Here is a 130,306-nt window from a genome sequence, read left to right on the forward strand (position 1 = left end):
TACGGATTCAAGCAGGGATCTTCTACTGTGGAGGTCTTGTGTAGCCTATCGGAATCAGAAACAAGCTGTAATAATAAATATCTTCTAGTCATCTCCGTTGACTTCGCCGGGGAGTTCCTCACCATTTGGTGGCCGAGCGTCCTAGCAAGACTAAGGCAAGCACACGTGCCGATCAACTTATACTCCATAATTAGGTCATATCTCTCTGAGAGACGCATCATCGTGGAAGCACCTTATGGGCATCGTCGTGGAAGCACCTTATGGTAGAGTGAATCGTGGTGTCCGCAGGGTTCTGTTCTGGGCCACGCCTGTGGAACATGGTTCTGGACGGGTTCTTAGCTTTGGACCTCGGCGATGTGCGCTCCCAGGCCTTTACCGATGATTAAGTCCTCACCATTGCTGCGGATAGCAGGGCCTAGCTAGAGGAAAAGGCCAACCAAGCAATGCTGATATTGCAAAACTGGACCAGAACCCACTGCCTGACGATATCAACAACAAAGACGCCCTCCATCCTGCTAAAAGGCAAGCTTGATATACGTAGGCCGCCATAAATAAAGGTGGGGCCTACCACAATAAAACTAGTGACCCAGTTAAAATATTTTGGGGTTATACTGGATGGTAATCTTTCCTTTAAACACCATCTAACTTATATCAGAGCCAAAATTAAAAGATACTCTGGATTGGTGGCTAGGATAGCTAGGCGTGACTGGGGGTTAAACCAACGTACCCTGTCATTGTTTTATAAAACAACCTTTCTACCGATCATCACTTACGTCTCAGCGATATGGTTTCCCAAAACAGCAACTGTAGTAAACAGGCGCATCCTTGATGCAACGCAAAGAACCATCCTACTGACAGTTACACGTGCTTGTAGAACAACCAGTACCCACGCACTGCAGATCTTGGCCGGGGCTCTCTCCACTTGACTTAGAGATCACACGCAGGGGAATGAACTACCACATAGAGAAAGGAATACCCTGTACATACCATGGCTGTACTGTGGACGTTAATGCACCACGCAAAAAAGGAAAAGATAAGACTGCAAAAACACCTGATGCAAGTTTGGCAGGGGCGCTGGACCAACTGAAATAAGGGAAATATCACCAGGAAATTCATTCCGAACATCGACAGGATGTACTTCCAGTCCCTCAACTTGGTTTAAACCTGACTTATACACTACCTATTTACTGACTGGACACGGGGCATTTAAAGCCAGCTGAAAGCGCTGGGAATTGAGGAGGATCCTAGCTGTGCCTGTGGGGAGCTTGAGTGCTGGGAGCACATTATGTACGATTGCACACATTTGTCTGTATTTTGCAAATTATGGGAAAGTGATCACTGTTGTGAAGGTTAGTTAATACTGTTCACTCAAGGCTAGGATAAATGGATGAGGAGCATATGGACAGGTCAAGAGCGGAGCTTGATCCTGTAGGCAGGTGGATATGTGCGTATACCAGTATTCAGCAGGGCTAAGTGATGATTATCGAGTACAGTTTCAATCATCTGCCCTCTCCGATCCATGTTCGCGGAACCCCACAAAGGATGATGAGCATTTAGATCACCTAAAAGGCATACAGGTTGGGGCAGTTGGTTTAGTAAATCATCAAGTTCTGCAGCAAAACATGAAACGTTTGGTGGAATATGAATAGAGACAATAGTGAATGTAATGCCAAGAACAATGCAAATGGTTACTGCTTCTAGAGTGTTGCAAAGTTGAATAGATTTGGATGGTATGTTTCTATGAACTAGAATTGCTACTCCTCCTCTTGCTGGAGATTCAGAACATCTGTCCCGGGTGTGGGGAGAGAGAGAGAGAGAGAGAGAGAGAGAGAGAGAGAGAGAGAGAGAGAGAGAGAGAGAGAAAGAGAGAGAGAGAGAGAGACTTTATTGCAACAAGAATTTGTTAGGATCAGCATCGAGTTTGTAGACTTGGGAGAGCATCTGAAAAGGGAGGAATGTCAGGAAAAGTCTCTAATTCTGGGCGGCCAGTCTAGGGGATGTCCGCAAGGCAGAGACTGGGATTCTCCAGCAGCATGTATCCCATATGGATGGTTCGGACATCAGTCCCGCAACCATTTTCACTGTGACAACCAACCTCTGGGAATCAATAATCAATAAAAATTATATATATGCACATTAAATTTCATTATTAATTGCAAAATTTCTTTGGCTTACTTTTTGACTCTTTGCGGATAAAAATTGAGGATGAATTGTCAGACCTTCCTTCTGCATTTTGTGAATAAATAAAAATCTTATAAGCACTATTTAATTCCATAGAAAAACTGGCAAAGAAGTTGTTTCCAGAAATCTTTGTTTCATTATCTGACAATCGCTTCACTCTTGGAATGTGAGTACGGATCACATGCACTCTATAAGTGAATTCTTTACCATTCCAGTTTCTTCTAGATACAGGTTTCCAATAAATTTTAACATTTCTATCTCTTTGCAAATTTTGTACTTCAATAGCCTCATCAACTGTTTCGGGAACATCATATGGTTTATCTGGTTCTGTTATTACAGTATCATTCTGAAATGAACTCCACATGTAATCAGAATCAGCCCTAGGCGAACGACATTATGAGGACCTCAGGTGCAGACTGATCACCGCAATACACTACCTCCCCAAGAACCTGGAATTACATCTATTGGACCTACTAGAGGAATATAGGGCGCTAAAGGAACATGCCCAAAAACTATTTGCTAGGCGTAAAACACTGATAGCCATCAACAGAAGAAACAGATAAAAAAAAAGACACAGAGCACGCGTGGAGGGGACTCAAGGAGAACCTCCCTCAAGAACCTGTTCACTACTAATAATCTAATACCTAGCGAACGGAAGAATAACCCCGCGGAGATGCGGATCTTCCCATGATGAACAGAACCGCAGCCATTGATAACGGATTGACAACGAACCTGACCAGTTTTCTTAGCTGAGGAGGACAAACCTGGATACTAAAACCGATGACAGAGAAGACCGACGAAGATATAGAAACTCCAAGTTGCCGCCGTTAAGGCGGCAACTTGGCAAATTATTGTATCAATATTTACTTGTTTTAAATTGCTAATAGGTATAATAATAATAATAATAATAATAATAACGGTAATTTTATTAGAGGTAAACATAAATACTAACCTGAGCAGTATTGAAAGACAAAAATCGGCCGGATAAACAGGACTAAGGCGTTGGCTTTATTTCTGTCGATAAAAATTGATTTATTAGTTGAGCAGTTCATTAATAAACCAGAAAACAATTTATTGGATTGGATTGGTTACATGGAGAATTGAACGTTGCCATTAATCATAGTCAAAGAAGAAAAAAGGGGAGAAAATTATATGCATGATATCTTTCGATTTCTAATATGACTTATGGTTTAACATGTGGTTGATATTTAAATTATAAACTTGTAGTGGCAGATGTGTTTAAAAATTCGGTCAAATGAAGTATGATTATAACTTATAAATGTTTATTGTAAGGTAAAAAGGACAAAACGTATCTGATTTTGAATTAATTGAATCTGTCTTGTGAGGAATTCAGTGTTCTGAATACCAAAATTTGATTTAAGGAATGGCGGGTAAGATTGAGAATTATTCATGCATTCTGAACTTCAGACTTGGCAAGTGGCGAGCTCTTAGCCAGCAGATTTATTCATATACCCGTGTCCCACAGAACATGTTACTTCTATTTTTTTTTATGAAAACCCCAAACACGAGAGGTATCTCAGTGGTCAGCAAACTATATGAGAGACTACAAGCGAATCAAAAACCACTATGAGAGGACAAACCTGGTGGCTAGGAATCAGTTCGGATTTAAGCCGGATTCCTCCACAGTGGATGCACTTGGAAACCTGCTTCGGAAAGCACAGGAATGCAGAAAAAAATACCTACTAGTCATTTCAATTGCTTTTGCCGGGGCGTTCGACTCACTATGGTGGCCAAGCGTCCTGGGCAGACTAAGGGTGGCTGCAGTCCCTATCAACCTATACAAGGTAATGGAGGACTATCTATCTTGCAGGAAAGTAGAAATAAATGCCAACTACCAAAAAGTCACAAGATCTGTACACAGGGACTGCCCGCAGGGGTCTGTCTTGGGGCCACTCCTTTGGAACATGGTCCTCAATGAGCTCCTGAACCTGGACCTGGGGCTGGTTGGGGCCCAGGCCTTTGCAGACGACCTTATTCTTACCATTGAGGCTGACTCAAGAGCCCAACTGGAAACCACCGCAAACCAAGCTCTACAGAAAATACAAAACTGGGCTACAAGAAACCAGTTAAAAATTTCACAGACAAAAACCACATCTATTCTGCTAAAAGGAACCCTGCAAATACGGCGCCCACCCCAAATTAAAATAGAAGGTGTGACCATTAAACTTGCCAACCAAATGAAATATCTAGGAGTTATCCTAAACAAAAACTTATCCTTTCAACCTCACCTACAATATATAAGGACGAAGATAAGACGTTACTCGGCACTGGTGGCGAGGGTTACAAGAAAAGACTGGGGATTAAAAAAAACAGCACTAATGTTGTATTATAAGGCAACCTTCATCCCTGCGATAACTTATGCTGCTGCAGTGTGGTACAGCAAAACAACGCTTGCAGTCAATAGGAGAACTCTGGATATGATACAAAGGACTATTTTATTAACAACCACACGAGCATGCAGAACAGTAAACACACCGGCGTTGCAGGTGCTTGCTGGAGCGCTTCCCCTCGATTTGGATACTGTAAAAGCTGGCTTGCTCTTCCTGCATGCCAGGGGGGTTGCTGCCACCTTCCAGGATTTCATAATTGACCCAGCGAGTAGTACTAAAACAGAAAAAGTCCGATTACAGGCCTACCTACTTCGGGAGTGGCAACAAAGATGGACCAATACAACAAAAGGAGAAATTACAAGAAAATTCCTCCCCGACCTTAGCAAAATATACCCCAAGCAACCGGCCTGGTACTTTCCGGGGAAGCACTTGACTTCGCCCATTACTGGTCATGGCCCCTTTAAGGAGAAGTTTCTCGGGTTCGGCCTTGTTGAGGACCCCAACTGCACGTGTGGGGAGATCTAGAACTGGAATCACTTGGCCTACGACTGCCCAGAATATGAAGATCTCAGAGGCATCCTGATCACAAAGATACACTATCTTCCGAAAGGACTGGAATCCCACTTCATTGACACAGAAGAGGAATACAGAGCACTTTCTCAATATGCCCAGGACCTCTTCGAGAGGAGAAAACTGCTAATTACCATAAATCGTGTCTGACGAAAGACCACAACAAGTTAAACTATACAAGACCATAAAATACCATCCAATGGAGTTACTACAGAGAAAAACCTTGAGACAAGTTAGTGAAAAACACATGGACGGGGCTTACCCCATGAGCGACTGGACTGAAATCGACTCGACATTGAAGAAAAGAGACTTAACGCAGCACAGCTGCCAACCGCCATTTGGCGACTTGAAGAGCTTCCTTAATCTTTAATATCCCTATTCCTGGTGGGGGGAGGAGACGGTCTTACTGTCTCCTCCCCTCCTCGCCATTCCCACTTTCCCTTCTGGTGGGGCATGGGCATGCTCCACTGTGACTTGGGGTTGCCTCCTCTCTCGACTCCATACTTCTGCTTTCCCCCCAGACTTCAGTCTCCCCACCCACTCTACCTGCACATACGCAAGCGAATGTCCTACCCGTCGGAATTGATTTAATCATCTCCAAATTACGTTTTTCGCTCATACACTCGGCCTTTCAGAAATTTAGCGTTATTCCTCATCGAATTTACCAAAAATATATATATATTTCTTTTTTTTTTTTTTTTTTTTTCTTTTTTAGGTCCTAGCCGCCGAAATCTCAGGAAATTAAGCGGCAGGACCTGCCAGAGTAAATCTTAGTCTACTGGTGTTTCCTGGTCTGCCTCCACGGGGCGAAAGTGGGGCAACGTTGGGCCTCAGTAGGGGTCCAGCGGCTAAACGACCAGATGAACAACGGTACATGACACTACACGTACACAATATCCATACACTTTTAAATCTCCGGCATTTCCCAGCGAACTGGTTCACCCACAATGAAATCAACGCGGAGATGCGGGAAACCCCTGGTGCCGTTTGACCCTAAACACACTTTACACTTTACACGAGAGGTATCAGGACCTATTGAACTTAGTACCGAGAATGGGTTGGAGGCTGAGAAGACGAAAGAAGATATTTGTTGACATTAGACTTGAATTTCTGTAGATTGTAATTTTCAGGAAATGCGTACGAAGGAAGGTTATTCCAGAAAATGGAAGCTGAATGAATAAATGAGAAAGAATAAAAGTTAGTTCTGTGAATTTTAAGTTGGACAGTAAAAGGATGTTGACTGGTTGCAGCAAGTGTGTGGACTGTTTTGGAAGAGAGAGAGAGAGAGGGAATTATAGAAGCCAATTCGCAAGGACAATGCCCCATGGAAGTATCTATGGAAAAGGCATGCAGCAGAAACAGAACGTCTATGAGATGGAGAGTGGAGAGACTTTGTTAAACTTGGCTGATTAATCAACCTAACCGTCCACCTTTGAACGGAATCTAGAAGCCTGAGAGAGATATTGAAGCATGGCCCCAGATATGGGAAATATTCCATGTTAGGGCAGATTTGCGATTTGTACAGAGTGCACAGCTGTTTGGAAGAAAAGTAACGCCGAGAGCGAAATAGAAAACCGTTTTTTTTGATGAAGAGGAAGCAATATTTGTAACGTACTTATGCTAAGCGTGATTAGAAATCAGGGTAATCCCCAATATAGATATATGATCTTGCCTATAAATCAGAGTGTCATTGAAGACATGATTAGAAGAATCCTTTTTTCCGAGATATAAGATAAGAATACGTTTTAGAAGGATTGAAATCAACTAAGTTATCTTTGCTCCAATGGAGATTTACCTGCAGATCAACATTTAAGGAATTGGTAGTGGATATTCAAGAAGTTGACTCTGTGCAGGGCAAGGTTTCTGAAACTGGAAGGTGGAATGCAATGTGCTATCATCAACAAAACTATGGATGGAATTTCCAGTCGATAGAAGGAGGGCATTAATATAAAATAGGAAAAGAGTGGGAGAAAGAACTGAACCTTGGGGAAAAGCGGTATTTACTTAAAATGCTACTTACTCAATTTTATAAACAATTTTCAGCGAAAATTCATAAATTTATGAGAATCATGATAAACCATTGTCAAGAGTAGTACCCATTCTTCTTCAATGGTTAATAATTAATACTCTAAAGTGTTTGCCAACTTTCTTTTCGTGTTTTCACGCTGGCATTCTCATAGAGCATGGCAGTGCATTTCCAGTCCCGACGAGCCCTTCATAGCTTAATATCCCTAAACTAGAGAATTTAAACTTCAGCCCACAATAACATAAGTCGGAGACCCTAAATTCTGTCGTGATTAAGCGGCGAGTTCAAATATTGTTTTTAGCCCTTGTATTTTGTTTTACGTTGATATACCCTAAACTCATAGTAGCATGTGTTACCAGAGAAAGCTTCTTTAATAGCACATGGTTTATTCGCCCTCGTGGGTATCACAGTTGGTAGAATCGCCGTTTCCCACCCCGGATATGAGTTCGAGTCCCGTCGATGACGTGAGGAATTTTTATTGACCTTTTTCACAACGTGGCTGAGTTAGTCGGTCTCAAGCGAGGGTAGTATGGTTTTCCCTCCCTGAAACTCGGGTTTTTCGTCCAGTAAACAGAAAATCGACCACAGAACACATGCAATTTAGACAGCATACACGGAGCAATATGGGCTTGGTCGCTGATGCTCTTGAAACCCCATTACTACAACAACAATAGTTTATTCAAGGATTATATACACGTAAAATGCTAGCCTTTATATGAGAATTTAACATGAGAACTAGCGTTTTTACGTTGATATACCCAAAACTCATAGTATGAAATCTGCTTATCACCATAAAGCAACCTGTTTATATTTGCTCAAACTAATATAAAAAATCCTAAATACAAATTTGTATTTTGTGTTCAAAAACTGTTCTTGTGAAAAACGTGCTTTCAGTACTCACTTAACAGACATGGAATTTTTTTATGGATACTCTAAATGAGAACAAGAAACAAAAGTTACGATCTTTTTTATTAAAATATTCATAAGTGCAATCTGTTCAGCTATTTTACTCTTCACTAAATTCGGACTTCTTTCATATGCATGCTGCCTAGCTACTCTTATTATATGCCTTTCGCAAACTACATCATAAAATGAAATATAGCCTACTGTATATTAAAAAAAGAAAGGAAAAAAAAAACTATGGATTGCTTGAATTTCTAGGAAATTTAAGCTAAGATAATTTTATTTATTATTTTATATATCGAGGAAATTTCGAAGTGGAGATTTTTCACTATATAAACATTAAATTATAAATATTGCGTTATTAGAAAATATACCGAAGTTCCCAGCTCGATAAATTATATTATCAAGACAAATTATATTACTCAATCTCTATTTTATTTCTTTGCTGAAGTAACTGCCATCTACCGGCACTTTTATACACTGAACGTCAAAAAATAAAATACTTCACGATCTGTTGCTTATGTTTTCGTTTGCTTACATAATTTTCGTTAATAAATGACTAATAATATCACGATTTATGATAATATGTATACTTAATAGCCATTTAAAAAAAAACATTAAAAAATTGTTCTTTGTACTGTAATTATATTTCGAAGTTTGAATTATTACTTCCCCAGTCTCCACTAGGTGGCAAAGCAGCTGTCATCCTCTCAGATAGTTATATATTTGTAAACTGAAACCGTATAAATTAAAAACAAAATAACTAACACATTTTTTTATACTCGATGTAAATGGTGCAGTGGATGGATTATTTATTTTACAAAACGTTAATTAAAAATGATGAAATTGTTCCCTTAGGCCAGGCTTAAATTATTAGTTACACTTTAGTTCGAGAAAATTACACATCGAAAGTGCATTGTAAATCCTTAAGAAAGGCAATTAAGCCCAAACAAACTTAATTTTCAGGCCATAAAAACTAATGAAGATTAACTCTGAAAGTACAATTAAAAGTTCTTGTAATCTGTTGGAACACTTTGTTAAAGGAAGAGTCTTTTGAAGTAACGTAGTACTAGTCTCATTTTCGAATAAAATATTTCTCCTTGCTTGTAAGTTCTAACAAAGCATTAGCTAAACAACTCAGATAGTGAGTTGTTTCAATACGCACAAAGGTAAAGATTGGCAACACCATGTACTCGAATAAAAATCATGTAAATTAATTTCTTTCGACAAACTTCGGTCAGTAAGTAATTAGCTTTTATGTCCTCGTAATCAAATTTATTTCAATTATGCAGATTAATTAATTAATCTGTTGGGGATTGCGCGGATGTAGCGATTCTATAGGGAGCTTTCATCCTTAGATAAAAACATAATTAAGGAGAGGAGAAAAGCTAAACCACAAAGCATTAAATTTTTTAGATTTATTTTTTTTTTTCTTCATATACTACATGAAAGATATCTGAATTCGCGTGACATTGGAAAAAATTGTCTGAAAGACTTTTTTGCAGACATAAAAACTTAAATGTTCAATAAGAAAAAACATTTGACCCTGCGACGTTCGTAAAAAGACTAGAATAAAATTTTAATTATTGAAAATTACAGAAAAAGAAAATTGAATTATATAGGTTCATCTGTTTCCAATATCTGAATAAGAGTGAGATTTGATTCTTAGGTAATAAGAACAAATCTTACAGAAGGGAAGAAAAACGTATGAAATATAAATTACATATTCCTTATGTTAATTTTAAATTCATGGAATGAAATAATTAAACACCTAATAACCTGAAAAACGAAACGTTAATTAATATCCATTCGTCCTTATTTTTGAGAAGAGGAAAACGAATATGGATCTTTTAAACTCATAACTTCTTGATTGAAAAAAACTAGGGATAAATCTGTTAATACAGTACATTTGGTGCCTATATACACTCAAATTACGAAGCAGGACAAAGTTTGTCATCTATTGCACGGGAATTAGGTCTCCTTGCTTCAACAGTGAATTAATTTTAAAGAACAGTGCGAGTATAAAAGAATATGTTAAAGGAGCAACAATGATCACAAAACAGCGTTCAGGTGCTATATCGTATATTAATAATAAGGATGGAAAATCAGATTCAGAAGTGAGTGTCCCTGAGGTGTTTGCACTGGCAGTTGTCTTAATCTTTTTATTGTACAGTACATTTCGAAGCACACTCTTGTAATTTTTCCTGCGCGTGAAATCAAAAAAATGAATAAATAATTCTATTTATATGTTCGTCGAACATTTCTGTTTTTGCTTCAATCAAATTGAGCGCTCATAGTTGCGAGTGCTGTATAAGCATTTAGGAAAATTCTGACTTACGTTGAGTTCCGCGGAACACAACCCTTAAGTAAGTCGGGGAGTGGCTGTACTCAATAATAATGACCCCCAATAAGTGGGCCCCTATTTTACTTTGGCCCCCGCAGTCATAGATCCTTAAAAATTGCCCTCATGTAATCACCGATCTCCAAAATGTGTAAATCTGGGGTACCTATGAGTACCTATTTCCCCAACATGACATACGTTAAATCGAATTGAGCCTAGAAAGACCATAACCTCCAAAATATCGAAGTTCTTATCTTACGAATAACTTAAAATAACTTACGAAGGGCCAGGACAAACGACACTGTTGTGAAAAACGCCCAATTGCAAAAATAACATTGAATATTTGACATCTATATTATTACAATTGTATTCAGTTATTTAAAAATTACTTATCAAAAAATATATATAAATGAAAATATAACAAAAAATACGTACACTATATATATGAAGCCCGCCGAAATTTACGAAATTTTCTTTATACAGTTTTAAACTAAAGTTTACAGTTTAAAAATCAATAAGAAAGAAAAGTGTTTTATTGCTATATTTAATATTATTATTATTAAAATCAATTTTAATTACCTTAAATCGTTTCATCCCGAAAGATCATCCATCTGTAGAGGAGGATGTACGTCAACGGGTGACATTACTGACATATAACATCATTAGAAGCTAATAAGCAAATAATACAACAAACACAATAATTACTTGTTCTGTACAGTATATGACTGCAATAATTACTTGTGTTTTTTAGCTTTCATTGTTGGTATAGTGAACAATATCAGGTCCTTTGGGCCCGGTCTTTTCTCAAATTCTCTGAATTATGAGGACCCTTTTCGACTATCATCCCTTTCAGACTAGATGCAGTTCAACAAGAATTAATGTCGTCTACTATACTTTCTTATTGTCTGAAACAAAGCACAACGAGTTACAGATTTTAAAAAGCTGATATTAACACATTTAACCTTACCCCATTGAACACCTTTGGGATGAAGGGAACGTCATCTTCGGGCCAGACCAATTAGTAGTTGAATTGCCACTAAAAATTAGTTGGGCTTCTACCTATGACGATAAGTTATGTAGGTATGGCCAAATATGGGAAAAGACATTGTTAAATATTGTAGCAATAAAAGATTCTTTGAAACATGCAGTTGTCCAGTTACTTTTGGCAATATGGTGTACGTGTACATTGAAATGTTTTATATATCTTGGACATTATTAGCTTTCAACTCCCTAATTAAGTGAAAGTCCTAGAACCAAGTGGTCTCATAGCAGTCTAATAACTTAAAATAGCTAATAATCTTAGTTTGAAAAAAGTAAAAACAGCTTGTAAGATTATTAATAATTTTTGCTTGTTTTTCTGGTAGTTTCCAATTTCTGATAGTTTCTTTACAGCCATTTTTATTAGTTTTGGGTGGAAAAGATATTTTTGATGCTCTAGCTTTTTTACCTTCGTTTTTTACTACCTTTTTTTCAGGATATCCATCAGTGTCTTATAGCGTGTTTATGTTTTGTGACAGCTAACTTCATACTACCTATTTTTGGATACTGAATAAGGCTGTAAAAGAGACTTGCGCAAGGTTATCTTTTAATGATAAAGCTTAGCCTAAAATCACAGTTTAATGATACTCTATAATGAAAGTGTCGGAAGAATGATGTATGAAACCCCTCCAAAAAACTACAAAAAACAGGTTAAATCTCGAAAGATAGTTTTAATTCCAATTATAAAGTATATAAGCATTTTAACTAAAAAGTTACGATGTAAATCAAGAAAACATATATACACTGGAGCTCAAAAGCTAATGAACAACCGCAAAAAAGCGAATACATTTTTAAACACAAATAAAATAAAAATAGAAACAAATGTTTGTCATTTGTGAAAAAAATGGAAATAGAATGGAACATGTATCCTTCTGCACATTATCAATTGATAGAGAGTAAAATTAGGTGAGTTTTAAGTGCCAAAGCAACTAAGACTATTTGAAGAGTAAATATGTTTGTCTGTTGTTGTAGGGTGTGAGGTGCATCAGCAACTTAGGCCATATTGGGCTGTGAATAATATGACTGTAAATTGCGTGCATCCTGTGGTCGATTTTCTGTTTGCTAGATGAAATACCCGAGTTTTCGGGAGAAAAAAACCATGCTACCCTCGCCTGAGACTGACTAACTCAGCCACATTGTGAAAAAGGCCCATAAAAATTATTCGCTTCATTTATGGGTTTCGAACTCGGGTCTTTTCCACTCGGTGTGTGGAGAATGGTGATTATACCAACTGTGATACCGGCGAGGGCATACTTTGTCTGTAATTTCGTATCTCCTTCGGTCGGTTTGCTGTTTGCCAGACGGGAAACCCGAGTTTCCAAGGAAAAAATCATGCATCCCCAACTGAGACCGATTAATTATTCAGTCAGGTTCTGAAAAAAGCCATAAAAATTCTGTGCGTTATTGACGGGATTCGGACCTAGGCCTTTCCCACCCGTTGTAGTTATTATTGGTTTTAGGAGCATCGGTGACTAAGGCTCTGTGTATATTTTCTGTAAATTGAATGTTCTGGAGTCGATTTTCTGTTTGCTGGTTGAAAAACCCGAGTTTCTCGGAGGGAAACTCGCTTGAGACCGACTTACTCAGCCACGTTGTGAAAAAGGCCCAAAAAACTTCTACCGTCATCGACGAAACTCAAACACAGGTCTTTTCCACCCGGTTTGGGAGGAGGACGGGCATTCTATCAACTCTGCTACCCAAGAGGTTCCAGTGTGGCAGAATTTGATTATAATGACTGTGCTACTGGCTAGAATTGTTGGAAAGTGCTCCATGAACTTCATTTTCTTTATAGGACGTAAAGGAGGTCCCAATAGAATTTTATTTTATTTAAAAGTCAATTTTTCTCTAGTACACCTGACCAGACGCTTAGCTAGATATATTTGCTTTAGGGTCAAGTCCCTAAAAAAAAAAAATGTGTACCCCTTCCCAAATTCGCATACACCTGTGCAATACCTCTCTCAAAACCAGAAATCTTTCTTGTTTGCCCACCCCTCCCCCAGTTATATCCCTCTCCAGGATGTACTTCTAGGGAACTTCCCTTGATGCAGATATATCTAGGTACCCTTGCAATTTAAGAGCAGACCTATCTGTTCCAAGAGAAAGTCCTGTATCCCCTCTGTGACAATTGACACGACGCAATCAAAATGTTTCAAACTTTATAACTGAAAAAATGAATTTTTCTTTTCACCTCAGATCGCTAGTGCCAGTAAAAGTTATTCCCTTAAACATTAAGCATATTGTCTGTCTCAACGAACATATGCTTGGTGTGTTGATTCTCTTAGAAATTCTTGTGAATCCAAGGGATGTTTTCTATTAACGATGCAAAAAGATTGGAGGATTCAAAAAAATCATAGTTTTTCCATTTGAAACCCACCGACTCAGTTGATGATGATTTGGTGTATAAAATTAAAGACAACAGCATTCTAATAACAGCAAAAATGCCATTTCCATAAATAAGCACGGTTTATTATCCTATAGAAAAAAATCGCTATGCATTCTTATTTTAAATCTCGTATTTTTTATAATTAAAATACATAGTAACTTGGAAGTGTATAAACAACATTTGAAGCCGACAGAGAAAGCATCCCATGATTGATGTTACTTAATATTACTCATCGCGCCATACAAATCCTGATTAGTGTGAACTGCGTCACAAGTTCATCCGTAGGTGGTAATTAACTAGCAGTCAGGCAGCTAACACGTTTACAATGACTTTGCCAGAGACAAGAGGAAGTTTCAACACAGATGCTCACTAAACTATTTTGTTCAGGAAATGATGTGCTGGGGAAATCATTATTACTACTCTGTTACGCCATTGAAACACTTGACTAGAGACTTAAGAGTTTTCTTTGAAAGATCCGAGAAGTAATACAACGAAATCGCTTCGAAGACTTTAATAAGTTAGGAATTTATCGAAGAACTCAAGGGTAAAAGGCGGCGACTGCTCTCAAAATTAAAATATTAAAGTCATTCATCGTCTAATGAATAGCAGTTTGTACAATGGAAAAGTAACGTTATTATTATCTACTCTTTCTAATAAACTCAACTTACCTCCTTAAAAAGTTTTGATAAAATTCGAGAGTATATATTGTGCAATTTTATTAGAATGCCGTTATGTCCTTAATATTATATACCCAATTATAAGTTTTTAACATAATTGATGTTTACGCGGAATTTGACACACTTGTATATGTTAACATGACAAATTCAGATAAAATATTAAGATTTATAATATTACTTTAAGCTCCAAAAGATGAAAATCAGTTCAGCTATAAAAGTGCGCACTACAGGAGTGACACTCATTTCTAATGTAACATGGAATAGAACATTCCATCTGATTAGATTCTTCTCTTTCTGAAGAATATAGCATAGACGTTTGGATAATTTAGGAATGGGATGGTTATTGGCAAATAATGAATGGACCGTCACAAGTTTAGATGGCTAGGGCCTTAAACATGACAAGAATGGTAATTTTTGGCGTTATCGTAATAAAATGAAAAGAGAGATTTATTTCGAATGCAAGCTCAAAGTGTATGGAGAGTTACCACATCCCACGATATCTCCTCCAACACCAAGATTCCATAGGAGGATGACACCCAGGTAGCTTTCATTGACCAGCGACGGAACGATAGTTTATAAAGTCAAACTGTACACCTAAGGCTTCAGAATGTGTCGCATATTTCTTATAAAATTCATTATAATTTTATTTTATAATAATTACGCATTCACACAATAATTGATAGAACGTTGTTAATAATTAACACCAAAATTTTACCTTCTATTTTATATCCTTCTTTGTTTATGATGTATGCAAATTGGGCGTGTTTGTGAACAGATTTATAAGTTTGTGGGACGAAAAACGGGGAATATAGTAATAGTAATAAAGGCATGTGATGCAAGAAAGCAAGTGTATGTATGACTTTATGTAGCATCAGCCAAAAAAAAAAAAAAAAATCACACAACCATTCCCTCTATACGTTTGTCCAGTTCCTCCTTGAATTTATTTAAACTAACTTCCACAACGACAGATGAAAGTTTGTTCCACCAATTAACCACCCGCTGGCTAAAGGCAAATTTCCGCAAATCTATTCTACAACTGTCTTTCCTCAATTTGAATTTATGCTCCCCTAGGTTCGTAATCTGAGCAAGCGGAAGAATCCCATCAGAATTCAGCGTGCTCAACCCATTCAAGGCCTTATACACCTCAATCAGATCACCTCGCAGGTGCCTAATCTCCAGCCGCTGAAATTTGCAGAACTTAGTCTCTCTTGGTAAGAGGACCCCTTCGTTCCCCTCACCAATCTTGTTTCCCTTCTCTGTACACGCTCAAGCAAATCTACATCCTTCCTAAAATTAGGCCTCCAGACCTGCACGCAGTACTCAAGGCGTGGCCTGACCATTGCCTTATACAAAGAGATAATCACCTCCTTTTCCGTGCTAGCAATATATCCGAAAAAAATCCAACATCTCAGTTTAACGCCAGCTAACTCTGTGTAAATACTGTGTCCAATACGGAGAACTCATCTAAATAAAAGGCATTGAGCTTCTTGAAAGGGTCCAGTGACAGAAAACTCACATGGTGATATCAGCAAAAAACTGTGGGCTACAGGACTACAGAGCCTCGCAACCAAGCTTCTTGGAGGGGACCTGACTGAAGTTTATAAGGCTCTGAGATGGGTTAGCAAAATGAATGAAAGTGAGGCTTTCACTGTTATAAAGAATTCCAGAACTTGAGGCCATAAATTCAAATAACAGGGAAAAATTTTAGACTACATTATGCAGATTTCTTTCAGGCAGCGAGTTGTTGATTATTGAACAAGTTTCCTCCTCAGGTAGTTGAGGCTGATAATTTGAAGAAAGTCAAAGGTCAGTGGATCGTTACCTACGTGCCAGGGCACAGCTGGAAAACACAGCAAACCGGGCGCTCGCCACTCTACAACAATGGGCTGACGAAAATAACCTGAAGATATCATCAACTAAGACAAGCTCCATCCTACTTCGGGGAACCCTGGACACCAGGAGACCCCCACCCCAAATAAAAGTACAAGGAACCACCGTCAAGCTGACCACAGAAATGAAATTTCTCGGGGTTGTCCTTGATAGAAACCTATCCTTCACTCCCCACCTTAACTATCTCAGAAATAAAATCAGAAATTACTCGTCACTATTTGCAAGAATCACCCGCAAGGACTGGGGCATAAAGAAGAAAACTCTTGCTCTTTTTCACAAAACCGTGTTCCTGCCAGTCATCCTCTATGCCTCGGGTGTCTGCTACAAGAAAGCAACCACTGCAACTAATAAAAGAAAACTAGAAACCATACAGAGGTACATCTTGTTGACTATCTCACGAGCTTGCAACACAGTGAGTACACACGCGCTTCAGGTGCTCACGGGTGCCCTCCCCTTGGACCTGGAAGTGATACGCAATGGACTCCTCTACAGCCTTTCCAGAGGCATACCGGATACTTGCCTAAATTTCACATTAAATGTAGCCAGCGAACCGAAAATAGAGAAAAGAAGACTAACTGTACATCTCCAGCAAACCTGGCAAACACGGTGGCAAAACTCAATAAAAGGGCAAATAACGCGAAAATTCCTCCCAACTGTCTCGGCCGTATACCCAAAATACCCAAGCTGGCTCTCCCCAGGATTGCTGGCCACGTACCTCCTACTGGCCACGGCGCCATCAGATTCAAACTGATGACCTTTGGACTGAGCAACACTGCCTTCTGTCATTGTGGCTTAGTGGAAACGTGGGAGCATTTAATGTACCACTGCAAGCTTTATGAAGACCTCCGATGCCGACTAATTACAGAATTACATTATGTACCAGAGATTCAAGAGGAACGCTTACTGGAGGAGGAGCACAGCTACAAAGCACTGGCAAACTTTGCACAAGATCTTTCTGACAGAAGGCATACTCTTCCGCCCCCACAGCCACAATAGCGATTCTCAGGCCAACAATATATGACTTTGCAAACAACCATATAAGGTGCACGGACAGTCACCATCAAGACAATCCACAAAGGGATTGCATCCCAGGAAGAAACAGCATAAACTGAAGAAATCACATGGACCAAACACCCGCAACCACAGACCTGACTAATGGACCTTTCCTGGTGCTAAGTGACAACTACGGTCAGGATCCTACACCCGGACTCGACAAACTCGGATCCAACAAATGGACCCAGGATCCAATAACTAATGACCATGACTCCAGACAGAGACATAAGTAACCACAGACTGGACTAAATACCCACAACTACGGACCAGACTAAGGCACCTGTCCTGCTACCAAGTGACAACCACAGACAGGAACCTACACACGGATTGGACAACTAAGACCCAACCAAGGACCTGACTCAAGCAGACATGTAGCCGCCAGGCCATACGGCGACCTGTGCTGGCTCCCTTGCCGGGCACACTTTCCTCCCTCCCTCCCCTGGCAGAGGGGGAGGCGACAGCCTTCTTGTTGCCTCCCCCCATGCCATCCCACATCTCTCTCTGGTGGGGCATGGGCATGCCCCACTGGCACATGCTGGGGGTCGTCTACTCTATTGACCACAGTCTTTCCTAGCTATTCCCCCCCTAGCCTTCAGTCTCCTCCCCTCTCTATCTCTATGCCAGCGCAAGACCCACACCAAAATTCTAGCTTCTTTAAATTAATTCGCCCTCTCCTTGGCCATTAAATTTTCAAACGCAACCCCTTCAAACTGGGAAACATGTATGTGATCAACATACAACGTGCAAATTTTTTTTTTTTTTTAGGTCCTTGCCATTGAAATCTCAGGAAAATAGGTGGCAGGACCTGCCAGAGTAAATGCAAATTACTAGCCTGGTCTGCCTCCACGGGGCGAAAGTGGGGCAACGTCGGGCCTGAACAGGGGCCTGGCGGCTAAATGGCCAGAAGAACAACGGTACATGACACCACACATTTCAAGATCCATACACTTTTAAATCTCTGGCCTTTACAGTGAACTGTATCACCACAGAAAGTAAACTACGCGGAGATGGGGGAAACCCCTGGTGCCGTTTGACCCTAGATACACTTTACGTGAAGAGGGAAGCGCATGATTTGTCTATTTTCTTATCTTTTTGCTTCTTTTTTTTTTTTTTTTTTTTTTTTTTTCGCAGGTGCAGCAAAAGCCTGTGACTTCCTTGCACTATACGGTTAATATTAATGCTAACACTAACTCAGAAACGAGTAAAAGGGCCGTTAGTAGTTCCTTCAGTTGACGACTACATTGAAACAGTAACATTTCTAAATGAACAGCAAAGAACAAAACCATTTATGCTATTTTCATATCGAGTGTCAATTTTCCCAACGTTCATACGTTGTCTTGCCATACAGTTTCAATACTTATTATCAAAGTTTGCATTTTTAAAAATTTATTCGATACAGCAACTTAAAAGATATTCGCTTATAAAGGGACCCAAAAACTTTATAAAGTTCAGGATTCCTTCCTAGTTTCATTAAGCACCATTTCGCTTCTTCTTCTCTTTACCAAACCGAAAGCGGTAAGGTTGAAAAGAAAAAGAAAAAATATAAAGTTGTTTAAGATTTCTCAATTTTCGTTCCAACAGAAATTCTGGTTCCATACTGTTCAATAAAGTTTCGTGATGACATTATATTCCACTGTGGTGGTTAAAAATAACATCCTCGAACTGAAAAGGACGGTAATTTGCATAACTGCGTGGAGTTGTTAGGAAACGGCAACGTACTTTACCTGAAAGAACTGTTTCTTCCATTATCAAGCTTAAAACTTGTATAAAAAGACGTTATCTAAATGTGTAACTTTTGATCATTAATATACCGACTCCCAAAAGAAACGCGAATTACGTATTAATATTTGCCGCTCGCTATCTTTCGACACGTCGCTATTTCGTCTTTTCCGTAACCTAAACACTGCACAAGAAATAAAATTATTCCTAAATGCCTTTCACGTATTGCAGACTCTTTGTCTGACATCTTAATTTAAAGAACTGCGCCTCCTGGTTTAATATAGGGATTGCCATTAACACTAGGAAGAAAGAAAAAAATAAATTAAATTAAATTTAAAATATACTGAATTTCCAAAAGTACAAAATTAAAAGAATTATAAAGTACATACAGTATTTTTTGTTGTTGTACCACTTGTTGTGATTTTATTTGTTATTTTATTTTGTAGTTTATGTTTATTTTGTAGTTTATGTTTATTATATTTCATATTTCGATTTAGCCGCGTGGTTAGGGACATAAGTGTATTAGTACATGCGCTTTGAGCAGACCGGGGTTCAAACCGTGATTACTAAAGACGTTGGTATTTGTGATTTATTGTAAACTCGACTGACGTGGTGGTTGTAACAAGGCCTTTTTATTTTTTTTTTAATTAAAAAAAATAAAATAATCGAAACTCGAAGCCTGGACGAAAGCTGGGTAACCTAATCACTACACTATATGGGAAGGAATTTTCAAACCAAGATGCTTGAAATAGGAATTTAAAGCTATGAATTTCCATTACCACGTGAATATTAAGATAGTTTATTTAGCTAAGTAAACTATCTTAATATTCATGTGGCATAACAGTGGTCATTACAGAAAACTAGATTTCATGCAAAACCACCACTTAACGTCCTTTTCTATATTAAATTTAAAGATATGGTGAGTGCAGCATGCATCTATCCTACCAAAATACATGGGACATTTGTCCTGACTTTTTATGAGATAATCACCGGACAAATCAACCCCAAGGGCTCACATCTGGTGAGTATGGGCTTGGCACATCCAGGGTCCTGAACTGAATATCAACATTCTTCTCTTCCTTGGTGATTCCTCTCTCTCTCTCTCTCTCTCTCTCTCTCTCTCTCTCTCTCTCTCTCTCTCTCTCTCTCTCTCTCAGGGTAACTCAAAAGAATTTTTTTTTGGCTGGTGCACAAAAGCTTCAGGCTTCCTTGTACCATGTGGCTAATAATAATAATAATAATTAACGAGAGGGACGCTCTTCCCCGAGACTGAAGGATTCAATATCGCCATCCAAGACCAGGTAATCAACACCAGGAACTATAGAAAATGCATCGCCAAGGATCCTGGGATGCCACCAGGCCTCAGAAACGATCCAATACATCACAGCGGGACGCAAGGTGATCATCCAGATTGAGTACACTCATAGACACGACCAGGTGGCCAGGATAATACATCAAAAGCTAGCAAGGAAATACCAGTTGATCGAAGAAAGTGTACCGTACTACAAGTAAGAACTCCAGACAGTACTAGAGACCCCAACCCAGAAGCTGTACTAGGACCGCGCCATAATAATAGACAGGACAATCCAGCGCAACAGATCGGACATAACCCTCGTGGACAAGAAGGAAAAAGCTACCTATCTGATTGACATAGCGGTACCCAACACTGGCAACCTGCAGAAAACCCATGGGGAAAAGATCAGGAAGTACACAAACCTAAGACAGGAGATCAAAGAGATGTGGCCTATGCAACAAGTAACGACCATCCCGATCATCGTGTCAACCACAGGTATGGTGCCAAAGACCCTACATAACGGCCTAGCAGCAATAGATCTCCCAGCGAACACCTACAAGGAACTCCAGAAAATCGCAATCCTGAACACCTGTAGGATCGTCAAAGATTTCCTCGACCAACAGTAACGTTATGTTATGTTATGTTATGTTATTTGGTTTTTAGGAGCATTAGCAACTAAGGCCATATTGCTCCGGGATATGCGGTGGTCATTCCCTGACCTTTCCGCATCTTCCGTATTTGGTGGTGACGGGCTCGAACCCCGGTCTAATCAAGAAGCGTGTGCTACGCACTGCTGCTCCTTCCCACCTGGCTACAGAGGCGCCCCAACAGTAACACCGGACACAACAACCACCCTGTGTACTTGGTAGCAATACCCGTCACGAGGTGGAACCACCAATCAGGGAGAAATAATATCAGAGCAATAATAATAATAATAATAATGGTGGGAGGATAACGTTGAAATATGTAGATATTTTAAAAGACTGATTAGAAACATTAATCGTGATTGATTAACTTTACCTTAAGAGTCATTCAAATTATACAGACACTTTTGGAACAAGAGGATAAATATGGCTGCCATACAGCTAAAATGTATCACTATATAGTAACCATATAAGGGCTAACTTTTAAATATTGCAGTGGTGTTACAAATTTGCATAACGATGGTGGTCTACCCATCATCTATCCCAGTTCGGTCAAGCACAACACCATTAAAGAAACAACTGATAACCGGGTAGAACAGCTACAAAAATACAGTTGTTTTAGGTTATTAGGCGCGTCAGCAACTAAGCCATATTACACCGTATATAATGTCTGGAAATTGAGTGTAGTCTGTGCGAATAAACCGAGTTTTCGGGGGAGGGAGAATCTGCTCTCACCTGAGACTGACTAACTCAACCACATTGTGAAAAAGGCCCATTGACGAGTTCTTTTTTACCCGCTGTGGGGAAGACGGTGCTAATGCTATGTGTCTCTTCACATTTCTCTATACGTTTCTCTTCACGCATGTGAAGAGAAACGTATATGCAGAGAGAAACGATACAAAAAAGGGAATATTTGGGAGGAGAGAAATAAATAGTATACAGTTGAAATTAAACTGAGCGGCTGAGTTTAGAGAATGCAAAACTGTAGAGTTAAAGTTTTAAGTGTCCTATAAAGTTATAATCTTAATAAATAATTGATAAGACTAATTATACCAGTGCTATCCAAAATGGCTTTAAAAATATGCAATAAATTAAACAATTTATGTGTTTCTCTTACTATCAATCTGACCTTTGAATTTACCTGAGCTGTCAGCCTCCATTACCACCGGTAATAACACATTCGAGTAATTAACAACTCTCTAGCTAAATGAAAACTGCCCGCAATCCATCTAAATCTCTTTCCCTGTAATTGTGGTGGTAGGAGAGTAACCACATGCTAATCAAAAAAAAATTTCAGCTAACGGGAACAGATAAGTTTTGAAAAATTTTGCCATTTTATTGACCAAATTGTCATATTAAATCGTATTCTATAAACAGCTTTATAATGCTAGCTAGTTAGTTTATTTTTTAATTTAGATAGAGCTTTTGTAGGTTATTACTTGATGTATGTAGAACCCTTGTATCGATGATTTGGGGCGAATATCGTATTTCGTAACTTTGTATTGTAATGATAAATAGGCATCTCGAAAGTTCGAATCATGTAGGTTGGAGTTAGTGGATAATTTTATTAGCTATTAATAATTAATTATAACTTTACAAGCGTAACGGTATAGCGTAAACTGGATAACGTAATATACGAGTATATATTTAATAACCGTAATTTAATAACAGCTATACGTATTATTAGTGCATAACCGGCACATAATGCAATTATTGCATTTAAGTATATTACTTTAGTGTAGTATTCCCAATTAAATTGAATTTGAACAGAAATCATGCCTCAGACAAAAGCAGCAACGCAAATGGCTCAAGACCTTAGGAGTGCTGTGGTTCGTGGGGAGAACTGAGGGGGCGATTGTCCTCCGAATCACGGCCTCACCGGATTTATTGCTTGTTTGATGTTTGTGCAACTATCTGGAAAGGGACATGATACTGCCAAGGGTTGGATGTCTTTCTGTGTATTCGATGTAAAGAGTGATGATATTAAGTGTCAGCTCAGCATTCTGATGGGCGTTTATGAGAGCTTGAGAAACAGAGTAAATGCCCTTCAAAGGAATTAATTTGGGAGGCTATGACGCTCTCAGCTGCCCACCTCAACGCCAAAACTTGCACTTGTGCATCAGACAACACAGCAGCAAACCCCCTAGGCAAAATGCGCTGGTCCCACAGGAGGTAGCTATTGTCGTTGACTTTATTGTCAGGGAAACGGAAAATACATTGTGCCAAGAGGTGGAATAGGACCAGGGTATGTCTGCCAGAGACAAAAATTGATTACACATAGAGCAGCAGATATCATCTTTTAAGGGTACAAAAGTTGTGCACGTTGGCACTAATAACATTAACAGTAGGAGATCTGATAACTTACTTAACAAGTGCAGAGCAACGTTGAGAAAAAGGCGCGAGTTTGGGTTAAATTTGAAAGTGCCTTTTCAATCAGTTCGGCCCTGGAGAGATTATGCAAGGCTCATGAGGTAGAAGTTTTTTTTAACGTGGTCCGTGCTTGTTAACAGGAGAGACTGCTTCTAAAGGGATGGGATAGACTTAAATTGAAAGAGTGCAAGAATATTTACTGATACTATCTATCGAGACAATGTTAAGTTGGTCGGAGAACTGCTAATTTGGAGGGATACACAGACTAATAGATTAACAGAAGCCACAGGCAGAAGTGAAAATGATTGTTGCAATGCTTCTATTGGAACATGCAGCAGCCCAGGAAGCAAGGTGCCAGGAATTTGAAGGCCTGTTGTGGGTCATCATGGAACAAGAAAATACATGAGCTGTGTTAGGATAACCGTGCCTACCAAGTGTGCTACCCATGAAAACGGGGACGGGTGCCCTCATTCGGTAGCACAGTTGGTAGGATCGCCGTCCTCTCCACACCGGGCGGAAAACACCCAAGTTCGACTCCCATCGATGACGGGAGAAATTTTTATGGGTTTTTTCACAACGTGGTTGAGTTAGTCCGTCTCAAGCGAGGATAGCATCGACTTTGTTTTTTTTTCCTGCCGGAAACTAGTTTTTCTTCCAGAAAACAGAAAATTGACTTCAGAACACAAGCAGTTTACAGACAATATACGTGGAGCAACATGGGTTGCCGATGCTCCTAAAACCCACAATCAGCCAACCAAGCACGCTTGAAGCCACTCACAGAAGCATCCCCAGAACAGATTTTCGAACTTCTTTAATGCACCAGTACATATTGAAAATTATATTTTTCTTCAACACTTGTTTCCATAAACGTTTGCCATTTCTCTCACAATCTCTGTAAGACTCGTATCCCGTCGAACATAGTAACGAATGACAAACCGTTGTATAGTCTTCAAATAAATCTTCCACTATGCAAAGCACGAAACGATTTGCACTAAGGGCATGTGACTTAATTAAGGGCACTTTTCAAATACCAGATGTCAGAAATTGCAATTGTGTTACCATATTCTTGGACATACACTCTCTGTCATCTATTGACAGTTTGAAGGGTAGCAGGGGGGGGAGTACTACGGCATCCCAGTGAAATAATAGCGGCATGGGGGTATCCCCTGGACCATTAATACGGGCGAAAATTTTGCTCAATTCTGATGATCATCGTTTTGTGGAGTTTATAATAATCAAAGCTACTGTATTATTTAATAAAAATAACAAATCTCCTTTAATGATTTGGCTATATGCAACCCTGTTAAGTAGCACTGTGGTTGTAATCATTATCTTCAGTCACTCGGTGTAAAAGAACTCAGATCGAATTTTAGATGACGCGAACAATTTATATGGTTTTCTTCACAACGTAGCTGAGTTAGTCAGTCTCATGTGAGATATGCATGGTATACATTATATGGGTTTTCGTCCAGCGAACACCCAGGAGTGAGGGTGCATAAGTACACGTGCTTTAATTAACCGGGGTACAAGACCCTGACCGCTAAATGTGGTGCTGTTTCTTGTATTTTCTCTATCTTGTTAACTTTTGACCGTGTGGTTGTCCCGGAGTATGATTATGTTTGTATATCAACTAACTTGAGTTTTAATCTCATTTTTAAGGCAGTGTTGAACACAATTGTGGACCAATTTTTTTACGTATTAATCAGGCTGTATGTCACTGTTACTATTCATTGCAACGAACAAAATCATTCATTTTTCGCGAAATTAAGACTGATTTACAGTATAGTGCTTTTATGTAGTATAGTAGTATGTTTCTTCGTATTTTTAGGACGCATGGGCATCATATACCGAAGTCTACACAGTAGTACACTGGTGTGCAAAACTTAAGGACCAGTCAGGTTTTCACCTGTATCTTCTCACAGCAGTGGCCTAGATATGGGAAAAGCATACCAAAGGAACCTCGTGAGGTACAGAAATGACGAAGGAAACAACACCGACACAACAACGGAAACAAAACGTACAGAGGGACTTTATTCAAAAATGGCAACATAGCACTTGATGCCATGATACAGATGCATCACTGCTAAAGATGGAACAAAGGGAAGAGGTGGTCCTCAGTAGGAGATATGTCCACTCCTAATGTCGATACAGGCTTTACACCGCTTGTCCATACTTAGAACAATGTTGTTGATAAGTTCTTGCGGTAACATCGTCCATTCCTCTGTCAGCGACATCTTCAGCTGTTGAACATTTTCTGGTGGGTGTGGACGTGCCGCTAGGCATCTCCCCACAGCGTCGCATGTGTGTTCGATGGGATTTAGATCGATGGAACTGGCAGGCCAATCCATACGAACAATGTCCTCACTTTCCAAAAGCATATCGCAGCTGAAGTGCGATGGGGTGTGGCGTTATCATCCTAAACACGAACTCGGGGCCAATGGCACCTTGAAACAGACGCACATGGGGAAGGATTACCTCAGTACAGTAGCGTGCACCGGTTACAGTACCGCCTTCCAGTATCTGAAGTTGTGTACGTCCATCCAAGATAACGCCTCCTCAGACGAGAACACCTCGACCGCCATATCGATCCCTTTCAGTGATGTTTGCAGGGTGATAGCGTGTGCCAACCTCTCGCCAGATTATCTGACGTCCAGAATTGCTGCTGAGGCTGAATCTACTCTCATCAGTAAAGAATACCTTAAGTAAAGATTTTGTGGTTGTAACCTTTAGAAATAGCGTTGGTCCTTAAGTTTTGCACACCAGTATGTATTAGTAGTATTATTTACTGCCTCAGTATAATATTGCAATACAATACTGGAAGCAGTAAATAATTCTTGAGAAGAAAGATTTCGTTTATTAAAAAATCAAAAATGATTATTTGCAATTTTTTATGATTTTCAAAAAATTAAAGAAAATTATACTTTAAGTAAACAGGACAGTGATCTGGATTCGAATGTGCTTTCACGAAAAAGTCATTTCTTCCAGTTATTCGATAAATTCAAAATATGAAAAGATTTTATTGAATATGGAAATTATTAAAAACCACTCAATGTATTACAATACATATTCAAATAATTTGATAATTTTGAGAGTGTATTTGCCAAGCTAATAATTGCATTAATCTGGATTAGGTCAAGTTCCTTAAACGACAAAACCATTAACGTTATGAGGCGTTACTGTGTTGTATCTCAAATTGCACGTACTCTTCAGTCTGTTTGCTGGACGAAAAACAATACAGCCTTTACCTGAAACCAACTAGCTGAGCCATTTTGTGAAAAATATATATATAATATTAATAAAAAAAATAAAAAATAAATATACAGGCCTTTTCCACCGACCTTATGGGTGGAGTTAGTGACTGTATTTAATGCCAAAGCAACTAATGTTATGAGTCAACACATACACTGATTGATCACTGAATTATGACCACCCTTATGAAAACTGTATGCGACCCGTTGATCACGTGAGGTACGAGAGTGCGGAGTTAGTCGACCTACATAGCATAGATAAGGTGTCAGTGGTTCAGTATGTAGTAAAATTCCGAGCGTGATGGGTAAGGGGAAGATTTATCGGACTTTGATAAAGGACAGTTTGTGGGTGCTCGACGAGCTGGTGCCTCGATTTCCCAAACGGCTGAACTGGTGGGGTGTTCGAGAGCCGCCGTAGTTAAAGTGTACCAGGACTGGTGTCAAAATGGTCAAACAACGGCCCGACGGCAAAACTGCAAAGGTCAGCGAAAGGTTGATGTTAGAGGTGAGCGCCGGGTTCGATGACTCATACAGACGAACAGGCGCAGCACTGTTGAAGAGTTGACTACCCAATACAACATGGGCCTATCCGGAACAATATCTGGCATGGCCATGCATCGCATGCTCGCGCGTATGGGCTATACCAGCAGACGACCCCTACGGCATCCTCTCGTAACCAAGGTTCATCGGCGTAAAAGACTCGCCTAGTGCAAAGGGCATGCAAGTTGGACGTTAGAAGACTGGAAGAAGGTGTGCTGGTCGGATGAGTCACTTTATTTACTCCACACCGTGGATGGTCATGTACGGATTTGGCGTCAAAAACATGAGGCTCTTGATTCGTCATGCGTGGTATCAAAAGTGCAGGCCGGTGGAGGCGGTTGTATGGTGTGGGGCATGTTTCACTGGCAGGAACTTGGACTCCTGGTGAATGTGGAACAACGTATCAGTGGTCTCCGCTATTGTCAACTGCTTGCTGACTGTGTATACCCTGCAATGTTACATTTTTTTCCCGAATAGGGATGGTCTCTTCCAAGATAACAATGCCCAGAGCCATCGGGCACTTGTTGTGGAGGAATGTTTTGAGGAACACAGTTCTGACTTCCAGCATATCGCTTGGCCTCCGAACTCCATCGATATCAATCCCATAGAGCACCTGTGGGACACTATGAAAAGGCATATCAGACGCCTGGATACACCAATCACCTCCATAACTGCATTGCTGACCGCATTACCCAGCTTGGTTGGCCATACCTCCCGAACGCTTCCGACATCTTGTTGAATCAATGCCACGTCGGATAGCTGCTGTACTGAGGGCAAAAGGAGGACCTACGAAGTATTTGGTAGGTGGTCATAATTCAGTGATCCCTCAGTGTATAGTGCCTCTAAATTGAGTATATTGTGTGGTCGATTTGTCTGTTCGCTCGACAAAAAAATTCGAATTTCTTTGAGAAAAAATATATGCAAACCTCGTAGACCAATGAAATATATGCAAAACACTGAGACCAACTAACTCGTCCTGGCTGTGAAAAAAAGCCCACAAAAATTCCTCCCGTAATTTCATAGGATCGAACCTAGACATTTTTCACTCGGTGAAGGGAAAGAAGGTGATTATATCCACTCTGAAACCATGAATCATTGCATTACGAATTTTATTTACCTTACCTCAGTAATCAACAGCGGCAAGAATTGATTGATTGATTGTTGTAGTACTGTAGGCATATCAGCTACTTAGACCATATTGCTCCTTATATATTATGTCTGAAAATTGTGTGTTCAATTACCAGTTTTTTGTTTGTTGGAAGAAAAACCAATTTCCGAAAGAAAACACCGTGTCATCCTCGCCTGAGACCAACTAACCCATAAAAATTCCTCATGTAATCGACAGAATTTTAAAATAGGTCTTTTGCTCACGTTGTGGAGAGGTTGGCAATTATACCAATTGTGTTGCTCATGTGGGCCAGTGGCAAGAGAAAAAGATATTTTCTTTTTTCAAGCCTTTACTCATTGAAAATTATTTAAGATCATTCATTTCTCAAGACCTATAGTAGTACTTTCAATGAAAGTCATAGAAAATAATATGCGCGAAAAATTAAATGCTTATAAAGTAACATACGAATTTTTAAACATGAAAGCAAGAAAAGTTAATCTTTGAATGTGTATAACATGCATAATAACTAGTGGTTTCTCAGTTTAAAATTGAGAAAGGAGACAATCAGTGTCATTGGCTCTCAGCATATTGCTGCCCCGATGCACTTTTAAATTGCATGGGGACACCAACATGCTTAGAGCCAATGACACTGCATTGTTCTATTGAAAGATGCCTTGATAGCACAGGAAGACATAAACACCATAAACGAGTGCATGGTGAAAACTGATGGGCCTCTACGAGTCTTCAGTGAGGTGCTCATCGATAGGCAGTGGAGGAAGGTTTCCTATCGAATAATGCCCCTGACTGCTATTATCCACCGCCAACCTTTTCAATCCCCTTCGTGCCAGATTCGACAGCCTCACATTGAGGATATCACACACGCACCCGTCCATCAGCATAGTGCAGTAGGAACGCGATATTCATCAGATTAGGTAACCGGTTTTCGGTTATCCACTAACCAACAGCTCTGATCCTTTGCCCATCGTAAGTGCATTCGCCTGAGTTGAACCATCAGCAGAGACAATCCAGTGGGTCACCTGTTACCATAACCCAAATGATAGAGAATAACTACGACACGTTTCAATGTGAATGATTCGCAATGTATAGTCTACAGTGAAAACAGTCGTGACCCTATGATAGATCTGTTCCTCTGGTCAGCAATTCGGATCAATCTCCTCTTCTTTCATCTTTGGTTAATAATGTGTTGCTTGCCTAAATACGTCCTCAGATTTGTGGTTTATCCTTGGCTGGTCCATTCTTTATACACGCGAAACACGGTTATACCGACGGACTGCACGAAGCTAACTGTTTATGACTGTCTCGACCGCACCAATCTGGCCACAATGATAATTATTCCATTGGAATTCAAGCTCGTCATGTCCTTTGTCCATCTTTCGCATGGAAAACCAATCTACTACATGCTGTATACAAAATTCGATATTTTTACAGCGCGTTTTGTACTTTTTGACTCTTTCGTTGTATACGAAAAGTGCACTAGGATAGATAATGTAATGGTAGATGTACATAATGAAGTCACATTTCAGACATTCCAAATAAAAATCTATGTCATTATGCATCCATATACACTAGTGCGCAAAACTTAAGGACCAACATTATTTCTAAAGGTTATAACCACAAAATCTTTACTCAAGGTACTCTTTACTGATGAGAATAGATTCAGTCTCATCAGCGATTCTGGACGTCAGATAATCTGGCGAGAGGTTGGCACACCGTATCACCCCGCAAACATCGCTGAAAGGGATCGATATGGGGGTCGAGGTGTTCTCGTGTAGGTAGGCGTTATCTTAGATGGACGTACACAACTCCAGATACTGGAAGGCGGTACTGTAACCGATGCACGCTACTGTATGAGGTAATCCTTCCCCATGTGCGTCTGTTTCAAGATGCCAATGTCCCCGAGTTCGTGTTTAGGATGATAACGCCACACCCCATTGCACTTCAACTGTGATATGCTTTTGGAAAGTGAGGACATTGTTCGTATGGATTGGCCTGCCAGTTCCATCGATCTAAATCCAATCGAACACATATGGGACGCTCTGGAGAGATGCCTAGCAGCACGTCCACACCCACCAAAAAATGTTCACCAGCTGAAGATGGTGCTGACAGAGGAATGGACGATGTTATCGCAAGAACTTATCAACAATATTGTTCTAAGTATGGAGAGGCGGTGCAAAACCTGCATCGACATTAGGGGTGACTATATCTCATACTGAGGACCACCTCTTCCCTTTGTTCCATCTTTGGCAGTGATGCATCTGTATCATGGCATCCAGTGCTATGTTGCCATTTTTGAATAAAGTCCCTCTGTACCGTTTTGTTTCCGTTGTTGCGTCGGTGTTGTTTCCTTCATGATTTCTGTACCTCAGAGTATCTTCTGTATCCAGGCCACTCCTATGAGAAGCTACAGGTAAAAACCTGACTGGTTCTTAAATTTTGCACACCAGCGTACATGACATGTTACTAAAAACTTTAAAAGGTTACTCTTTTTCGAAAGCACAAACGTTCAGGCGGTGATTTTGATAAGCGTAACCTCAACATTTGTGTTTTTGATAAATTCTCACATTCTCTTTACATAAATCAAATGGCTGTGTGCCCATTGCTCACTAAGTTTGCAATGGAGTAGATGGGCTCCGTTAGGTTAGTTTTCAATTTATGATATACGAACGGCGATAAATAAAAAAGTTCAAGGATTGAACCAATACACTCCTCCACAAAATTAACAGAACAAAATGTTTTTTCATGAATGTTTTATTGTGAACAGACACTGTTCACAAAGACAAAATCTCTAAGACAACTAACACTATTAGCTTTTATCTATCGTATAGCCTCACATGTCTAAATTTAATAACATCAAAATTTTGCCAGACCTATTTGGCCTTTAACACATCTCTTTAGCGTTCAACCCCAACCAGCGATTTCCTAACAGCAGTCCCATTAAGCATTAATGTCAAACGCATAATTTTTTTTAATAGGTCCTAGCCACTGAAATCCCAGGAAACTCGGTGGCAGGACCTGCCAGAGCAATTTGTTGTGATACTGGATACACCCGGCTAGCCTCCACGTGGCAGGGTATGGGCAACATCGGGCCCCACTAGGGGCCTGGCGGCCAATAAGCCGGATAAACAATGGGCACAATATATCACACTGCACAGACACGGCCCACACACTTTCAAGTCAGTGTACTGTCCTTGATACAGCGAAACACACGCGGAGATGGGAGAAATCCCAGGTGCCGTCTGACACGAACTTACCTTATACCTTATACCTTGTGAACAGTGTCGTGGAAGGCAAATCTTTGATGTTCTAGGCATTCTGGCATGCAAATTCCGAATATCCAATAGAAATTATTGTACCTATACAAACATGGGTTGCGACCACATCACTTAACACCCCGCTTTTTTGGCTTGCTCAGTAGGATAGCTACATCTCAAGTATTCAGGATGGCAAGTCATCGCGGTTTAGATGATTCCTTGAGATGGCGGACCGTTGGACGACTTGAAGTCTGGCAGTCGGAGGCACAGGTGGCAAATTAGCTTAATATGTCGTGTCGTGTAGTGTTTTTCGGCACTATGGGGTCAGTCTCAGGTAACAGTAACCATAACAAGAAGAGTTGGCCTAGGTCGCTAGAGGGCTACATCAATCAGAACAGACCGCTATCTGGCTCTAACAGCAAAATGAAACCCTACGATATCCTGTCATCAACTGTCTCTTAAGGTTGCTGCATCCCGAGGTGAAAGCATTTTCAGCTGGACTGTGTTAAGAAGGCTCAGTTCAAGTGGACTCTACGCAAGAAAGCAAGCGGTTTGTATCCCAGTAGCCCCAAACCAATCGCAGAGCTCGTCGAAATTATTGCCATGATCATGTGACTGGAGCCCTGACAAATGAGGTAGAGTTTTCTTCTCCAATCTGTCCCGTTTTAGCCTAAAAAGAAATTCTAGACGTTATATTTCATCTGGAGACAACGAGGAATGCGACGTCATCGCTCCAACATCAGAGAATGGAACACTTAGGGGTGAAGGCAGTGTTCTAGTGTGGGGGAGTATAATGATCAACGGCAGCGCTCCTCCATGTTTTTGATAGGTGTACGGCAGCCACGCTGACGTACCGAGAACAGATCCTCGAACCCTGTGTGTGACTTTTTAGGGGTGCGATTGGCCCATATTTTCTTTTCATGCACAACAACGTTACTGTGCATTGAGCCGAAGTGGTGGAGGAATATCTTGAAGACATCTTACAACTGCCGTGGTCAACATGACCACCAGATATAAATCCGATCGGACATGTGTGGGACACCCTTGGGGGGTGCAACAGAAAGTGCAGTGTGTGTTGTGGTACGCTGAATTTCGATACCGACGCACGTCGGTATTGACGTTGCACTGTTATGATAGATTTAAATTCAGCGTACCGTAATACACACTGCGCTTTCTGTGGCACGGCCATCTTACTGACACTCACTGAGGCGGTGCGCATAGGAGTCATTCTACTCACACTCACGGCGCAGCCCAGGTCATTGTTGAGGTGTCAAATAAAATTTAGTGAGTTACCACACTGTTTGCTGCTACGATCACAGCAATCGATCAAGTATTTCCGAAGATAATTAAAAGGGAAATCACGGACACCTTTTCGATGACCCTGTATAAGGATTCCAACGCTTCTGCAACTTCTGGAATCACTCCGGATAGGCTTCTTTTGGAATTATTAACAGTTCCCGTGTCCTGTTTTAAGAGTTTCCTTAGTCTTTGCAAATTCATAAAGAACACTACTCCTTGAATCAAAAAATTATGATAAGAATGATTTTCACATTTCATCAGGATTTTCTTGCTTTTTTGGGCCTTAGACTTCCACGGGTAGGGAAATACACGCACGATTCAGTTCCAATGACGAAGAAAGAAAAAACTGTGAGTCATCCGCAAATTGACAGAGATCCGGACATACATGAACTCACTGCCCTCTATGATCATCAGTGTGTGAAAGCATTTCACACACTGATGATCACACATTTCGCTGAAATGCGTCGCATTTTGAAATCTTGTGTTAAAACTGGCTGTTATGTCCCATAAGAAATAATAAAAATTTCATTAGCAACTTCGCGGACATTTGGACGTAGATTAATCCTAATCAGATGCTGAATACGAGCGATTGAGTCATTGGTCTTGAAGTTGAAGGACGGCCAGAGTGAGAGCTATTTGCAACCAATAACCGCTCATTAAACCTTGCAAAAAGCTGAAAAGTCTTCAAATGATACACAGCATGTTCTCCGAAAGCTATTTATCACATTTCGTGGGCTTAATAAGCCGATAATAGTTGCTGCCCAAAAGTTATAAAAATGGTCTTGTGAAAATGGCCATTTTACCTTAATTACCAATATTAGTAATAATTTTTTTCCAAGAGGTGTGATGAAATATGCTTTCTCAGTTTGTCATAGTAATCCACTCTGTGTTGCGTTAGTCATGTATATAGAGCTTTTTTTTCAAAAAAGTGAAGGCTTTTACATCGTTCTCTGCAATTTTTTGAAATGACTGATTCAAAAGAACAATAAGTTTGCATCGAATTTTGTTTCAAGCTTGGTATACTAATAACTTTTCAAGAGTGACAACACTGTATCCAAAGCACAACCTTCGGGTATTGCTTTTGATAAAGCACTACCTATCTATCCTAGTCTTTGGTATTAATCAAATGTTTGTGAACCCTTTAATTTTGAACCTTGAGCCCTTTGACTACCTTAATGGTGTCTTACAGCAGTAGAGGATCCAGAAAAAAATGACAGGGGGCACCATTTGTTACAGGGGGCACCATTTTGTGCCTTGAACAAATATGACACTCAAACATAATGTGACTGGCAGACACAGGCACACAGCTAGTCTGAATTACTTTGAAGTAAAGATTACGCACGACCAAACTGCGTGACGCCTCGAACTAGAATGACGATCACATCAGCATCAGAGTTGCCAACTGTAGCCAGTTTAAAATAACTGAGCCACGATGCAAAAATAGATAAAATCCTATCTTAACAATGAAATAAAAATTTTTTTTTTTTTTTTTGGTAGCTAAAGGGTATTTAAACGATTGATGTATATTCTCCGAAAAAAGACAGGGGGACACGTGCCCCGATGCCCATACCCTGAATCCCCCACTGTCTTAGAGATTCAACAAAAATCACAGGAAATGCGAGACGGTATTGTGAATAAGAATTGTAGACGTGCGTTCAACGATTGCAGAATCGTTTGGCTCGGGATTTAAGTCCAAAGTGGAGTACAATAGATCATTTGTTTGAATTATCTGAAAACTGGTAACACTAATAACATATCAACCTATTACTTAGTGGCCAAAAAACTTAAGGCGGTAGAAGAGGAAAAATTTTCTATTCTGTACTAGGTGCTGGTTATTCCACTCTATAAAGCGATAGTAAAACCGCATCATGAATATTACAAACAGTTTTGGAAATGTCACTGTAGACCAAAAAAAGAAAGAGAGAAAACTTACACTGCACAGATTAATGAATTGTGTTACGGTGAGCCTTGAGGAACTCTACAACTCAAGTTAATTCAAAGTAGGGGTTGGGTGAAAACCTGGATGAAAAATGTGACATCGTATTTATTGGCTACAATGCTATTTTTTTTTTTTAATTCTATTTTATGATTATTATTATTTATGCTGATTGTTCATAGACCTTTCTTCCCTTAATCACTTTCCCTGTTCTAATATACTACTCAAACACGAAGGGATATTCAAAGCAATAAAAGGGAATACCTAATCGTAGTTGGCCATCAATCCATCTGCAGCACATTTAGCCGGATTAACTCTTCGTGGGATTGTGGCTTAGTCGTTTAGTGACAGTGTGGTTGTCATATGAATGACAGCGTAGAGTAGAGTACGTTTTAGTTGTGTTTATCGTTATCTTATACAGATGTCCGTAGAGTTTTAATTATTAATAGATAAGTAAGTTGAGACATAACCAATTTGTAGAATATTTCGCAAATTAGCAGTAAACTTAAAATTTGTCAACTGCACTTTACTTTCATTTCTGTATATATCATTGTATAGAAGTACATGAAAAGATAATAGTTACCTGTGTAATTTGAAAATACTCAGCTAATGTAGTCACTAACTTCTGTTTATTTTCAGGTTATCCTGAGACACCTCTCGTACTTACTGATAAGGCCTTACGTCTATTGTCAGTTGTTTACGTTTGCTCAGTCAACAAAAGATGTTTTGTTTACGCTTTAAAATAGTGAACAGTTATTGTTATTATTGAAAGCGATACATTTTTTTATAAATACACACCACTCGTTATTAAGTTGCATTAATTGATTTTATATGATTTGTCTAAAATTTCAATACACATTCTCCTTCCAGTATGTAATTCATTTGTACAGCAGTAAAAGGAAATGAAAGAGGATGGAACCAATTACTAAATGTTCACATTTCAGAACAAGTCTAAAGTGTTTATAAGGGGGATAAGCTGTTACTATAGTGAATGGTTTAGGAGTATAACATATGACTTAGTACTTGACAGAACTGGATGAGAGCATGCAGTTTTTCACTTTAACTATTCTTTTATATAGTGATTTATTATTATTATTATTATTATTATTATTTGCAAGGAAGCCTGAGGCTTATGCTGCACTGTCCAAAAAAAAATTTCCGAGTTACCCTGAGAGAGAGAGAGAGAGAGAGGAATCACCAAGAAAGAGAATGTTGATATCCAGCTCAGGACCCTGGATGTGCCAAGCCCATATTCACCAGATGTTGGCCCCTGGGGCTGTTTTATATTCCATGAGGATATTTTAGAGAAAACAGGTTGCACAACTGAGAAATAATAAATGTAAAAAATGTTTTACAATATTTTATAGCAATTAAAGTTAATTTATCAATATATATATTTTTTAAATATACAGACTTTGTTGTATATTATGTTTTCAAAATTGAGAGTTGAAGGACATGCAGGAATGAATAATTTAAATGAAGCCACAAACAACACTGTGTTTTGAAGAGAATCATTTAAATATTTAAGTACTTCATGACTTCTACATTAAATCCCCAGGCTTTTTGAAATGCTATGATTCTTTCTGTGGAAAAATAGTTAAACTATAGAAGAGAACATATTTATATATATTTTATATTTATATTCTGTTAAATTATATACAGAGCCCTTCCATTTCTGTCTGCTGAATACAATAAAGCCAAAGAGAAAGTGATTATACAGAAGGAAAAGACTTGAAACAAAGGTAAAGTGGTCAGCTGTTAGTGCCTTGATCAGACAAAGAGAGTCTCTAAGGGGTTGCCAGCTCCTCTTCACTATAAGATGCACTGAGCAGGAGAGATTGTGGGATGTTTGTCATGTGAGATATCCCTGTTTAAGCCGTAAGGGTTGTTGGCTGTAGTTCTGATCTGGCCCATGGCACCATTGCCCGCATTGAACAGGAAGCTTTCTCGTGGGTCGTGGTTTTGGTGCATAGTGTTACATTGACTTGCTTTATTATCCGATATGTTTGTTCTGGCTTCTTCTCTACAAAAGAGAGTTAATTATATTAAAGCCTCTCCTCTTTTGATGATGGACGACATTCAGCACTTTAGGATCTGTGATACAAGAGGCATGGTCTTCAGAAAATGGTGTGGTGTGCAACATTACTAAGGGAAATGTTTTCCTGCTCCTTGAGTGCTCTGCAAAAAAAACAATGAGCTTTGTCCTGAGGCTTTAAGAAATCCATCAACACAGATCTTTATCTGTTATTTTCATTCTAAACTATCAGCCTAAATACCCCATTTCAATCAATATGTGACTAATAAAAAAGAATGATCCTTAGAACGCTCAGAATCTGAACACCAGATAATCTACAACATGAACTAAACATTATCGAACACATACTATACCACAACCAATACCCAAAAAATATGTTCAACAAAACCAGAACTATAAATAACTTATTCCCACCAATAATTATAATGAAATAAAATGTCTGCCTAGTTTTATCTAATTCCTCTATACGAAATGTCAGCAACCTTAGACTTGTACCATCAGTGTCAGACTAGAAGATTTTCTGCAGCATGTCAGTGCTTATTTGTATATTTATACACTTGTACAGGTGGCACCAGTGAAGCTTTTTATTATTGTGATGAAGAAAAATGGCACTCAAGGGAAAAAAAAAAGGTTGCCTGCCCATGCTCTATACTTTCCAGCAATACACTGTTTTGTAGCAGTTGCCACCTTTGCAACAAATCCTTTAAGTAAGAAGAAACTTACAAAGTTATCCATGATTTTATATTACTTACAGTAATAAAGATGTTCATAAGACACCTTGATTGTGCAAAATTTCCAATCGCCGATGTTTTTTTTTTTTTTTTTTTAGTTCCATCTGAAGTTGTGGAAACCAAAGCCATGAGGCATTTTTATATAGGCATGGCATCTGATCCTAGGTACAGCTGTACCTAGGATTAGATGCCATTAGACCTAATAAGAAAATGAATTAGGTACAGTTGTATTCCCATACAGCTTTAAATTTTTTATCACCTCTGGCAGGCAAAGATCAGCAGAGGATGAAAATCAGCAAACCAGCACCAAGATACATAGCTGAGAGTATTCAGGGATTCTTTTCTTCTCATCTAGAGTAGTGGTTCTCAACCTCTTTTGGATACAGGATCACTTTTATATTTGAAATAGAAACCATTTTTTTCAGCCTGGACTGTACTTGTTAACAGGAGAGACTGCTTCTACAGAGATGGGATACACTTAAATAGAAAGGGTGCAAGAATATTTGCTGATGCTATCGAGGCAGTGTTGGGTGGGTCGGAAAACTGATAGCTTGTGGGGATACAAGGACTAATAGTTTAACAGTAGCCGTAGGCAGAGGTGAAGGTGATTCTTGCACAACTTCTATTAGAATAAGTAGCGACCTGGAGTGTGGGGTGTTGGGGGTTTCAGGGACTGGTGGCGGTCATCGTGGAACGGGTGGGTATATGGGATGTGTTAGGGTAACAAAGAATAGGAGTAGGAGCATGTATGCTTGCATGTATACCAATGCTAGAAGTATAGTAAATAAATTTGATGGATTTGAAGTGTTGGTCAAGACATCAAAGGTGGATATTGTTGGGATATCAGAGACATGGTGTCACACTGATATAAGGAATGCCGAACTGGAATTTGGGGAGTACAATGTGTACAGAAAGGATAGACAGGATAGGAAGGGAGGAGGTGTTATGCTGTTAATTAAGAAAAACATAAAATCAAAAGAAGTGCATCCAGTTGATATAGATGAACAGTGCACTGTTGAGTCAGTTTGGTGTGACATAAGCACTGCGAAAGCAAAAATAAGAGTAGGAGTGTGTTATAGGCCTAATGACTCGAATGAGTACGATGAACAATTGTACAGAGAAATAGAGTGGGCTAGTAAATCGGAATGTCTTATAATGGGGGATTTCAACTTCCCAGATATTGACTGGAACTTGTGGGTTGGGCACTCACACACTAGTCAGACATTTGTGGATTTATTGGATGATTGTTTTCTGCAGCAGCATGTTCGAGAGGCAACTAGAGAAAGTAATACTCTTGATCTGGTTATCAGCAGTGATCATTCGTGTATTAGGAATTTGCAGATAAAAGAACCACTAGGTGGCAGTGATCACAGTGTACTGACATGGGATTTACTTAAAGATTTAATTACCATCAGGGGAAAAGGAAAGGGTTTTTGCTTCCGTAAAGGCGAGTACAGTGGTCTCCGACAGTTTTTAAATTCTGTGCAGTGGGATCAACTGACGATGTTACCAACAGTAAATTCTAAGTGGGAAGCATTCGAGGAATTAATCGTGGATGCTACTAAAAGTTTCATACCTATTAAGAAATATTGTTCAAGGTTTAGGCCTAAATGGTTGTCAAATGAACTAATGAGACTCGTAGCAGAGAAGAAAAATGCATGGGATGCATACAGATTAACACGTGACAAAGAAGCCTATGATAGCTACAAGTTCATCTGTAACCAAGTTACAAAGGAGGTTAGGCAGGCGAAGGCAGATTACGAGAAATCCTTGGCAAAAGATGTTAAGAAAAACAGCAAGGATTTCTTTACTTATATAAACTCTAAAAGGAAGGGGATGAATCTGATTGGTCCACTTGACATCGATGGTTCGACTGTTGATGATCCTGCTCAGATAGCAAACAAACTGAATGAGTATTTTGCATCTACATTCACACGTGAGGAATTATTAAGGTTTGAAAATGGCAGAAGGTTATCAAATTGTAGCAGGGTGCTTAATGATTTTGTAATAACTGAGAGCAAAGTGGAAGAGAAACTGTTGAAGTTAATTGTAAGAAAAGCACCTGGGGTGGATGGGATCTATCCAGTTATATTAAAGGAGGCGGCAAAGCAACTAAGCGAACCCTTAGCCATAATTATGAGAGCATCCTTGGACTCAGGGGAGGTTCCCACGGCCTGGAGATGTGCAAATGTATCCCCAATTCACAAAGGGGGATCGAAGGGTGACACGAGTAATTACAGACCAGTTAGTTTAACTTCTGTTCCGGGTAAAATAATGGAGTCGCTGGTTAAAGATGCATTGCAGGATCATCTAGACAAGACTGCAGCAATAATTCAGACACAGCATGGGTTTGTTAAGGGAAAGTCTTGTCTGACAAATTTGATAGGATATTATGATGTGGTTACAAAGGAACTGGATGCAAAAAATAATTTTGATATCATATATTTGTATTTCAGGAAAGCTTTTGACACTGTTGCGCATGGCAGACTATTGTACAAATTGGAGCAGAATGGTATTAAGGGTAAGTTGCTACAATGGATAAAAGGATGGTTAAGTGGAAGAAGACAGAGGGTGGTAATCAATGGGCGCTGCTCTTCTTGGACTAATGTTATTAGTGGAGTCCCACAGGGTTCGGTGTTGGGTCCACTGTTGTTTTGTATATTTATCAATGATATTGATGAAGGTATATCAGTCTTAGTGTCGAAGTTTGCAGATGATACAAAGTTGGCAGGGTTGTTAATGATAGTAATGGCAGTGTGCTACTGCAACAGGATCTAGATAATTTGGGCAGATGGGCTAAGAAGTGGCAATTGAAGTTTAACCTTGACAAATGCAAAGTACTGCATATGGGTAGAAGTAACCCCAGAGAAACGTACCAACTGTGTGGTACTACACTTAAGGTGGTAGAAAATGAAAAAGACCTGGGAGTAATCGTGCAGGCAGATATGAAGTTTTCTGAGCAATGCAGACAGGCTGCCAGGGCAGGTCATGGGGTTTTGTCAATGATATATAGGAATTTTGCTAGCAGGGAAAAGGAGGTGATTATCCCTCTGTATAAGGCAATGGTCAGGCCACGCCTTGAGTACTGCGTACAGGTCTGGAGGCCTCATTTTAGGAAGGATGTAGATTTACTTGAGCGTGTACAGAGAAGGGCAACAAGATTGGTGAGGGGAATGAAGGGATCCTCTTATCAAGAGAGGCTTAAGTTCTGCAAATTGCAGTGGCTGGAGACTAGGCACCTGCGTGGTGATCTGATTGAGGTGTATAAGGCCTTGAATGGGTTCAGCACGCTGAATTCTGATGGGATCCTTCCACTTGTTCAGATTACGAACCTAAGGGGGCATAAATTCAAATTAAGAAAAGACAGATGTAGATTAGATGTGCGGAAATTTGCCTTTAGCCAGCGGGTGGTTAATTGCTGGAACAAACTTCCATCTGTTGTGGAAGTTGATAGGTTGAATAAATTTAAGGAGGAACTGGACAGGCATTTGTAGGGAATGGTGTGATTTTTTTTTTTTTTTTTGGCTGATGCTGCATAAGCTCATACATTTGCTTTCTTGCATCACATGCCACTACTACTACTACCACAGATAATAAAAAATGTTTTTATATTGTTCTTAATATATGAAAATGTATTAACTATTTTTTAAATACAATAATATGCATTTGTACTTAACTTATGTTGTATACATTAAATTATTCTGGTATAACTATATTTCCCATCACAGTTAATAAGATTGTTCCCCACAAAAAGAGTTCTGTTTTATTGTCGAGTCTTGTGGACCACTTTAGTAAGTTGTGCGGATCACTTAATTATGTAGGTTCATAAGTTGTGCGAATCAGTTAGGAAACACCAGCCCAGAGAATAATTTGTACTCTATTGGACTACATTTGAACCCAAGAAAATCTGTGCAAATGATTATTTCTGATAAGAAAATTAAGAATGATACCTCTGTCACTGTAGGAGGTGCTTCAATTGCAAGGGTAACTGCTGATTTGGATCTTGAGCTAACGTGAGATGAGGAACCCAATTCTGTACTGCACTTTATGCATATTAAAGCTAATACATACTCTGCTCTATGGGTCACCGGGATGGAGTCAGTAAGTGGGAGTTCAAAACCCTGCATTAGTGGCTCAATAGGTCTTAAAATGTGTGCTGAAAATATGATTCACAGATTTAGCCTTTAGCACTATCACCTGCAGTTCGTTTTAGGTCAGAGGAGACTTCCTCTTAACAAACCCATGCTGTCTTTTCTATCCTGCAGTGCTTCTTTAACCAGTGTTATGTCAAGGATCTGGGTATGTTCTTACCATGTGTACGCCATATCCAAAATTTTCATCGCTTCATACAGCATGTCCCACCCACTTATTCCTACTATTGAATACACCATGAATTGTCAAACTAATACAGTAAGCTTAACTGAGAAAAGATGTAAGCCTCCCAAACACTTCCTAATTCATTTCACAAATATATGTGGTCTCAATTCTAGTCTCAACGATGTCCATTTCCACTTGCAGTTGCCAAACGCCACGTACTTTTTCTGACAGAATCTCAGTTATCGGTTGATTCACCCACTGCTCATCTCAGTTGCCCAAACTATTTGCAGTATGATTCCTTTTACCTCAAAGGTGGTACTTGTGCATATATACATTCCAATATTTCCTGTCAGAGAATTGGTAATTTGGAATCTCCGCTCTTCGATCTTCTCTGGCTTAAAATCTCTCTACTTCATTGTGTCAAATTCATCTGTTGTCTCTACCGTTCTCCCAACTCCACTAATCACTTGGTGCTCTTTGACTTCATCTCTTTGCAACTTGACTTTCTCCAGTCCAACTTTCCTAACAGTGAGGTAATTTTCCTTTGTGATTTAAAGTTCACAACAACAGCTGGCTTCCGTTTTCTAGTCACATCAACCCAGCTGGTCAAGATGCTGAGGCTTTTGAAATTACTAATGACCTTGCACAGATTGTTCATTTACCTACAAGAATAACAGGCAATCCTAACCATACAGCCAACACGCTTGATCTTTTTCTCACAAACAGCCCTTCTAAGTACACAGTCGAAGTAAGAGGTCCTTTAGGCACCTCAGGTCACAACTTGGTAATTGTCTCTTCTCCTATGGAGCCTTTATCTCATGGCTATTCCCAACCTCATATTGTTTGGCATTACAAGAATGCAAAATGGCATGACCTGTGAGATTTCTTTTATTCTTTTCCTTGGTCGGATTACTGTTTCAAAACTTCTGATGTCAATGTTTGCTCAGATCGTGTCAGTGAAATTATTCTTACAGGAATGGAATCCTTTATCCCACACTCCACTTTAAAATCTCGTCCTTTATCTAAACCTTGGTTTTCCAATAAATGTGCTAAGGTTGTTCAAGAGAAGAACGTTGCATATCGTAATTGGCTTGTTTCTAATTCTTCAGTTTCATTTTCTGCCTACACCAAAGCTCGCAACAATTGTAAAGCAATTATTAATCAGTCCAAACTAGAGTTTGAACAGGCTAAGAGTAGAAAACTTGCTTCTTGCCCTAATGGTAGCCAAGCATTCTGGTCTCTTGCCAAAGCTATTGGTCGTAACTTTTGCCCATCTCTGCTCCCACCTCTGTCCAAACCAGATGGTTCTGTTGTCACTTCAGCCAAGGATAAAGCTGACCTACTAGCATCCCATTTTTCTTCCAACTCTTGTATTAATGATCATGGTAAAACACCTTCCACTATTCCCAACACGCTCAATTCAATGCCTCCTGTGGTCTTCCGTCAAAAGGATTTTGACAAATGTTGACGCTAAGAAAGCTCCAGGTCCCGATGGTATTTCTCCACTTGTTCTCAAAACCTGTGCTCCTGAACTTAGTCCTGTTCTTTGCCGCCTTTTTCACTTTCTTATTCCAAAAGTATTTTTCCTTCTGCTTGGAAATTTGCTCATATCCAGCCAGTTCCTAAAAAGAGTGACAAATACCTTCCAATTATCGTCTCATTGCAATCACTTCTACTCTTTCTAAAGTAATGGAGAAATCAATTAACCGCCAACTCTTAAAACTACCTAGAAACCTTCCGTCTGATCAACGATCGCCAGTATGGATTCCGTCAGTGTCGATCCACTGGTGATATTCTGGCTTATGTTACTCATTTATGGACTAATTCAATGGAAAAGTTCGGTGAAGCACAAGCAGTTGCTCTTGACATCTCAAAGGCTTTCGATTGTACTTGGCATAAAGGTCTTCTAAACAAGCTTCCATCTTATGGTTTGCCAACTGTTTTTTGTAATTGGTTATCCAGTTTTCTCTCTGATCGCTCGCTGAAGGTGATGGTAGATGACTCTCTGTGTTCTAACTTCTCCACTAACGACATCCCCCAAGGTTCAGTTCTTTCCCCCACTCTTTTCTTCTTGTATATTAATGACCTTCTTCCATTGACTGGAAATCCTATCCATAGTTTTGCCGATGATAGCACATTGCATTCCACTTTCCATTTTGAGAAATCCTGCCCTGCTCAATCAGTGTCAACTTCTCGAATATCTGCTACCAATTCCTTAAATGCCGATCTCCAGGTAATTCTTCAGTGGGACAAAGATAACTTAGTTGTCTTGTCTGATTTCTAGGTAAAATATATCTCTTTTGGGGATTACCCTTACTTCTAATCTCCCTTGGCACAAACACATTACAAATATTGCTTCCTCTGCATCTAAAAAACTTGGTTTTCTCTTTCGCTCACAGCATTACTTTTATTCCAAACAGCTGTTCATTCTGTACAAATCGCAAATCCGCCCTACCATGGAATACTGTTCCCACATCTGGAGTGGTGTCCTCAACACCTCTCTCAGGCTTCTTGATTCCGTTCAGAAGAGGGCAGTTAGGTTAATTAATGATTCATCTCTAACAGTCTCTCCACTCGCTGTCTCATAGACATACTGTTTCTGCTGCATGCCTCTTCTACAGATATTTCCGTACTCACTGCTCTTCTGAATTGGCTTCTATAATTCCCGCTCTCTCTTTCAAAACAGTCCGAACACATGCTGCCGCCAGCCAACATCCAATTACTGTCCAATTTCAAACCCACCGAACCAACTTTTCCTCTTCCTCGTTTATTCATTCAGCTTCCATTTTCTGGAACAACCTTCTTTCATACGTATTTCCTGAAAATTACAGTCTACAGAAGTTAAAGTGCAATGTCAACAAATATCTTCTTTCATCTTCTTAACCTCCAACCCAAGCATGGTACTAAGTATTATAGGTTCTAATACCTCTCGTGTTTGGGGTTTACATAAAAAAAAAAAAAAAAAAAAAAAAGTGACTCCATTATTTTCTCTGAAACAGAAGTTAAACTAACCGGTCTGTAATTACTCGTGTCACCCTCTGATCCCCCTTTGTGAATTGGGAATACATTTGCACATCTCCAATCTGTGGGGACCTTTCCTGAGTCCAAAGATGCTCTCATAATTATGGCTAAAAGCTTGTTTACTTCTTTTACTGCCACCTCTAATATAACTGGATAGATCCCATCAACCCCAGATGCCTTTCTTATGTTTAACTTTAATTTATTCTCCACTTTGCTCTCAGTTTTTACAAAATCGTTTAGTTTCCTGTTAGAGTTTGATAAGCTCTTGACCTCCACTTCCCTACAGAATTCCACATGTGTGAATGTAGATGTAGATACTCATTGTTTGTCAGCTACCTGAGCAGGATCATTGACAGTCAAACCATCAATATCAAGTGGACCAATCTGATTCATCCCCTTCCTTCTAGAGTTAACATAAGTAAACAAGTCTTTGCTGTTTTTCTTTGCATCTTTGACAAAGATTTCTCATAAACTGCCTTCACTTCTCTAACCTCCTTTGTGACTTGATTACACACTAGTTTTTATCTACCATATGCTTCTGTATCTTCTGATAATTTATTTGCATCCCATAACTAACAGCATAAGTTCCTCTCTTCCAATCCCGCCTATTCTTTCTGTACACACTATATTCCCCTAATTCCAATTCTGCATTCCTTATATCTGATATGCCAACAGTATACTGCCTTTGATGTCTTGACCAGCACCTCGAATTCATCAAATTTATTTACTGTACTCCTAGCATTGGTGTACCTACAAGTATACATTTACATGTTCTTACTCTTAGTTACCCTAAAAAAAAATTCCTCCATCATTGATGGGACTTTAACTCGGCTCTTTTCCACCCGGCGTGGGGAGGACAGAGATTCTACTAACAGTGTTCCACCCACGAGGAAAAAAATTCTTCCCCAGGTGGGGGTCTCCCTTAGTTTACCTCCATTGTGACTTGATTACAGACTAGTTTATATCTACCATAGGCTTCTGTGTCATCATTCTCATATTGTTGTTAATTTATATGCATCCCATGTGGCACCTCTGTAGCCAGGTGGGCAGGAGCAGCAGTGCATAGCACCTGCTTCTTGATTATACCGGGGTTTGAGCCCGTGACCACCAAATACAGAGGATGCGGAAAGGTCAGGGAATGCCCACCACATATCCCCGGAGCAATATGGCCTTAGTTACTAATGCTCCTAAAACCCAAATAACAACAGCATCCCATGCATTGTTCTCTGCCACAAGTCTCGTTAGTTCATCTGACTGATGCCGACCGGGCTAGCCAGGTGGGTAAAGTGCCTGCCTGACAACCCAAAGGTCGCGGGTTCGAATCTCGCTCGGGCTTGGGTCAGAGTAGTGCAAAAACCTTGGGAGGTATATTATGGCCACAAGCCGATGCGCCAACAACTAACGAAAAAAAAAAAAAAAAAAGTTCATCTGACATCCATTTAGGTCTAAGCCTGGAACAGTATTTCTTAGTTGGTATCAAAAGCCTACTAACTTCTATGATTGCATTCCCAAATGTTTCACATTTAGAATTTGCTATTGGTAACTTTAACAGTCTGTCCCAATGCACAGAGTTTAAAAGCTGTCAAAAGATCATTGTATCTGCCTTTACAAAAAGCAGAAGCCCTTCCTTTAACCCTTAGCAGTAGTTATATCTTTAATTAAATCCCACATCAACATACAGCGATCACTGCCACCCTGAGGGCTTTTATCTTTATGTTCTTATGCATGAAGAATTGCTGCGTATAATCAGATCATGAGTATTGCTTCCTCTTGTTGCTTCTCTAACATGCTGCTGTAGAAAACAGTCATCCAGTAAATCCATAAAAGTCTTACTAATATGTGAGTGATGAATGCACAAATTCCAGTCAATATATGAAAAGTTAAAATCCCTATTATAAGACATAACGATTTGTTGGCTAACTATTTCTCTGTATGGTTGTTTTCAAACTTTCAGATATTTTCACATTTAATCGTAAATTGTGACTCTTTTCCAACATTGGCTTGTTAAGATTTTTTATTATCATTATTTTTTTATTGCTGTTATCTACATTTGTAATTATTTTAATTTGTGTATTTTATAGTAATAAACTTCATTACAATCAGTCAGTGGCTTTAAGAATTTATATATATAAAATTTGTTTATTGATATATTAATGAGCAAAATTCAACAAAAATGGCTACTCTTGGCATTTATGGTCTCTCAGTCTACCAGACTACTTATCTGTCATTAATAATGTGCAATGTTTAATAAAATACTGGCTGCTGCTCTGACCCATGTTTGCTTCATACTGTTGATAATAGGATGTCTTTTGCACCACACCATGAACTCCAATTATAACCATAATCTGTAGTCTAGCAGGTTCAGGTCAGGACTCTCATGAGTGTGGCGTCAGGTTTTCACCATTACAATACCATTGTGCAAGCAAAGCTGTCATTGGATGGGATCATAAATTTCATTAATGTCTTCATGATTTGAAACACAGCCTTATCAGCTAAAGGTGCTCAGGGAGATAGTTATTCAGAGGCAGCAGCATCAGAAAAAAAGCTTGTAAACTTCTTAAAAGCCCTTTACAAGATTCACATCAGTGGAGAGTGCCAGATAGGTAAGATTTTCCATACCATCAGCCTGCCAAGCAAGTCAGGCATCAGTAGAGTATCATCAGTAGGGTTTCTAGATGATACCCTACTGATGTCTGACATGAAGTTCGAAGAACCAGTGAGAAGGTACTCACTAGTTCTTCAAACTCTGAATAAGCTTTTTGCACAGTGGTGACTCTGAATAAAGCTTATTCAGAGCCACCACTGTGCAAAATGGAAAATTTTCAAACTTTTTCACATCTTACAACTGGTAAGTGTGTAGTATTGGTAAGTATTACACATCTGCCACTTTTGTGATGTAGAAATACTTGTAAATATTACAGCATTTCTTAATAATTACTTCATAGCAAAGCAATTTATCATAATATGCATTTCTTTTTAAGTTTAATGACAGTAATACTGGACAAGCCTTACCTCCATGTAGTCTGTTAAATTGAAGTTTTATTGCATTTAGAAATAATTCACAGCGAAAAAAATATTTATTCAACTATACAAGAAGTGGTAGAAAGTGGTGTAGGGTAAGCTTTCTTCTAAAACTGAGGTTCAGCACAAGGTTGTGTGTAAACCCTTTTACAGTTCAAAAATTTCATTAGTAAATTTTGTCAAAATTAAACATACAGACATGAGCTTTTTTGTTTAAAAAACAGAAATAGACAAACTCTCAATAGAACATGCATGTGCACTCACACTATGCATGCAACCCTTTTTGTACATTAACAGGGGGCCCAAATATGGCCTTAAGTGTAGAGCTTCGCTCCCCCCGCCATTCCTGCAGCGTTCATTCATCCTGTGCATGATAGGTAATCATTACTAAGATAATTAAGGTGTGATATAGCTGAGTGGTCAAAGCAAGACTGGTAGCATATACTCTTTGAGTGAACTGTGGTTCAAGCTCATGACTGCTAAATGCAATTAACGATTGCATTTGTGATTTATTGTGTTTTCTTCTGACCTGGTGGTCATACTGGAGTATAAACAAGAACATTATAATAGGCTCTACGTTATATTTCTCAAACTATACTTTCGTCCACACATTATTTGCCAGATATAGCCACAGTTAATCATGTTTCTACTAATAAAAGGCTATCGGAGGATCTTTGGTTGTACCACTTCATCCTAATGATTACCTAAGAAGTCTGTTAGTATATGTTCCAAATATATTGAAATACCATTTATTTCAATAGACTTGGAACAGTGTGAAACTGCTGTATTCTGGCAAAGCATACAGAACTGTTGTTTTCCATGAGATATACCAAATTGTACAGTACTGATTTCTGCAATCTGTGTTATTTGCCAAATTCAATTTGAATAAATAAAATAAACTTGTATATCTAATTTGCTAATAAAATATTTTTGAAATTAGTATATTCAAAGCTATTTCATAGTATGTGCTGATAAATGTTGAGTTTATACTATTATTAGTGCTCTTTTAACCTTTAACCTTTTTAAGTATAAATATATACATGTGTACTCCTTTCCTGGAGTATGTATCTATATATTTACATTTTTCGGTAAAACTCCAGATCTTGGGTACTAGTCCATATTTCAACAAACGGACAGGAACAAAGCAGTGACTGGCATGTGCCAGTCACTGCTTTCCTGCCCACTGTCCTCCTAAATTGATATGCCTAGGGTGTTTATCCCCCCCACTTGCCACTGTTTTTTAAATCACGAACTCCTTTTCCTATTTTAAAACAGCGGGATGGGGGATAAGCACCCCCCACCTCAACGGCACAAAACAATCAGAAAAAAAATGCCTTCACAATAATCACCCAATCACAGAACTCTACTATACAATCACTCCATTCTATGACCACACTGTGCATGAAGACACTGCATGAAGACAAGTTTTACCCAAATAATGGATTTAGCCCATTTTTCGTGTTTTTAGGCTCTGAGGAATACATATTTTTAAAAGTTGTTTCAAACAATGTGCTAATTTATCTGTGCATTTCTTAAAATCTTTAAAATAATTGGTCCTTGAAGCTTGTCATAGACTTTCTTCATATCTTTCTTGTCGTATTTCTTCAGATTTCTTCATATCTTTCCTGTCATAGACTTGCCACCTGTGAGTCTGAAATGCTGGTGTAATCGATGTTCGAATTCCACTTGTGAATCAAGTATACTGAATTTTGATGAAGTCCTGTTGTGAAATTATTTTTGTGTGGACAAATTCCTTTATTCTGCATTCCACCTGAAAATCTTATCCTTTATCTAAACCAGGCCTGGCCAACTCAAATTGTTCTGTGGGCCACCTTGACGAACTACAAATTTTCTGCAGGCTGCCCATAAAATAAGTCTTTTAAAAATAAAAAATCAAATGCCATAAAAATTAATTTTATTCATTCATTTTCATTATATATCTACATCAGTGAGATATTTGCTTTTCTTTGTGATCACTCAAATTTTTTAAAAATCGACTTCAATATCAATATTGGTAGTTGCACATCTTAATTGATTTGTTATTGAAGCTCGAGATTTACTTTTAATAAATTTAATTTTTGAAAATAGTTTCACAAACGTATGTTGGATCTGAAAGTGTTCACAATTTTTTGTGCAAAAAATCTTAATTTATGATACTTTTCCACTGTCACATACTTGTTGTCAAGGTGCCTCCGTAGCTAGGTGGGCAGAAGCAACAGTGCGTAGCACACGCTTCTTGATTAGACCGGGGTTCGAGCCCGTGATCACCAAATACGGAGGATGCGAAAAGGTCAGGGAATGACCACCGCATATCCCAGGAGCAATATGGCCTTAGTTGCTAATCCTAAAAACCAAAAAACAAACAAACAAACTTGTTGTCAAAGTTGATTTTTGATGTTGTGGCATGAATATCAGCAAAATATCTGCAGAATTTCCGGTTCGAAGAAAGGAATGAGTGGTGGGGATTCAAAAAATACAGCTGGTCTAGTATTATATTTCTCATTATTTATCGTGCCTAGTGCAACTAGTGAATGATTTCCCACTGATGTAGTCAGTAGTAGAAAAATCATCTGTCGGGCCAAAAATTAGATCAGGCCTGGCCAACCGATGGTTGGCCAGGCCTGATCTAAACCTTGAATTTCCAAAAAAAAAAAAATGTACAAAGGCTGTTCAAGATAAGAATTTAATACATCACAGTTGGCTTGTATCAAAACTCCAGCTTCATTTTCTGCTTACGCTAAAGCCCACAACAATTGTAAAACAATTATAAAAATATTATCAATCAATCCAAACCCTATTTTGAATAGGCTGAGTAGAAAATTTGATTCATGTCCAAATGGTATTCAAGTATTCTGCTCTCTTGCCAGACCTGTTGGCTGTAACTTTGTCCATTTATACTCCCAACTCTGTTACAACCTGATGGTTCCATAGCATCTTCAGCTAAAGATTAAGCCAAAATTCTGGCACCTTACTTTTGTCTAAGTGTTGTCTTTATGATCTTGGATTCAATACCTTTTTTTTTTTTTTTTTATGTGAACCCCAAACACGAGAGGTATTAGAACCTATAGTACTTAGTACCGTGCTTGGGTTTGAGGTTAAGAAGACGAAAGAAGATATTTGTTGACATTGGACTTGAACTTCTGTAGATTGTAATTTTCAGGAAATACGTATGAAGGAAGATTGTTCCAGAAAGCGGCAGTTGAATGAATAAATGAGGAAGATCAAAAGTTGGTTCTGTGGGTTTGAAGTTGGACAGTAAATTGATGTTGGCTGGTGGCGGCACGTGTTCGGGCTGTTTTGAAAGAGAGAGCAGGAATTATAGAAGCCAATTCAGAAGAACAGTGCCCATGGAAGTATCTGTAGAAGAGGCATGCAGCAGAAACAGTGCGTCTATGAGAAAGTGAGTGGAGAGACTCTGTTAGAGATGAATCATTAATTAACCTAACTGCCCTCTTCTAATGGAATCAAGAAGCCGGAGAGAGGTTTTGGGGGCACCACCCCAGATATGGGAACAATATTCCATGGCAGGGCGAATTTGCGATTTATACAGAGTGAGCAGCTGTTTGGAAGAAAAGTAACGCCGAGAGCGAAAGAGAAAACCAAGTTTTTTAGATGCAGAGGAAGCAATATTTGTAATGTGCTTGTGCCAAGAGAGATTAGAAGTCAGGGTAATCCCCAAAAGAGATATATCATTTTGCCTAGAAATTGGAGTGTCACTAAAGATAAGTATAGGAGCAGAAGAATCCTTTTTGCGAGATATAAGACAAGACTGAGTTTTAGAAGGGTTGAAATCAACTAAGTTGTCTTTGCCCCACTGGAGAATTACCTGAAGATCGGCATTTAAGGAATTGGTAGCAGATTTTCGAGAAGTTGAAGCTGATTGAGCAGGACAAGGTTTCTCAAAATGGAAAGTTGAATGCAATGTGCTATCATCGGCAAAACTATGGATAGGATTTTCAGTCAATGGAAGAAGGTCATTGATATACAAGAGGAAAAGAGTGGGGGAAAGAACTGAACCTTGGGGGACACCGGCATTAGTGGAGAAGTTAGAAGACAGAGAGCCATCTACCATCGCCCTCAGTGAGCGATCAGAGAGAAAACTGGATAACCAATTACTAAAAACAGTTGGCAAACCATAAGATGGAAGCTTGTTTAGAAGACCTTTATGCCAAACACGATCAAAAGCCTTTGAGATGTCAAGAGCAACTACTTGTGTTTCACCAAACCTTTCCATTGAATTAGTCCATAAATGGGTAACATAAGCAAGAATATCTCCAGTGGATCGACACTGACGGAATCCATACTGGTGATCGTTGATCAGACGGAAGGTTTCTAGGTAGTTTAAGAGTTGGCGGTTAATTAATTTCTCCGTTACTTTAGAAAGAGTAGAAGTAATTGCAATGGGACGATAATTGGATGGGAGGGATTTGTCACCCTTTTTAGGAACTGGCTGGATATGAGCAAATTTCCAAGCAGAAGGAAAAACACCTTTGGAATAAGAAAGTGAAAAAAGGCGGCAAAGAATAGGAGTAAGTTCAGGAGCACAGGTTTTGAGAACAAGTGGAGAAATACCATCAGGACCTGGAGCTTTCTTAGCATCAAGATTCATCAAAATCCTTCTGATATCCTTTTGACGAAGACCACAGGAGGCATTGAATGGAGCGTGTTGGGAATGGTGGGAGGTGTTTTACCAAGATCATTAATACATGAGCTGGAAGAAAAATGGGATGCTAGCAGGTCAGCTTTATCCTTGGCTGAAGTGACAACAGAACCATTTGGTTTTGACAGAGGTGGGCAAAAGTTGCGGCCAATAGCTTTGGCAAGAGACCAGAATGCGCGGCTACCATTAGGGCAAGAAGCAAGTTTTCTACTCTTAGTCTGTCCAAAATCTAGTTTGGACTGATTAATAACTGCTTTACAACGGTTGCGAGCTTTGGTGTAGGCAGAAAATGAAACTGAAGAATTAGAAACAAGCCAATTACGATATGCAACATTCTTCTCTTGGACAGCCTTAGCACATTTATTGGAAAACCAAGGTTTAGATAAAGGACGAGATTTTAAAGTGGAGTGTGGGATAAAGGATTCCATTCCTACAAGAATAATTTCACTGACACGATCTGAGCAAACGTTGACATCAGAAGTTTTGAAACAGTAATCTGACCAAGGAAAAGAAGAAAAGAAGTCTCGCAGGTCATCCCATTTTGCATTCTTGTAATGCCAAACAACACGTGGTTGGAAATAGCCATGAGATAAAGGTTCCATTGGAGAAGAGACAATCGCCAAGTTGTGATCTGAAGTGCCTAAAGGACCTCTCACTTCGACCGTGTACTTAGAAGGGTTGTTTGTGAGAAAAAGATCAAGCGTATTGGCTGTATGATTAGGATTGTCCGGTATTCTTGTAGGTAAATGAACAATCTGTGCTAGGTCATTAGTAATTGCAAAAGCCTCAGCACCTCGACCTGCTGGGTTGATGTGACTAGAAAACGGAAGCCAGCTGAAGTTGTGAACATTAAAATCACCAAGGAAAATTACTTCACTGTTAGAAAAGTTGGACTGGAGAAAGTCAAGTTGCAAAGAGAGGAAGTCAAAGAGCTCCAAGTGATTAGTGGAGTTGGGAGAACGGTAGAGACAACAGATGAATTTGACACAATGAGGTAGAGAGATTTTAAGCCAGAGAAGATCAAAGAGAGGAGATTCCAAATTGCCAAGTCTCTGACAGGGAATATCAGAACGGACATATGCACAAGTACCACCTTTGAGGCGAAAGGAATCATACAGCGAATAATTTGGGCATCTGAGATGAGCAGTAGATGAATCAACCGATAACTGAGATTCTGTCAGAAAAAGTACATGGGGTTTGGCAGAATGCAAGTGGAAATGGACATCGTTGAGATTAGAATTGAGACCACGTATATTTGTGAAATGAATTAGGAAGTCCTTGGGAGGTTTAGATCTTTTCGCAGATAAGCTTGCTCTATTAGTTTGACAATTCATGGTGTATTCAATAGTAAGAAAAAGTAGGTGGGACATGCTGTATGAAGTAATGAAATTTTTGGATATGGCGTACGTGGTAAGAATATACCCAGATCCTTGACATAACGTGGCCTCGACAATGCTCCCCGCATACACACTACTCGGACTCCCTCCAGTCACTATCTGGCAGAGTAGAGGCAGCAAGATTATACACTAGCTGATCCGGAAGCTTCCTAGAGAGTTACCAATAGGTTCAGTCCGGTGTACTAACTAGCGGCCGGCCTGCGAACACCGTTTTAGAGCTGTACCCTCGAAATGTAAGGAATATTGGATCTCGCCACAACGTTCATCATAACCTCAAAAGTCATCAATCATACGGCATGATGGAAGAGATAGGGAAAGGTTGACCGGAACTTAGCTCTAGAGACTAAACATGGGTTCCACCATTTCAAGCCTCCAATAAGCAAAATGGTGGTATTTCACCGGTTGATGACAGTCATCTACCACCTAGTACTGCCTGGTAACATAGAGGGGCGGCGTTCCTCCATGTGGTGTGGGCGCCACACCTCGACCCCTGCTTACATTGGTTCACACCTGGGTGGTCACCCACCATGTACTTGTGCATGGAGGTTATACCCAGGATTACTAACAGTCCCACCATCGTGAAGGTGCAAGCAGAGGATTTGGCTGTCACAGACCGTCCGGACTTCGCCGAAATTGGGTCCACTTGACTTGAGTGTCACCCGAATATCAGTTCCATCAGCGTTTTAGACTCCCAGATAGCAAGTACAGCTTGTCTGGCATATCTGAGAGAATGTCTGTGACAACCTCAAGGACCAAATCTATGGTACCAATTTATGGTACCGGGTCAAGTGCATTGGACTCAAGCTCTCATCTGATCAATGAAACCAGTATAAATTCTGTAAGTCTTGATCTACTCATCATATACTAGCTTATATTACTCTTTTTTTTTTTTTTTTTTTTTTTTTTGGGCAAATTTGATGGAAAAATTGAGTGAAACCTTGGCAGTTGCTCTTGAGATTTCTAAAGCTTTTGATTGTGTTTAGCCTAAAAGTGTTCTAAACAAGTTTACATGTTTTGGGTTGCTGACAGAGTTTTGCAATTAGGTATCCAGTTTTCTCTCTGACTGTTCACTTTGAGTGATGGTAGATGGCTCTGTCTTCTAATTTCTCCAGTAATACTGATTTTCCCCAAGGTTCAATTCTTTCATTCTTTCTCCCACTGTTTTCCTCTTGTATAATAACTACTTTCTTCCATGGACTGCAAATCCTATCCATAGTATTTGCTGATAATAGCACAATACATTCCATCTTCCAGTTTGAGAAACCTTGCCCTGCACAAACAGCGTCAAATTCTCAAATCCACCACCAATTCCTTAAATGCTGATTGCCAGGTATTTTCCATTGGGGCAGTGTTAATTTGTTTAATTTCGATCCTTCTAAAGCTCAATCCTGTCTTGTACCTTGCAAAAAAAAGGAAGTTTTCTGCTCTATATTTACCTTCAATGACACTCGGATTTCCAGAAAAGATTACATATCCCTATTAGGGATCACTCTGTCTTGTAATCTCTCTCTCTCTCTTGCCATAAGCACATCACAAATATTAGCTTATCTGCATGAAAAAAAAACCTTGTTTTCTTCTTTTCTCTCTGCATTAAATTTCTTCTAAACAATTACTCTGTACAAATCTCAAATCTGTCTACCAGGAAATATTGTTCTCCCATCTGGGGCGGTGCTCCTAAAACTTCTGAAGCTTCTAGACTCCACTCAAAATGGAGAAATCAAGTTTATTAAATGTCTCACTCTCTGTCTCATAAATTTTAAGTTTCTGCTGCATTCATTTTCTATAGATACTTCCATGGGTACTGTTCTTCTGAATTGGCTTCTATAATTCCCCCATTCTCTTCCAAAAAGAGTCCAAACTCATACCTCAACCTGTCAGCACCCATCCTCTGTCTAACTACTCCAAACTTAAAAAACCAACTTTCTCATCCCTTCTAGGTCTGTTCACTGAAGTAGCCTTCCTTCAGATGTTATTTCCTGAAAGTTGCAACCTACAGAAATAGAGGCTAATATCAACAAGTATCTTCTCTCTTCTCAGCCTTCCCTTAGTTGCTAATGCTCCTAAAAACCAAATAACTAACTAACTATCTTCTCAGCCTTCAACCCGTGCACAATAATAAGTACTGTAGGTTCCTAACATTTTTGTGTTTGGGGTATTCATTTAAAAAAAAAAAAATTTCCAGTAAGTTCTGCCATCTATTATCTCTGTTCGCAAGTAATTGTAATGTATAATAATAGTTTATATTATTATTATTAGCCATATGGTGCAAATCCTGGGTATGCCAAGCCCATACTCACAAGATGTGATAAATATATTATAATAGATGGCAACACAAAATGAGCTTTTTAAAATCAAAGGTGATCACACCTGAGATCCATTATTATCTGACTTGAGCCTACAAAATTCTTTGGAATTAATCCAATTGATAAAACTGAATCATGTGATATAATTAATAGATAAATTATAGATTCCATCAGATAAATAAGTATTAGTAAAGAGTTTTCTGTGGCTTTTTTAAAATTTTTATTTTTGATTTGATTTTTGATAATTTCACTTTAATTCTGAACAGTCGAGTTAAAATAAGAAATTAATATTTAAATGCGAAGCTGTCAGTTTTACAAATTTTCCAAGTTCTAGAGAATTTTACACTGAATCCAATTCCTTATCACAGAATCCAGATCCACGAGGTTCTGGATTCTGTGATCAGGCTTCATTCAGTAATTTCATTTATACATTTAGCATAAATTATATTACCTGAATAATCTGTTATTTGTCATATCAAAAATAAAGGTTACATTTAATGTTTAGTCTCAGTTCCCAGTGCTAAATTTATTTTTTTATATTACTTCCATAGTTTTTTTTTTTTTTTCATTAAAAAAAAAAATCAAAAAGTTGGGTAAAAAAAGAGGAAATGGACAGTGGATTTCATTATAGATGCCAAAAAATAACTTCATTGCACTTGCCTCTAATGCTTATAATGCTACACTGCTTCTTATACTTATAAATATCTTTATTGGACTAAATTTCTCCCCCACCCAACAATAGTGAGATATTGATTTGTATTTTAAACCCATTTCCTCCTGAATATCTTTTTAAGGATATCTATTTGTAGATGCAGAACCCAAGGTCAAAGTTGTGAACAAACATAATCAAGAATGCTTCAGTAATTTATAATGATTGTTTGCCATAAATATTCAATTTTTATTTTTACTAACTAATGATCATGATTTGGATCTTTCCAAAGAATTTAAATATTTTCTTATTATTACAGAAAGCTACTTTAAAATTTTGTGAACATGGCCTCACGAGGACAAACAGAAACCATTCATTTAAAACACAATCTTCAAGATCAGCTAGATCGACTAATGGCCCAGTTATCAGATCTAGAAGAATGCAAGTAAGGTCTTTTGAAATTGTGTTTGTGTGTATATATAATTGTCTTGCCCATTGTTAGAAACACTGTCTCATTTTGGTAGTGGTAGTACTTGTATTGACCTTGCTGTTGGCCTTCTTCTGTAGGATGGTTCCTGTATCTCTGTGCCTTACATACATTTTGCTTGTATAAATCCAGCCTCATAAATTATATTTTAATGACTTGAAGCTCAAGCTATATCAACTATTCCTGGTTTTTTGTTTTTTTTCCCATTTTTCTTTTTTTTTCCCCTCCTCCTCCTCCAACTTTTTCCTCTCGATATTCTTGGGGTTTTGGAAGGATGAACCATACATGCTATCCACATGTCAGGAACAGGTATAAAAGCAACTGCATTCATTCTAGAAGTTAGCAGATTGATGAAATACAGTAGATTGGTTAAGGCATTCAGCTTAGCTTCAATAGAGAATCATCGTAGGGTGCCACTGCACCCAATCTGTTCATGCCATTACAGAAAAACTATAACATCCTAAATTAATGCTGGCTGACAACACCAAATGGAAATATCACAGTGTCTCTGCAGCCTGGGAAGAATGAACCATACACGTTATTCACATGTTGGCTTGCTCATTGGTGGGTGAGCAGGTACCCTGTTGTTGCAATAGCGAAGTATAAGTCCACAATATGAGAGATGCTTGGTGGTGTGTGTAGTTTAATCTAAAAAATGTTTCTTGACTAAATGTCTAAGAGGATGAGAGTTGGTAACCATGCATAAAACCAACTCTTTCATACTCTTAGACATTTAGTCAAGAAATATTTTTAGAAGTTTGCATATGATAAAAGCAAAAGCATTAGCAATATTTTATTACGATTATTAATTGTGTTTGGTAATGTTTTGGTTATAAATGTGTGTTCAGTCTTGAGTGATCTGCCCCAACCCTGTTTTTCCCATAAGGCCTGTTATTTATATTGCATGAGGGCTTCTAGGAACACAACTGCCATGTTATATGAGGACTAACTGTATATGAAAATGTAGGATATAAAAACAAGAATAGTAATATCACAATCTAACTCTTGTACTTGTTTGCATGCATACGTGCACACAAGCACTATTTAATGATAAAATTAAAAATATAAGCATGAAGGAGATTAATACTGTATATATCCAGTAATATATTTAATAACAAAATGTAGCTTTCAGGGTAAAATAGATCCCTTCATCAGCAATATACAGATTCTAACAGAATCTGTATATTGCTAATGAAGGGGTCCATTTTACGAAAATATTCAAATATTTTACGAAAATAACGAAAATATTCAAAACGATTTTCCTTCCTTTGTTTTGAATATTTTCGTTAGAAGGAAGGAAAATCGTTTTGAATATTTTCGTTAGAAGGAAGGAAAATCGTTTTGAATATTTTCGTTAGATTCTTTTAATTGTGTGAATTTGATTTTTAATTGTTTTAAATTTATATGAATTGTGTTAAATTGATTATTTAATTATTTATAATTTACTCTAATGTACCGGTAAGTTGTCGGTTTTTTTTGTTTTAATTTCTGGAGGGTATCATACGGAAGTGTTCTACTTACTATATTGAAGTAAACTCCTCTTATTATTTTACTAATATTATTATCAACGTAGAACATATTGAGTATTACAACTCTGATTCATACTATCTAATTACTGGATATATACAGTATTAATCTCCTTAAACAATGAAATCCAGTACAACAGGCCCATTTGTATTTATAAGCATGAAATAGTCATAATGGAGAAGGTATCAGATGACATTTTACAGATTGAATATTCATGAAAAACATCTACTTGTAACAGGAATAAATATATTAAGCAAATAGAGCAGTAAACTTGGTACTTCTGCATGTATACTTACATGTACACTAATGCTAGGAGCATAGTAAACCAAGCCATTCCTGGTCAAGTCATCAAGTGTAGACATTGTGAGATTATCAGAGATTCGTTATTATTCATATATAAGGGATTTAGAATTGGAATATGGGGAGTACAATGCATACAGAAAAGAAAGACAGGATGTGGGGGGAGAGTTTATGCCTTTAGTTAAGAAGTGCACAAAATCAAAGACAGTGCATCCATTGGATATGGGTGGTCAGGGCAATTTTTTCTGCGAAGTACTGGGAAAAGAAAAATGAAAGTAGGAATATGCTATAGACCTAATGCTTGTGATGAGTATGACAAACTGAACAGAAACATAGTGTGGTTAGTAAATCACACTGCCTTAACTGGGGATTTTAACTATAGATATTGACTGGAACTTGTGTGTTGGTCACTCGCACACTATCCAGACTTTTTGTGGATTTATTGGATGATTGTTTCCTATAGCAGCATGTTCAAGAGTACTGCTTCCTCTTGTTGCCTCTTGAACATGCTGCTATAGGAAACATGTTCAAGTGGAAGCAAGTACACTTGATCTGATTATCAGCAGTGATTCATCATGCATTAAGAATCTGTAAGTGAATGATCCACTGGATGGCAATATACAGTGCAAAGATGTGGGATTTACTTGAAGACATGGCTACTGTCAAGGGCAGAGAGAGGGCTTCTGCTTTTGTAAAGGTGGCTACAATGGTCTCTTGACAGTTTTTAAAATTTGTGCATTGGAACTGACTGTTAAAATTACCAATAGCAAATTCTAAATGGTTACATTCATGTAACCATTTACTTCTATGATTACATTCAGGAATGTAATCATAGAGGCTACTAGGCTTTTTATACCAACTTAAGAGATAAATGGATGTGAGATAACTGATGAGACTTTAGCATTAGTAGAGGCATTTGATGCAAGAAAGCAAGCTTATGCAGCATCAGCCAAAAAAAAAAAAAAAAAAAAACCACTTCCACTTCACCCCTCTGTTCGTTGAAAATACCTGTCCAGCTGAGCCTTAAACTTATTTAGGCTATCAACTTCCATGACAAGGGATGGAAGTCTGTTCCACCAACCAACCACCCGCTGGCTAAAGACAAATTTCCGCACGTCTATCCTACATCTGTCTTTCCTCAATTTGAATTTATGCCCTCTCAGGTGATTATTCTGAGTGAGAGGAAGAATCCCATCAGCATTGAGCATGCTCAAACCATTCAAGGCTTTATACACCTCTATCAGATCACCGCGCTGGTGCCTAGTCTCCAGACACTGTAATTTGCAAAACTTAAGCCTTTCTTTGTAAGAGCACCCCTTTGTTCCATTCACTAATCTTGTTGCCCTTCTCTGTACTCGTTCCAGCAGCTCTACATCCTTCTTGAAATGAGGCCCCCCGACCTGTATACAGTACTCTAGGTGTGGCCTGACCATTGCTACACCATGAGCTACTCTTGCAGCCCGTCTGCACTGCTCAGTGAACTTCATATCTGCCTGCACAACCACCCCCAGGTCCCTTTCATTCTCTACCACTGTCAGTGTAGTACCACAGAGTTGATACGTTGCTCTGGGGTTGCTGTTTCCCATGTGTAGTACTTTACATTTGTCAATGTTAAACTTCATTTGCCACCTCTCAGCCCAACTGCTCAACCTTTCCAGATCCTGTTGCAGCAGCATAGTGTCAGTAGTGTCCTTGACAACCCTGCCTACTTTTGTATCATCTGCAAACTTCGACATTAAGCTTGATATACCATCATCAATATCATTTATGAATAAAGAAAACAATAATGGACCCAATACTGAGCCCTGAGGGACTCCACTAATAACATTAGTCCACGGCGAGCAGTGTCCATTGATTACCACTCTGTCTTATCTCCCCCTCGGCCACCCCTTTATCCACAGCAGCAATTTGCCTCCAATGTCACACTGCTCCAATTTGTGCAGCAGTCTTCCATGTGCAACAGTATCAAAAGCCTTTCTAAGATCCAAGTATATAATATCAAAGTTATTCCCTGCATCCAGTTCCTTTGTGACTGCATCATAGTATCCAATCAAATTGGTCAGGCAAGACTTCCCCTTAACAAAACCATGCTGTGTCCGAGCTGTAACTGAAGTCTTGTCTAAATGATCCTGCAGTGCATCTTTAACTAGTGCCTCCATTAATTTTCCTGGAACAGAAGTTAAACTCACAGGTCTATAATTACTTGTGTCAGCCTTTGTGAATTGGGATCACATTTGCACATCTCCAGTCTGTGGGTACTTCCTCTGCTGCCTCTTTTAATATAACTGGATAGATCCCATCCACCCCGGGTGCCTTTCTTGTGTTTATCTTCAACAATTTCTCCTCCACTTTACTCTCAGTTATTACAAGATTCTCTAGCTTACTGCTAGAGTTGAATACACCTCTGGCTTTCCCCTCGCTAAATAACTCCTCATGTGTGAATGTCGATGCAAGATATTCATTTAGTTTGTTAGCTACCTGAGCAGGATCATCAACAGTTGACACATCGATATCAAGTGGACCAATCTGATTCATCCCCTTCCTTCTAGAGTTTACATAAGTAAAGAACTCTTTGCTGTTTTTCTTTGCATCCCTTGCCAAAGATTTCTCGTAATCTGCCTTCGCCTGCCTAACCTCCTTTGTAACTTGGTTACAGATCAACTTGTATCTATCATAGGCTTCTGTGTCGTGTGTTAATTTGTATGTATCCCATGCATGTTTCTTCTCTGTCATATGCCTCATCAGTTCATCTGACATCCATTTAGGCCTAAACCTTGAACAATATTTCTTAGTTGGTATGTAAAGCCTAGTAGCTTCCAAGATAAGTTCTTTGAATGCTTCCCATTTTGCATTTGCTGTTGGTAACATCATCAGTTGGTCCCACTGTATAGAATTTAAATACTGTCTCAGTCCATCGTAGTCGCCCCTTTACGAAAGCAATAACCCTTCCCTTTACCCCTAATGGTGGTTACCTCTTTGAGTAACTACCATTAGGGGTAAAGGGAAGGGTTAGCAGAGAAGAAAAATGCATGGGATGCATACACATTATCAGGTGATACAGATGTCTATAGTAGATATAAACTAGTCTGCAATTAAGTTACAGAGGAGGTTAAGCAAGCTAATTCAGATTAAAAGAAGTCTCTGGAAAAGAATGCATAGAAAAGAAGCAAAGCCTGCTTTACTTATGTAAACAGTAAAAGGAAGGGGATGAATCACATTGGTTCACCAGATGAATGATTTAACTGTTGATGATCCTGCTCAAATTGCTGACAAACTGAATAGATATTTTACATCTACATTCACATGAGGAATTTTTTAGGGATGGGGAAACCAGAAGTGTGTAATATTCTGACAGGGAGCTGAATGATTTTGTGATAACTAAGAGGAAAGTTGAGGTGAAATTATTGAAGCTAAACATAAAAATAGCACCTGAGGTGGATGGGATCTATCCAGTCATATTAGGGGAGAAAGCAAAAGAAGTAAGTTAAACTTTAGCTGTGATTACGAAGCACACCTTTGGATTCAGAGGAGGACTCTCTGGACTGGAGATATGCAAATGTATCCTCAATTCATAAAGGGAAATCAAAGAGTGACACAAATAATTACAGACATGTTAGCTTGACTTCTGTTCCAGGGAAAATAACAGAGTCACATTTTAAAGATCTAATCCAGGACCATCTAGACAGGAATGCAGTTATACTGCAGTCACCGCATGGATTTATTATGGAGAAGTCATGTCTTACCAATCTGATTGGATACTGTGATACGGTAACAAAAGAACTGGATGCAAAAAATAATTTTGAGATCTTGTACTAAGATTTCAAAAAAGCTTTTGATACTTTTACACATGAAAGACTGCCTTTTACAGATTAGAGCAATGTGGCATTAAGAGCAAGTTACTGCTGTGAATAAAGGGGTACTTATATGAGAGAAGATAAAGTGGTTAACAATGGGCACTCTTTGACTAATATTATTATTAGTGGAGTCTCCCTGGGTTCAGTGCTGAGCCTGTTGTTTTCTATATTCATTAGTGATATTGATGAAAGCACATCAGGGCTTAATGTCTGAGTTTGTAGATGATGTGAAGGTTGGCAGGGTGATTAAACACAGTAATCAGGTTATGCTACTGCAAAAAGCTCTAGACAAATTAGGTAGGTGGGCTAATAAGTGGCAATTGAAGATCAGTATTGACAAAGGCAAGGTACTTCATATAGGAAGCAATAATTCCAGTTGGTGTACCAACTGTGTGGTGCCACACTCAGATTAATTAGATATGAAGTTCTATATATCAGTTAGATGTGAAGTTCTACTAGCAGTTCAGACAGGCCGACATGACAGCTCATAGGATTTTGCCAATGATATACAGAAATTTTTCCAGTGGGGATAAGAAGATAATTATCCCATTGTATAAGCCAATGGTCAGGCTACATCTGGAGGCCTCATTGTAGGAAATATGTGGGTCTGTTGGAACTTGTGCAGAGAACAGCAGTGAATTAATAAGAGGAGCAAAAGGGTAACTTACCAGAAGCAGAGCTTAGAGACTAGGCACCTGCAAGTAGATCTGATTGAGGTGTTGAAGGTTTTGAACAGATTTAGTAAACTCACTGCTAATGGAATCTTTTCTCTTCCTCAAACTATAAACATGAGGGGCATAAATTCATACTGAGGAAAGATGGACACAGGGTAGATGTACATAAATTTGCTTTCAGCCAGTAGGTGAACGATTATTAGAACAAACTCCCATCTGGTGTTGTAGAAGTGGGTAGTTTCAATAAATTCAAGGTGGAGCTAGACAACTGTTAGAATGCCTTGAACGATAGAAGAAATATGCTTGATTGTAGTCTACTACACTCCATACTTCAAGACAAAACTGATGCTCCAATGCTCCTGTCATATTAATTTTTAACTGTCCATGTGGCCTTTGAGGGAACATATATTTCATATCACCGAATTTAGAATAAATCATCTTGACTTTTAATAGAACTGCAGCATTTCTTAATGAAAACAATATTGATATCTTTTTTAGCAAAATCAGGGTTAAAAATGAATTTATAATCTGTTTTATAGTTTATAATAATTTGCATTATATTATTAAGTTTTATGTATTATTTAAAGTAATAAAAAAATTTATCTTATTGATAATGATGTAATATCCTTTTTTTAATGTTTTTGCTTTTAATTATATTGTATCATTCTTTTTAATTAAAAAATAATAATACTCTACTATTTATTGTATCTGTGTTTAAATTCCTTAAAATATTTTATTTACTGGAGATTATATATGTTTTGCATTTATAAGTATATGTGATAATTATGAAGTGAATTGTAAATCACAACTTTATGCTGTTGTGATTAATAAAAAAATAAAAATAAAAATGGACAGATGATATGGGAAGTATTGGCTTTATTTTTTATTTATTTATTTTTTTTTATTTGCTGGTGCTATGTAAGCCTGCTTCCTTGTATTATTTGCCACTGCTAATGCTTTAGTCAAAAATGTCTGCATGAAAAATTAATTAAAATATTAAATCTATTATATACACATCATCATCATCAGCCATTTTCAATCCACTATAGGATGAAGGCCTCTCCAGCAACTTTCCAGTTCCTTCTGTTTTGTGCAATGGCCATCCATTTACTACCCACAAACTCATTAATTTCATCTGTCCATCTCTGTTGTTGTCTTCCAGGTTTTCTCTTTGCTCCTCTTGGGTACCATTCTGTTATTTTCTTAGTCCATATGTCATCATGTCTTCGAGCTATGTGTCCTGCCCAAGGCCATTTTAGTTCTTTAGTTTTGATAAGAATATCCTTTACTTGAGTTTGCTGCCTAATCCATGTGTTTCTCTTCTTATCTAACGGTCTGATTCCCAATATAATTCATTCCATTCTTTGCTCTGTAGTTCTCAGCTTCTCTTCCATTCTTTTGGCGAGTGCCCAAGTTTCACTTCCATAAGTCATGGTTGGGAGTATACATTGGTTCATTATTTTACGTTTCGGACAAATTGGGATATTGCTGCTCAGTATGTGACTATATTTCCTGAATGCTACCCATCCAAAATTTATTCTTCTCTTGACTTCCATCCATTTATCATTATTACAGCTAATGACTTGTCCCAGATAAGTATATGACTCCACCTTTTCAATTACTGCTCCTTCAATCATTATATCCGTTTCTGTGGCATACTTGTTCATCATTACTTTTGTTTTAGCCATATTCATCTTTTGTCCAAAATCCTTACTTACTCTGCATAACTGATTAAGATTTTCCTCTAATTCTTTGGGATCGTGGCTTATGACCACAATGTCATCTGCAAATCGTAAATGGTTTAGGTGCTCTCCATTCACATTGACTCCTTTCTGCGACCAGTCTTAATCTTTGAAAGCTTCCTCAGCAGTAAACAACTTCGGAGATATTGTGTCTCCTTGTTGAACTCCTTTCTCAATTTTAAATTTATTACTGTCTTTGTCTAGTCTAATAAAGGAGGTAGCATTCTCATATATTTTCTTCAAAATCATAATATATGTGGTATCTATGTCTTGTCTTTCCAGTGCCTGAAACATTGCCTTATGCTGTATGGAGTCAAATGCCTTTTCATAATCCACAAATGCCAGGCATAATGGTGTTTTATATTCATTTGCTTTCTCCATTAGCTGTGTGGAGTCAAATGCCTTTTCATAATCTACAAATGCCAGGCATAATGGTGTTTTATATTCATTTGCTTTCTCAATTAGCTGTGACATTATGTGAAGGTGATCCATAGTTGAGAATCCTGTCCTAAAGCCAGCTTGCTCTTTCGGTTGATTCTCATCAAGTATTCTTTCTAATCTGTTAGTAATGACCCTTGTGAACAACTTATAGATGTGGGATAAGAAGTTAATTGCTCTATAATTTCCAATTTCTGATTTATCTCCTTTCTTATGCAGCAAAACTATGATTGCATTATTCCACTCCTTAGGCACCATACCTTTTCAATGCATTTTGTGAAGTCTTGCCAGTTTTTGTGTCATGTCTCTTCCTCCCAATTTTAACAACTCTACAGTAACTTCATCTTCCCCCGGAGCTTTCTGATTCTCCATTTCCTTCAACGCATGTTCTACCTCATCAGGAATGATATCAGGTATGTTGTATGTGTTACTAATTTGCGATCCATCTTCCCCACTGCTGGCATCATTCCCTTGCTCCTTGTATAACTCTTTATAGTAGTCTTCTGCTATTTGAATTATGCCTTCTCTGCTATTCATAAGTACGCCATCGCTATTCTTCAGTTTCAGTATCATTTGTCTTTCTGTATTACTGCTCATGGCTGCTGATTTAAATCCTTTGTGTTTTCCCTTAATACTTCTACTTTTCTTGTGTTAAATTTTCTTATGCCTCTCTGATTCTCTTTCTAATGGCTTTGCATAACTCATACTCAATTATCTCCCTGTCAGTGTTTTTCTTGCTCTTCATTTGTCGTCTTCGGTTCATCATGACAAGTGTTTCTTGACTAATTTTTTTCTTTGGATTTCTTTTTACCTATAGGTTTCTTGGGCTTTATCACTTTCAGAAAGTTGTAATATTCCTCGTCGATACCTTGGTCCTGGACAGTCTGCAGAAGTTCAAACTTGTTCTTAAGTTCCAGTACATACTGCTTTTTCTCCTCTTCTGTTATCTCAAAGACCTTTGTATTATTTACTCGAGTCAGTTTTTTCCCTTTCTTATCTTGCATCTATATCAAGTGTGTATCTTGCCATTCTGTGATCACTTCCAACATTTACCTTGTTCAGGACAGTAACATCATTCACGATATATCTTCTGTTAGTGAGATGAAGTCGATTTCATTAGTTGTTAATCCATTTGGACTCTTCCATGTCCGCTTTCTGTTAACACTTTTCTTGAAAAAAGTGTTCATTACCGACAGTCCTGGAAATTCTGCAAATTCCACAAGTCTTTCACCTTTCAGACTTCCATCCCTTGTCGTGGAAGTTGATAGCCTAAATAAGTTTAAGGCTCAGCTGGACAGGTATTTCGAACGAACAGAGGGGTGAAGTGGTTATTTTTTTTATTTTTTTATTTTATTTTATTTTATTTTATTATTATTTTTTTTATTTTGGCTGATGCTGCATAAGCTTGCTTTCTTGCATCAAATGCCTCTGCTAATGCTAATACTTTCTGTTCACCCTTTTCTTGAAAAAAGTGTTCATTACTGACATTTCTCTAGATTCTGCAAATTCCACAAGTCTTTCACCTCTTTCATTTCTTTCACCAATTCCAAAATTTCCTATAGTTCCCCTTTCTGCGCTGTTTTGTCTCTTTCTAACCTTAGCATTGAAGTTCCCCATAATGATAGTGTAGTGAGTTTTCTGTTCATCTAGAAGACTCAATTTTGGTGTACATTTCTTCAACCTCTTCATCATCATAACTCGATGTTGGTGCATAAATCATTATAACCTTTGGCTTATACCTCTTAGAAATCCTGAGTAGTAAGTAATCTCAACACCCTTGGTGATGTACTTTTGAATTCCAAAATGTTGTTTTTTTATATCTTTATGGACCAGAAAGCCAACTCCACCTTCACTCCTTTTGCTGTTTCCATTGGTGTACAGCAGATTTCCACTTGATAAACTTATAAGTGATTCATTTCTTCTTCTTGTTTCAGCCAAACTGATGATATTCCAATTTACACTTTCTAATTCCTTTTCCAGCTCTAGTATCCTGTCTTCACCAATGAGCGATCTTATGTTGTAACAGGCCAAGTTCAGTTTCCGTGCATGGCAGCCTGATCGTACCCAGAGATTCTTAGCACCCTCTGCTTCCACTCTGATCCTCTCGCTGTTGTAAGGGGGGGGGGAGTGAAAGCCGCTGGGGACTGAGGGCCATTTGTTTCGTTGTGCTGTCGTGTGCTGGAGGGTTTGGTCTTTTCCTCTTCACGCTGACCAGGCGTCTTGAAGAGAACCACTCTACACTTTCATTGCCACCTAAGTGACGTAACAGGGCTTACCATCGAGATGTGTGCATGAGTGGATTTTAGGGAGGCAGGCCAACCGGACTTCTTCTGAAATAGAAAGATATTGGATCCATCAGTGCTTTAGACTGAGTGTCTGATAACACAAGGCGCCTCCGTAGCCAGGTGGGAAGGAGCAGCAGTGCGTAGCACATGCTTCTTGATTAGACCGGGGTTCGAGCCCGTCACCACCAAATACGGAGGATGCGGAAAGGTCAGGGAATGACCACCGCATATCCCGGAGCAATATGGCCTTAGTTGCTAATACTCCTAAAAACCAAAAATAACAAAATCTGATAACACACCGAATGCCTGTTCCTCTCTAAGCCCCATTATATACACATAAAAACCTAATTATTGAGAATATGTTGCATGTCATGTTATCAGGGGATAGCATCATTCATTTCCCATTAATTGTGGACTGTGACACAATAGAAAGAGGGTTTTATAGATGGGGAAATATATACTCACATAGTATTCAAGCTAGACGGTCAAGTTTATCTTTGGAAAATTCATGAAGAATGCTGCTACAGTTAATTGTCTCAACAGTGACATTTGAACGAGGAAGCATTATGGTATAGGTCTGCTTTTTGTTTTTGAACTGGAAACATTAGCCATACCTCCCAAAACTCAATGTCATTTCATATATTAATATTTTGAATAACTCTATTGAACCCTCGCCCTGCCAATGCTGTGGAGCTGAGCTTTTCATTTTCTGGTACAGTAATGTTCCATCCCATAGAGCCAATATGTGCATGCCTGGTTTGAGGAAAGCAAGGTTCCAAAATTGGTCTGGGTATCCTGACTTAATCTCAAAGGACACCTTGGGCAAGATGAAACACTGGTTCAGAGCATGGCCAGTATGTTACACTTTGATTGCTGTCATTCCTTCAATGCAGTCAGCATTGAAGGAATGATACTATCAAATTCCAGCTAACTGTTAATGTTAACTGATCAGAAGTCTTCTATGAAAGTTAAACCATTTTACTGATCCAAATACTTTTAAGGGGCAATATATATTTTCCTTTGATAGTTGCATAGGAGAAATTAATTTTATTTTTTTTTTATAAAATAAGATGCAGTTATTAACTGTTTAAATTCTGATTTTTTTTTGGGGAGGGAGGAAATTTTAAGTGAATTAAATGAATTTCCATATCCTCTTCTAACTAGGAGTGAACTTGAACCAGAAGAGTATGAAGAAACAAAGAATGAGACTCTAGAACAGCTTAAAGAATTTAATGATAGTCTTAGTAAGGTGATGTGTGGTAATATGACCCTGGTAGATGAACTTGATGGAATGCAACTTGTAAGCAGTTTGAATTTGTTTAATTAAATGTGAAAGTGAATTTTATACAGAATTTTATATAAATTTCTTTATTTTACTTTGATTTGTAATGACTACTTATATGAATAGTTTAGATTTTTGGTAAGAATATAGTTATGTTCCATATTTGTAATCTGTAATTATCTTAACTTTTAAGTCACATGTAACTTAAGGATAGATAGAGCATTATTGCCAACTCATAATCTTGGATTGACTCATAACTGAGTTGGCTTTGCAAACTTAAAGTAATGTAACATTATATATTATATGACCATAAGGATTTCAACACAACACATTCACAGGTAGTTGGAAAATTTTATCTTTATTTTAAAAACCTGATAGTTGGTAGGGAGCCTATATGGCAGTCTGAACTCTTATGGGGATACTTACTACCAGCTTCCAGTAGATGTAAGCCAAAATGTACCTCTATTTCTCTTACAAATGCAGTTCCTAGAGCTGGTTTGCAGGAGGACCATTTTGGCCAAAGCCTAATCTGACATTCTATTTCATCCCACAGGTATTCACTGGGATTGAAATCTGACTTATGAGCTGGCCAGTCCAACTTTTCAATAGCATTGTCTACAAACCAGTCCTGCATGACATGAGGATTATCATGTCGCTACTTACAGAGCCTTTTCCATATTACTGCCTAAGTGTAGATAGCTCGTAACCAAAAAATGCGAATGAAGTGATGTGGTCGCAACCTGTGTTTTTATAGGCATTAATAATTTGCATGATGTGCAACTCTGTAAAGTGCTAGATTGATTTCTATTGGATACTCAGAATTTGTATGCCAGGATGCCTATTATATCAAATATTTGCCTTCGGCAACATAATAAAATATTCATGAAAAACATTTTGTTCTATTAATTTTGTCGAGCAGTGTACTAACACTTGGTAGTAGATGACTCTCACCAACTGGTGCAATACCACCACTTTGCATATTAGAAGCTTGAAGTGATGAAATCCGTGTTTAGTCTCCAGAGCAAAGTTTCCGGTTGATGTTACCAAAGTTTTTGGTAACCTCAACTGGTACAATATCACCACTTTGTTTATTGGAGAATTGAAGTGGTGAAACCCTTCAGAGCAAAGTTTCTAGCTTTTCCTCCCTCCCACCCCTCTCTTCTTCAATTCATGTGTGGTACTACTGGTACTAATACTAACCACTGCCAATACTAATATAATATAACACTAATAATGATACTTTAATATAATACTGATGCTTACTAACACTAAGTGGTAGATGACTCATCTGCCAATGCAATACCTTCACTTTGCTTATTAAAGGCTTGAAGTGGTGAAACCCATATTTAGTCTCCAGAGCAAAGTTTCTGGCATCCCCTCCCTATCTCCTTCAACCCATGCACAGTACTATATATAAAAAAAAAAAAAAAATTGTTCAGTTAGGTCATGGACTTCTTGGTTTCAAGCACCACCAGCTGACCAAGTCTGAACCAACTGAAACACCCACAACCATTAGACCACCTACACCAAGCATTCTCTGGGCAATCTTTACACCCAAGAAGAATATAGCAGGCCTCAAAAGCCACTGGCACTGATCAGCATTACGTTGAATAAATCTCCTAAATATATTCTCCAAACGAAGTGACTAACTGTTGAAATGATATTACAGAGCACACATCAAAAGTCAGTTTTCAGCAAGACAGAAATGTCTTGCTGACAACTGTGATTCTCTCTCTCATTTATAGCTACGAGCAGTCAAAATGTGTGAAATTCATAGAATAGCACTGAATGAAATTCTCTCCAATCTGTTGATACATTTTCATCTCTTCTACTGATAACTAGTGAACACTTAGTAGTGCAATTTCTTAAATTAAATAAAAGACTATGGGAAGTGTGTTATTGCAGATTTACAAAATATCCATGACTTGTTAAGATGTTCTGTCTTTTGCCAGTCACTCAAACTCTGATGTACACAAATAAAATGCGTAATATAATAAAGTACAGTAAATTGTAAAGAAGTGAAAATATATAGCAGGATGTAATAAAAATTAACAATATCATTATTTGAAGAAGTTTAGGCATATATATCACAGAATAGAGCATGGTGACATATCTGCATCAGTTGATCTGTTGACAGAACATTTGCAGAATAAAAGTTAACTGAAGCTACTATATTTATACTTAGGAAGTGGGTTTTTGAAGCCTTTTTATTACACACGGCTTATTGAAGATGTAGAAATTATAGAGAATGCTCAGAATAGGCAATCAAAATTGTGTGTACTTTGAATTAGTCAGGAGTATAACTTGTAAAGTTAGTTAACAAAAGAGTGTAACATAATTTTGGAAGTATTACATTGGATGGAAAGTATGGAATTATATTGCATGCAGCTGAGATCATTCACTGAAAAAAGTACAGTAGTTTCTTGATTATCCATGGACAGTTTATCTATATTGTAGATTAATACCAGAACTGCTACAATGGTCAATTTGACTGTTTGCTTACTTTAAATTTTTGCAATTTTGCAGCCCTTTTAACTACAGGAGTGAGAGTTCATGACATTTCCTAACTTTCCATTAACTTACAACATGCACAATTGCAAATAATTTTGCACATATTTTTTTTATTTATTTATTTTAGCTCTGTACCTAAAACTGTCAAAGCAGTCAATTTGATTGTTTTTAAAATTTTGATAAAATTAGCTAATATTTATACAGTAATTTGTGTCTTTACCTTGTGATAAACAGTTGTGATTTGAATCACCCTATGGCTTGTGGAAGTACTTGCCCAAGTGCATACATTTGCACATCTGTGCATGCAACTGCAGGTTTGAGCATGTGTAGGAGTCACTACTATATATTGCTATCCTGTTCCATTTTAATTTAGTCTGGGTGAAACACGTGGAAAGGTGTTTCAGCAGTTTTTACTGTGTTAGTTTGATTGCATTACTAAAATATGGTGATCTCGTGGTCTTATCCAAGAGCAGATTCAAAAATGTCTACAAGAATTAGAAAAGCTATCTGAAAATGAGTCTGAAGAAGAGAGGGGAGTGGAAATTAATGTAGAGAAGAAGAAAGTGATGAATGGATTCCTAATGAAATCGGCAGAGGAACCTAGTAGTAGTGAAAATAATACTTCTGATCCTTGTATATCAAGTGATACTTTTGATGATAATGTATAGCATCATAATCATAAAAACTGTGTCTATCAGCAGGCAACTTCAAAATCTAGGCACATTTGGGAACTTATAAAATCCAGTAGTCTTTCAGCTGGATGTGCACTACAAAGGAATATGATTCACAATAATCTTGGGTCAACTCCTTATGCAAGACAAAATGTGTATGTGGATTCTGTAGTAAGTACGTTTTGTTTATTTGTAGACATGTCAATGATAAAACATCCAGAACTGCACTGAAATTGAATGATAATAAATGGTCTACCTCCATCAAGAACTTTATGCTTTTATTGCCATACTTTTAGCTTGCAGAGCATATGGTGCTAAAATTTAGAACTGGATAGTTCTAATAGTTCTTCAGTATGGGAAGAAATTAGTCCAAAAAATACGACTATAGTGGGAACTGTGAATCATGTTCATAAAGAAGTTCCAACATACATTAAAAAAAGAAAGCAGAATTACATTCCACTTCAATTTTCAAACTTTGATGGGGGGGCTCAGCTTTTTCATGATAAAATGTCACAACTTTCATGAAATTAAGCAGTTCATAAAATCTGACACATTCTTCCAGGAAGGAATGTCTAGGAAATGATAAATTTGGTTTAGCTCAAGAAATTGGTGCAAAATTAATTTCTAGCTGTAAAGCTTGCTGTATATCTGGCGCAAACATTACAATAGATGAGCAGCATTTCTAACTAAAGCTAGATGCCAATTCACCCGGGCGCCTCCGTAGCCAGGTGGGAAGGAGCAGCAGTGCGTAGCACACGCTTCTTGATTAGACCGGGGTTCGAGCCCGTCACCATCAAATACGGAGGATGCAGAAAGGTCAAGGAATGACCACCGCATATCCTGGAGCAATATGGCCTTAGTTGCTAATGCTCCTAAAAACCAAATAACAAACAAACAAACAACCAATTCACCCAATATATGGCCAAAAACCAGACAAATTTGGTATAAAGTTTTGGTTGGCAGCTGACATAACTTCAAAATATCTGCTGAATGGCTGTCCTTATTTGGGGAAAGATGATATGTGTGCACCCAGGTAGTCAACCACATTCTGAATATGTCATCCTAAAACTAATGGAAATCGAGGTAGAAATTAATTGGTAAAGAAATTAGTCCAAAAAATACTACTATAGTGGGAACTGTGAATCGTGTTCATAAAAATGTTCCAACATCCATAAAAAAAGAAGGCAGAATTATATTCCACTTCAGTTGTCAAACTTGATGATTGTACTCTGACAAATTATTAGGCCAAAGCAAATGAAAATGTCATAATCTTGAGTACACTTCATACAAGTGTTTCAGTAAGTAATGTTACAAGGAAGAAGCCTGACACAGTAATATATTACAACCAAACAAAGTATGGGGTTGATGTTTTAGACCAAATGGTTAAAAAATATTCAACAGAATGGTTGGTTCACATCTTTTATAATGTATTAGATCTTGCAGTAATCAATGTTTGAATTATTTATAAAGAGGAGACAGGGAAAGTTATGAAGAGATTTTATATTGAACCTTGCTGAACTCAGAAAAGATAGATTCAGAGAAAGCAGCAGGTCATACCAGTAATAAGAGCAGCCATGTCAAACCTCTCAAAAGATATCAATGCCAAATTAGGTGATGCAAGGCAAACAAAACTACAGAAATGTGCACTGTATGTAAAACGTATATATGCAGAAAGTGTATGAGAACTGTTGAAAAAAACTGTCATTTGATTAAATTGTGCAAATTAATTTTTAAACTTCAGTTTTTCCTAGACAAAAAAGTTTTGTATTTAAATTTTTGCTATCAGAAATATTACTTATATGTGTATTACCACAAGCATAACACTATGTACCATTGCCAGTTATTTTACATCAATGCTTATAATAAAAAAAAACACAACTTAAAAGTTCATTTTATGCACAGTGGTCAAAATGATCGGCCACTGCAGTTTTGGATATTTTTGCTAGCCAGTGGTTCTAGTGTTAACTGAGGACTACATGACCCATGGAAGTCTAAAGTCAGATAACAAAAGAAATGCATATAATCTGTGTTACAGATGTTTGTTTGTTTACGTTTTGTAATGTTCCTTTCTACTGTGTGATTAAATTTTAACATTCTTCTTAGAAAGGTTTTTTTTATTATTATTTGCCTTGTATGCATCCATCATCAACAGAAAAGGGTTGTTCTTTCAATTGAAAAAAAACTTCAGTGCCTCAATAAGCATGAAAAGCTACCAAATAAGGTAGCAAATCAAAACACTAACTTTAATTAGTTAGCACTTTAGCATCTCTACTCAGGGTCAGACTGGTTTTGGCCAAGGCAATGATCACTGCCCAGCTGCCTGGGTAAGTCCTTTCATGTCTATATTTGAATATATAGAACAGCATGGAGGTATTTGCTCTTCACTGACATGATTGTGCTTTGAAATTTACATAATGTAATCCACAGGAAGGCAAATCAAAAGGGTATACTAAATGTGAGAGGGTAAATCTTCTCACATTTAGTATACTCTTATTATTAATACGAATACAGTATTTGTGAAAATAAATTTACTTTTGTGTCACATTTAGAAGTTTTTCTTTAATTTTGCAGATTATCTGGGGTTTTGATTATCAGGCAAATTTATTTCTAGTCCACTCTGGATAATATGGGAGTCAGCTATACAAATAAAATTATTAATTTTGGTATCAAGATATTGTTAGTATATTTAAATTTTATTCTACTGTACCGAGGGAATGAACTTTATGTAAAGTGTAAATAATAACGAAGTTGAGATACAGCCATTAACCTTATCTAGATTATGTGCATATATCCTTTGCTATGTGTGCAACCATTATACAAGACACAAGTATTTATATACTTATTCCCCCCCCAACACACACACACACACACACACACACACACTAAAAGAGTGGGGGGGAATAAGTATTTTCACTCTTATGAGTCTAGCAACACTTGTTCTGGGTGCTCACAAACAAGTCTCATGTTAGCCTTTCCATCTCACTGTGAACTGCGATCTCTCCGCCAACTGGGTTCATTGTGTTTATACTGTTTTTATCATTTCACTCAAATCTTAAGCATGATTTTTGCTTTTAACATCTGGATTTAATCTTTGCACCATGGTTCAGAAAAAAATTCTCTTAATAAAACAGAAATCCAAATTAATTGGAAGAGGGATGCTACATGGTAATTCACCATATGAGAAAAAATTAATTAAGCAAAACTAATATATCACATGATAGGTTAAATTGCTTTATTGAAATGTAACAGTTAAATTGAATATGCCCCAATTTCAAAACTTATATAATTTAATGATGTTTCAAGAATACACTGTTTCTCATCTTCAGCCTTGTTGTAGTCTTCTGTGTCTCTTTTATCGAGGTTACTAGAACTAAATAAACTGCCCAGAAAACTCGCAACAGGCCTGATAACAAAAAAAAACTGTATTCTAAACATCATTAAACTGTTTGTCTCCTTTATTGTATTCACGAGATAAACTGCAGAAGACTCCAAAGATCTAATAAAAAAGAACAGTGTATTCCCAAAACATCAATTGTGTGAGCATTGAAATTGAGGCACATTCAGTTTAATTGTGACATTTCAATAAAACAACTTAACCTATAACATGATACACTCAGCGATCGATGAATTATGACCACTTACCTAATACTGTATTGGGCCACCATTTGCACAGATAACAGCCACTATTTTCCAAAGAATTGACTCCACCAGATGTCTGAAAACATCCATAGGAATCTGATAAACTTGCAGGTACCATTCTGCCTGCAAGGCTTTCCACAGTGTCAGAATAGATGACAGTTGCATGTCCATTCACCTCATTTCTCATCCCAAAACATCCCACAGGAGTTCGATTGAATTGAGGTCAGTCAAATTTGGAGACCAATCAAGATGGGTGATTCTTCTCTGTGTTCTCAAACCACTTGTACACAGTGCAAGCCCTAATGACACAGTGCATGATCATCTTGGAAGATCCTGTTTCTGTCCAGGAAAAGTTACAGCATGGAAGGATGCACAGGGTCTCCTAAGAGCTTCCAGTAACATTGATCCATACATACCAGGGGTCCTAGTTCTTGCCACAAAAACATGTCCCATATTAAGCAATTACTACCACCTGCCTGGATAGTGAGCACCATACACAAAGACATTGACTGCTGTGTTGCACCAGGTATTTGGACTCGTCCAACCAGTGTGTTGTTGACACCAGAGCATTCACCATTGATGATGATCAGCAGTGAGGAGAGGGTGTCTCTTGAGTCATTTGCTGTGGAACCGTACAAGTCTGAGTGTGTGCCACATCATTTGGAATATTGTTCTTGCAATTCCCATATTGTATTGCAGTGTAAACTGTTGCACAGTGACCTGCCATTGAGCCCATACAACACGCTTCACCCTTAACTCCAAAATTTGGCAGATGGCGATGTATCTTGCCAACTAAGCTGCCCTGGTAGAATAGTAAAACAAAGAGAGTAAAGAGACTATTAACTATGACACAGAAACTTGATATAATTGTAAGACTTGAGAAAGGTAATCAATCAAAAGATATTTGTGCCACCTATGTGAACCATTATCTGCAAAAGGACAAACTTGAGGATGTTACACAAGCATGTGTGGTAGGATGAAAATAGAACTCATAAAAATAAGGGATGTAATAATGGAAAAATTTCAAAAAATTAACTCGCTGGATTGATACTCTTTACCAACAAATCAGGCATTATATAAGAGAGCTTTCTCATTGGATGAGAGCTTCAAGAAAAAGATGGAGGAAGAAGAGAACTCATCAAGGACTTTGACTTTTAAAGCCAGTCACAGCTGATTTGAGGATTTTAAGAATTGTGTAAATTTGCATAGCCTGTTTATAACAGGTGAAAAAAATAAGTCTAGACATGGAGGCAACAGAGGTATTCCCAGAGGAGTTGGAAAAGGTCATTGTGGAAGGAGAATTCAGCAAAGCAGATTTTTAATGACACAAGGATTTAGGGGGGAGAATTTTTGGTTTTTTGGGAGGAGAATGCTGTATAAAACACTATTTCAAGGGATGAAAGAAAATGCAGGGCTTCAAAGTATCAAAGGACCATCTCATGAAGCCATTTGCCATTGTAGCACTCTCTAAATCCTCAGATTCAGTAAAGCAGCATTATCTGCGATTGGGCAATCTAATAAAAAAAAAAAAAAAAAGCAGGGATAGTAAATGTTTGCTGACTGTGTGACTGGTTATTTTTCATCTTCCATCATGTCATACTGTGCAGAACATAATCTCAGCAACAGTGCACTTCTTTTAATTGATAATGCACCTGGCCATCCAGTTAATGGTGAAGACTGCTGATCATATTAAATGACAAAGACTTCGCCAATAATATTTTTACCTCCCAACACTACCTCCATCCTTGGAAGCATAAGCACAGCTTGGGCCATAGTACGTTTCTTAATTGGCCCACAGTCTCTTCGGCTGAACCCCAACTCTCCATTTCGATGTTTAAATTTTAAGAATTTATATTTTTGAATGTCTTCTTTATATGTTTTTTTTCATGAACTTTCAATTGTATTAATTGTATACAATAAAACTATCATAAATATGCAAAGTTGTTATATTGATACCTTAATACTTATTTATAATATTAAAATTTTAATTAGGGAGGAGAAGTACATATTTACTAAATTATTATTTTTTATTTATTTTATTTTATTTTTTTTTTTTTTTTTTTTTGGACCCCAGGAATGAACTGTAAGCTTTTTTGCTTACAAACTTATTTTTTTAAACAAATTGAGCTTGTGTAATAAGGAATGGGTGTGTATATTTTTCGAGGGGGGCCCTAAGGAGTACATATATACAGTAAGCCCCCGCTATTCGCGGGGGTTATGTTCCTGAGAAATTCCGCAAATACTGAGTTATGGCTCCCATAGTAATAAAGGGGTTCCGTTCCAAAGTATGAAATATATAAGAAAAACTGGTCTAAAATTTTGTCTATGTATGTATTATACGTACCTTCATAATATGACTATGTACATAGACAGTACATAGTGAAATGGAAGCATATGGCATCGAAATGAAAATAAGAAACAATTTAATATGAAATGTAATATTTATTAGAAATTTCAAACAAATCTTTCAAACCAGCGTCTTTGCTAGCTAAAAAACTTATCCCGCCAGTGCTGTCACCAGTTTCGCTAAAGTGTTGATAAAGGAGTTTTGCCTTTTCACAAATGATGAAGGAACTTAACGGAATTTTATTTTGAGTTCGGTCTTCTATCCACAGATTTAAAGCCTTTTCCATTTTTTCTAATTTAACATCACGAGTTACAGAGCAAATTTTTGAAGCAATTAGTGCATCTTCACGGACACTACGGCAGATTTTTTCTTCCGATTTTTTGATTGATCGTACCGTTGACTCATTGATTTTATAATGTTTTGCCACTGAGGAGACACTTTCACCATTAGAAATTTTGTCTAATAACTCAATTTTATTCGCTGTCATCACCTTCTTTGATCTTTTCACATTTCCCTTGTTATTCATAGCCATATTTTTGGTAGGGGTTAGAAAGAACTTGTCCACAATAAAGTCACTTTCTTCCGTTAACACACTCAAAAAAAGTCTGTTTTACACTGCAAAACGGTAGATTTATCACTTTTGTAAACATATCAATTTATAAATTGATAAATTCATTCAATTTATAAGCATATAAATTAAAAGCAAACAACAAAACCTTCCATGACACATACTGAACAAGGATTAGCCAGAAACATCTATGCTTGCGATTTTGTCACCCCTCTCCCCCCACCCAGAGCGCTGTTTTGACCATGAAAGATAATTTTAGCCATGCCTATGTTTTTTTATGGCAGAAAATGTTCACGGCGCTTTAAAATTCACATTTTTTTAAGTTTCATTTTATATTAAATCAGCGACCGCGAATAGCGGGGGTTTACTGTAATTGGAAGGATAGATCATGCCTGTCAACTATTGTTATTTGATTTAAGCTTACAAATGCTGAATTTCTTCAGAATTCAGATTAAAAAAAAAAATTGATGAAATTGAAACAAATATTACATAAATGGATATAGAAGATAGCATTACATCAAAAAAGAAGTTAATGTGAGTTTTTAATTTTTTTAGTTTTTTAAATTTTATTTTTGACAGTTGCACTCTAATTTGAATTGAACAACCAATTCAAAATCAGAACAAATTAATGTTTAAAAGTATTTATATACAAATTTTCATTTTTATGAAATTTCAAAATTTTACAAATACTCCTTAGAACTACAGTAGTACCTCATTACTCAGGAACCATACACTCAGGGACTCAATTCCCCAAAAAAGTTAAAAGGCATGTTAAACACAGGATAAAGAATAGCTTAATGAATGACACTTCTTTCCTGTGTTGTTTTGAATTTAAAGCAACTTATTTAGAAAACTAGACAGTTTACATCAGAAACAAAATTAAATTAAAAGTTGGCTATGTATTTCAGACTTTATTTCCAATCCCTTCTTAATGGCACTATATTAAATAATTAACGCTAATTTACAGTAGTGTGGCTATTAAATAATGAGACTATTGCAATAAAATAAATATAATAAAATATTTCATACCTTACAAGTTATTCCCTACAAAATAATTGCCTTGGGCTTGCACATGCTGTTATTCGTACATTTCCCCCAAGCACAGAAACATTTCTGGAAGTCATCTTCTATAAGTGCTTTTAATACTTTGGCCATTTTTTCTTGAATGTCTTCAATGGACTGAAAATGGATTCCCATAAGTACACTTTTCAGTTTACGGAAGAGGAAAAAGTCACAAGAGGATAGGTCTGGGGAATAGAATACACATTTACACAAACACAGAGATTTGTTTTTTTGCCAGAAACTGGAAACCAGAGAGTGCATCATCTTGATGGAGCATTCGACCACCTTTCCACAGGTCAGATCTCTTCCTTCAAATTTTTTCGCTGTAGCCTTGTCAGAACTTCGATGCAGTATGTTTGATTGACAGTCGTGTTTTGTGGGACATATTTAACCACTATAATTCCTTTAATATTTAAGAAAACAAGAAACATGGTTTTCATTTTTGATTTTGACATTTTATTTTTTTTGGTTTGGGAGATTGTTTTGTCTTCCACTACACTGACTGTCTTTCAGCTTCTGGGTTGCACTGGAACAGCCAACTTTCATTGCAATTACAGTACTCAGAAAGTCTGGATTTTCTTCAGTTTTTTCCAAAGCATCTTCACAAACTTGGAGTCTTCTCATTCTTTGATCTTCACTCAATTTGTGGCACCATCTTGGCACTTTTCTCATTCCTAAATTTTCATTTAAAATTTGTCTAGCTGTTTATTTGTCCGTATTGAGTTCTGATGCCACCATTTTAATACTTAAATGATGATTACTTCTAATCAATGTCCTTATCCGGTCCACATTTTCAGCAGTTTTCATGGATACTAGATGACCTGATCATTCATCGTCTTCCACATTCTCTCTTCCTTATAAAAAATCTTTAATTCCATTTAAACACGCGAACTCTTGATATAGTATTTTCCCCATAAACTTGACATAACTCAACTTTCAGTTAGTGTTTTCTTTAGTTTTGTTAAAATTTCAGGTTGGTTCAGTGTTAGATTCTTCTGTCTGTCATTTTTCTGACAAACTCTGAAAATACAAGGAAATGAAAACCTGTCTCACTTCAAAGTGAATGAGCATGTTGAAACGTGACAGCAGAAAACAAGGAAAAGTTCAAAGTCATCTGTTCTTCCTTTGTTTCACAGGTAGTACTTAGTGTGTAATGCCTGCACATGAATCTCATTTTTTAATAGCCATATCTTTTTATATATATATGATAAAATGACTTTGAAACACAGGTACTAACTACTTTTGAATGGCAACTTGCCTTTAAAGAAAGGGAACTCCAAATAAAACTGTTTTCTTCGTTAGCTGAGCTGCAGACAGGCTGCCATACAGAAGTAGCCATTGTGAAATGGCTGAAATTGCTATCCAGAGCATATAAAGTTTTATTTTAGCATTATTATACACATGAGATATGGCCTCAGTTTGTATCAGTATTGAGCAAACCAAGTTTATTACTAAGTCATTAATCTCGATTGTGCCCTTTACGATAATGTCTTATAGTGTCCTTAGCATAGGGACTTTGCCGTAATTAATTTAATTTTGTTTAAACTTATAGCTGCCTAAATATCTAAAACAAACTGCTTTAAATTCAGAACACAGAAGTATTTAAGCATTAATATTCATTTAGTTATCACAATTATATAAATCCTATAAGATTGAAAAAATCATTTTCAATCTTGTTGGATTTGTCTAATGCTATTTTTCTGTTTAATTTAATTTAATATGCCAAGTTTTATTGGTTCATTATTTATTATTATTTAGGCTATTCAAGCTGCAATTAGTAAGGCATTCAAAACTCCAGAGGTTATATCTATGTTTGCAAAAAAACAACCTGGGCAGTTAAGAGAAAGGTTAGCTGAGGTGAGTATTCATATTTTAAAAGTATCTGCAAGGCTTTATTCATTTATTATTCATGCAGCATACCTGCTAATTTTCAGAAACAGAACCCAAAAGCTTTTAATACAGATCAGCTTTCAGCCAGAAAAAACTGGAAAACATGAAAACTTTCATAAACAAAAAAAAAATTATGTACCAGGTACATAATGAGTTAATGCTGCTCTACTCTGAAACTGATAGTGTCAGTGATAATGTCACAGCAGCAGCCATTAAAAATGTCTTTGCTGCAGGAACTCATTATGAAACTGGTACAGTAAAATAAATAAAATATTGCTGCATTATTTTTATTTAAAAAATAATTTCAGTACAATGAAATACAATTAATGGAATTTTTCATTGTATACTAGTGTATGGTGAAATAATTTGTATAAAATATATTATAATAACACTAAAATTATTGGTCTATGGTAACTGAAATAAGATATATAATTTTGACACTAATGATTTTAATTCCCAAGTGAATACTCCATCGATTGTCGTTCCATTATGTGTAGTATTTACTAAAGTATTTGACTTGATATCTAAATTGAGGACATCTTTCATAAATTTACAAAACTTCTTTCCAGCCTCAGAATTTAATTCTAGATTGAAATCACCAGCGAGAACTATAGATGTATGATCCAGTGGCTTTTCCAATAATTTTGCACCTTCAATGGAATACGGCATCAAATTCTTGTTTATGAATTTTTGAATTTATATTACTGACATCCCTGAAGGGATGTATATGGCAACAATGAAAATAGAGTCACTATTCAATTTGCACAAAGATCCACAGATGCCTCCAATTTCATCTGATACTGCTGTCGCATTGCTGCTATTATGTTGTGCAAAGATATGTGGTGTACTGATGATAGTTGAACCTTCACGTTGATATATCGCAACACCACCACTACGAACATCCGACCTTTAAATTGAGTCACACATTGGAATGGTTTAGGTAATATATGTTCATCATTATCCAACCACGGTTAACTTAATATCAATATTTTGGATTGCTGTAAGATTGTGTCCGTTTCGATATCTCGAACATGGGCCCATAAATTTTGTACATTCATTGATGATATAGATATACCACTTTGTATGAAATCTTCCAGTTCATCTTGTAGAGATGGTAACTTATTTTTCAAGCGATCTAGTTCTATATTACTAGTAGCTTTGCCATGGTGAAATGTGAAATCATTGTGGGAATTTGTAATATATAAACCTTGCAATGAGGTCACTCAAGATAACGCCACGTATACAAGTTGCTGTTGGCGATCTTTCTCATAATTATGTACAACTTTTTCGAAGGTCCTTCCATAAGATTTATATATAGTCAAAGCACAAGCACGCACTAAAGGAAATTATGTATGTCTACATGTTAATTTCCTATTGTTCTTGAATGGAATCATAGTTGATCGTTTTATAATAGGAACGGATTGACTAGGTAAATGTTTATCTTTTGCATATTATTTATAACAAGATTGAAGGTTGTGTCCTATTTTTGACTCAGGAAATTTCATCCATACTCATTTAACTGTTTCGTCATCGTAAAATTCAAAATATACTAAAGTACTGATTGCACTATTTACCAATCCATCGACCACTATATTTGTAGTAATCACGTATAGTTTTCCTTTCAATAATGGTAGAATGTATGGAAGTCCTGCAGTTTCGGTCACTGACATTTTATGAATTATATTTCGCATACTTGCTAATTGTTCTTCAGAATAATATCTGTGGTATAAACCTTGTGCAACCACTTCACTGGTTTCATCTGCAACTAAAGTATTTGTATTATAGGCATTAAATCACTATTTCTTAAAAATAGACTAATCCCTTGCGGACATAAATTAGTAGCATATTCTTTGGTAACAAATCTCGATTCTATAATTTCAAGTTCATCTGGTAATAACGTTGTTGCCTATTTTTGTAAGAATTTTAGAAAATGTACTATCTGTCTGTCGAACAACTTGTACTAATTCATGAAATTGTAGTGAATGCTATAATTCTGGAGAAATCAATGGGTTCTTCAGGCATTTATATATAGGTGTAGCACGTACTAGAGGCAATTGCCATAAATCTCCAATGAAGTATATATTCATACCTCCAAATGGTATTTCATGAACACCAGTTATCTGCTTTAAATGCATATCTATAATCGATAATAGTTCTGCACTGATCATACTAACTTCATCGATTATAATACTATGTAAATATAGAAATGCAGTTCTATATTTTTGAAGAAGTTCATTACTAAGTTGAAGATTATTAGATATACATAAACGGAAAGCAGAATGCACTGTTGTACCATCGATTGCTACAGTGGCGTTGCCCGTGGAGGCACAAGTAACGTATGCATTGTGAATATTTGATACATTACAAAAGCGATTATGTTTCCATCAATAATTTAAGAGTAAATGTCTTTCCACAGCCAGCAGGTCCAGTGAGAAATATTTGTATCAGTTCATGTATTTGATTATCAATTTGACGATAGATAGCTTCAAGTAATAATGCACATTGTTCTTTATTAGTACTACTCATCAAACGACAGTATCCTCCAGATGATAAGACATTCTCTCGCTTCCTAACAACAGAAGATAATTTATCCATCGTCACCATTCTCATCTCCTCGTGAATAGTTTTCTTGTCGGTAAAGAAGTCATCATCATTTTCTTTTGATTTAAGAAATTCTTCATTTTTTTTCCACCCCCAGTCCATTTTCATCATTCTTATCAAGTTCGATACAAAGTTGCCCGGCACCTCCGTAGCCAGGTGGGAAGGAGCAGCAGTGCGTAGCACACGCTTCTTGATTAGATCGGGGTTCGAGCCCGTCACCACCAAATACGGAGGATGCGGAAAGGTCAGGGAATGACCACCGCATATCCCGGAGCAATATGGCCTTAGTTGCTAATGCTCCTAAAAACCAAATAACTAACTAACTAACAAAGTTGCCTACAAATTGCTAGCATCTTTTCAATATCAATATCAGATTCAAACTCTCTTCTTCTCAAGGTAATTATCTCTTTGTTGGTTTCATAAAGTTCAAAATATTTATTTCATTCTCCTCATTGATAAATGGTATGTGTAAAGTTACAATTTTGCATATATGTTCATGAAGACATGTTGTATTATAATTCTGATACCGAATTAATTTAGGAAATTGTCTTTTCAGCCATCCCCCATTTCCTTTTCAATAATGAGCAGTAAATTGTGCAAGAGTTATCTTTTAATGTTTCACCTCAATTTTCATATTTATCAAAAATATTATCTTTCCATATATCCAAAGACTCACTATCAACTTGTTGTTCGTCCAATTCAGCTTTTGATTTATGTAATTTCTGATGCTCGTGTGGCCATACCGCTGGCACATATTCAATTGCTCTTGAAGACACGGACATTGGGTATTGTAATAAATACCAAGCTTAATGCTCGTGTGGTAGATGACTTTCATCAACCGGTGAAATACCACCACTTTGCTTATTGGAGGCTTGAAGTGGTGAAACCCATGTTTAGTCTCTAGAGCAAAGTTTCCGGCATCAACCCCCCCCCCCCCCCCCCCATACTTCTCCTTCAACCCATGCACGGTACTAAGTACTATAGGTTTTGATACCTTTCGTGTTTGGGGGTTTCATAAAAAAAAAAAAAAAAAAAAAGATCAGTTATATCCATATCAGGATATTCTTTTTGTAGCTCTATAATTTTCCTTTGCAGGTTGTTTATTCCTCTGTTAGTTTTATTAACATGTTCCAACTACATATGCTGCACATGAATATTCTTCTATGATAAATTTTAAATCCGAATTAGACTTGAGCACTCCTAAAATTCAAGGATTGTAATTATTCATAAATTTCTCTTCTATCTTGCATTTAAGAAATACACGTGGTCATTTGATACCAGCCCTCAAAATATTTAGATATTCTTCTGATTGACATTGATTTGATTTAAGGAATTCTTCGAAATTAACATGATTATCCAATTCTAATGAGTCATGCATTTTACGATATTTTTTGCAATAAGCTAATCTTCGATTGTCATCTGTGACCATCGGTATCAGTATACGAGTTTGCAACATTGGCCAAAAAGGTGCTTCAAATCGACATTCGCGTCAGCTTGCATTATTTTTATAACAGGTAAAAGTATATTTATGTCGCTGTAAATTTGAATAATCTGAAGTTTTCTCTATAGAACATAATGCATCTATCATTTGGATTGCTTCTTCCATCCCACCTTCTTTTTCTTTTAATGGTGCAGAGGGCGCATTGTTCATCCATAATAATATATGTGCATGTGGACTTCCTCAATGTTGAAATTCAGTGTGTTTAAAGAAATTCACAACATAATATTTTCCAAAAAGACTATAGGTTTTCAATTTTAAAATTTTCTGTTGAGTACACTCTCAACAATTTTATTAAAGTATATGGCACACGTTACACAGTCTTCGTTTATTAATGTACTCTTTCCACGTAAGGTACATCCTTAACTTCATTAGTTGTAATTTTTCGTTTATATCTGAATTTGTATAACATACATAGTAATATGGGCCATGTTGGTTCACACACACTTGACATCAAGAACATTGTAGGTTTTCCTAATTGACGAATAATGGCAAACACATGCCATTTACGTTGACTCCAATAATATGCTGAATTGGGAATTGATTTTAGAAATGCCAAGTTAGACTCTAATGACTTGTTTATAAATTCTTTCGATTCCAGTATAGAACGAGTAACGTTAGCTGTTATTCCTACTGATTTAAATGCAATTTGCAAATTTTCTGCAGTACACATTCACATAATTTTCATTGCCATATATAGCGAATGTTGGGGAGTTACTCCACAACAATCAGATCTACGAATTTCACTCAATGCCATCATAAAGGGAGTAATTTTCAATCCATTTTTAAATTTTCGTGCATGTCCCAAATATATAGCTGGAAAAGAAAGTTCTTCTGCATATATATCAAATACGAAACTTGTTGGAGATGATTTCTGATCCGGTGCTATACATAAATATTTATCTTCAGACCATAATAATGTTTGTTGTTGAATTAACAATAGTTCATCATCATTGTTGACAGGTTCCACAATTTCATCTGAATGTTCCTGTTTGCTCTCATCATTTGTCCCAAGAAATTGTCACTCGCTTTTATGTCATAAAATTTATACAAAGGTGAATTATTCAAATACCATAACCATATTTTCACTATTTTCTTCTGGACACATCCTTGTAGATATGATGATTTATGTATGAGTCTTTGTTTTATATGTACATTAATGGCATAATCGTCATCTAATTCTCTAGGTAATTGATGAACCATCATATTGTTCATCAGTTACCTAGATGTACCGAACTGGTACATTAATGAATGTACTGAACTGGCACATTTATTACTTGTCCAATGATCCCATATTGTCCATGTTCATAATTTAAATGACGAATTTACATAAAGAGTAAACGTGGGGATATCAAATGCTCAGTTACAACATATGGAGGCAAATGAGTAGGACACATTGGTATATAAATCCATTTGACTTGGCCATAGTTGGTATCCATCCCTCTTTTAATGAAGTATGACATGTATTACACGTCATGGAAGTACTCACTTCTTGTAAAGGAAATTCATTTTGAAGTAATTCATATGAAGTTGTTGTAAATGGTTTCAAATCTGATTGAAACCATAAACAATCACAAACATTACAACTAAATCCAAATGGGTTTTTGCACACTAGTTTTTCACTCACTGTCAGCTCGTGTAGACACTATAGGGATGTAATCAAGAATCTCATCATTGGCCATTTCTAATTTTGCTTTTTTTCGTGCACGATATTCCTTCATTCGTTCTGCTGGAGTTTTAGATTCCTGATAAGTATCAGGCATAGTAGAACTCTGTGGTTGAATTTCATTATGATTCGGAATAGTTTGAATTTATAATTTCCTTTTCTTCCATTCACGATATTCCTTCATTATTTCAGCTCGAGTTTTTTTGGGTGTAGTTTGAGAACTCCCAGACATAACGAAACCCTCTTGTTGAATTTCATCTGGATTCACATTTCTGTCCAACTTCCCTTTCTTTCTTTCATGATATTCCTTCGAACACTGGGCTGTAGATTTTGGCACAGTCACTCGTGTATTAATCATTATGCTGATATAACGGTATAACGTAGCACATCACTGCACTTGTTGCGTAGAATTGTTTTCTTGGGCGCATGCATTGTACTTGCGTCACTGCACGCAACAAGTACAATGCATGTGCATCGGGTTTCGTGACAATTTCTAGGTAACGTAACGCTTTTTTCCAAATAAACTGGTAAAAACATTTTTAACGTCAAAACACATTATCGAGAATTCCAAGGCACTCTTTATTTTAAGTTAAGTATAATTGTCAAGTTGCATTAATTATATCAATAGAAAAATTTTAAAACACAATTGAAAATATACAGTAGATAATTTAATTACTGCTACTTAACTATATTGTTTGTGTGAAAAAATTATATACATATATCAGGAAATGTAATAATATTGTCTCATTCGAACACTAATGTGACTCACGCGTGCATGCACACACACGTACAAAAAATTAAGTGAAACATTATTAATTTGAATTTTGAAACAGTTTTATGATGTGTACGTTGGATTATGTGTATATATATACATTCCCTTTCCTTCTCAGTAAAAGATAAGATAGTGTGCAAATTTTGTGGAAATGGACTGTTATCAATGAACTGCTATCATAAATTAGTACAATACCATCATTTCTATATACAGTAAACCAACTTTGTTTTGCAGTGACATCATTACGTAACATCTCTTATTATAAATTCCTTCATGAGTTGCCTATCTGATTATACCTTGAATAAGTAATGCTTCCCCCAGTAGAGAAGACTATCATTACTTGTTCTCAATGGGTACCATCCAGACAGTCGTTTCAAAGCTATTTGGCCCCTCATCAGTGAGTGGGTAGTTAACCTGATAGAATAACAGCCGACAACCCAGTTGTGAATAAATTTTTCAATATGAAAGATGCCAAGTGGGGTATAGTTTAATACATATAGGATTTAGGTCTAAAAAGCCTTAGACAATGGGGAAGACTAAATTATATGAGGGTAAATGACTATGTGCAGTGATAGTAGTAGTAGTGGCAAATTATGAAGACATTCAAAGGTCAATTGGATAGTTATCTATGTGAGGAAGGAAGCACATAATTTATATTTTCTTATCCCCCCCCCCTCTCTCTCTCTCTCTCTCTCTCTCTCTCTCTCTCTCTCGCACGTACCAGTGCAACAAAAGACTGCATCTTCCTTGCACTGTTACTAATATCCCTTCATAATGACTGTCTTCCCAGACAGCATAGGTGTGTTACTGCAAGATAATGTACCCTATCACCACATTGCCAGTATTGTTTGAGAATGGTTTACTGAACATGAAAGTGACTTCCAGGTGCTACCTTGGCTGCTGAATTTGCTGTATATGAATCCCAAAGAACATCTCTGGGATTACATAGATTGACAGATCTGACATTTGGATCATCCACCACAAACTTTTGCAGATCCACAGGATGCAATACTGGCAACATTCAGAGGCCTTATAGAGTGGAGGTAATGCTGGTAGCAAGAGGAGCAAATGCCCACTGTTAGGTAGGTGGTCATAATGTTTTAACTGTGTGTGTGTTTGTGTGTGTGATGTAAATTAAAGTAAGATAGTAAAAAGGAAGAGTTCTTCAAAAAGCAAATATAACTAAAACCAATTAGAAAAAAAAATTGAAATGCAGTAATTTCCTTGACCATTGCTGTCTCATGGCCTTCTGATGATACGGCCCAATTCTTCTCTGTTCTCTATTTTTATAACATTATTGTGATATTTCACGTTATTTGACCTTGGTATTATAAGAAGGTGCTAGTCTAAATTTTTTCTTTATTCGTTTTTAAATATGTGGTATATTTGCCTTTTATTTAAAATATTCAAAATTTTTTGTATGTATTCTTTCCACATTTTCTCTTTTTTTTTTTCTAATCGATTTACTTGTATTTGTTTTTTGCAGTATGCTTCTTTTTACTGTCTTACTTTAATTTGTGTTATGTTCTAGGCAACATTTAGTTGGACATTTCAATACTGCATCTTATGTTTTCCATTCTTTCTTTATTTTTTCTGTTTCCTAATTTTACATTTAATTTAATTTACATTATTTCCTGACAACATGTTGGTAGTCATGCTAAAGCTACCTCTTATGTTTGCTATTCTTTCCTTTCTTTGTTTATCTTGTCCCAATTTACTCTTCTTTAAAACGAACTGTTTATGTAACTTGCTTGTTCTGCACTGCTCATGCTACCACCTATTTTATGTTTATCTCTTGTTTCCTGTTTTAGACTTCACTTCACTCTCTTGTCAGTGCTTTGGATTAGCACTGTATAAGGGCCACTGCAGGTTTATTGCATTTGTAGGCTGACATTAGTTTATCAGTTACTGTTTGTTACATAGATTTGTATAACATTAGAAATGAAGTAATTTTTACAACCATTGTTGCCTTGTGGACTTCTGATGTTAAGGAACTCAGTGGTCGTCTGTTCTCTATTTTTGTTTCTTTCATTTATTTGTTTTTCATAGATATTTTATGGAAACATTAGCATTATCAATGGTTCGACTGTTGATGAACCTGCTCAGATAGCAAACTAACTGAATGAGTGTTTTGCATCTACATTCACACATGAGGAGTTAAGGTTTGAAAATTCCAGAAGGTTATCAAATTGTAGCAGGGGTGCTTAATGATTTTGTAATAACTGAGAGCAAAGTGGAGGAGAAATTATTGAAGTTAAATGTAAGAAAGGCACCTGGGGTGGATGAGATTTATCCACTTATATTAAAGGAGGTGGCAAAGGAAGTAAGCAAACCCGTAGCCATAATTATGAGAGCATCCTTGGACTCGGGAGCTCCCCACGGACTGCAGATGTGCAAATGTATCCCCAATTCACAAAGGGGGATCGAAGCATGACACGAGTAATTACAGACCAGTTAGTTTAACTTCTGTTCCGGGTAAAATAATGGAGTCACTGGTTAAAGATGCATTGCAGGATCATCTAGACAAGACTGCCGCAATAATTCAGACACAGCATGGGTTTGTTAAGGGAAAGTCTTCTCTGACAAATTTGATTGGTTATTATGATGTGGTTACAAAGGAACTGGATGCAAAAAATAATTTTGATATCATATACTTGGATTTCAGGAAAGCTTTTGACACTGTTGTGCATGGAAGACTACTGTACAAATTGGAGCAGAATGGTATTAAGGGTAAATTGCTACAATGGATAAAAGGATGGTTGAGTGGGAGAAGACATGGTGGTAATCAAAGGGTGCTGCTCTTCATGGACTAATGTTATTAGTGGTGTCTCACAGGGTTCGGCGTTGGGTCCACTGTTGTTTTGTATATTTGTATATTTATCAATGATATTGATGAAGGTATATCAGGCTAAGTGTCGAAGTTTGCTGATGATACAAGGGTTGGCAGGGTTGTTAATGACAGTAATGGCAGTGTGCTACTGCAACAGGATCTAGAAAATTTGGGCAGATGGGCTGAGAAGTGACAACTGAAGCTTAACCTTGACAAATGCAAAGTACTGCATATGGATAGAAGTAACCCCAGAGAAAAGTACCAACTGTGTGGTACTACACTTAAGGTGGTAGAAAACGAAAAAGACCTGGGAGTAATTGTGCAGTCAGATATGAAGTTTTCTGAGCAATGCAGACAGGCTGCCAGGGCAGGTCATGGGGTTGTGTCAATGATATATAGGAATTTTGCTAGCAGGGAAAAGGAGGTGATTGTTCCTCTGTATAAGGCAATGATCAGGCCATGTCTTGAATACTGCATACAGGTCTGTAGGACTCATTTTAGGAAGAATGTAGATTTGCTTGAGCTTGTACAGAGAAGGTCAACAAGATTGGTGAGGGGAATGAAGGGATCCTCTTACCAAGAGAGACTTATGTTCTGCAAATTGCAGTGGCTGGAGACTAGGCACTTGCGAGGTGATCTGATTGAGGTGTATAAGGCCTTGAATCGGTTGAGCATGCTGAATTCTGATGGGATTCTTCCACTTGTTCAGATTACGAACCTAAGGGGGCATAAATTGAAATTAAGGAAAGACAGATGTAGAATTGATATGCGCAAATTTGCCTTTAGCCAGTGGGTGGTTAATTGCTGGAACAAACTTCTATCTGTCGTTGTGGAAGTTGATAGGTTAAATAAATTTAATGTGGAACTGGACAAACATTTAGAGAGAATTTTTTGTAAAATTTTTTTTTTTTTGCTGATGCTGCATAAGCTCATACACTTGCTTGCTTGCATCACATGCCAGTACTACTACTATTAGCATTAGTAGTGGCAAGTGATGCAAAAAAGCAAGCTTATACATCATAAGCAAAAAAAAAAAAAAAAGACACTCCCATTTCACCTATTCATTCCCTCCAATAGTTTATCTAGTTCTTCCTTGAGCTTATTTAAACTATCAACTTCCACAACAAAAGATGGAACTTTGTTACAATAATCAACCACCCGTTGGCTAAAGGCGAACTTCTGCACATCTCTATTCTATAACTGTCCTTCCTCAATTTGAAGTTGTGCCCCCCCCCCTCGTGTGTGGGCTGAGCAAGAGACAGAATCCCATCAGCATTGAGCTTGCTTGATCCATTCAGAGCCCTACACCTAAGTCAGATTTTCTCACATGTGCTTAGTCTCCAGACGCTGCCATTTGCAGAACTGAAGCATTTTTTGATAAGAGCACCTCTTTGTTCCACTCACCAATTTCATTGCCCTTCTCTGTACTCATTTCAGCAGCTCCACATCCTTCCTAAAATGAGGCATCTGGGCCTGTAAGCAGTACTCAAGATGTGGCCTGACCATTGCCTTATGCAGTGGGATAATCACCTCCTTATCCATGCTAGCGAAATTCCTGTATATCATTGACAAAACCCCATGAGTTGTCCTGGCAGCCTATCTGCATTGTTCAGAGAACTTTATATCTGACTGCATAATTATCCCCCAGGTGTTTTTCATTACACTGAGTGCAGTACCACACACTTTGTACATTACCCTGATATTACTGCTACCCAAATGCAGTACTTTGCATTTATCAATGTTAAACTTCAGTTGCCATTTCTCAGCCCATCTGCCTGACTTTTATAGACTTTGTAACATCTGCAAACTTGGACATTAAGCCTGATATGCCTTCATCAATATCATTGATAAATATAGAAAACAATGACAGGCCTAACACCGAACCCTGGGGGACTCCACTAATAACATTAGTACATGAACAGCAGTGTCCATTGATTACCACTGTGTCTTCCTTATTGACTTAAATTTATGATATATTTGCCTTTTATTTAAAATATTCAAAATTTTTAGTACATATCCTTTCCACATTCTTTTTCTCAAATTTTCTCTCTCTCTCTCTCTCTCTCTCTCTCTCTCTCTCTCTCTCTCTCTCTCTCTCTCTCTCTCTTTTTTGTTACAAATTGGTTTTAGTTATATTCACTTTTTGCAGCCCTCTTTCTTTTTACTCTCTTTCTTCAATTTAATTTACATTATGTTCTAGGCAACATTTCGTTGGACATGCTAACTCTGCTACTTATTAGCATTAGTAGAGGCATTTGATGCAAGAAAGCAAGCTAATGCAGCATCAGCCAGAAAAAAAAGAAAAAAAAAAACTTCCACTTCACCCCTCCGTTTGTTCAAAATACCTCCAGCTGAGCCTTAAATTTATTTAGGCTATCAACTTCCACAACAAGGGATGGAAGTCATGTTCCACCAACCAACTACCCGCTGGCTAAAGGCAAATTTCCGCACATCTGTCCTACATCTGTCTTTCCTCAATTTGAATTTATGCCCTCTCAGGTGATTATTCTGAGCAAGAGGCAGAATCCCATCAGCATTATGTTTGCCATTCCTGCTTTATTTATGTTTTCTCTTTCTTAATTGTACTTTTAATGTACATAATTATATATATATGTGTGTATATATATATGTGTGTGTGTGTGTGTGTGTGTATATATATATATATATATATATATATATATAGACAAAAATGTTATCAGTGTGCACCTGTATGCCAAAAAAAAATTACCTGAAATAAAATGCAATTAAAGCATAATTTCATTTTATTTCGGGTAATTTGTTTTTTGGCATACAGGTGCTCTCAATTCTTCCATGATAATTACACCTGACAGTTCAGCTCTCCTACCTAATATACTGATAATAACATTTTTGTTATTATCAGTGTATTTTTAATTTTTCATTTTTAATACCTTTCTTGTTTGCTAAGGCTTTCAGTAATTTCATTACATCTCATCTTTCTCATTATTATATACAGGGTGATTCACTACCAGTGAGACAAACTTGCAGGAGGTGTAGGGGGCACAAAGAAGAATCGGAATCACATAGCATTGCAGGGCTCGAAATGCCTTCGTCATGCGGTAGAGGACGTTGAACGGGAGGTCGCGTGAACAGCAATCCCGCTGGAAGTCAGCATTTGCGAACCATTTCTGTTGAAGAAACCAAGTAGCAAAAGTCCTCTGGAGTGGATAATCCGCAGGCTCCAATGATTGGACGCGTTGCAGATAATATGAACTAATTTGGTTTGTTGACAGTATCCTCCATACAGTGGATTGGGAAATACCCAATCGTTGGCCTATCGCTCGAGTACTCGTACTTGGATTGCCCTTCTGCAAGACGTAAGACATTCTCCTCATTGTCTGGCATCCTCGTTGTTCACTTTCGATTCATGGTACCTCTCGTGAAACAACCAGTCTCACGTAACCTTCTGTGCACACATTTGAAAATCGTATGATGAGGAGCACGCCTGTGCGGGAAACATTCCTGGTACAAGCGCAGAGCGGCGCGCCCGTTACAGTACGCAGCTCCATACGCGAGGTGCATGTCGGCCAGTTCAACGTTTGAATACTCGTCCATCCTACTGCCTCGGGAACCAGTTCGCAAATGCTGACTTCCAGTGGGATCACTGTCACGTGACCTCCCGTTCAACGTCCTCTACCGCATGACGAAGGCATTTCGGACCCTGCAATGCTATGTTATTCCGATTCGTCTTTGTGCCCCTACACCTCCTGCAAGTTTGTCACACTGGTAGTGAATCACCCTGTGTATATATATATATATATATATTATTATTTATTTATTTATTCCTGTGTGAAAATCAGTGTATTCATTTAACATGATGTTTTAATCCTCTACTCCAATCAAAAAAATAGCTCAGAAAAATGTGCAGTTTCTTGATCATTGGCTTATAGCTAACCTTGCATTAATATATTGTTAAAATTTCATGATCATTTAAAATCCCATTACCAAGAAAATGTCAGTTGGAATTTTTCAGAAATCTTATCTTTTTTTCACTATCTGTATTGGAAAATTTCATTTTCTGTACATGTCAGAGATTTTGCTAATTCCAAGAGTGTAGCATTTACGTGCTTTCTTTGCAGTTGGAAAGAGATGCTAAAATTGGCAAACTTATAGAAGATCAGTTTTTTCAACAAAAAGTAGAAATACTTACAGCACTAAAGAAGCTCGGTGAAGTTCTGAGTCCTTTAGAGACTGATTTTCTTCAGAGACATTCTACTTCTTCTCTTAAAGAATTTGAACAACTTTCTGAAGAAACATGTAAGTATTATGAGACTGCCAAACAAAAAATTATCTGACATTTTCTATTGATTATATATTTAATAAATTGTAACCACAAACTGTCATGTTTGCAGATAATGCTGCCTTGTGTTGATGCTATAAAGACCATTTCCAAAGCAGGCATATTATTCACTAGTAGCACACATGACATGCCACAACTGAATTCAGGGCTCAACAAACATGATATTTTCTGACCTGTAAAATACAGGCATACCTCGATTAACGAATAGGATGCGTTCCACGAAATTACTTCGTTAAGCGAAACTTCGTTTTCAGAGGTAAAAATACTATGGCCAGAATAGGGATACGTTCCTACGTAAAGAAAATGAAAAGCTTTTTTTCCAACAAAGAAAAGTTTTATTAAATAAACAGTCAACTTGCATACAAAGTGAAATCACATTTTAAAATATGAGGTTAAAGTTGATTGTTTATGCTTTTTTTCTCTTTCATTTAACAATTGCTTATACGGAGTTATTGCATTTAACACTGATCGCTTAACTATAACACTTCTTCCTAAATCAGGATCATTTTCATTAAAAAAATTTAAAACGTTTTCAATGTCATTTAAGCACCTTTTTAAATCTTTGGTTGTTAACACTTTTTCGGCAGGAACTTCTTTAACTTCGCCTTCATTATCTTTGTCTTCGTTGCTAACAAGGTTTTCTAAATCTTCCATTGAAAAACAATCATCTTCTGCATTCAATAAATTTCTAACATCCTCTTCATCAACATTTTCGAAACCTATTGATTGAGCCATCTGGATAACTTCATTTCTAATTTCTTGGATGTTATTTTCTTCTTCTAGTACAACTTCTGGCCATATTTTGCGCCAAACTCCATTTAAGCATTTCTTAGTGACTTCTTTCCAAGAACTATCAATGTTTTCAATTGCGTTTTTAATGGTGTAGTTTTTCCAAAAAGTTTTAACTGTCATTTCCTCTTTATCCTCTAGTTCAGTTAAATTGCTTAAAGTTCGACGCAGATAATAAGCTTTAAATGATGCTATTACTCCCTGATCCAATGGTTGAATCAGGGAAGTTGTGTTTGCTGGAAGAAACACAACTTTGACAGGAATGCATGTGTCCAACGTGTTAAGATCAGTAGGATGTCCCGGAGCATTGTCTAACAACAAAAGAGCTTTTTCTTCAAAGTTGTTTTTTTGACAATACCGTTTTACTCCAGGACAAAAGTGGTTAACAAACCAATCAGTAAATAACTCCTTGGTAACCCACGCTTTTCTATTTGCTTTCCATATTACAGGTAAATTCATTTTTATGTTACCTTTTAACGCCCTCAGATTTTCTGAATGGTAAACTAATAACAATTTTAATTTATAATCGCCAGAGGCATTTGATCCAAAGAGTAACGTTAAACGATCTTTGGCTGCTTTGAACCCAGCAGCTGATTTTTCTTCAATAGAAATGAAGCTTTTTGTTGGTAGCCGTTTCCAGAACAAACCGCTTTCGTCAACATTGAACACCAAATTTGGTGGAAAATTTTCACGTTCAATTATTTCCTTTAGTTTTTGTGGAAACTTATTTGCAGCTTCAACATCTGCACTTGCAGCTTCTCCTGTTAATTTTACACTATGAATCCTGACCCGTTTTTTTAATTTCTCGAACCAACCACGAGAAGCCCCAAAGGTTTCCGTAATTTCTTCAGTTTGTTTAGATTTCAGGTGATTAAACAAAAATAATGCTTTTTCTTGAATCACCATTTGACTTAAAGGCATATGACGTTGTGACATATCATCTATCCACAAACTTAACATTTTCTCCATTTTTTCTAAAATTGGATTCCTTAAGCGAGTTAATTTTGCCGCTGTAACATGTGTACAATTCTGAGCAGACTGTTTTATTTTTTCTGATTGACTTAGTATGGTTGTTAAAGTTGATTGCGCTAATCCTAAAGAATGTGCCACATCGGATTTTCTTTCGCCGCTTTCAACACGTCGTACGATATTTAGTTTAGTTTCCAAAGAAATTGCTTTTCTTTTCTTTGATTCTGACATTTTAATTAACTAAAACAAAAATATTTCCAATAAAATTTACAAAATCTACGTTATGTAATGCTACAAAGAACCTACGTCAATTATTGCAATGCGCCACACTGAAACAACGTCAATCATGTAAACAACAACTAAATTAAGCTATTGACGTGCAAAACTGTTATAACAGACACGCCCGCAGCTCGGGAGCACTCGGGAATACGTAACGAATCGCCGTCAGTCACCAATCGGATGATTGACAGGCGTTGGCGTTAAATTGGAATATTTTTTTATGTTAAATGGGGCTTGAAATTGCGGACTTCGTTATATCGAGGCTTCGTTATCAGAGGTAACGTTAACCGAGGTATGCCTGTACTAGTTGCCATAACGACTAGTATTTTACAGGTCAGTCTGTCATCTGTGAGGTTGAACTGCCAATACTTTGTTTTATGGATAACTGTGGTGTTCAGCTTGCAAGGATTGGTGTGACTTTCAACAAAATTGTTGTATGATGAACCCTTAATATGGATACTAAACTATCACAGTATCATGAAGAAAAATAATAGCCCAATTAATATCAGCCTTTCATTAGGATTAGCATGAAAAAAAGAAGTTATCTAGAGAATATTTTGTAATTAGTTTCTTATTCAGCATTAATACAGCAGGTTCTTTCCTTTTTAATTGATTAAGGAAAATATAAACATTCAAAGTTTTTCATTAGTGAAAACATGCTGTTTATTATACTGAGCTTTGTTCATGTGCACGACTGTAAGTTAGCCATTTGTAACTCAAGGGAGCGATTCTACAAATTTAACATATTATATTGTGATTTTTCAACTTGTGTTACTTTGGTATACTGATAATAATTAATATATCATTCATAATTAAACTTCTAGATGAAAGTTAATGACAGAGAAACTTAACTTTCACATAGTGTTAATCATCGATGGACTATCCAATATATATAATTGTAGTTGATTGATATTAGCTGCTTTCAGGCATTAGCATTATATGAATTTAACACTAACAAGGAAGGTAAACACTGGCTAGCCATCGTGCCATAAACTTGCTTGACTTGACTTTATGGCATAATGACTATACTGCAAGTGTGTGCATGCGCACACCATCCTTTACCCCAGTTGGTGACTGACTGTTTTTGGCACTGTAAACTAGACCTTGATCAAGTCAACCTTGAGATAGTGTTAGGTCTGAAAACTGCTGGGGGAGGAGGTAGAATACACAGACTAATAGATTTACAGCAGTCACAGACAGGTGAAACCAATTCTTGCACTGCTTCTATTGGGTCATATAGCAGCTTAAAAAGCAAAGTTTTCAAGCATGTATACTTGCATGTGCACTAATGCTAGGAGTATAGTAAACAGATTTGGTAAATTTGAAGTACTGGTTAAATCAACAAATGCAGACATAGTAGGATATCAGAACCATTGTGGCACTCAAACATAAGCAATGCAGAATTTGACTACTGTCCAAAGTAAGTGGAAAGGATTTTGCTTTTGTAAAGGAGACTAATTGTCTTAGTTAATTTTTGAATTCCTTTTCAAGATTTAGACGTAAATGGATGTTGGGTGAACTGATGACACTAGTGGCAGAGAAGAAAAATGCATGGGATGATTATCAATTATGTGATGAGAATAATGTGTATAGGAAAGGCAGGCAGAACAGAAGTGGGAGAGTAATGATTGTGGTTAAGAAACACATAAAATATAAGGATTCATCCAGATAATGTGGGTAGCCTATGAAATGTTGAGTCAGTTTGGCATGACAGTAAACACTGGAAAAGCTAAAATGAGAATAGGAGCCTGCTGTAGACCAAATTACTTGTGATGAGTATAATGAACAGTAACACAGGCAGGTAGAGTGGACCAGTAGATTGGAATGTGTTATAATGGGAGACTTTAACTTGCCAAATATCAATTGGAATGTGTGGGTTGGTCGCTCACACAGTAGCAGAAATTTTCTGGATTTATTGGATGATTGTTTTCTACAGCAGCATGTTAGAGAGCAATGCTTTTGATCTGATTATCAGCAGCACCTCATCATGCATTAAGAATATCCAGATAAAGGAATTATTAGGTGGCAGTGATCATAATATATTGGTGTAGGATATATTTAACCCCGAAATCATGGTTAAGCAAGATAAGCCAGATTATGATGAGTCCTTGGCTAAGAATGCAAAGAAAAGTAACAAAGAATTCCTTGCTTACATTACCCCTAGACGGAAAGGAATGGACATTTGCCTAATAGATATCAGTGGCATAACTATTAATGATCCTGTTCAGGATGTGAGCAAACTAAATAAATATTTTGCATCTATATTCATGCATGAAGAAGAACGGTGTTATTATTGATATATATGGGAAAGGGAAAATGAGAGTAGATGTGTGTTATAGGCCCAATGAATCTGATGAGTATAATGAGCAATTGTGCAAAGAAATAGTGGGCTAATAAATCAGAATGTCTTATAATGGAAGATTTTAACTTTCCAGATATTGACTGGAACTTGTGGGTTGTTCACTTGCACACTAGCAAGACTTTTTTGGATTTATTGTGTGACTGTTTTCTACAGCAACATGTTCGAGAGGCAACCAGAGGGAATAATACTCTTGATCTGATTATCAATAGTGATTCTTCATGCATTAAGAATCTGCAAATAAAGGAACCACTGAGTGACAGTGATCACAATGTACTGATGTGGAATTTACTTAAAGATGTAACTACCATCATCATGCATTAAGAATATCCAGATAAAGAAATTATTGGGTGGCAGTGATCATAATATATTGGTGTAGGATATACTTAAAGAAGTAACTACTGTCCAAATTAAGTGGAAGGGATTTTGCTTTTGTAAAGGTGACTACAGGGGTCTCAGATAGTTGTTAAATTCTATACAGTGGGATCAACTGATGATGTTATCAACATTGAATTCTAAATAGGAAACCTTCAGGGACTTAATTTTGGAGGCTACTAGGCTTTTCATTTCAACTAAGAAATACTGTTCAAGGTTTAGGCCTAAATGGATGTCGGATGAATTAATGAGGCTCATGGCAGAGAAGAAAAATGTATGGGATGCGTATAAATTATCAGGCAACACAGAAGCCTATGACACATATAAAATAGTCTGTAATCAAGTCACAAAGGAGGTTAGGCAGGCAAAGGCAGATTACAAGAAATCTTTTGCAAAGGATGCAAAGAAAAACAGTAAAGAGTTCTTTACTTATGTGAACTCTAGAAGGAAAGAGATGAATCAGATTGGACCACTTAACATAGATGGGTTGACTGTTGATGATCATGCTCAGGTAGCTGATAAACTGAATGAGTATTTTGCATCTACATTCACACATGAAGAGTTATTCAAGGAGGGGAATGCCAGAAGTTTATCAAACTCTAATAGGGGTGGATGGGATCTATCCAGTTATATTAAAGGAGGCAGCAAAAGGAAGTAAGCAAACCCTTAGCCATAATTATGAGTGCTTCCTTGGAATCAGGGGAAGTCCCCATGGACTGGAGGTGTGCAAATGTATCACCAATTCACAAAGGGGATTCAAAAGGTGACACAAGTAACTATACACCTGTTGGTTTAACTTGTGTTCCAGGGAAAATAATGGAGTAACTGGTTAAAGAAGCATTGCAGGATCATCAAGACAAGACTGCAGTAATAGTTTACTGCAGTAGCAGTAAAAGACACAGCATAGGTTTGTTAAAGGGAGGTCTTGTCTGGCCAATTTGATTGGATATTATGATGTGATCACAAAGGAACTGGATGCAAAAAATAATTTTGATATCATAGTCTTGGATTTCAGGAAAGCTTTTGATACTGTTGCACATGGAAGACTGCTGTACAAATTGGAGCAATATGGCATTAAGGATAAGTTGCTACAGTGGATAAAGGGATGGTTGTGAGGGAGATGACAGAGTGGTAATCAATGGACACTGCTCTACATGGACGAGGTTTTTTTTTTTTTTTTGGCTGATGTTGCATGAGCTTGCTTTCTTGCATTGTATGCCTCTACTAATGCTAGATTAAATCAAATGTGAAGAGCAGTGGCAGAAAGGATATTAATTTGGTATGGATTTGTAAGAAAGTGGCTAGAAGAAGATGAGATTGGGTATCATATGGCAGTGGATGAAAAAATGGCAACATTAGTTCAATGGGAAAAATCTCTAGGTGAAGCAAAAAGTGAAGAAATATAAGAAAGACAAAGTGCATTGAGTTAAATCACCTGAAGGCAGAAGCTGCCTCAATACTACAGTTGAAAATATTGTCATGCACTTAAGAGAAATGAAGGAACTTTGAAACAGCAATAAAATAAGACCTTAACTAATCAGGAAATTTCTAATCAATTAACTAATCAAGAATTATGGCTGTGGCATGTTCTGATTTCTTCAAAAAGGATAAAATGGGAGTGGGGAGACTGGCTGCTTAACATTTAAGGCTTAATTAAAGGTTGTTCAAAAATTAATATTATTCATGTTCTGTTTAATTTCAATTCTTTATATTCTATTTTGTTTTGAATATAAACATTTTCATGAAATTTTCTTTTTCTGTTCATGTCCTAATGCTATCAAAGTTAACATATGTTGCTCAATTAGGAATAAATGCACTTGGTTTTATGAACTATAAGGTGATAACTTGAAAATCTTTGTATAATTCTGTAATTCAGACTTCTACTGTGGACTAACCTTTTTCCTTGTTTGTCTGAATTAGTGAGGCTTCACTGTAATTTTTTTAGGTAATTTAAAAATGTTAATTATCATTTCTTCTTTAGTAAAGGTGTTTAATTTAATATACATTTATTTTGCCTTTACTTTAAAATAATTTATTTTATCTATCTTTAGGCACAAGCGAAAGAATTCTGGATATGGCAGGTTCACAGGTGAAAAGTGTTGTTAGCTGATTAGCTTTTTATCCATATTTTAATAATATCCTTCATTGTTATAATTTCTTCATGCTTTGAGAAGCTAAAGCTAAGCACTGTTTGTACAGTTCAGAATGCATGAAGGAATGAAAATATTTTTAAAGGTTTTAATAATCGTGAATTGAAAGTTGGTGATTACTCTGATTGATATTGTACTGTATTAAATTAATTTAAATTGAATATTATCATATCAGTGCTTGTTTGCTTTCCAAGAAATGTATGTTTTTTTTATATAGAAAAAAGACTATGGAAATTGCATGCATGAAATATGTTTCTAGCATATTTAGCCCTGCACTTCAGTGTGACAATTGGATATTTTAGTGAACATTTTTATTTAGCATTCTATTGATGCAAATTTATTGACTGCTTAGGAATTAGGCAGAACTCTTTAAATGTTGGCAATTTTAAGTGTCCTAATACATGACGACATTGCTATAATCATATAAGCAGCTGAATGTATCCTGAGTTGTTGTAGTTGTTTTTCTATATTATAATGATTATACTTGTTGATGTACACCAGCCATAATCCAGTATACATACATACATGTGTATAGAATATATTTTGTTTCATATTTTATGCCTAGATTACCATACTTTTTGAAGGTTATCTTTCCATTTCTGTTTTATAATAATAAAACTGTTTCTTCTGCCAAAATATTCATAGGAATGTGTGTGTACTGTTTAGAAAATTTAAAAGTTTATCATACAAAGCAATAGTTGAAATTTAGATGCTATACAGGTGAACCACAAAAGTCTGTTTTTTTTTTGGTACTGATAACAAAAATTCAATCAGGAGAATTTTATATTTGCAATATGCTTTAATTGGATAAACAGTTTTTCATGAGCTTGTCATGAAATATAGAAGGAATGGCAGTGAATAAAGTTGCTTTGTGTTATATACTTCTTTAAAGAACACTTGCCAATCAGGAAGTGCCTAAATTAGAGAATTAAACTTGAATTTATAAGAGTAAATGATTTTGACTAATAAAATAAAAACAGTTGTAATATTTAACCAGTCAAGTAATTGTAAATATTTCTTGTGATTTTAAACTTTTCTCAAACTTTTGAGACATATACTCTACTGTTGGATGCTTTTTTGTAAAGAAAATGGTTAAAAATATTTTTCAGTAATTAGAGAATTCTTAATTACAGAAATGTATCAAACTTTAAGAATGACATTTTTGAACTATAGAATATACTCAGTATGAGAAACAGTCTGTTGAGAGAGGATTTTTAAAAATTTGTCATATTAATGTAATTCTCTTCATCTTCAAGTGAAAAGTCAAAGAGAAAACTTTTGCACTGCTGTTATTTGTACACATGTCAGTGTAATTGCGAACCCCAGTGTTTGAATTCCTGTACTGCATATTTTCTCCCTAAAGGAATAGAACTGTAGCAGCAGTCCTGCTCTCAAGCATGACCAACAACTGAAACAAGTGACACACATCCCTCCCCTAATTTCTTTCTTCTTGAAATTGCAAAATATATTTTCAATCTGTATCGATGATTGCAATCATAAGTTTAGCAACAATCATGATCTAATCCTTGCCGGGTTATTTTTTTTTATTTTTCTAAATGCCATCTGAAAATATGGTGTGTATAATTTCTGACTCTCCACTGTTTTCCAGTTTTTGCACATATGTGGAAATATTAGACAATTTGTGGAGTTCATTTTTATTATTATTATTATCATCTTGCATTTAGACATACTGGATTATTTTACCCTAGAGCTGTAAAAGTCTGTCCTACAATCTGGTTTAGATATTCAGCTATAACTTTCACAGACATTGTATGTGATTGTTGACTAGCAATAAAAATAGTTTGTTAGCAGTGGCACTTAATTTATAATCTAACTTTTTAAAATAAATCATTTTTATAGCATGAGAAAAAAAAATTGGACTTATAAATTTCCTTTTGCATAAGCTACTGGATCTTTGATAATTTTATTGAATGTCTCTGGATCTCAAATAAGTCTAATCTCAGTCCCATAGGTTTGCATTCACTTGTTATATTACACTGTTCCGAAAACTTCATATCTGCCCATATTGTAACGCTCAGATCCCTTTCCTCCAACACTGCTTTTAATTCAACCCCACCAAGTATATGATTTATTTGTGGGTTGCTATTCCCCAAGTGTTGTAAGACCTTGCATTTAGCAGCATTAAAACATAGCTGCCACTTCTCTGACCATCTTTGAAGTCTGTTTAAGTCATCCTGAAGGAATGCTGCTTGACACTGATCATTAACAACTGTGCCAATCTTTAAATTTGCAAATTTTGACATCACACCTTCTATCCCTTCATTGATCTCATTTATGAAAAAGAGAAACAACAGTGGTCCAAGAACCGATCCTTGATGGACCCCACTCCTGATGTTACACCAATCTGAAGATTATCCACTAATCACAACCTTCTGCCCTGCAGCCTCCCAGCAATCCATCATAGAATCTTACCAGTAATCTGAACACGTTCAACTTATACAGTAACCTCTCATGAGGGACTGAGTCAAGTGCTTTGGTAAAAACCAAACAAATCCGAATAACTGTGTCAAAATAGCCTACTAAGTTAGTTAAGCATGATTTACCTTTAACAAAGCTATGTTTGTCCTTCAGAATGCCATATCTATCTAAATGTCCCTGGATTGCACTCTTAATCACTGCCTGTAAAGGCGCAATTCCACTGAGGCAACACGGAACGACAAGAGGCATGCTACATGTTTCCTAGTGTTGCCTGTTTCTAGGTGTGCGACTATGTGCCACAATGTCGCATGCGGAATTTGACTCCACATGTTGCATGCGCTATGTCGTCTATGCTTTGAAGCATGCGTCTCAACGATTCCATGGAGGAAACATCAGTTTGGTGCATCATGTCTTTACAAACAGTCGCGGCGGCTGCATATTTGGTAATAGCTTTGAATCGTAGAAAAAAAAAAGAAAAAAGAAAGCCACGGTGGTGGAGAAGAGTATTATATGTTGGTGGTGAAGAAGCTCAGAATGATTTTTACAATAAATTGGTTGCTGATGATGAAGCATTATTTCGAAATTTCACACAAATGAGCAAAGAAGATTTTGAGTACTTGCTTGAGAAAGTCTCACCTATTATAAAAAAAAATATGATACCAACTTTCGTGAGGCAATACGACCTCATGTGAAAATGTTAGTAACATTGAGATATTTGGGTACGGGTGATAGCTATCCATCCCTTATGTATCTGAGCCAAGCATTTCTCGAATTATTCCAGAGGTATGCAGAGCTTTGATCGACGTTCTACATGATTTTGTCGAGGTAAGTAAAAATACAAGATTTCAAGTCAGTTCGGCAGAGTCTTCTTAGTTAGGAATTCAGAAAGTACTGGAAAAGTCAAAAGGTTTACTGAGCTGTTGGATGGCTCAGAAAACGTAGTTGCAGATGCTCCAGAGGATAGAACAGTGAAACTACTACTTTCATACTTGTAGTTGTGAGGCAGATTCTCGACCCCAGAGGATAGAACAGTGCAACCACTACTTTCATAGTTGTTATGAAGAGGTGTACTAGTTCGAGTAGGCACATTTTCGACATCATATTTGCCCATAGCTGCTTCAAATAATGTATTATTTATTATGTGCCTAATCATTGTTCATGCTCTAGAGCTTAAATTTCGCAGCTCATTGCCACATGGTCTCCATATGTTGAGCAATCATCTCTTTGACACGCATTTTTTAAAATACTATATGCTTCCTCTTCACGATCCGAAGGAGATAAATGCTTCCGTGTCTTTTTAGGGGCAATGTATTTTTCACTTTCCTCTTCACAGCTATTTCTTTCGTGTTTATTGGACATTTCATGCTGATTTCGGGGCTCATTGACTTCTGCTTGAGTATCTTGAGTGTGTCAACTGCCTTCTTCTTCTTCCTGCAATTACTAGATAACTAAATTTGTTTTGAATTTTTCCAGATGCCGTGCACTGAAGATGGGTGGAGAAAGATAGCAAAAGATTTTGAAGTTTCCTGGAATTACCCGCATTGTGTTGGAGCTTGTGACGGAAAACACGTAGTCATGCAAAACCCAAAAAACAGTGGCAGCATGTTTTTCAACTACAAAAGGACATTCAGCATTGTTTTGATGGCCATTGCTGATGCAAACTATAATTTCATATATGCTAATATTGGCTGTCAAGGCAGGATTTCTGACGGAGGTGTTTTTCGAGAAACCTCATTTTATAAGAAATTGGCCAAAGGAAACCTACAATTACCTCAACCACTTCCTGGTAGCAATAAGTTATCGCCTTATGTAATATTGACGCATAATGCATTCCCTTTGCAGGAACATATCATGAAACCCTTTAGCGGCTGGCTACCACGACAAAGGCTCTTGTCAGAGACAATACAATTATAGACATTCTCGCGCTCGCAGAGTAGTGGAAAATACTTTTGGGTTGTTATCATCTGTGTTTCGTGTATAAATATTTAGAAAACCACTAATGATTAATGTGAAAAACTCTGAAATCATCACAACAACATGCATTTATCTTCATAACTTTTTGAGAAGGAGTAAAACATCGCAATCACTATACTCTCCTCAAGGAACTTTTGACCATGAAACATGAGATGGAAATATTATTCCGGGATCGTGGAGGGCAGTTATTCAAGGCTGATACTGGTCTGCAGGATTTGCAACATAGAGCACGGAGGGCAACTTTTAAAGCTAAAGAAGTGAGAAACGAATTTATGAGATATTTTCAATCAGATGAAGGACGTGTGCAGGACCTTTATGCCTAACTTTTATATGTACTATTCAAATATATAATTATTCAAATTAAGGTAATTAAGTTTTAAATTTAAAAAAACTCACTTCAAAGTCCTTATCACTGACAGCAGTTGACAATGTTGATCTAGGCACAGGTCCAATAAAAAGCTCAAATGCAAACCATTTCCCTTTTTTGCTAGGAGATGAACCACTCTTCTTTGATTGTAGTTTTTTATCACTCACGATGGAAAGCTGAACGCAAATTCTTGATTTTCTTTTTCACATCAGTCACACTACAATCGTATTTACTCGCTAACTGCTTCAGCTTATCATTTTTTCCTCTGTTGTCTTATAATCACTAATTTTATTATTCCATAACTCCGGTGAATTATGATAATCTTCAGTAAACAAGGTAGTTTTTTCAATATTCCACTCCATGTCGCATGATACAAGCCGCACCGATCCGCCGACTGTTGGATAACGACAACATTGTGCGACACGTGGAAACTTGTCGAGAGGTGACGCATGTGCCCCAGCAACAACAATCAACATGTAGCATGTGGCAAAGATACTTGCTTCTTGTCGCTTCGTGTTTCTTCAATCGAAAGACTGTGTGTAGCATGCATCAATGTCGCATGCTACGTGTTGCCTCAGTGGAATTCCACCTTAAGATTTTTCTTACCACTGAAGTCAGACTAACCAGTCTGTAGTTACCAACTTTGCTCTTAGAACTGCCTTTATGTATCAGCAATACTTTGGCACTTCTCCAATCCAAAGGAATCTCCCCTGAGTCCTTCCTAATTAACATCAATGGTTCAGTACACTCCCTCGAAACTACAGGGTATATGCCATCAACTCTGGGAGCCTTACTTGCCTTTATGCTCAAGTTTTTCTAATAAACAATCATCTGTAATTATGACATCACTAATTTCTTATGGCTTTGAGTTGTTTAAGTCCATGGTGTTCATTGGTTTGATTTTTTTTTTTTTTTTTTTTTTGTTAGATAATGGTACCTCTTATGATTACAAACATCACTGCTGCTTTCGTGCTGAAATATTTTGCTTTTATTTTAGTCTTGTAGCTTATATTCTCCTGTGGTTTAATTTCTGTCTTTATCTGCAATATTTGTTTATTATAGTATGCATTTTATACTTTTTTTTTATACATGTGCATTATTTAATTGCTTCGGTTGTTTTATCCTGATGAGACAGGAAGAATGGGTCATATATTTTTGATGTGAGTTAATGAATTTTTGCTTATGCACTGCATTTTGTTATTCTTAAATAATGCATTGTTGGCATTAGCAGTGTGAGATTTTCCTCTTCCTGATGCTTTCTTTTATTTGCAGAAATGTTTTTTGGATATTGCATTTTATACTTATAGTTAAGACTTTTAATACATTTAAAATCTTGATCAGAGATAACTCAAATAATAATATTCAGTAATGTGAAATGTTGCTGAAAGTTCTCTTTTATAGAGAAATAAGCATGTAAAATATTGATAACTGCCATAGTTAATAAATAAATATATGAAATTTAAAAATGCATAAGGCATTTTAGAATGGTTACTCATACTTTATGTATATATAGATAAGAATGTGATTTGTGATTGGCATTCATTCTTATCCCTCTCTAAGAGCAGGTAACTACCAGTGAAATATAGTTTCTTGGAAAATATTTGTTTTTGTATAATATATGTATATGTGTGTTTATATATTGAAGCAATATACAGGCAGTTCCCGGAATTACGAGTTTTTTGTGTTCCCCCCCCCCAAGTAAAAAAAAGTAAAGTGCAGCCATTATCAACCCACTGCAGGATGGAAGCCTCCTCAACGATTCATGCTGAGGGAAATGGACCATAATCTGCCACGCTGGTCCAGTGCGGGTTGGCAGATCGACCGTATTCAGTAGTCAGGGGCTTGAACCCCGGTCTACTCGAAGAGCGTGTGCTACTGCACTCCCGCTCCTGCCCACTCAGCTACAGAGGCCCCCCCCCCCCCAAGTATCAAGTATCAGCAAATCGAAAATATGAACATTAATTGCAAAAAATGAATGTTAAACATTCATAAATCCCGCATTTCAAACCATGCTTGTAGCTATACAAGCTAATCCATTCCGAGACACCATCGTATCATGAAAATATCGTAATGTGAACCCAATAACACATTGTTTTTTAGTTATTCGTTCCAAGACCTCAGAAGTTGAAATTTTTGCTATATAACTAAGCTATTTATCTCTCTAAAAGGCCATTTGTGTAATGTGAATTGTATTAGTTACCAATTTAAATCATTAAAACGCACTACACTTTCATCGTTATCATATGTTCTGTTATTAGAATCAATTTTGAACGCCCTTGTGATATTTTTCTAAAGCACATTTCTGGAGGTCACGACCATAAAACAATAAAAACAATTTGCAGTTTCCAGTTTATTTGACTTTACTGTTAGTGCAATCAATTATAAATGGGTAGTGAACTTGATATTATTGCATTTGCAAAAATACCGATAGCTGGAATTGTGTGGGTTTTTATGTTATTATGGTGAAATGTTTCCCCTTCACTGCAATCTTCAATCATATAAAAAACATAAATTTTCAGAATTTTCTCTTTATTCCTCTTCTTTTTTTTTTAAGCTTCGTAAACTTGTTACTCCCCATGAATCGTGTTAGTTGCAATCTCACTTTCGCATATCTTGTTAGTTAATTGCAATTCATGCGTACCATTAAAAAATGCGTATGCATGATCGTGAAATTTATAAATAAAATAGGAGATCTTGAAAACAAACGCCTCTTAAAGCATTTCTGAAGTAGATGGCTCCTTGTGCAAAAAACCAATGAGTGCTGACCCAACAATGAGTGATCAACGAGTGTTCATTTAGTCAATGATGATGATGAAGAATAAACATTAACATTTGTAAGTCATAAATAATTTCTTTAAATTATAATTTTCTTGATTTTACAGGCTATGTTTTCATTTCTTTGGATAAATCAGTCATTGTTTAAACATAAACTAATTTCATTGTTGAGAACATAACCCCTGTTTTTAACATTGTCTATGGGAAATAAATTCCCACTTTATGAGTTTTTGCTTTACGAGCGCACACTAGGAACAAATTAACTCGTAAAGTCAGGGACTACCTGTGTATAAAAAATATATACACTACCCTACCATTAATATATGTTCACCTGCATATCTACAAACAATGCAATTCTGCTCTTATGTACCAAGCCACCCAAAAAAAAAATTAAAATGGAGACAAAGCAGTAGAAAACACCTCCAGCAGAACATAAGCATGAGCTGGACAGTAGTGTTGAAGAATGGGGGGGGGGACATGGACCATATTTACAGGAAAACTAATAATGTGAGCTGAACCCTTTAGCCTTTATGACAGCCTCTAGTCTCGGTGGAACACTCTCTATCAGTTTTTTTGTAAATGTCCTGTAATATTTTCTGCCATTTGGCCTTCAAAGCAGCAACCACTTCAGCTCTGTTTTTTTTTTTTTTTTTTTTGGGCAGTCTCTCTTTACATGGACCCAATGGACTAGTTCATCCCAGAGGGTCTCTATAGGATTGAAGGCAGGGCTTTGAGCTGGCCAATCCAATTTTTTGATGTTCATATCCTCACAGTCCATTACAATGCAAGCAGTATGACATGGATCACTGTCCTGCTGATACAGTTATGGGCCTTCCACAATGTTGGTAATGCATTATTGTCCAGGATGTCTAGATAGATCTCAGCATTCATGGGTTTGTCCAAAACAACCAATAGTCCCAGACCAAACCATCACTCTGCCTCTGCCAAACTTCATTGTCGGAACGATACAACTTTCTCCAGGGATTCTCCACACCTAGGCATGACCATCAGACTGTTAGACTATTTACCAAGACTTGTCAAAGCAAAACAACTTTCCATTGATCTACAATCCAAGAATAGTGGGCCTTACATCAAGTTAGGTGTTTAGCATTAGTTGCAGTGATTTGTGGCTCATGGACAGCTCCGCTGTACTGATAACTCATATCATGCTGGGTCCTGTACACTGCTGCTGCTGACACGTCTCAATCTGCTGACAAGAGTCTCGCTGAAGGCTGTGTGTGTGTGTGCTGCAAAAATGTCAACCTGTGTTCCGAGCAAACGCTTCCTTATAGGGCTCTCCTCATGTTCTGTCAGCCTCGGGGGTTTTCTGGATCATTTCACAATGGTTTCAGCACTAGTCCACTTCCATTTGCAGATCACATCACCAGTCATCAACTTAGGGATTTTCAGTGCCATTGAAATTACATATGTTCTTACATCTTTGCAGATCTCATGCTTATGTTGCATCCTATTATCACTTTTCACTAAGTCTGTTAACTCCATCAATCACAGGATCTTACATTGATAATTATGCTGCTGTCTCCATGAAGGTCTATAAGCATATTTATGTTGTTTCTGACATATGGTGCTTGGATAGGATGTGACCAACTGTCAACAAATAGGTGTCCAGATATTAAGGGTAGAGCAGTGTGTATATCTTTTAAATATATCTGAAATTATATTGTGGATGATGTAGAATTTTATGATAATTGTAACTATATTCCAGTGTTTCCTTCATTTTTTTTTTTTTTTTTTATTTATTGATCTTCTTTGTTTTTCGTTAATAGTTTAGAATAGTTTTTAATTTTATAATTTGTCACAGTGGTTTTAAAAGCTATTCTTACATCTTTGCAGAAAAATAATTAATAATAAAGTTAGTCTGCATTCATACATTTCATAATTGTAGTTCCTATTCAATTGTAGTTTACTACAATTGAATAGGCACTGCAATTCAATTGTTGTTTTAAGTACACTGTCATATACTGAAAACAGTGAAATATATAAGTTTAAGCTCATTATTATAAACACTGTTTATTAGGTTTCCTGTTATTGGACACTGTTACCAAAATTAATTTAATAGTATTTACATTTCAAGAATTACTCAAAGCATTCTGATGATGCAGATTTTTAGGAATTCTATTAAATTAATTGTGTCCAATATCTCTCATCTTGTTTGTTATCATTGCTTATTACCTTTAATGACATATATATTAGATCTGTAGCATATACTTTTATAATTTGTTAGTTTTATAAATCACATACTTTCAGCTTTTCAGTAAACTAAATGATACATCATAATTCTTCAGTTGGGCTTGTGTATCATTGTGTAATCATGATGGATATTTCAGTAACAATGGCAGAGTATTAATATACTGAAAAATTAAATATATATAAATATACTCTGACTTTGGCTAATAAGCCAAAACCATAGTAATTTATATATATTTGAATTTTATTACATATATTGTGGAACATTTTCACTAGTTTCATTTTTTCCACTATGTCAAAATAAGACATTGGACACTACAAAGATACAAATCTAATACAAAGTTATCAAAATTTTTGATAACACTTTAAATATAAATACTGTTAAATTAATTTTGGTACATTCTGATGTCTTTGCAAGCTCACATGAGATCTGTAATATACAATTTTTGTAATTTATGATTGTTTCACAATGTCATACTTGCATATTTTCAGTAAACTAAATGATACCAGAATTGTAGTCTGTATTCTTGTTGTTCAATTTCTCTTCCCATGCAGTTAATCAAACAGTAGTATAATAACAAAGTATAATAACAAAGGATTTCTGTAGATTACAATACAAATAGCTATAATTTGCTTTATCTATAAGTTAAGTTTATGTGTATATATATATATATACAGGGTGTCTCAAAAATACATGGCATAACTTCAGGAATGAGTTCCTCATATGTAGACAATAACAATATTTTATATCTATATAGTTCTGGAAATGCTTGGTTTCCAAGTTTTGAAGGTCTGTCTATGAGACTTAACTGTTCACATCACCTTATAGTAATTGTTCAAAATGTCCACCTTCTGCCTGAATACAAGCCTCACATCTACGTCTCGTGGACTCACGAATACGATGCCAAATTCCTGGCGAGTTTCATATTGTCTCACAACCTGCCACAATTCGATTGTGGAGAGTTTCCACATCAGCTACCGGGATCGAATACACCAATAACTTTAAATGGCCCCACAAGAAGAAATCTAGTGGGTTTAAATCAGTGGAGCGTGGAGGCCAGGCAGTTGGCCCACCCCTCTACTTTGGGAGTCGTAGATCTTGGTCGTCCTCTGTTGGCAACACAAGGTGTAAAGGTCCTATGTTCACAAAGGTGGCGATGGATACCTTCAAATGGTTTTCCCGTCTGGACATCTTCGTTCTGGGAACCTTTCGTGGTACAAACAACGAGCCTCCAGAGCATTGCCGTTGCCAAACCGTACATAAAGTGCATATCCGCTTGCTCCTGATTTGAGTACATGGTCGGAATGGAAAAAACCACCAGATTCTGTCAGTACCTTGTGATAAAGGAAATTACCTGTGGGAGATAAGACATTCCGGTTAATAACTCGGGAACCAAGCATTTCCGAAACTATGTTGATATAAAATATTTTTATTGTCTACATATGAGGAACTCATTCCTGAAGTTATGCCGTGTATTTTTGAGACACCCTGTGTGTGTGTGTGTGTGTGTGTGTGTGTGTGTGTGTGTGTGTGTGTGTGTGTGTGTGTGTGTGTGTGTGTGTGTGTGTGTGTGTGTGTGTGTACACACACTAAAATAAGAAAGTGATGTCATTTTTCTTGTGCCCTGACATTACTTGCCTTATTTAGAAATGAAAATAAATTTCTCCAGTGGTGGCTTCTCTATAATTATTATTATTACTGTGATTAACTTGAGGTTGACATACACTATTGTACTGTCTGATTTTACAATAGTACTATTTCCTTGAATATCATTTACTTTTTCACTTTTAGCAATGTTACTTCTCTGCACTTTGAGAGAAATAAGACAGGTGAGGTATATATCAAGAAACAGATGTGCACAGTAGAAAGCATTATTTTCTATGATGGAGTAGTAATAGCAGTTGTTGCAACAACCAGCAGAGTACTCGGTGTTCGTGTGACATCAGTACAAATTTAGCAGTGGTGACATAAAGGTAGACAAACACTGATGTCTAAACATTATTTTTTTTTATTGCCAAAGGTAAAACATCCACTCAGTAAACTGAGGAATACTCTTTGTCAATAGACCATAACTGCTGCAGAGATTGTGTTCATGCTCATAAATAGGTTTCAGTGAATCCAATGCATAGTCCCTTCATCCCTTAGGCTGTCATGTGACAATATAGTGATTTTACCACTTGTCACTCTTGAAGGAATTCTTAAAGGCATTCTTCAGTTGAGATTGTAGTTAGCTAATCTCAGGTAGATGGAGGGAACTGCTTCGTAGGCATGCATTTCAGCCTTCACAGATGTAACACACTTGTATAATATGGCCGTAAATGCTGATGTGTCATGAAAACAGTATTAACATGATAAAACAGTATCAGGCTATCACCTCTTTGTGATAGCCTGAATTAGAATGCTCAATATACTGGTAGGAGAATTTGCATCTGATGAAGATGTACAAGAAGTGATGGCATAGCTGTAGCCACTTGCCACAATTTCTTTGCAGTAAGCATACATAAGCCAAACAGGTGTCTAAAGTAATGAGAATTACATTAAAAAATAATGTAATGGTGCCTTTACTCTTATGTGCACTATAATATCTGTATCAGTAAATGAATTGACCTTGCAGACTTGTGTATTTTACTTCTGGACACCTTGTCACAGTAGTTCACCTGTGCTGGGTAATTTAATATGTGAAAAACTCGTTGTGTGATTACTAATTTAATAAACCAAAAAGATGTTAGTCTGTGTTTAAATACTGCTATGGATTTTATCATAAATAAATATTTTAGTGTTATGCAATTAATGTGTGAAATTTCTTGTTCATAAGCACATTAAACTATATAGTTTAACAGGTGACCAGTGATGGTACATGTTAGGGTATGTGATAGTTTGTTATTGTGCTCTACAAACATTATGTGAAAAGCTTTATTTGCATAAAATTATATTGCAGTTAAATGGTTGCAGTTGAATAAAGATTGTGTATATTTGATCTATATAGTAACTGTTTATGTGTAAATGTGCATGCCAGTTAAATAGTGCATCATAATTAAAATGATGCACGTGGTATTGTATTTAAGCCATAATCAGTGAATTAAAAAAAAATTCATATCAGAAATGGTGATTCTAGAGACTGAAGTTACTGTATGAGAAGAGACCAGTGGATCACTGAATTTTAAAACTGGTTTAAATTTCTGTAATATCTAAACATGCACCGAATTTTTGTCATAGTAACAGTGTCAGAATTACTTTGGTGTGTTATTTTCAATGACATTTTAGGTAAAAAAAAAAAAACACCTAGATTAGGGTTAATTATTATTTTAAATTAGTTAACAAAAATGTGCTTTAAAAATTTATTTTTTAAGCACATTTTTGTTAACTGGAAAATTTATTTTTTTTATGAATTTTTTGGTACACATTTTAGTCATATGTTCCTTTTTTTTTTTTTTTTTAATATAGAAGTATAACTGTATGAAAACTTTCGTTTTACTAAATGTTGTGCACATGTATGTGCTTATTATTAGAATGCTCAATATACTGTACTAGAATAAAGTAAGTTTCAGTAAAGTTTGTTATTTATTTCACATTGTTCAATAATTTATTGAATGTAAGTGATAGGTTTTTCCTAGCCCAGCGTGAGAGTAACATTCACATGTGTGATTACCACACACCATGGGTTGAAGCTTACAACAATGAAAAAAATTCACAGTCCCTCTTTTAGGCCACTGACTAGCTGCCTTCCTTGTTCCAAATTAAGGACAGCAGAACTTAAATTAAGTCTGTGATCTGGTTTATTCAGAAAACAGAGCTAAGTAGCCAAGAGAACTGGCTATTTAGCCTCTTCAGTACTATATAACTCTAGCTTATGTGCCAAATTCAAATCCAAGAGCAGGTGCACTATTGTATTTTCTTCACCAATCAGCTTTTGGGGGGGGGAAAGGCAAGGAAATAGTTTAAAATTGGGACCTTTAAAATTTTATTCTTAATTCTGGCACTACATTAGATAAGATAAATATCTTTAGTAACATCAGTCTTGTTATCCAAAAAAAAAGTTTCCCAACTATATTGTAACCTTTTTGCAAGATATAAGACAGAACTGAGTTTTAGAAGGATTGAAATTGACTGAGTTGTCTTTCCCCACTGGAAAATTACTTGGAGATCAGCATTTCAGGAATTGGTAGTGGATATTTGAGAAATTATTTTATTTTTATTATTATTAGCCATATGGTGCAAGGAAGCCTGAGGCTTATGCTGCACCAGCCTAAAAAATTTTGAGTTACTGTGAGAGAGAGAGAAGTAGAAGGGAATCATCAAGAAAGGGAAGAATGATGATATCCAGCTTAGGACCATGGGTGTACCAAACCCATACCAGATGTGAGCCCCTGGGGTTAAATTGTTGCAGTTTGTGCAGGGCAAAATTTCTCAAACTGGAAGATGGAATGCAATGTGCTATCATCAGCAAAACTATGGATAGATTTTCTGGTCAATGGAAGAAGACCATTAATATACAAGAGGAAAAGATTGGGGAAAAACTGAACCTTAAGGTACACCTGCATTAGTGGAGAAGTTACAAAACAGCTATCACTCGCAGGGAGCAGAGTCAGAGAAAACTAGACACCCAATTACAAAAAACAGTTGACAAACCATATTGATTTTGATATTTATTACTTAAAGTGGTCCCAGCCAACCAATGGCAACCCCGCTGTCAGTTACGCATAATTTAGAAGTATTCTTATATACGCCCTCTCCTGTTTGCCCAAGTACAGGGAGGGAAAAAACCTATGACCAAAACGATTGATATAAACAAACTGAAAATAATCAAATTACATAAAAAAATAAATATACATATAATTAAATTTCAGACAAAGTCCAAACTTCATTGGAAAGAGCTACATCTGTTCACAGTCTTTTGGAAAGCCAGGAGCTGCCGAGAACAAATGCCAGCACAAGGAGCTTAAGTTGCAGTGGATGTAGCAGACTCAAGCCTCCACGATTTCACAGAACTTTAGGTAATTCGGCATACACCATACTGCATTACAAATCCAAGGCTTCCAGATGCAGAAGAGTCTTCCGCTTAAGAAATATTGCAGTTGCAAAGGCTTGGAAAGCCAAGACGTTCTCCTGTTTATCAGTTACAGCTCGGACACAGCATGGTTTTGTTAAGGGAAAGTCTTGCCTGACCAATTTGATTGGATACTATGGTGCAGTCACAAAAGAACTGGATGCAAGGAATAACTTTGATATTATATATTTTGGATCTTAGAAAGGCTTTTGATACTGTTGCACATAAAAGACTGCTGCACAAATTGGTGCAGTGTGGAAAAGGGATGGTTGAGGGGGAGAAGACAGAGCGTGGTAATCAATGGACACTGCTCATCGTGGACTAATGTTATTAGTGGAGTCCCTCAGGGTTCAGTGTTGGGTTCATTGTTATTTTCTGTATTTATAAATGATATTTATGATGGTAATCAAGTTTAATGTCCAAGTTTGCAAACAATACAAAGGTTGGCAGGGTTGTTAAGGACACTGCTGACGCTATGCTGCTGCAGCAGGATCGGGAAAGGTTGAGCAGATGGGCTGAGAGGTGGCAAATGAAGTTTAAAATTGACATATGCAAAGTACTAAATGTGGGAAACAGTAAACCCAGAGCTACGTATCAACTCTGTGGTACTGCACTGACAGTGGTAGAGAATGAAAAAGACCTGGGGATAATTGTGCAGGCAGATATGAAGTTTTCTGAGCAGTGCAGACGAGCAGCAAGAGTAGCTCATTGTGTCTTGTCAATGATATAGAGGAATTTTTCAAGCAGGGATAAGGAGGTGATTGTTCCCTTGTATAAGACAATGGTTAGGCCACACCTTGAGTACTGTGTACGGGTCTGGGGCCTCATTTCAAGAAGGACGTAGAGCTGCTGGAACGAGTACGGAGAAGGGCAACAAGATTAGTGAATGGGAACAAAGGGTTGCTCTTACGAAGAAAGGCTTGAGTTTTGCAAATTACAGCGTCTAGGCACCGATGGGATTCTTCCTCTTGCTCAGAATAATCACCTGAGAGGCCATAAATTCAAATTGAGGAAAGGCAGATGTAGGATAGATTTTCAGAAATTTGCCTTTAGCCAGCGGGTAGTTGGTTGGTGGAACAGACTTCCATCCCTTGTTTTGGAAGTTGATAGCCTGAATAAAATTAAGGCTCAGCTGGACAGGTATTTCGAACGAACGGAGGGGTGAGATGGGAGTGTTTTTTTTTTTCCCCTGATGCTGCATAAGCTTGCTTTCTTGTATGATATGCCTCTACTAATGCAAATGCTAAAAACTTCCCATTTCACCCATTCATTCGTTCTTTTGTACAGTTCTTCCCTGAATTCATTTAATGAATCAACGTACGATGACAGATGGAAGTAGATGCTACAATATGCAGAAAGTAAGCCTTTCTTGGTAAGAGCAACTCTTTGTTCCCCTCACCAATCTCATTGCTTTTCTCTGTACCCATTCCAACAGCTCTACATCCAGCCTAAAATGAGGCTTCTAGATCAAGGCGCATTTAGGGCTAGAGCCTCAAGCTGCGAACAAATTTAGACTATGTATATAAAGTGCTTAGCATCATAATACACAGCCATTTCTGAATAAACAGAAAATTTTTAAGGTGGCATCGTTTTAGGTTATATCTCATATTGTGAATACCTTCACAACGAGTTGCCATGATGTTGCACTGCTTCGAATAAGTAACGCTTCACCTAAGGAGAAGACTAATGTTACTTATTCTCAGTGGTACCTATCTGAGAATAAGTACCATTAGTCTTCTCCTTAGGTGAAGCGTTACTTATTCGAAGTAGTGCAATATCATGGCAACTCGTTGTGAAGGTATTCACAATATGAGATATAACCTAAAACGATGCCACCTTAAAAATTTTCTGTTTATTCAGAAATGGCTGTGTATTATGATGCTAAGCACTTTATATACATAGGCTTCTAGATCTAGATGCAGTATGCAAGGTGTGGCCTCACCACTACCTTATACAAAGAGCCAATCACCTAATCCCTGCTAGCAAAATTATGTATATCATTGACAAGATCCCATGAGCTCCTCTGGCAGCCTGTCTGGACTGATCAGAAAACTACATATCTGAATGCACAATTACCCCGAAGTCTTTTTCAGTCTCCACTAACCTGAGTGTAATACTGCACAGTTGGCTATTTACTCTGGGGTTACTGCTAACTATATGCAATACTTTACATTTGTCAATGTTAAACCTCAGTTACCACTTTTCGGCACATCTGTCCAACTTATCTAGATCTCGTTGCAGCAACAACGCACCATTATTACTGTCATTAACAAACCTGCCAACCTTTGTATTACCTGGAAACTTGGATATTAAGCCTGATATACTTTCATCAATATCATTAATAAATAACTAAACCCTGGGGGACTCCACTAATAACATCAGTCCACGAAAAGCACGAAGAAGATCATTGATTACCACTCTGTCTTTTCCCACTCAACCATTCTCTTATCCATGATAGCAACTTGCTCTTTTTGTCGTAATGCTCCCATTTGTATTGTAGTCTTCCACGTGCAACAGTATCAAAAGCTTTCCTGAAATCCGAGTATATCATATCAAAATTATTTTTTGCCTCCAGTTCCTTTGTGACCACATCATAGTATCCAATCAAATCGGTGAGACAAGACTTCCCCCTTAACAAACCCATGCTGTGTTTGAATTATTACTGTAGTCTTGTCTGGATGATCCTGCAGTGCTTCTTTAATCAGTGATTCCACCATTATTTTCTGGGAACAGAAAGTTAAACTGAGAAGTCTGTTGTTACTCGTATCACCCTTTGATCCCCTTTGTGAATTTCAGATATATTTGCACATCTGTAAACCGTGTGGACCTCCCCTGAATCCAGAGATGCTCTCATAATTATGGCAAAGTGTTTGCTTACTTCCTTTGCTGCCTCGTTTCATATAACTGGATAGATCCCATCCATCCCAGGTGCCTTTCTAATGTTTAACTTCAATTTTTTCTTCACTTTGTCTCAGTTATTGCAAAATCATTTAGCTCCCTGTTAGAGTTTAACTTCTGGCCTCCAGTTCCCTATAGAATTTCTCATGTGTAAATGTAGATGCAAAATACCCGTTCAGTTTGTCAGCCAGTGGCGTAGCTACCATGTAGGCAGGCAAGGCAATTGCCTATGGGCACGGCTGTCTCCTGTTTTTGCAATTTTCATTAATTAATTAGGGGCCCCGAACATGTTCCTTGCCTCCGGGCGCAAAAAGGATAGCTACGGTAGTGTTGTCATCTATCTGAGAATGATCATCAACAGTACAACAATCGGTATCAAATGGACCAATCTGATTCATCCCCCTTCATTTTAGAGTTTATATAAGTAAAGAAGTCTTGAGTGTTTTTCTTTGCATCCTTTGCCAAAGATTTCTCGTGATACCTTCGTTTGCCTAACCTCCTTTGTGACTTGATTACTGACTACTTTAGCTCTACCATACGCTTCTCTGTCGGCTGATAATTTCTATACATCACACACATTTGTCTTCTCTGCGACGAGTCTCATTAGTTTATGTGACATCCATTGAAGCCTGAACCTTGAACAATATTTCTTAGTTTGCAGAAAAGCCTAGTAGCTTCCAAGATTAATTCCTGGACTGCTTACCATTTAGAATTTTCTGTTTAGTAACATCAGTTGGTCCAACTGTATGGAATTTAAAAACCATCTGGGCCAACTGTATTCACCTTTGCAAAAGCAAAAACCCTTCCCTTTACCCCTGATTCTAGTTACATCTTTGAGTAAATCCCATATCAGTACACTGTGATCACTGTCACCTAGTGGTTCCTTTATCCTCTAATTCCTAATGCATGAATGAATCATCACTGCTGACAATAAGATCAAGAGTATTACGCCTGGTTGCCTCTTGAACATGCTGCTGTAGAAAACAATCGTCCAATAAATCCACAAAAGTCTTGCTAGTGACCAAGCCACAAATTTCAGTAAATATCTGGGAAGTTAAAATCCTCCATTATAAGACATTCAGATTTACTCGCCCACTCTATTTCTCTGTTCAGTTGTTCGTTGTAGTCATTAGGTCTGTAGCACACTCCTACTCTCGTTTTTACTTTCCCCGCTAAGTCACACTAAACTGACTGAACTTTGGATTATCCACCCATGTCAACTGGATGCACTGTCTTAGATTTCATTTGCTTCTTAACTAACAGCATAACCAGTGGTGAGCTATAGTGGGCTCGCGAGAGCCTATTATTATTATTTATTTTTTTTGAAAATTTGCGAGCCCATTGTTGAGACGATCATTTATTTTACAGATGAAATCCTGAATGCAATTATTGAGTATCCAGAGCCAAAACTACGATGGGACTAGCGGGGGCCCATTCCCAGCATTTTAATTGTGCAATCGATCGGTTATGTATTTTAAAACTTCTTCATTTTGGATTTAATTACAGTCTGACCTCTGTTTAACCAACTTCTTTATAGTGAATTTTTTTGATTCCCTTTGTAATTAAATTTAATAGTTTCCATTGAACAAAGAAAATTTCCATGTAACGAACGGATTAGGAGAGACAACTGTGTATGCATTTTTCTCACCTCTGACCTTTAGGTAATTAGAAAGTACGAATTAAGGGTGAAAGGGATTACCATTTCACAATGTTAGCGGTGTCTGTAAAACCTATGCAATCATATACGGAGAAGTCGCGCTAGTCAATATGCGTTCCATAGCCAGTCAGAGGCTAAAACACATTGCGGATTATGATGACCATATATCTAAATGGAAAACCGTTGCTTCAATTTGATCCGGATCATTACATCAAATAATTCCTCTGTAATCATCGCTCAGCTATTGAGCAAAGCAGAAGATCGACAACAAATATTAATAAAGAAGCAAATTGTATATGGCAATTTTTAGAATAAATTATTCTTGAATATTTGTGAAATAATTTTTTTTTTCATGTAATCTATGATTTTTTGGGTACTTTTTCTAGAAAGTTGTTTTTTTATGTAATATTTTTTATATTGTGAAATGCTTTATGATAGTTTTTATGTTATTTGTGATATGGGAAATATTTCACGTTATTTTTTATTGGCAAATATTAAAATTTTATCATAAAAAATGTATCCATTATATTATTATTAATAGCCATATGGTGCAAGGAAGCCTGAGGCTTATGCTGCACCAGGAAAAAAAAAAGTTCCCATGTTACCCTGAGAGAGAGAGAGAGAGAGAGAGAGAGAGAGAGAGACAAAAGTAGAAGGGAATCACCAAGAAAGAGAAGAATGATGATATCCAGCTCTGGACCCTGGGTGTGCCAAGCCTATACTCACCAGATGTGAGGCCCCGGGTTATATTTCCCTAGTTGTTAATAAAAAAAAAAAGACGAATAAAGAAGTTGAGCGTGTGCCGGCCACGCGCGGTAGATGCTTTATGCGAAACATCCTTCGTGTTTCTTTTAGGTATTTTGATTTGTATATATCAATTACGAAATGAAAGCGCCTTTTTTATTGTAAATATTTTATTGATCATTCACAGATTTTCATAATTTCTGGAAGACAAGATACAAGGGACTTATGATAACTAAAGTAAGATATGTATACTTGTGAGTGCAATGTATCTAAATATCTTTGTAACATAGCACCGATTGATGTACCAATCTTGTAGTTGAAGCAACATACGCAGCTGTTAGGGGCACCTAACAAAGGAATGTAACGAAAATGAGAGACGAAAAAAGAAATTGTTGACAAATACTGTATTTGTATTGTTGCAATCGTACTTACTGCAGCAGTAACTTCAGGAAGCATGATTGTGACGTCATACTATTCAAAAATTCTAAAAAGTTAGAACTCCAGACACTGTCGTATCCAGTTATCATCGTAACTTTTTTTTTACTTTTTACACTTCACTTTTTAGATAGACCTAGGAACGTTTTACACATTCACGTATAAGCATGGTTAAGGGGGTATTAAGCCGTATCTTACTACCCCCCCTAAATCCACCCCTGACTCGAGATATCATACCGGTCACGAAAAATGCGTCACGCGCTCTAATCACACTACTAGTAGTGCGAGCGTGGGAAGTGTCTCTAGTGGAAGCCGGATGACGTCACTTCCGCGACCGTTAAAATTTAATTGGTAAAATATTCACTGCCCGTAGTGATTGACAATTTAATATCCATTCCAATATTACTTCACGAACTCAGGGTCGCTTTTTCAGTGAATTTTTCTTACTTACTTTCATGCCCTTTTTAAGTAATCTCGAAAAGCGAGACAGCAATACTACGTGTTTATGTTTGTTATCAAAACCTTGAAATTATCTGTGAATGCCATTTTTTGATTTTCAAATCGATACTTGAGATGTTAAGAGGTCGTGAATTAACCTTTAAAAGTATTATATTAAAAAGCTCTGCGTCTGTAACAAAACCGTATTTATTAAAACGTTATCGGATTTAACATTTAGTTACTATAAGTAATTAATGTCTCAGTTTTTAAACTAAATTTAAAAAAAAAGCATTTAAAAAGTAGCATTTTGAGCATTCTACTACAGATATTAACGGATATTAATAAATTTATTATTGAATGTTTTTCAGGAACACATTCAAATTTCGCATGCGGAGGGAGTAGGAGGGAAATTTTTATTTATTTTTTTTAAAGCATTTAATGCCCAGTATGTAAAAGCTAAAAATATCCAATTATTTTTTAGACATTAATTTGTCATTTATACTCGAATTATAACAATTATTCTTAATTTCATGATAACTCACTTTCAATATCTACTGATTTCGGATACTTCAAATCATCTTTCGTCAGTCGTTCCTTGTGGTAATTTATCTATGATGAAATAATGTCAAGTGTTTATTCCAAACTTATCGCGTGACAGTGTAACCAGTGCATTAGAAACATTATGCAATTTAGCCACGCCATGACGATACTGCAGTGTATTACATATCGAAATTCTGATAATACAATGATAATTCATTATCTGTAATATGAATACTGTAAAAATATAGTTTTATAAGTCGAACATAATGCACAATATACATTCTTGTTCGAATGACCACCACCACAAAAATAATATAACACTTATAAGGAGCTTTTCCTCCCTAGAACAAAGATGATATTATAACTGGCATAACAGTAATAAATAAATGTGAAAAGTCAATAGGCTTACCTTTCTGTAATGAAAAAATCCTGGTTTTTCGGAAGTAGAATCTTGTAAACAATTATTTCTCAGTACTGGATGAGCGATTATTCGACCCTCCTCTAGATGTGGGGTTATCTCGTAATATTGAAGTCAGGTCCTCTACAGTATTGTATGACATATACAGTTATACTTAGCTATAACTGCATATGTCATACAATACTGTACAGAGTATACAATTCTGGAAAGAAATTGATATACTTTTCGGTTCAGAAGCTTGTAAAACGGTTAATATTTTTGAATGCAGTGCATATATACATATACGTGTTATGCGCCGAAGCAACTAAGGATATGATGTCACTATACTGTGTCCGTAAATTGCATACATTCAGTGTTCGATTTGAGAGTTTACTAAACGAAAAATCCTAGTTTCAAGAAGAAAAACTACCTCACCTGAAATCATCTAGCTCAGCTATTTAAAATAATAAAATAAAATAAAAAAATACGCTGGATCAGAACCCAGGCCTTTCCACCCGTTGTGGGAAGGAAGATGATTACATCCACAACACTACCCGTGAGGATGTATCGAGAAGGCGATAAGAATGTGAAAAGGTTTGAGAATTGTGAGAAAAATCAAATGAGTTGGAGCGTAAAGCATTCAAATATTAGTGAATAAAAATGAAAGGAACGTTTGTAAACTTCCCTTTTCAAATTGAAATGAAACCCTGCACAAAGATCAAGTAAACGTTGAAAATGTAAATGAGCATATATGCACATTCTTCTGAAGTGCAAATATGTATGGTTTTAAATAGTAGTCTCACAGTGCATCACTCAGGTGGACTGAGCACGAATACTACAGCAGATTTGAGTAATTTTTCATGGTCCAGTGAAACAAATATGCCATATAATTGATTCCTTGTGGTAAAAAAGTGGTCAGCAAAATAGAAGTAGGTAAATCACAAGTGACGGTAGCAAGGATTATAATGTGCACCGAAATTATTCCTGCGAATTATAGGAATGTGATATCGCTATTGTGGAAATAGGAGACGTATCCAAAGACTAAAAGATCGAGGGAACCCCACTCCCTCTGCATAACATAATAATCAGCCCGTGAACATATAATGTTACAAACAAAATACACTCAAAGGAACATGAGCGACAAGATCCGGTGATATTATTATTATTATTATGTCATATGGTGCAAGGAAACCTGAGGCTTTTGCTGCATCAGCCAAAAAAAACATTAGAAGGGAATCACCAAAAAAAGGGAAGAATGATGATATTCAGCTCAGGGCCCTGGGTATGCCAAGTCCATACTCACTAGATGTGAGCCCACATTAAAATATAATTTCAATTTTTCACTTCATTGCAGAGAAGAGTCAATTTCACCTGGTATCTAGAGAGAGAGAAAGATCCAAAGCTAATTTTAAACGTCAGAAAAAGGCGCTGTTGTGTTACAGAGGATATAATACAGTGGTGCATACACACATAGATGCACTATGAGTCCCCAAATATTTTGGGCCCAAGTGATGAAAAACCCAAATAGATAAAATTCTGTGGCAGCAGTGGCACCAATATTCCACAATGCTTTAGGGCCCAACTGATCTAAATGCACAACTGAATTGAGTTAGACAACCATATTGTGCAATGCATGTATAGAGCTACAACTGTTCAAAAGAGAAACTATCGTTCTTCTATTTTAGAATTTTCATCAAGACAGCTAAAACCTTGAGGTGTCGAAATAAAATGTTTGTTAATTTCATGAATTTTTTTAGTCAGTTTGTTTGTTTTGGGATGAAAATCCCATAAGTAAGATCCGTAGAACCTTCGCTCGAGTCTGCCTAACTCTGCAGTTATGTAAAAAAACGAATGTAGTGAGCAGCCAGTAGCTAGCAGGACATTTTCTACATGGTATGGATGGGCTGTATCAAAACCAATGTGTTAACCAGTGACGGCTGACTGCTGCGAATTATAGGAATGAAACTCTTGAATCCTAGGTCATAATTTTCAGGGATGAACAAGCTCTCCCTTAGTTCTCTTACAAAGCCTCTCTGCTGGACTGCGAATATTTCTGGAAAGGAGAGACTACCAAGGTTGCTAGACCAAATTTCACTAAACAGGGATATCTGGTGCAAGCAATTTTTGAGTAATCAGCCACTGTTGTTGTTGGTGTAGATTTTAAGGTACATTAGCGACTAAGGCCATATTGTTCCCTGTATACTGTTTGTAAATTGTATGTGTTCTGTGGTCGATTTTTTGTTTGCTGAAAAAAAAAAAAAAAACCGAGTTTCCTGGAGAAAAACCATGCTACCCTCGCGTCATTGATGGAACTCAAAAAGTCTAGTTCTTTCTTAAATTTATTTAAACCATCAACTCCAAAAACAACAGATGGAAGTTTGTTCCAGCAATCAACCACCCACTTGCTAAAGGCAAACTTCCCACATATATTCTGCAACCGTCCTTCTTCAATTTGCAGTTGTGCTCCCTCATGTGTGTTTCGTCTGAGCACGGGGAAGAATACCATCAGCATTGAGCTTTCTCAATTCATTCAAAGCCTTAAACACCTCAATCAGATCACTTCGCAGGTGCCTAGTCTCCAGACGCTGCAATTTGCAGAGTTGAAGCCTTTCTTGGTAAGAGCATCCCTTTGTGTCCCCTCACCAATCTCGGTACTTTTCTCTGTACTCATTCCATCAGCTCCACATCCTTCCCAAAATGAGGCCTCCAGACTCTTTTTCCTCTCTGCCATGAGTTTCATCAATTCATCTGACATCCATTAAGGATGTCTATGCAGCAAATACACCGATGAGCCAAAACATTATGACCAGCAAGTCGTTATGCTAATCGAAGCAACTGCAGGTGAACTACGGCGCGTGCGCGGGTCGGGACACGATAAAAATATCACCTGATACTGAGCTCCGTTAATCGGTGTTACTCTTGTTCTTCAGATGGGAAAGGCAGCAGACTTAAGTGAGTTTGACAAAGGCCAAATTGTAATGGCCAGACGACTGGGTCAGAGCATATCCAAAACGGCATGGCTGGTGGGACGCTCATGGTCAGTCGTGGTTAGTACCTACCAAAAGTGGTCCGAGGAGGGAAACCCACGAACAGTGGGCGAGGTGTTGGATGACCACGGCTCATCGATGCTCGAGGTGAGCGAAGGCTATCCCGGATAGTACGTCGCAACAAAAGGGAGACTGTGGCGCAACTCGCCGGTAATTGGAATGCTGGTGACGGGAGTAATGTGTCACAACACCCAGTGCATCGAACCCTGCTGAAAATGGGGCTGCGAAGCCGCAGGCAGCTCCGAATGCCCATGCTAACCACGGTTCACCGGCGACAGCGCCTACAATGTGCACGCGAGCATCAAAACTGGACCTTGAATGATTGGAAGAAGGTCGTCTGGTCCGATGAATTCACGTTTCCTGTTGCACCATGTGGACAACTGAGTACGTATGTGTCGTTTATCTGGGGAAGTAATGGGACATGGATGCACCGTGGGACGAACACAAGCCAGTGGAGGGGGTGTCATGTTTTGGGCGATGTTCTGCTGGGTTACTCTGGGTCCAGTCATCTATGTGCCATGCCCTCTGACATCTATCACCAACCTAAACATCATTGCTGACAAGGTATACCCTTTCATGGCAATGGTCTTCCCCTCTGGCAGTGCCGTCTTTCAGCAGAATAATGCGCCATGCCACACACCTAGATTGTTCAAGACTGGTTCACGGAACACGAGGAAGACTTCCAGGTATTATCCTGGCCTTCAAATTCCCCAGACATTAATCCCATCGAGCATCTGTGATTTGTGTTGGAAGAGTAACTCCGATCTGCATCGTCTAAAACACAGCCATTACAGGAATTAAAGGATCTGATGGTTACGTGTTGGTACCAGATACCAAAGATACATTTAGAAATCTTGTAGCATCCATGCTTCTCCGGGTACGAGCTGTTTTGACTGCACGTGGAGGACCTACATCATATTAGGTAGGTGGTCATAATGTTTTGGCTCATCGGTGTAGATATTAGTTAAGGCCTGCTTTTTAGCTCGGATTATTTAATGCGCACGAATGTGGAGTTCATGGTATTACTATCCGGAACAATATGAACACGATTGCTAATCAACACAATAGGTCCTTGCTAAACCCTTGAAGATATGGCAATGTGTCTTCTGCTATATGTGTAGCAGAGTATAGAATCGCTCTATACTCTGCTCTCACAAATCAAAAGGTCTCCGTGTTCTCTCTCTCTCTCTCTCTCTCTCTCTCTCTCTCTCTCTCTCTCTCTCTCTCTCTCTGGGTTCCTCTCCCCCTACAAAATAGGCCCATACACCACTGAACACATGTAATTTAGAGACACAATACATGGTTATTGGGGTTCAGGAGCATCGGCGACTAATTGCATGTGGTCTGAGGTCGATTTTCTGTTTTGCTGGACAAAAAACTTGAGTTTCCGGGAGAAAATACCTTATTACCTAAACCTGAGAACGACTAAATCAGCCACGTTGTGTAAAAGAACCATAAAAATTCCTCTCACCATCGACAGGATTCGAACTCAAGTCTATTCCACCTGGTGTGGGAAGGATAGCGATGCTACCATATTTGCTACCCACGAGGGCACAATACATGACATCTCACTAAAAATTGCATCGATGTCAACGGCAAACTTTAGCATTAGTAGAGGCATATGATGCAAGAAAGCAAGCTTATGAAGCATCAGCCAAAAAAAAAAAAAAAACACTTCCATTTCACCTCTCCGTTCGTTCGAAATACCTGTCCAGCTGAGACTTAAATTTATTTAGGCTATCAACTTCCACAACAAGGGATGGAAGTCTGTTCCACCAACCAACTACACGCTGGCTAAAGGCAAATTTCTGCACATCTATCTTACATCTGTCTTTCCTCAATCTGAATTTATGCCCTCTCAGGTGATTATTCTGAGCAAGAGGAAAAATCCCATCGGCACTGAGCATGTTCAAACCATTCATGCTCAAATCACCTCGTCGGTGCCTAGTCTCCGGACACTGTAATTTGCAAAACTTCAAGCCTTTCTTCATAAGAGCAACCCTTTGTTCCATTCACTAATCTTGTTGCCCTTCTCTGTACTCCTTCCAATGGCTCTACTTCCTTCTTGAAATGAGGCCTCCAGACCTGTATACAGTACTCAAGGTGTGGCCAGACTTATATTGCCTTATACAAGGGAATAATCACCTACTTATACATGCTAGAAAAATTCCTATATATCATCGACAATACACCATGAGCTACTCTTGCAGCCCGTCTGCACTGCTCAGAGAACTTCATATCTGCCTGCACAATTACCCCCAGGTCCTTTTCATACTCTACCACTGTCAGTGTAGTACCACAGAGTTGATACGTTGCTCTGGGGTTGCTGTTTTCCATATGTAGTACTTTACTTTTGTCAATGTTAAACTTCATTTGCCACCTCTCAGCCCATCTGCTCAACCTTTCCAGATCCTGTTGCAGCAGCATAGCATCAGTAGTGCCCTTAACAACCCTGCCAACCTTTGTATCGACTGCAAAC

General features: G+C 37.3%; 1 protein-coding gene across 2 annotated transcripts; it reads left to right on the forward strand.

The window, feature by feature from the left end:
- The first annotated feature begins 35,187 nt into the window (after positions 1-35,187).
- On the forward strand, positions 35,188-102,820 carry LOC150086705 (protein LZIC-like). Of its 2 annotated transcripts, none has more exons than XM_090371535.1 (6): positions 35,188-35,228; positions 57,297-57,422; positions 69,449-69,584; positions 82,123-82,221; positions 95,719-95,896; positions 102,762-102,820. In XM_090371535.1, exons 2-6 carry the CDS (start codon positions 57,322-57,324, stop codon positions 102,818-102,820), a joined length of 573 nt encoding a protein of 190 aa, XP_090227661.1. In that variant the 5' UTR covers positions 35,188-35,228; positions 57,297-57,321. The 2 variants fall into 2 exon arrangements, with proteins under 2 accessions (XP_090227661.1, XP_090227660.1); XM_090371534.1 differs by having other exon boundaries at positions 35,202-35,296.
- Positions 102,821-130,306: the final 27,486 nt, after the last annotated feature.

Source organism: Mastigoproctus giganteus, chromosome 4 (assembly GCF_048544385.1).
Source record: "Mastigoproctus giganteus isolate SK-2022 chromosome 4, ASM4854438v1, whole genome shotgun sequence".
In the NCBI taxonomy this organism is placed as follows: Eukaryota; Metazoa; Arthropoda; class Arachnida; order Uropygi; family Thelyphonidae; genus Mastigoproctus; species Mastigoproctus giganteus.

What these genes read in the sequence shown, in the direction of transcription:
- LOC150086705 (XM_090371535.1), top strand. Translation starts at nt 57,322, where the DNA reads ATGGCCTCACGAGGACAAACAGAAACCATTCATTTAAAACACAATCTT. An exon ending in AACTTGATGGAATGCAACTT is followed by an intron (nt 69,585 to 82,122) that starts GTAAGCAGTTTG and finishes ATTATTATTTAG; the next exon opens with GCTATTCAAGCTGCAATTAG. An exon ending in TAAGAGAAAGGTTAGCTGAG is followed by an intron (nt 82,222 to 95,718) that starts GTGAGTATTCAT and finishes CTTTCTTTGCAG; the next exon opens with TTGGAAAGAGATGCTAAAAT.